Raw genomic sequence first — 144,179 nt, forward strand, 5'->3', positions numbered from 1 at the left:
TAGATTGTGTTGCACCTCTTATGAATAACAACATATGCCAAACAAAACCCTACCATGTAGGCCTAAAATTGTTTCAATAAGAAGTGAACCCTTGATCATATCATAATGAATAGCTAAGAGAGAAAATAGCATGTTGCAAAAATGGTATACTACTTTCCCAAAATATTTTGCTCATACATGACCTTCTCATTTGTCTGAAGAATTAAGTAGATAAAAGCATTTCAACATATGCATGCCACTAGTAAAGCTCAATCAAAGTATATTAAAAAAGGAAACATAATCAGATCATATACTTACAATGAGGTGGAATATGCCATATACTTACGTAGAGATCAAGGGCAAATTTCAAACCTCAAAGGCACATTACCAAAACTCCAGCTTCAAAAGGATCAGTATTTCTTTGATCTATTAAACACCAAAAGTAGAGATTAGTGAAGATAAAGAAATATTTGATTGATTACCATTGGTGCTGCCTTGGTAATCAGAATCTCTTGGTTGAATTTTTAGGATGCATACAAACTCTTGGACACTATTTTCAAAGATCAAGGTCATGGTTACATACTCCATGATTTGTGTATTCTTGGAGCCATAAGGAAGTTCAATGTTCAAGGTCATATGCATACATACACCATGATGTGTGCATTCTTGAAGCCATAAAGAAGTTCAATGCAACAGGGTCTACCCAAAGAATTTTCCAAGGAGAAATCACACATGTTTTTGCGGAATTTTTTGCCTCCACTTTCCATCCAAATCTAAAAAAGTGTTCAACATAAAATTTGTAACTTATAAGCTGAAAAATATGCTCAATTTTTTTCATAATTTTTTGGAGGTATGGATGAGGAGATACGATCCAAATGGTGAAAAAAGAACATGTCATTTTCAACACTACTCATCTCTTGTTCACACGGGATCATCTCTTTCAAGTGAAACTCTGAAAGGTTCTCTCTATCGATATAAAGAACCATCTTCTTCTTTGTAAGATAATTAGGAGTTAGTGAATGAAGTGATACTAGTGGAAGGGAGTGAGACATAGAGAGAACCCTAACTTTTACGTATGCCTTTGAGAAGTTCTAGCTAAATTTGTAAGCATCCACATATTTTCATAAGCTTGTGATCGTCTAATATACACATCTTTCAATCATCAATAACAGATCTTGGTTGGCCAAAGGTGTCGAAAGCTACAAATGGCTTGCTTCTTTGACAAATCAACAACATACTTGTGGGTGTCTTGTGTAAGGGATTACTCTTTATTGTTCTCTCTCTCTCTCTCTCTCTCCATCTATTTCTAGAAATGTATTGACACCTTTTTCCTTACTAGGTTAAGTAACAAGGAAGCTACAATTGTCTTCCAACTACAATCTTTGCAAATGACCAATGACTACATACATCAACTAACATTTATGACTAGCCCACATCTAAAGAATGATGTTCATATCAACAGGATTAACAAAGATGGAATGTGGAGACAACATACTTGACGGCAAAGTTAAGCTTTATTATGCATTATAACTCAAATAATGCCTAGTTTGGCATCGGATCTTGCAATTGAATTTAAATGCCTAATTCTGGATCTTGAACAAGCTTGACCTTGCAATTGCATTTGAAATCTTCTACCTGCCCCTCTCTTCTTCTCTTAACAACGTGCTTAGTACTTGAGGCTTCATAGAGATCATTGGTTGGATGGTGAGATGAAAATTCCGAAATCAAGAACATGCTTTGCAACAAAAGCAACTAAACACAAACATAACCCACGTGGGATGCCTCCGCTGCTTTCACAAAGTGCCCTGCTTTCATACAATGGTGCAATTTTATAGAGTAGAAAGCATAAATTGTATGTTTATAGAGAAATGAATGCCTCTTAATATGCTTCTGCTTATAACATCGTCAAGAAGATTGTTTTGAAGGACTTGATCTCATTATGATGCTGACTTGAGGAATTCATATGGCTGGCTACAAATGTTTTGTACAGACTGTTTAGGAGATGGACCTTGCATTCATCACCACACTCATGGAAGCAAGGTGAAAATGTCCTGCTCTCCTTGAAATTGGGCCGAAACACTGCTCTATCGCATTGCAATTTTTGAGAGACAGTTTCCAGCACCATATTTTGGAAGCAGCATTCATCTCTATAGAGGCTCTTGAAGTTGTGCTTGGAATTGTGTAAAAGAAGAATCCAGCTAGACACTAGTAGCAAGTTCTAATGCAGCATCTTAGAATTATCATAGGCCTCATACTCCTCTATCAAATCCTCTAGACTTCCTGCTTCACACAACAAAGAGTAAAAATCACTGTCATTCACCCTTCATAAACCCAAGCATACCAATATAGAAGAAAACATGTATACCTAATGCCACTTTAAACATTTCGAGATCCATGTACTCAGCATAGTGATGAACATACACTCGCTTCCTAAACAGCTTCTTGAATGCCTTTTTCATGCGTTTAAATGGGCTTCTGCATACATTTTTTATAAACACTTTTGAGAGCAACCATAAGCATACCAGCACATTCCTTAACATACTAGTTTAATGCAATGCATACCGGATGCAAGTGTTATTTGCTAAGCATAAAAGAGCCTGAGGAGCATGCAGAGGAGGGCGAAAACAATGGCCAATCTTAAAACCTTCTGGATTCCAGTGGACCTGCCATTAGGAATAAAACCATATCATGAATTAACAATGTACATGGATAAATAATGAGAAGGTGCACAAATAAGGATGCAAACATTTTAGTCAAAGTAGTTACACAGATGAGAAACTTGTAATGTAATTTGGGTATCTGCATGTGCTTGAGTGCGCACATGCATGAGTGCGCATTTTGCACACATTCTTGTACATGCAAGCTCATAGGTTTGTGCGTGCACTGTGCACGGGCATGCAAATGTGTGCATGTCTGCAACCACTTCAGAAAACATAGGTGCAAAAACATTCAGACCCACCATTTTCATTCGCTGCCTTAAAAGGGATATATTGTGGGTCAAGTCTGAAACATTACTTGGGCTCCCTCTCAATAGAAAGGCGGATGCCAAATAAGTGCAAGCAAGAGGATTTGCCTTGATAAGCTGATTCTTTCGTAAGATGGCCTCGGCAAAGAGCTGTGGTAATAAAGATAGCTCAGTTATACAGAAAAGAAAACAGCTTAGTGATCAATAGTGTTTCTTGAAGGACATTAATAGAAGCAGTGAAACCTGGTTGAAGGTGGACGATTGTTGCCCTGCAGTGCCTGCACTAATCAGGAAAATTAAAATGAGACCAAGTGGTGGATCTTCAATTTCAAGAACACGACGGAGTTTCTAGTTTGTGCCATGGAGTGCAGTTTCTTGTATACTGCACTGAGGAGCACCCACAGTAGAGAACATGTGAGCTGGAAGGTTCAAAACCAAACCTTCATTCCCCGTGGCACCTAAAAGCGCACTACAAAAAATGATCTAGCTTGGAGAGAAAAGCTTCACTTCTACTTAACCCTTCTGTTGTGGATTAAAGTGGGTTCATAAACACCAAAAGGTACTAGCAATTGTTACAAGTGCAATTGCAGAAATGCGTACTAGAATATAACTTACTAGGAAAACTGGTACGTAGTGCCGGAGACATACTGGACACCAGAAAGTGTAATTTTGGAGAAGGCACAAGATTTGTTGTTATTTCATTCAGGTCCACTTGTTGCAACATGCCAACACCAAAAAAAAAAATCAGAGGCTTTAGCAAATTGCCAATGAAAAACAGGCATGTCAAGTTTCTGGCATGTGTATTGTTTAAATGAACTAGCTCCATTTTAACTGTTTACAGACCGCTATGAGCTTATCATTTTAGTAAAGACGTGTATATAAACCATGTTAATAAAGCTTGAGATTTACAACAAGTAGTATTCTTACCATTCAGAGATCCATCAAACCGAACAGAGCTAGTTAAATGCAAGAGAAGATTGGCAACAATCCTGTTCATTTCATTGAAACCTTTGCCTAACGAGTGTTTCTTGTTCTGTGATGCTTTAGACACATGTAATGTAGGACTTTTGGATTTTTCCACTTCCACCTTACTTTCAAGAAGAGAATAGTTTAGTAAACAGATTAGAGCTATTTTTTCTTTTTAGTGGTTGGTTGTGCATGAACTCACTCTAGGATATCGCCTAGTGCTTGATTCTCTATGGGCAAAACACAGTCAGAATATTCTATCAAGCTCCTCACAGCAAGCAGGCTGCAAAAAAAGAGGGACCATGAGCAACAGCAGAATTGCATCACTAGTAACCAGAATATTTATGTGTTAAAAAATAACCTGCCTATTATAAGGAGATGTTACAACATCATCATCTTTGGAGGGGAATACAGGAATAGAGATGCATTGCACTTCGGAGTAATTGTCCTGAGTATGTTGAAAACATGTGTAAGCTTCTTCAGACCAGGTCTAGTGTGCTAGAACTAAGACTTTAAAACCGAATTTAGTTTCTAGTTAGTAAAGCCATCCAATGAATACTGAACAATGAAAATACTTCTAAACAGAAAATACTGATTTTATGTCAAGCACAGCAGATAACAAGGATGACACAAGAATCCTTTATCACATTAAAATCAACACCACTTCTTGCTCGTTGGCTTAGCTAGTAGTTCTTTGATACTTTAAAAGGATAGAGAGAGATGAAGATTATGTTAGGGAGAAGGAGAGCTATCAACACCATGATGGGTTCCAATTAACCATCTAAAGGGGCTCCCTCCCCGTTGACGGTTTCTTATTTGCTTTTGTGATGCATAAACAATGTGTACAAACGATTGTATCTTGATGCTCCTGCATTGATCGTACCTTAATAAAGACCTAACCCGATAGATGACTTGGCACCCGCTGTCTGCTCTCTCAAAATGCTTAAATCTCCTCCTAACCAAATTCTAATAGCTCCCATTCACTCCTCCTTAGAGATACCTCTTGGGCTGATGTGGGAGAGGGATAGGCATGGAGGCGATTTTCACAGAGGATGTTGGGTCCATTTGTGATCGAGACTCCGGCAAGGAGGTCAGAGGGGAGCTTCAGTTGTGGCCAAGGCCGCACGCATACCTACTGTGCAGGTTCTTGTACGAGACACACTCCCTCGCAAAGGTGATATTGTTGCCTCGTGCGAGCAGGGGTTGGATCAGACTGAGTGTGGAGTATTCGGGTCTCCCGAATCATTGCTTCATTTGCAAGCAAATGGGCCGCTTAGCAAAGGCTTGTCCTCACAAGAGATCTCGACCCACAGTGCATGCGCAGCCTCCCAAGGTTGAGCATGCCCAGCAGACAGATACCCAAGACACACAGGCTGGTACCTCGACAAAGGCCAGCGATCAGACAACAGACAGTTGGTAGCAGGTGCCTGGCCGCCGCCGACAAGGACAGGCTCGCCACACTGCTCGCCTTGGTGGCCGTACTAGCAGTAGCAACAAACTCCTCTAGAGTGGCTTCAGGTCGGAGACTCTCTGAGTTTTGTTGAGAAGTCTTAGGAAGAGCCTTCTCTACCCACTTCTTGACCATAAATTCACTTGGTTGCTCCGAAAGCTTAGGGACAGAGACTTTGTTTTGGTCATAAGTTTTGCAAAAGTCTCATTGGGCTGGAGCATCAGGTAGGCCAACTCATACAGAACCTTCTCTTGGAAGTCACCTAGTCTAAAAGCTCCACAGAACTGCTTTCGTAAGGTGGCCCAAGTCATAAAGTGGTTCTCTACAAACTGACTGTACCATTTATCTGCTAATCAATCCAAGGTGGATGGAAAGAGTACTAGGTAGGCGTCTTCTCAGTTGAGGCCATGACCCCTACAGAGGGAAACAAATCTCCAAGCATGGTCGTCAGCATCCTCTGTGGAGAGACCTTTGAAAGTTGGAATGTTAGGTGCAGCGGAATGAATGTTTGCGCTTTGCTCAAGATGAGTGCTTGAACAGTGCTCAAGGTTCCTTATGTTCTTATGGAAGGGAGAGCCTTCCGTTCTTAATGAGAGAATGCTATGATCACAAACAAAGTGAATGCACACTATGCGTGCAAGTGTATGACACTGAGAGATAGAGAGAGAAGAGAGATACGACACCAGAGACGTTGTAAAACCCTCCTCCGAAGGCCCCACTCTCGTCGGCGAGAGTGGTCTACTATTGATTGCACAATCTGGTACAATGGGAATGCATGTGACTGATGCAAGTCTAGGCTATGTCGGCGATGACGACGGGGATGACGAGACCGACACTAGGGCTGAAATCTGCAATCTTTCTGCTGCTGTCCAAAAACGCTATGGGCTGAAATCTGCGACTAGTCCAAAAACGTTGATTTTGGGGCTCTTTTCTGCGGGTCTTTGTCGCTGAAAATCTGCAGGTTTAGAGCTGAAAACTGAGGTGTCTTTTGGCTAAAAACTGATAGTCTTTTTGGCCCGAATCTGCTACATTCCCAAGGGCTGATCTTCATGGTTCTTTAATGATAACGCAGCATTGCTGAATCTACAAGGCTGAATTTCTGCAGCTACTCTGTCCAAGACCAAAAACGCTAGGCATGCAAAGCCTGCTGGCGATGGGACTTGCAAAAACGCTAGGCTTGGAAACAGTCCTTGCTGTGGAATCTTGCAGAAAGCGCCAAGGCTGAGGTTTGATGAAAAACGCTAGGAAATGGATCTTGCTCACGGGAATCGCTAGATGATGAAGTTCTTGCTTGGAGGGAAGTACCACCAAGGGTCTTGTTGAGAAGTTGCCTGCTGAGCTTGGCTCCTGTTGCCTCTTCTGCCATTTAGTGCTGACTTTGGTTTGCTTATATCTTTTCTTACCCAAATTGCCCTACCTGCTTTTGTTGGAAAGTCACTTAAATTAATAAGTGAAAAATGCCAAAAACAGGTAAAATAGGCTAAATGCACCGGAAAATTTCCCTAATGGATTCTGATGGGAATACTTATGATCATGTTGTGTGCAACCAGAGGATATGCATCTATACTAAGTGAGTGGGCATGCACGGTCTACGAATAGACTCACAAAAGTGTTAGATCACTTCTAAATCTAGACTGACTGGACTGACTGAACCCTGATCATGCTGTAATTTGTCCACGGACGCAGGGTTGGATGTGTCACGTGACATCCCCTCCTTTTCAAAGTGAGATACTGGTACCAAACTGTATGGCGTCGAGGGAGATCGCCAATAGCATCCGTAATCCTGGAAGGGACTCTTCGCCGGCCCACTCTGATGTGTGGGTCGTGTGGTACTTGAACTTCATAAAGGTCTGCAACGCTTGCTTCTTCGGGCCGTGCCGAAAGCGACACAAAGTCTTCTGAAGCTCCTTCAATGCTTCAACTTCGTCGAGAGTCATGCTTCTTTCTTCTTCAAGAATCTCCATGGCTGAAAATTCCTGAAACCACTTCCAACACAAAAACATGAACATACCTATTCCATGTAAAGTGACTGGAAAAAATCTTGTCTTTCTCAAAGACTCTGCATGCAATGTAGATGAACAAATAGACACATGCAAACAATGAAATCGAATCTCTCTTTTGATCTAGAGCAATCAACTGTGGCAATTCACAATGGAAATGCGCATGCTTGGTGCTCATACTTTCATGTGCTCTTTCTACAAATGTGTCATGCCAAGGAAGAGACAGGGAATGTGATGTCCTTGAATGCATACTTTTCAGCTTTTCATGGACAATCCGTATACATTCGTGCTCATTCATGAGTGAAACGTGCTCAACGTACAATATGTCATGCCTAGGAAAAGAGATCACATAAAGATACTGACTAAAATATAGGAAACGATCACGAATGAAACACTCGAACAATGCGTGCGTATCAATCATGCGAGCACGTAATACTTCCTGTAATGGTTCTTTGGACCTAGGCTCGCGAGCCAAGATCGGTTCTTCCTGAATGATCGAATCTACAACGAGGTTAGCTTCGCTAAAAAAAGCATCCACTAACACATAATCCTTGTGAACAATCACATCATCTTCATGCAACTCATCATGCTTGTGAGAAATCACGTCTTGATCATGCAAATCATCATGCTTGTCAGTGTCATCCAAATCATCATGCAAATCATTGTCATTCAAATCATCATGCTTATCATTTTCAATCAAATCATCATCATGCTTCTCATAATCATGCAAATCTTGTGTGTCATGCTTGGGAGAAGAAGAGACTGAGAGAGTCTCCTTTTCCCGATTCTCTTGCATCGGTGCCTGCACTTGAGAAAAACGTCGCAAGAACTCTTGCATGCGTCGCTCGCTCTGTTCTTGTCTTACCTTTCTTTCTGCTTCTCTTTCTGCTTTGGCTTCTGCGCGTCTGCGTTTCATTTCTGTCATTCTTGCTGCATTTCTTGCTTCGCGTTCTAAATTCTGTTCCAGAAACATCAGCCCCAACTCCTCCATTGGAGTTAGTGCAATCTTTGTCGTAGATGGGGAGGGGGAGGGTCGGAAAAACCTCCTGGTTTCTTCACCTCTCTCATGCTCATCACCTCCAAGCGAAGTATCCATTCCGCTTCGAGTGATGACCATCCTGAAGTCGTGGGTTCTTGTGGGTTCTTAAGTTCACGAGGAACTTGGGTTCTTGCGGCTCTTGAGTTCTTGAGGGTTCTTGAGTTCTTGAGGTTTTCTTTCGCTTGCAAACCATGTTTAAGAAGGATCTTCCCTTCACCCGAGTTCTACTCCTTTCCGCGGGCGCACCCCTTGGCGGCCTTGCGCTCACACCAAGGTTGCTTTTTCCCACCTCACGTCGATTGGCCGACCGCTAAGTGCACGGTCCGCTCTCAATGAGTGAAAAGAGCCACAAGGGGAGGTTGGACAAGCCCTTCTTTCTTGGGATTCTTGTCACTCTTCAAAAACACGATTAGGAATCGACACGCCCAAGCGAACTTGAGTTCGTGCGACCTCAACAAGGAAAAAAAAATTATGTGGTTCTTGTGGTTCTTTCCTTGAGTGATACAGAACACTGCCAAAGCTCTGATACCAATGTTAGGTGCAGCAGAATGAATGTTTGCACTCAAGATGAGTGCTCCGAACTGTCCTCAAGGTTAGTTTTGTTCTTATGGAAGGGAGAGCCTTCCGTTCTTAATGAGAGAATGCTATGATCACAAACAAAGTGAATGGACATTGTGCGTGCAAGTGTATGAGACTGAGAGATAGAGAGAGAAGAGAGATACGACACCAGAGACGTAAAACCGTCCTACGAAGGCCCCACTCTCATCAGCGAGAGTGGTCTACTATTGATTGCACAATCTGGTACAATGGGAATGCATGTGACTGATGCAAGTCTAGGCTATGTCGGCGATGACGAGGCCGATACTAGGGCTGAAATCTGCAATCTTTCTACTGCTGTCCAAAAACGCTATGGGCTGAAATCTACGACTAGTCCAAAAACGCTGATTTTGAGGCTCTTTTCTGTGGGTCTTTGTCGCTGAAAATCTGCAGGTTTAGGGCTCAAAACTGAGGTGTCTTTTGGCTGAAAACTAATGGTCTTTCTGGCCCAAATCTGCTACATTCCTAAGGCCTGATCTTGATGGTTCTTTAATGATGAAAACGCAGCATTGTTGAATCTACAAGGCTGAATTTCTACAGCTACTCTATCTTGGACCAAAAACGCTAGGCATGCAAAGCCTACTGGCGATGGGACTTGCAAAAACGCTAGGCTTGGAAACAGTCCTTGCTGTGGAATCTTGCAGGAAGCGCCAAGGCTGAGGTTTGATGAAAAACCCTAGGGAATGATCTTGCTCACGGGAATCGCTAGATGATGAAGTTCTTGCTTGGAGGGAAGTACCGCCAAGGGTCTTGTTGAGAAGTTGCCTACTGAGCTCGGCTCCTGTTGCCTCTTCTGCCATTTAGTGCTAACTTTGGTTTGCTTATATATAATCTTACCCAAATTGCCCTACCTACTTTTGTTGAAAAGTCACTTAAATTACTAAGTGAAAAATGCCAAAAATAGATAAAATAGGCTAAATGCACTGGAAAATTCCCCTGATGGAATCTGATGGATTCTGATGGAATACTTATGATCATGCTGTGTGCAACCAGAGGATATACATCTATACTAAGTGACTAGGCATGCACTGTCTACGAATAGACTCACAAAAGTGCCAGATCACTTCTAAATCTAGACTGACTGGACTGACTGAACCCTGATCATGTTGTAGCTTGTCCACGGACACATAGGGTTGGATGTGTCACGTGGCATGGAAACTTGATGTTCACCTTAGCCAAAACGCTTGTGAGCTCCTCCATGGCCGTCTGCGAAGGAGCCTGCTGCTCAATAGCTTGCTATAACACAATGGGCGAGAACTTTAATTGGGGAAGGTGACTAGGGAGGTGTAGAACTGGTTGAGGGAATGGAGGTAGCCACGTGAGAAGGTAGGGATAATGGGGCTGGTGGACTTCTACTTGACACAAAGGGCAGACGCATTCTGTGGTAGTACTTCAGAGGAATTAGTAGTGGGCTTTGTCGCTCTTTTGACTGTCTTCTATGTGGCATGCAGTAACCAGAAGCCTACTCAAGCTTTGGGCACGAAGACCGTTAACTTACTGAACATTGGTCTAGACTCCACTAGGCCAAGGCGAGTGATTAGACCACCTGGCTAGGCCTGGACGAGAGACGACTAGACCAAGACGAGAAACTAGACAAGCAAGTCGAGGACTAAGCAAGTCGAGGGCAAACTGGACGAGACCAAGCTCAAGCAAGCCCAGACCAGTCGAAACCAGCACACTAGTACAGGAGAGCTTAAACTAGGTAGCTCCTTCACTCAACTTTCGAAGGAGTGAGACTTCAATTGAGGTCCCATTGGGTGTGCCAAAAATCAGAGCACCTGTAGCGAAGGAAATGTGTCGTGCTCTCTACAGTGGGTGCTCCTCAATGTGCGTGAAATCTCACTCCAACATAATGAAAACAATGAAAACGATGAACAACAGAGCAAACACAGTGACTCAACAGTAGAACCTGAACAGCATGGGACTCCACTAACTAAAATGAACTAGTATAGACTCTGGCATGGCAACACACTCAGATCTAAGCCCAAAACTCACAGGTACAATGGGGGTGTCGAGGCTCAAATGTGCAAGGATGGTGCAGACGTGTTGTGCCTGAGCTCAAGACGCTAGACTCAAGACACTCGACCATACAAAGTAGATGTTGATAATAATGTCTGACGACTAGAACCAACCATGTTGGGTTAAAGGCCCAAATAACCCCTTTTTGTACATTTTTATACTTTGTCCCTGGACACATTTTTTTAAAGTCACTTATAAGAAAAATGGGAAAACCCAAAACTCACTTATTGAGTTGCACTCCGCCTCGTGCTTCTTGCCCCAATCCTGCACTACATCGCGACGCGCACCTACCGATACCTTCTGATTCGCGCTTTCAATTGGCTCATCTGCGCAGTCTGCTGGACAGCGAGTTAAAATTGCTCTCCCGCAATCAATTTCGCTTCCATCGCGAAGCCCCTTGCTTCCGGAGTTGAAAAGGTCACCAAAACTGCCAAAACAACCCAAAACAGGCTGTTTTTAGGTCCAAACGGGTTATTTACAGGTTATAATAAGTCAAACGTAGGTGCACCAAAGTTGTGGGATAACATGTATTGATGTTTGTCGTGACAAATTGAGTGAAAAGCTGAATACAGGTGCTTGAAATTGCACTTTTCAACTGAAATTTCAGATTTGGACAGTTTTATGTAAAGAAATTGTGGTCTATCGTATGCAAAGTCTTGTGGTTGCTCCTATTTGCTGAAATTTTCAGCATATTGCATCTCTCTTTTATACACACTTGTGGTTGATTCGTCTTCCGCATCTGACACTAAAAGTTTGATGGAAATCAAGAACGCATGCAAGGTATCCTTTCCTTAAAGGATTGTGAAGATACATTGGAAGAGAATAAGCCGCCAGGTTTGTCTGACAAAGAGTGGGCCAAGTTGAATAAGAAGGCTATGGCCTACATCAAAATGGCTATCAATGATGACATTTTGACGGACATCGAGCATTTGGACTCTGCTTATGCAATATGGCAAAAGCTAAAATCCAATTATGAAAATACAACGCCTGTGAACCAGGTGCATTTGATGCGAAAGTTGGTGAATATGCAGCTTGATGACTCGAAGTTGAGTGCTTTTACAGGTGTGTTAAGTCAATTGCAGGACAGTGGGCTTCAGCAATTCGATGATAAGTTGAAAGCTATTTTCTTGCTTATGACATTGCCAGATACTTGGGAAACCTTGGTTGTCTCCTTGAGCAACAGTCCCACCCTCACGTATGACGGTGTGAGAGGATCTATTCTCAATGAAGAGATTAGACGCAAGTCTAGTGGGGAAGGTGGCAGTTCTGCCCACAATGCAAGAGGTAGAAATCAAAAGCATGATGCGGGCAACAGGACTCAAAATAGAAGTAAGAGCAAGACAAAGGATAAGGATGTCACTTGTTATCAATGTGGTAGAAAGGGACACAAGAAACCCGATTGCAGGTATTTCAAGAAAGAGCAGGGAAGGAAGAAGGAAACGCAAGATAAGAAAAAGAAAGATTAAAGGGGAAAAATCAGCAGGTGATTCCTCTAGGGATGCTGAGAATGTAAATGTATCCTCTAGTGTGGTCATTGAGGAGTTGTCAGACGTTGAGGAAATCTTGGTTGCGGCTTCATGCCCCTCATATTTGGTGATAGTTAATGCAGAAGACATGCTTATCCCGAAGAAAGATGTCATTGATGCATTGCTCAGTGCTAATGATGGCCTATCCCAATCATGGATAGTGGATTCTGGTGCTTCATTCCAAGTGACTCCATCTTTGGAGTGTTTTGCTACATATGTTGCAGGCAATTATGGCAAGGTGTACCTTGGTGATACTTTTGCTTGCAATATTGAGGGAATGGGTACTATGCGTTTGGCTCTTAACAATGGTCAAGAGCTTGTGTTAAATGATGTCAGGTTTGTACCTGGCATTAAGAAAAGTTTGCTATCTGTTGGCCAGTTAGATGCACATGGTTATACTACCATCTTTGTTGGGGTTCATGGAAGTTGCTTAAGGGCTCTATGCTTGTTGCAAAAGGGCCTAAAAGAGGTACTTTGTACTATCTTCGATGTAAAGCTTTGCATAGCAAGTTTCTTGCTGTTGCTGAAGTTGCTTCACACACAGAATTGTGACATAAGAGACTTGGCCATATGAGCCAAACGGGTATTGATGTGCTTTCCTCTCTGAAGAGAGTTGATGTAAAAGGCAAAAACTTGGATTTTTGTAACGATTGTCTTTATGGAAAGCAAAAGAAATCTTCTTATTACTCTGGTGTCTCTCGCAAAGCTAATCCTCTTGTTCTTGTTCACTCCGATGTATGCACTATGCCTGTTAAGTCTTTTGGTGGTGCATTGTATTTTGTTACATTCATTGATGACTGTACTAGGAAAGGATGGGTACATTTGTTGAAAAGTAAGAGTGAAACTTTTAATGCTTTTAAGAAGTTTCATGCTTTTGTCGCTACGCAAAAGAGTACTAAGCTTAAATGTCTCAGATCTGATAATGAAGGAGAGTATGTATCTGTTGAATTTCAGCGTTTTTGTAATGAAAATGGGATTAAAAGGGAGTTGACAACCTCTTATAATCCGTCCTCTAATGGTGTGGCTGAGAAGTATAATCGTACTTTATGCGAGAGAGTGCATTGCATGTTGTCCACCGCTAATCTTTCCCAAGAGTTTTGGGGGGAGGCATTGAAAACTGCAGTTCATATTTGCAATCGCTCTCCTAATAGTACGCTGAAAAATGAATTCCAGAAGAGGTTTGGTCTGGCAAACCTGCCTCTTATGATCATTTGAGAGTATTTGGCTGCGAAGCTTTTGTTCATGTATGCAATGACTTGAAAACAAAGCTTGATATGAAGTCCATTAAAGGAGTTTTCCTAGGTTATGGGGAAGAAGGTGAAATGGGCTATAGAGTGTGGTTTCACAGTTTAGAAAGGTAATACGCAGCGAAGATGTAGTGTTCAATGAAGCAAAATTGCTTAAGAATTCTACAAAATCTGATGCTGACAAGAAAACAGTCAGATTTCAGCCTTCCGTGCCACCCATTGATGTTAAAAAAGAGCCTCATGATGCATTACCGCAAGCTGAAATTGATAATCAACCCGTAAACCTTGAGCCAGAAGAGGTAGGACATGATTTTGATGCTCCTAATGAGGATGGACAGCCACCTAAATTGGCTGAAAATGAGTTTCCTTATGATGTAGAACCGTTGCCTGAGAATGTAGATCATTGGGTACACAGGTCAACTCGTTTGAGAAGGCAACCGCAGAGATTTAACCCCTCTTTGGATCATGTAATGTTGACAGATGAGGGTGAACCTCTTACATATAAAGAGGCCAAATCATGTGAGTCAAGCAGTAAGTGGGAGCTTGCGATGCAAGAGGAAATGAAATCCTTGTATGCAAATGATACTTGAAATCTTGTGCCATTGCCTAAAGGGAGAAAGGCTCTTCCTAACAAATGGGTATACAAGATTAAGATAGTGGATGAAAAACCCAAGTACAAGGCAAGATTGGTTGCAAAAGGATATGCACAGAAAGAAGGAATTGATTTTCAAGAAATCTTTTCTCCTGTTGTAAAGCTTACAACTTTACGTGTCCTTTTTGCTCTCGTTGCGGTGCTTGATTTGCAATTGAATCAAATGGATGTAAAGACAACGTTTTTGCATGGTGACATTGAAGAGGACATATACATGAAACAGCTTGAAGGTTTTGTAGTTCCTACACGCGAGGAACTTGTATGCAAACTGAAAAGGGCTCTGTATGGTTTGAGACAATCATCACGACAGTGGTATAAGAAGTTTGACACTTTTATGATGTCTCAAGGCTTTAAACGCAGCCATGCAGATCATTGTTTGTATACGAAAAGGGATGAAGATGGTGGTCCCATCATTCTTGTTCTGATGACATGTTGCTTGCCGGGAAACATAAGACTAGTCTTGATGCTCTAAAACATAAGCTAAATTCAGCATTTGCTATGAAGGATTTGGGTGATGCAGAGCATATTTTGGGCATGCGTATTAAAAGAGATAGAAAGCTGAAATTGTTGTTTTTATCTCAAGAAAGGTACATTGCAAAAGTACTTGACAGATTTAATATGGCTGATGCTAAGTCTCTTGGGGTACCTTTACCTCCATACAGTAAGCTTAGCAAAGCAGATTGCCCAAAGGATGAGGTGGCATTGAAAGCAATGAAGGGAATCCCTTATGCATCAGCTTGGGGTTCTCTTATGTATGCTATGGTTGACACTCGTCCCGACATTGCTTATGCAATGGGAGTTGTTAGTCGATACATGTCGAATCCTGGCAAAGCGCATTGGGAAGTCGTCAAATGCATTCTGCGATATTTGAAAGGTACACAATCAAAGTGTATCTGTTATGGAAAAAGTGACTTAAAGTTGCAGGGATATTGTGATGCAGACATGGCAGGTGACATGGATACCAGGAAATCTACCAGTGGATATGTATTTGCCATTGCTGGTGGTGCAGTCTCTTGGTGTTCTAGGTTATAGAAAATTGTGGCATTGAGTACTACTGAGACTGAATATATTTCAGCCACAGAGGCTTCAAAAGAGGCTATTTGGTTAGACAGATTTGCAAAAGAACTTGGCATGCCTGCTCATACACCCGTGTTGGGTTGTGATAGCCAGAGTGTTGTCTATTTAGCCAAAAATGCCATGTTTCATGCGCGTACCAAACACATAGATGTGCGGTACCACTTTATACGATAGGTATTGGAGGATGGTCTAGTCACCTTGACTAAGATCCATACACAGGATAACCCTGCAGATGTTCTCACCAAGAGTCTTTCTAAGGCTCAACATGAGCATTGCATACAGCTGGTGGGAGTTGGTTAACTTCAACGCGTCATTTATGCCTTTAAGTGGGAGGTTGTTGGGTTAAAGGCCTAAATAACCCCTTTTTGTACATTTTTATACTTTGTCTAGGTTCAATATTTTTAAAGTCACTTATAATAAAAGTGGGAAAACCCAAAACTCACTTAGTTTCCCCCAAAAACGTGAGCTCTCTCCCTCTCCCTGCTTCGATCCCTAGCGCTTCCTCTTTGTTGCACTCCGCCTCCTGCTTCTTGCCCCAATCCTGCACTACATCGCGACGCGCACCTACCGGTACCTTCTGCTTTGCGCTTTCACCCCCCCCCCCCCACATATGTATCTCCTAAGGAGCCACACAGCTAGCAGATATCCCAATCCAGCTAAGCCTATCTCCAAACTGAGGTGGTGGTGATCTCGCCACGGTGTCCACTAGACCACCATCCCTATCACTTGCCATCTTGTCATTGCCAAAGCGAAAGTCCTTGCACTGTGAACTTTAGCCCAACTTAACTAACTTTCTGTCCCATGCCCGTGACATTGTAGCCCTGCTACAGGAGCAGCTCTTCGGACTCTGCGGTATTTTAAGCAACCATGTCACTAGCCATTCACTATACAACTGGAGGTATAGACTCCAAGATCATTCTACGAGGATGGAGTGATTCAAATTGGGTTGGAGATCTGGATGGACGACGATCGACTACAGGTTGCACCTTTTCTTTTGGCTCAAGAGCAGTTTCATGGAGCAGTAAGAAACAGCCTACAATTGCCTTATCTTCCACAGAGGCAGAGTACAGGGCTGTTTGAACTTTGCAGTGATACACGTGACTCAGTGTGGTTACGGAGTCTACTTAGAAGATTGAATTTCCCTAGCAAACGACCACGATGCACTCTAGCCATTGCGAGGAACCTGGTTTTTCATACTCGGACCAAGCATATAGAGATACAGTACCATTTTGTTCATGAGAAGAACAAGGATCGCTCTATTCGACTAGAATATATGTCGACGTCAAATAACCCTGCTGATATCTTCACCAAACCTCTTCCACAAACCACATTATCCTCTCATGCCAGCTCCCTTGAACTTGTTTCCTGTCGAGAAGCTGAGAGGGGGTGTTAGAGTTCAGATTCCTTTTCGGTGGAGGCTCCAAAGAGCAGATTAGGGAGTGAGGGCTGTTATGTGACTGTGTCTGCCATGCTTGAGGTAGACGTAACTTCTTGGTGATGCATTCCACGATGTTGCCCACCCGATAGGCTGGCATGAGGCGGGACCCCTGTTCCTAGGGTTTCCTGAAGTCACAGTCTCAGGATTCTTCGTTCCTTCCCCTATAAATGTGGGTAGTATGTCACTTTAGTGACTTTACAAATTTCTCAGGTTCTTTCTCATTTTTATAAGGTCGTGGGGTTTTCTTGCTGAGTAGGGCACTTTGCTACCTTCCCTATATCAGAAGCCTTACCCCCCTTGAATGAGTTCATATCAATTGAGTGCAGAGCTTCCAACATTTGGGCCATACCCTCTCACAAGCATTTAATCCCTCTAGAGTCTTGTGTATCTGGCGTTTTCCCCTCTCTCTTGCGTTTTTCACCACCAGCATTTTCTCTCTGTCTTTGCCAGAGATCTCTCTCCCTTGCTCTAGCGCTCCCCTTCCCCTCCGTGTGGACAACCTCCTTACAGGTTCGCACATGTAGATAGCTAACCGTGCCTGTTCGGTGAGTGGTATGCGATTGAAGGTCTTTTTCGAGGAGATCTATAGCAATAAATCTGAGATCCATTGGCTGTCCGGTCCCAAGAGGAGGTTTGCTCGTGGTCACAGACGAGATCATCATCCAAATCACCCTTTTCCGCTGCACCTTTGACACAATTATCACCGATCATCATGCTCTTTTGTACTTCCTAAGAAAACCTCAGGTTGCTGACAAGGTCTCTTCCAGGAATTTGATTTTAATGGGGCATTCTCCTTCCCAATAAACATCACGTTATGGTTAATCACTCCTTAAGGATAGATTTTAGTGAGCTCGTCACAAATGCATTGAGGAAGACTTACCAGACGTTTCATCTTGAAAGTAGATGTCGCACCAGCCTGGAAAATTTCCTTTTGGCAGAGAGAATTTCGACAAGGGTATTGATTCTGTTCAAGCTATCTACAGTGAAGAATGTAGTGAAGCAACATGTGGAAGCATTTTACAAAATGATTACTTGCATCATAGGCAAATGTGTAGGCATCAATATCAGCGTTTTGTGTAACTCACTTTTCTCTTGCATGTGTCTATGAGTAAATTCAGCACAGACAGAAGACTTGTAAGAAGATTTCTGAGAACGAAAAGTTCTCCTTTCCTCTCAACCTTCTTATCCACGGGACTGATTATTTATCTCAAAAAATCAGCCCTGCAAGGCTTTATTGCGCCCCACCCCTCCCCTCCCCCCCCCCCCCCCCCCCCCTCCACTCCCCTCCCCTCCCCTCTAGCAGGAGCACCATAAATGCGATGCTTGTATCAATTTAACCATTCTTGCGTAGAAAGCCACACACACTCGGAGCTTGTCATGAAAAAGCAAGACAAATGCCTTGATCATTTGAACAAGCATGTGACCAGCGTGCCTGGAAAAGCTATGTAGATTGCCTTTCGTGGAGGCAGGGAGCTCCACCAATTTGATATGTTCCGAGGTCCTTTGATCAATATAGCACAAAATAGTGCAGATCATCATTTTTATTTTAGCCAGGAAAGGGACTACTTAAAATTAAGGTTACAATATGAGAGAAAATAGTACCGCTGCCATAGCACAATTAGGACGAGACACTAATTTAAACAAACAACTCAAGAGGACAAAAGATGACAGGGATGTTTGAGTACATTTAAAGCCTCCATGATGTAGCTACCAAGACCAGAGCCCGTTCCTCCTCCAAGGGAATGTAGCATATTGAAGTTTTGCAAAGATTCACACTTCTCTGCCTGTGTTAAGTAGCCAAATCATCTTTAGGTTCAAAAGATAAAATCTGCCATATATTTAGCAATCAATAATCAGTATCTTGCCTTACCTCAGATTGAATTTTTTCCAAAATGGCTTCACCATATTGTGGACCATAAACATCATGCCCATGTGCCCTGCCATGATATATGGTTCAAAGTTCAAAAAGCAGGGAGTAAGCTCTTCATGAATTTACTTTGAAGAAAATAAGCATGCAATTAAATAGTCATTGCTACTCCAGTAAATATGTTTCACATAGTCTTGGCGATTCGTGATGGCACCATTTCTTCCAATGTTTTCACATTAACAGCACTGAATTGATTTCTACAATATTTCAGCCAAAACATTACCAATTGTTTCCTGAACCTGAGATTCCTGTAATGCATTGTTTTGTCTTGAACAGATTTGATAAAGGCCCCTACAGTTACATTTTTATCAGCACAATATGATGAGTTCAACAAACAGTAGTCTCATCCAAAGTCTTTTTTGTTATTATTATAATACTGGTCACTCGTTATTTCAAGCCAAACATTATCTCTAAGCTCTGTTGCTTCAAGAGGAAAACATAAAGAGTAACATTAGGCATTCTGAAACGTACAAGACTTCACAGGACCCATACATATGGAACAAGCTCGCAGCTGCTGCTGTTGCGCTACCTCGCCCCCTTCACTCACCATCACCTGCACCCTCACCCCCTCCTGCGTTCGCTGCCCCCTTCCCATCTCCAGCGCGCTGCCCTGCTGCCTCCCTCTACTCTAGCTTGCTGCCTCTGCCGCCCGCTGCCTTCACTCCCAGCCCTCTCGCTGCCGCTTCCCTCCATCCTGCAAGCCGAACCCCCCCCCCCCCCCCCCCCCCCCCTTCATCCTTTCCCCTTGTTAGCTCAAGGCAAGGGTACCGCCTTTCGTCCTCGACTTGTCATCCTCTCATTTGCTCTTCCTCGGTCGCCATCGTAGCAACAGACACAGATGGAGTATTCTGCTCCGCCTCAGGGGGACTCGACGGAAGCCCCCTCGCCCGACCCCGCGGAACCCAGCTTCTGACTTTCTCTTTCGCCGACAGAGCAAGCGAGCTTAGAGGCAGAGGTGGCACGCCTTCAAGCCACCTCTGTTATCTACAAGATTCTCAGCACCGTCCCAGCAAAGGAGAGGTGCGTGATCTCCTCCAGGCCCACCTTTTAGCAAAAGTGGGCAAGATCCTCGACGTTGAGCTTCTCGGGCATGGCTATTACCACATAGAGTTTATGGCGTCCAAGGTCATTGCAATAAGCCCCCTGGCCATCTGAGCAGTTTGAGCTCATTTTTGACAGTGGCGCCATGGTTTCGACCCAGCTACCGACGTTCTTGTTGAGGAGGCAGACCTTCCCATGTCAATTTGCTTCCTGGCCTGAGGAGGGAGTACCTTTCACTCCTATCCAGGATAGGCTCAAAATTGGGACTATTCTGGAGACACCTCGCATGGTGGCCTCTGTAGCTTCCAAGGCAGATGGCATTCCCACGGTACATGTTCTCGTTCGGGACACCCACACCCTCCCGAAGGTCATTCTACTACCCCAGGTGAGTGGTGGTTGGCTCCGCCAGAGCGTGGAGTATTTAGGCCTCCCGAATCAGTGTTTCATTTGTCGTCAGATGGGCCATCTTGCGAAGGCATGTCCACAGAGGACGCCTCTACCTTCACCTCGGGCTCAGCCCCAGCATCCTAAGGTTGGTCAGCAGCAACAGACGGCGTCACAGGGTACTCACGCTGACTCACCCTCCAAACCTGGGGCTCACGCACAGGAGGATTGGCAGCATGTTCGTGGTTGACGTCTACAAGGGCCACCACGTCAGCCTGGCCCTCCGGGTGGTCGCCAGGCTCTAGGCCAGCAGCAATGGGTTCCCACACGAAACCGTTTCGACCCTCTTCAGCAGGACGAGGTCCTAGTTCCACCATCCACCTCAGCCTCACCTTCGACAACCCCCCTCCCCGCCTCGCCTCTCTTCTTCTACCGCACCCTGACCTCCCACTCCTCCATCTCCCACAACTAGCCCCCCTGCTTCCACATCTCCTCCCTTTCCTACCCCGAAGACAACCCATGGGGTAGGGCCTTCCTCGGCTGCTAGGAGATCTCTTTTGCAGGTTCAGGGCTGCCTCTTGGGCTTCCTGAACATCTATGCGCCCAATGTGGCAAGTGCACGTGCAGAGTTTTGGTCTCACATTGTAGAGTCTCTGCCGCATGCAGAGCAATGGTGCATTGGGGGTGACTTCAACATGCTAGAGGATCCCTCTGACAAGATTGGAACTGTGCACGGAGCTGAGTTGGCAGCCTGGGAGAGGCTATGTATGACTTTGAGGGTTTCAGATGTTTGGCAGCACTCTGGCTTTGTGAGGCCCCCAAACAGCTTGGCCTTCTCTCGCTCGAACTGTGGAGTGGGAGGAGTGAATCTATCTTGGATAGATTGCTTCTACGCCAGTGACCACTTATGTGACTTGGGTGGGTCAGTTTGCATCTTGGTTGGGAGCACCAGTGGTCCTCACGGTGACAGACAGACAAAGGAGGGGGAGCATTTTGCTACACATCCCTAAGAGGATCTTGTTAGACTCCGAGCTCAGAGAGCGCGTGGTGGCTCTTTGGATAGTGGGATTGGAGACTCAAGATTCTCCTACTGATAGAGTGACCTTTGGACTTGCTCAGCTTAGTTGTTTCTTTCTCCGTGAGTCTATGGCCCGCCTGGCTATAGCGAGGAGGAGGAGCAGCGTCTCCGACAGGGCGTTGCTTTCTTGCAGAGGATGCAAGAGCAACATCAAAACAATCCTTGGTTGGAGGAGTAGTTGCAGCAGGCTCGCGAAGAGCTTGCCAACATAGAGGAGAGGTGTCATGAGTTTGCTTTCCATCGATAGGCATCTCAGTGGACTCAGGTGGGTGACAAGGTGATTGGGTCTTTCTTTGAGGTAGTGGGACCTTGTCATGCACACACCAGTGTCAGCGAGTTGAGGAGACTTGACGGGTCAATTGCTTTAGAGCCAGAGGATATGCGTGCAGTTGCTACTCACTTTTACCATGACCTCCTGTCAACAGAGCCTCAGTCAAAGCGTCCGGATACATGCAGAGAGCAGGTTTGGGCACAGAGGAGATGCACCAGAGTCTTGAGCTGCCTCTCCAGCTAGAGGAGCTACAGGCGGCCCTCAGCACACTTCCCCGGGTAGTTATCCTAGTGAGGACGGTTTGACTCCCAGTTTTTTCCTGGAGTACTGAGACTTGCTGGGCCCAAACCTTTGCAACGCTTTTCAGTACATCTTGCACACAAGAGAGATGACTGACAGCATGAGAGAGGGCTTGATCTACCTCATTTCCAAGGAGGGTGGCTCCTTGGAGGAGATTTGATAGTGGTGGCCCATCACCATCCTCAACTCAATCTACAAAATTCTAGCCATGGATCTGAGTTTGAGGATTCAGCCACTTCTAGAGAGCATTATACATGGGACCCAGACAGGTTTTGTCAAGGAGCGCAGTATCCCTGACAACATCTTCACTTTTTGATCGCGCGCCTCCGAGGTGAGGATCTAGTGATACTCCTCGATTTTGAGAAGGCATACGACAAAGTTGACTGGGACTTTACGTAGGATGGGCTTCTCGGATGCTTGGATCAGAGATGTGTCAGCCCTCTACAGACGTGCACACGGTCAGGTACTTTTGACAGGAGGTAGAGAAGACCGTTTCATGCTCACACGCTCGGTCAGACAGGGCTGCCCTCTAGCCCCCTTCCTCTTTCTGTTCTATGCGGAGGCAATGAGCAGATTCTTGGTTTCACAACAGGTTGCTTTACACGGCTTAGCGCTCCCTATTCGGGGCGATGAGCTACTGGATGCTGAGTTTGCAGACGACTCAGCTTTGTACTTGGAGGGCCATGTGGCCAACTTGCACAGGTGTGAGCAAGCTCTTGAGACTTTTTGTCGTGCATCAGGCGCAATGATCAACTGGAGGAAGACAGTGGCTTTCTGGGTTAGCAGTGCTCCTACGCCTGATTGGCTGCCAGGTGAGGGTTTTAGGTGGATTCCCGCAGGGACTGCAGTTCGATACTTGGGCTGTCAGGTTGGCCTGGACTTGTCTCCTGAGCAGCAGATTGCTCCCCTCCTCCTGTCCATCAGGAGGAAGTTGCTACATTGGAGTACGGCATGACTCTCTTTGGCAAGCAGTTGTAGTGGCCAACTAGGTGTTGTTGGCTACTATGTGGTACATTACATCTTGTTGGATCTTCTCGAGCTCCTGCATCAACCAGGTAGAGAGGTTGATCAGGAATTTTCTTTGGTCAAGGCGTGACACTCGGATAGCCCGGGCCAAAGTAGCATGGCAGGTCATCGGGGGTTGGGGATCATAGACTCGGCACAACAGAGCAGAGCCCTTCTTGGGAAGTTTGTGGTTAAAAGACTGCTTCAAGGGGAGGAGCCCTGGAAGGAGCTTTTGCTTCAGCGGCTTAGAGCTCGAGTACCTCAGGCAGGAGGCCCTTGGAGACCTTCCATCAGATGGATCTTTGCAGAGATGCGCAGAGTTGGTCTGAGAAGGAGACTGGAGGATCGCTTCGCTGTGAGCCTACTTCACTCTTGGGAGCAGCTGCAGAGAGGCTTGGAGCAGCACCAGCCCACCAGCACGGAGGAGCGCTTGAGACATCCCCTTGTTTGGAACCCCCTGTTCAGCACTCAAAGAGGCCACTTGGTTGGTAGTAGGCCTCATGTTTCTTGGGGTCCCATGGCAGAGGTTCCAGCACACACTCTAGGTGACTGGCTTCAGTTCTCAAGTTTGCCAGAGGAGTTACAGAGCATCCAGCTCTGCAGGGCATGAGAGGGGTGCAGAGCATGTGTCAGCACATCACAAAGGCAGTACCAGTTGAGTGGCTCACACCTCTAGAGACAGCAGCTCCCAGATGGATGAGGGCCTTCATGCGATTGGAGGTCCTCATCGCAGTTCGAGCTTGCTCAGAGATTGTACCCTCCATGTTCTTTGAGATAGATGGCGAGGGTCGACTACACAAAGTCTCAGTAGAGGCTCCACAAGTTGCAGAGTGTTGTTTTCAAAGGATCCGAGTAGTGGGCATTCGCGGGAGGACTTGTGTCATCGATCCTGATCCAACAACTCTTGAGACAAGCCACTGGAGGCTTTGGGCCTGAGAGAGCTGTCCACTGGCACGAGTGCAGTGGAATCCTGGAGAGTGGTTTTGGAGGACCCTTTCTCCTCAGCCGACCATCCAGGGATCCCTTTCTTTCAATACACTGTTCAACTGGGACGTCACATACTAGCAGCACGGAGAGAGGCTCGCCCTGCTGCAGGCTGCAGCACCTCATTGGCAGGAGGAGAGTCTCACAGCTGAGTTCTTGTCAGCCTTTTGGGCGAGGTTGTGGGACGACTGACAGCCACGGCGAGTCACTCTGTTCCAGTGGCTAGTTGCACATAGAGCTACAGCAGTGGGCAGCTCGCATGTACATAGTGGCCTTTCGGCAACATGCGCAGCTTGTGACCATCCTTTGCGGAGTCAGTGTCATTGTTTGTGGGACTGCCCTATGGCACAGCAGGTCTGGCTTCGGGTCCTTCGGCTGATGCCTGCTCTCTCCACAGCACGACAATACACTTGGGGGGCAGTTGCTTGGTCCACTCTCATGGGCCCTACACTACAGTTTGAGCTATCCTCCACCAGCAGGATGATAGCGATACAAGGGGTCGACCTACACTCCAGCCTGCTACAGAGCTTACCCCACAGGAGTGGTGCAGTGAGAGAGAGGTGTTGGGAGCTTGTCTGTGGCACAACACTCTGGTTCATTTGGCGGGCCCGCTGCTTCCGCATCTTGGAGGCTCACTTGGTGCCACCAGCAAAGACTGTTCGAGATTTTTGGTTGGAGTTGATTCATACTCTCAAGGGACAGTTCGAGAGACTTCAGGGAAGCTCCGACACCGTGCGGAGCACAGAGAGGAGTTCCTTCGACTCTGGCGCCCTAGGCCTTTCTTCCTATGGTCCGGGGTGAGCTCAGATGACACTACCGTCCACCTGTGGGGCTTTTCCCTCCTCCCATCTCCTGATTTAGCCCTTATTGTACATAGGTTGTTTTCTCATTGGGAGAGTCTCCCCGTTGATGTAGCCTTCTCTACTAGAGGTGGTTGTAGCCCTATGGGTAGTTTTAGTAACTAATTATTAACTAATAGAAGAATCTTTTTCTCGAGGAAAAAAAAAAAAAAAAAGAGGAAAACATAAAGGACATAAGGCGAGGACTGCATGTACAAACCAGTTGGACGTTTCAGAAAGCTGCTCCTTAGTTTGTGATTATTTAATTTAAATAAGTGATGAGAGGAGAAAACTGGAAAACTTAGGCACTCGTCTCCACATTCCTTGATTGGATCAAAATTCCAAACAAGCATGGTCCTTGGGAAAAGCAAATTGGAGCAAAACGACTGCTATCCCTTCAACATGAAGCCAATTCTCCATAAACACTTGAATCAAGGTAAAGGGCAATAATCACAAAAATGAGCAGTCATTTGCTTAGTTGGCTAGAAAGGCCAAACCACTTTGGTCCTTATGCAAGCAAATCTGCAAACAAAAAGTCCCTTAAACATGCAAACCCTGTGAAAGACTGGTATCCTTTCAACATAACAAAAATAAGAATACTGAAATAAATCACTTCATCCGCCGCACATGAGAAGCCCCGAGTCCCCCATTCTCATTTTGAATTCTTTGCTATATGTGGATCTTTCTATGGCGTTGTTCAACCCAGAGGAGTTTCACATACAGCCCTTACTCTGGAAATTCTTAATTGGAGAATTAAGAAAATCATACTTGTCATTCTCTGGATTGGTAACCCACAGTGTCATTTCCCTAGTCGTCGCTCTTGCATGTCGTAACCAGGGTCGACCTATTATAAGTAGAAGGAAGCCACCCTCCACCTGCGGAAGACTAGGAGCCAGCTTTCTGGGATATATCTTATAGAGCTTGCACATATGCCTTTTCAAGTGCTGAGGAGGGTAACACTTGTGGGGTCGGTGTCTCTTTCTTTTTTCCAATGGTGGGAAGAGGGGGCCGGGTAGACACCTGGGACTGGGAGACTTTTCTAGAGGTGGAGGATTGTTGCCTATAGTATTGAGACACCTCTTTTCAATACATAGCATAAATAAATCTCCCTCTTTAACCCAACGCCACTCCTTGGGCTCTAGTCATCACTCCAGTCGGGCATGGAGGTGGGCAATGCATTGGTGGCATGAGAGGGGTTGGTTGGGGCCAATTCAAAGATTGAGGTGAAGGTGTGGGCAGAAGTAGTAGGTTGACAAGTGACTGCGATCATATTTATTGATGAGGATGGTTTGCTCTTTTGGCAGTCATGGATATAGTGGTCCCTCACTTCAGGGCAAAGTCTCTAAGGAGGGGGTTCTTCGAGTAGTGTGCACCTACCTTGGTGGCCAGAGGGTTGTTGTCAAGGTGGAAGGGGTTGTATACAAGCTTTTAGGAGTGTACCTTCCGAGCTGAGAGGGGTGCTTTTATGACCACGAATGACTACAGATGATACACCCTCACGAGAAATACTGAACGTATTCTCTTTCCAACTAACTTGTGGATCAATCTCACGAAACCACTTAATGCAAAAAAATTATATCACATCCAAACACAAGAGAAACAACAAACCTGCAAGATGCAAACGTGCCTTCTGAACATAAACTATCACATTAGGACATTCATGCATGATTGAAGAGTGCATGCTAGGAGCAAATCCAAAAACCACAATGGGATCTGCTAGAATAGCTACTAAAACGTGCGCTCTTCACAAGAGAATCACTAATCACATCATGCATACTGCCAGGATCAAGCAAGATCACAATGCGTTGACTATGCACATGAACATAACACTTCATAAGAGACTCATCCAGATGATCATTAGAAACTTGAGGCGCACTACTTGGCTCATTATGAGACTAACAGAAGAAGATGTGGGTTCTGCAGGTTCTTTCTCAGGACAATCTCTTTTTAAGTGACCTTTAGTGTGACTTGAAATATCTTCCTTCTTTCCATACTCGGTTCTTTCTTCGAAACTTAACCAACCTCCTTTTCATCAACTATCAACTTAGGGGTTTCTTGAGTTATATCTGAATCCACGGCTATGAGCCAGATTCAAAGCAAGATACATCGGAAGCCATGGCTACGAGTTGGATACAAAGCTCAAACGTGGGCCAAAACGGCTCCAATTGGGAATTTAACAGACAATGTGCAAAAAGCAATGCTTGTAATGAAGTTGGTACTTGCTACTACATTGTAGGGACTTCATAATCAAATCCAAAACTCATTCTCAATCGAGCATTTACTTCTAGCTTCTTAGGGGTTTCTTGTGCGGATTTTTCATCAGTGTCAACTTAGGGGTTTCTTGAGTTTTAGCCTTTCCTTTATCATCACTATTAGGTGAAGAGTTCTATACTTTAGGTGAAGTGGAAGATCTAGAAGGAGAGATATTGTGGTTCTTACCATTTTGCTGATTTTGTTGGTTCTGAGGGTTCTGCCGAGTACTTGACTTGTTCTCCTTCGGCTTGCTTCATTTCTTCCTTAAGAGCGATTCTAACAGCATTATTGTAGTCCTTAGGGTCGACGACTTGCATATTATATTTAATGTACTCGTCCAAACCAAAGAGGAAAGCATCCTTGCGATTCTCATCTGGCTTACACAATTGAACACCAATTTGCAAAATACGTTTAGAAAAAGGGTACTACAGTGGCATAAAACGAGCCTTGAGCTTATCTTGGAAGTCGGCCCGTCTGTAAGACAGTAGTTCGCCATCCCGCGGCATGCTCAAGATGCTCGGTCAACTATGCCTCTTTCCAGGCATGATACCAATTAACAGTATCACCCGCTAACCATAGTCACACGAAATGGCGTTTCGGCGGGGGGGGGGGGGGGGGGGGGGGGGGGGGGGGGGGGGGGGGGGGGGGGGGAAACGGAGTTTCTCTCCCGTTTCGGACCAGCCAAAACAGTGTTTCGGCTTGCAACTGTCACGTGACACATCCAACCCTATGTGTCCGTGGACAAGCTACAACATAACAGGGTTCAGTCAATCCAGTCATTCTAGATTAGAAGTGATCTGGCACTTTTTGTGAGTCTATTCGTAGACCGTGCATGCCCAGTCACTTAGTGTAGATGCATATCCTATGGTTGCACACAGCATGATCAACAGTATTCCCATCAGAATCCATTAGAATCAGTTAGGGGATTTTTCCATAGTTACCCGGAACGCGGAACGGGAACGGCAACGGGATCCCCGCGGAACGGGGGAACGGCTAGGGGTCCGGAACGGGAACGTCGCGGAACGGGAGGTATAAAAAACACCCAAATAGTGCAATTTTTAGCTCCTTGTTTAAATACAAGGAGTATTAGAGTGCTTTCACTCTAATACTCACAAAAAACTCGTTTTGAAGACCATTCAACCTTGCTATGACTAGATGATGTGAGAGAGAGAGAGAGAGAGAGAGAGAGAGAGAGAGAGATGGAGAGGGAGAGATTTGAGAGAGTGGGAGGGAGAGGAAGAGAGCTTGAAGGCTTGAAGCCTTGAGCCTTGAGAGAGTGAGTCTTGAGAGGGAGAGATCTTGAGAGTGAGAGGGAGAGAGCTTGAGCCTTGAGGATTAGCTTGTGAAGAGAAAGGGGGAGGGGGGTGCATTTTATGAGTCCTTGAGGCCTTGCACACTTTCAAAAGAAGCCCAAACATTTACTTCAATTTTTTCAATTTTTGCCAAATTTGTTTGTAGCCGTTGGCCATTCCAGGGGCATTCCGGAACGGCCCGGGGGCGTTTCGGAACGTTCCGGAACGGCCGTTCCGGTTTGCATTGGCCACCCGGAATGTCAGACATTCCGGGACGTTCCGGAACGTTCGGGAAGGGAACTGCCCCCCGGAACGCCGGAACGGGGGCTAGGGGGCGTTCCCCGGTAACTATGGATTTTTCCAGTGATTTTAGCCTATTTTCCCTATTTTTGATATTTTTCACTTATTAATTTAAGTGACTTCCCAACAAAAGTAGGTAGGGCAATTTTGCTAAGAAAATATATAAGCAAACCAAAGTTAGCACTAGATGGCAGAAGAGGCAACAGGAGCCAAGCTCAACAGGCAACTTCTCACAAGAACCTTGGTGGACTTTCCCCTCCAAGCAGCAGATTCCCTCACGTAGCGTTTTTGCACAGCATCCCCAGCTTGGCGTTTTTGCATCAGATCTGCATCGCCAACAGTACCCAGCATCTAGCGTTTTTGCAAGGACCACAACTGCTAGCGTTTTTGGTCATCAGCTCCATTGGCGTTTTTGGATTTCAGTAGCAGATTAAGACCGGCAATTTTCACCTAAAGTATAGCAGATTCAGCCCAGTAAAGACCTCAGTTTTCAGCCATCAAGAACCTCAGTTTTCAGCCCTAAACCTGCAGATTTTCAGCTTCAAAGACCCACAGAAACAGCCCCCAAATCAGCGTTTTTGGACTAGTCGCAGATTTCAGCCCATAGCGTTTTTGGACAGCAGATAAAAGATTGCAGATTTCAGCCCTTAGGTCGGTCTCGTCATCCCTGTCGTCATCGCCGACATAGCCTAGACTTGCATCAGTCTCATGCATACCGTTTGTACCAGATTGTGCAATCATAAGTAGACCACTCTCGCCGACGAGAGTGGGGCCTTCGGAGGAGGGTTTTACAACGTTTCTGGTGTCGTATCTCTCTTCTCTCTCTATCTCTCAGTCTCATACACTTGCACGCACAGTGTCCATTCACTTTGTTTGTGATCACAGCATTCTCTCATTAAGAATGGAAGGCTCTACCTTCCATAAGAACAAAAGGAACCTTGAGCACAGTTCGGAGCACTCATCTTGAGAAAGCGCAAACATTCATTCCGCTGCACCTAACAGCAACTTTTTTTAAAGGTTCGTTTGAAATCGTAAGGGATTCTTTTTTGAGCATTAAGCTCGAAACTTTTGAATTAGGACTTGGCATTTTTCAATTCTGAATACACCTTTGGCCCCTCCTAGGCTACTTGTTTTATGAAATACATTGTTTACAAATTGAAAAAAAAAAAGTGCCGTTTTTGGAGCGTTTTTGCCTCGAGCGAAACTCAGAAACACCGGTTTTTCCGTTTCCGTTTCTGCCGTTTTCGTTTCGGGTGGTGACCATGCCGCTGACAGATGCATGGAAGCAATCAAAACTTTATTGTTGCTGTTTTTCTTGTTAGTATCAAAATAAGCGTTAAATCGATGCAACCAAGAATAAATCACAAAAGCATCCATCTTACCATCATACTTATTGAAAGTCAACTTTTCAGTGACTGGATTGTTGGAGTCATCGTCTCTTACTAGACAAGACTCTACCTTGTCTACGTGATGACTCGCCGGCTCATGGAGTGGATCGTTCTTCGAGGAGAGCACGTGTAGGACCAAGTCTTGCATGCGTTTGGTCTCGTAACACCTCACGTTCTAGTGCCAACAATCCCTTCTTTCTTGGGATTCCTGTCACTCTTCAAAAACACGATTAGGAATCGACACGCCCAAGAGGACTTGGGTTAGGTGCGAGCACTACAAGCAAAAAAAATTATGTGGTTCTTGTGGTTCTTTCCTTGAGTGATACAAAACACTGCCAAAGCTCTGATACCAATGTAAGGTGCAGCGGAAGTGAATGTTGAACTTTGCTCAAGATGAGTGCTCCAAACTGTGCTCAAGGGTTCCTTTTACTTACGGAAGGGAGAGCCTTCCGTTCTTTAATGAGAGAGTGCAATGGACACAAACAAAGTGAATGGACACTCACAAAATGCCAGATCACTTCCTATTCTAGACTGACTTGACTGAACTGAACCCTGGTCATGCTGTAGCTTGTCCACGGACACATAGGGTTGGATATGTCACGTGACATTCTTGAAAGCAGTTTCCGATCTACAGAAGATCAAGGTACCAGAGAAACAACTGGTAGAAAAAGAGAAGCTTACAGCAGAGACAATCTTGAAGAACACCTTCCAACAAGTGTCCCTCTATGACATGCTGCGACTAGATGCGAGTTTTAGAAGTCACACCCTTGCTGTTATTCAGTCACTTTACCCTGGAGCAAGTCCTAGTGGCGGGCACCTCCCAGTGCGACCATCAAAGTCCTATATGATATCCAATCCCGCTACTCCTGATTATAGAAGCCCTCGCCTGACAGTGTCCGTTTTGGGTCGGCAATTCTCAGGAGTGATAGTGGATGGTGGATCTGGCATCAACCTGATGCCCGAGTTCACTATGATAGCTCTAGGTCTATAGTCTACTCGCCGTGCTCCCTTCACAGTTACATTGGCTGACCAGAGAACAGTCTACCCAGTGGACATAGTGGACAATGTGCCTCTGCAGGTAAAAGACTGTACTTTAAACTTGGATTTTGTTGTGGTTCGTCTTCCCCAGGTGGAAGATGGATTTTTCTTGCTCATTGGAAGACCTTGGCTGCGACACACTAAAGCACTTCATGATTGGGGAAACGATGCCATGTGGATACATACTTCTGGCTCCCCGATGCAACCCATTCTCTTAGAAGGAGGTATGGATCCCGTGGTGCAGCAAGTTTCTTTGTCAATGGAAACCAACCTGAACAAGAACAACCTACTACACCTGAAGGGTCAGACGAAGATCTGCTGGAGTGGTTGGAAGCTACCAAGTCTACGCCTTGTTATGGACTATCTATTCAACCTTTGCCTGAGGTAACACCCTTTTGCTGTGTTCCTATCGTAGCTGAGCCCAATGAATCACTTAAACCCCAACAACTAGCATAGAAGTCACAGAAGTTGATTGCTCAGTTGACCCTTTACTAAAAGCATTCACATTGGGTAAGCTCGCAAAGAAGTGCAGTAGGAGGACCGCTGCCAGTATAACTCAGGTGGTATCTGCTAGGTTAGCATTGTATCTATATTTGCTTTTGATCTGTTGTTTCCTACCCATCCCTTATCCACCTTCCCACACCCCCACCCTATACAATTCTCTCTTGCCCTCGCCCTACCCAACCCCCTCGGCCCTACCCACCATTTTTCCCTCTCTCCCCCTCGTCCCCTTACTCACCCTCGCCCTCCCCCCTCTCCCAAAACTCGCCCTCCCCCCCCCCCCCCCCCCCCCCCCCCCAACTAGTCCCCCATCCCAACTAGTCCTCTTCCCCAACTCGTCCCCCTCCCAACTAGTCCTCTTTCCCAATTAGTCCCCCTCCCCAACTAGTCCCCCTCACCAACTCGTCCCCACCCCTTCGCCCCTAACTAGCCTTTTCTCCCTCACCCCTCCCCTACCTACTCCTTCCCCTCTAGCCAACTGCAACTAGCTGCAAATTCCTCACTTCGGGTGCTTTGTGGGCTTCGTTAATCTTGGCAGTTTTCTGGTCAGTTTACCTCATTGCGTCGGGGTCATTACTCCTTCAGCATATTTTGCAAATATCGACATTGTTTCATTGGTACTTCTTTTTGGGAACTCAAGTTCTTCTCCAAACATCACCCTCTTCAGTCAGAGTGTACTGCGTTTTTTATGGTGTTTCACTGTTCTCTCTAGTTTCATTGATCCTCTCACCGAGACGGTGAGCGGTCTTGTGGCAGGCAACCTAGTGTCACTTTCACAGGACACACAGTTAGTACAGTGGTATGGTCTGGTTCACACTGGACGGACACTCTAGGCTAGGCAGTGACACGTGGCAGGGATACGGACGGTGGTATAGTGGACATAGTGGCCAGGTCACCACCACTACTCAGTTTGGGGATAGACTTAGATGGTGGTGGCTCTTTATGGTGGTACACATGAGTAGTAGTTGTTGGGTCATCGGGATCATCTTCTTTATATATGGTCCAGCGTCGTCGTCTAAAGGAACGAGTCTATACACAGCACGTCTGCACCATCCCTGCACATCTGAGCCTCGACACCCCCATTGTACCCGTGAGTTCTGGGCTGGAGCTAGTGTGCTGCCACGCCAGAGTCTATATCGGTTCTTTGAGATAGTCGAATCCATATGTTCTAGTCTCCTTCTTTGTCTCTGTGTTGATCAGTTGTCATCTATTGTTTCCTTTGTTTTCGTTCTGTTTTGAGTGAGATGTCACGCACATTGCACTGAGGAGTACTCACTGTAGAGAGCACGACACACTATCCACGCTACACCTATAGCTGCTACAAGCCCCCTTGGGGCACCCAAGGGAGGGTGCGGCGCGCCCCCTCTAGGCTCTACTCCTATGCTCTAAAGAGGTAACCCCCCTGCTCATATATAGGCCCAAAGGCTGGCTGCCCAACCCACTCCTCCAGCCCCCCATGACCCTGGAAAATAGAACAAAAATAGGAAGAGCTCAGGAGAGAGCACCAGAGGCCCATAGGGCTCAAGGGAAAAATGTGACAAGGCTGGGGAAAAATACTCCCGGCCTACAGGAGCACAGATGGACATGGAACCAAGCCAAAACCCAAGGCTAAACATGGCTAGACATAACCTAACATGAGAAAACAACCTCACACTGGCCGAGCAAAGGCACAAAACAGCCCTCACTCCCTTACACCTGTCCCTGGGAGAAACTGGGACTGACTGGAAGGATCCAGAGAGATGCCCGAACTCTAACACAGATTTGTTGCATTTTTGCAGCCAGCCTTTAGCCCTACATTCCTCTCACATCGGGAGGGGAGCATATCAGCCCCAGATCTACCCCTTGGTGGCCATCAAAAACTCTTCATCGAAACGAATCCAAAGGTGCATCAAATCAGCCTCGGAGGTGCTTCATTTCGAAGAGTTACCGCAGCACCATTCCCCATTCAAGTCAATAGAGTTTGCATTAAGGTCTTGCATGTGTGTACATTCCATTTACACAATCAAAAGAAAATACCACATCAGCAACGGTGTGGGGGGCCCTTGAGAGGGTTGGTTGGGACCCCATCGGGTGTCGTTCTCCTTTTCTCTCCCCCTCTACACATCTCTACCTCTCCCTCTCTAAGTCTCTCTTAAAGGAACCATTATTTGTGCTAAGTAGCACACACTCAAGCAAGGAAGGAAGTAAAGATTTGTGGAAGTGTAAAGTCTAGATCTTGTCACCATTTCAATTCCGATGCACCTGACATCGCACCTGAGTCATGAGATCAGAGAAGGTTTCCCTAGGTGCCAACATACGCCCTTCCAACTCCTCCAAAACCTTCTTTCTATGGTTCCCAGGCAAAACTCATTGCAGAACGCGTCGCGCAGGGCTGCCCAAGTGGTAAAGTGATTGTTCGCGAATTACGTGTACCGCTGGTCAGCCAGAATATCCAGGTTGGAGGGAACAGCATTCGATAGGCATCGTCTCTTTCGAGTCCCCTTTCCTTGCAGAGGGAAACAAACCTTATGACATGGTCGTTAGCATCTTTTGGTTGAAGTCCCTTGAAGGTTGGGAATTTGATGTTGACCCTGTGGAGATCAGCGTTGAGGTCTTCAGCAGCAGCCATGGGAGCTTTGAGGGTAGTAGGAGAAGAGGGAGGGCGGGGTGGAGGGGACGGTTGACAAGAGGTTTGAAGAAGAGAGGAGGTTTCTGGCAGCGGCAAGGGTGATGGTGGAAAATAGAGGGGAGAGTAGAGGTGACGGTAAGGGTGTGACTTCAGTAGACACCTAAGTGTACTACTCTTAAGACTGAGAATGGGTGTCAATCATACATAAGCGATCACCACTTTCAACTTTCCAAACACACAGGCCGTGACTACCTTAGTCAAGTGATGGTGACCAGGCGTGGAAGTCTTAGACACAAGACAAGGAGCACCAATTAGACACACACACACACAGAGACATTACACAACGAGACAAGAACCCCGGTACCGTACAGCGATCCGACTACGCCCAAAAGTGTAGATGATAACGAACTCCTTGAGTGGCTGCAAGTTGTTGAATCCCTCCCATGCTTTGTCGTCTCAATCCAGCCTATTCCATAGGACGCCACTTCAGCTCAGCTGACATATGCTAGGACCCTTCACTCAGCCCCTCTTGTTGAATCCCTCCTGTGCTTTGTCGTCTCGATCCAGCCTGTTCCATAGGACGCCACTTCAGCTCAGCCTACATATTCTAGGACCCTTCACTCAGCCCCTCTTGGGCTGCTAATCCCATCCACTCGGTCCAACCTAATGAGTCTCAAGGTAAAGGTCTATCCATTCATTCGGAGTCGGAAGATTTCAGAATTCAAATGTAGAGCCACTAGGGCTAGGTGAGCCCATAACCAACCATCACCGTGGCAAGGAGTCATGACACACTCAAGATGACCATTCTCACCCAAAGTCTCTGTGGAAATCCTCTATTGTGCTTAAGTGATTGTTTGAAGAGCTTCCACCTGGCTCGTTGCAGGAACACTATGAGGACTTCCGCATTGAACAGACTCCTGCCCACAATGTGTCTTTTCTTACCAAAGCACTGTCTATTGTGAAGAAGAGCTTCCTTCCACACTCGCCAAGATCAACTGAATGAAGTCAAGTCAACCTAAGCATACCCGAAGATACAAAGCCTATTTGTGGTTGCTTGGCTAATGGACCATCCTCCACCACTAGAAGAAGTATGGCCTCTTCTAAAGACATTTGCATGGATCTACCATGATCTTGAAGGTATTCCACCTGAATTAGGTGTCCATATTATTCCCCAGATAGCCGGGGCTAGATCATTGCGAGGCAGAGGCTCAAGCCTAGTCCCAAGTATGCAGCAGCAATCAAACAAAGAGATAACAAGATGCAGGAGGTATGCATCATTGTTCTAATGAAGCACTCTGAGTGGCTATCCCCCATGGTTATTGCTCCTACAAAAAACTTTAATAAAATTAGAGTGCACATGGATTTTAGGGCTCTTAAAAAGGTTACGATCAAAGATGGCTTCCCTACACCGTTTACAGAGAGTGCTGGAGGATGTGGCTGGTCAAGCCAGCCTCCAGGCTTATAGGATACAACCAAGTAGGTCTAGAATTATCAATCGTGTAGAGTCTAGTCTTGCTGCACAACGCTTGCACACCTCCAAGAACTACTTAGCCTCTACACCCCCGCTGTATTCGACTTGCCCTTGATCAGGAGTTGTGACTCGTGAGGTGAGTGCTGGCTACCGGGCTTATCTATATGCAGAGTCTACTGGTTTATTTTCCATTGAGGCTACAGTTGTTCATGATTCATACGCTTTTAGAAAGGGAAAGAAACCAAAGAATCCATGTGAGGAAAAAAAGCACAAAAGAGGCTCACTAGTAGTAACAAGAGGTCCATTGGGAGGATACATCATATGCTCTTGTTATTCCAGTTTCAAAGTGTCATTTCATTGTCTTCATTTCTTTGTTCTTGTCTAATATCTACTGCACTTGAGTGAGACCTGGAACACACTGCACATAGTAACATCCACCGGCGAATACACACCACAAAGCGCAACACACTTATCCATCTATGGTGGAGAAAGCCCAATCATATCCCTCTATGTGCAATACTACCTAGGCATTATTTAATTTCACTTTTTAAATAATTCTTCAGATACATGGGTGACCATACTTAAAACTTGAAATAGAGGGAGCTTTCACCTTTAAGAGCTGATTAACCACGCCCTCTTCCATGTCTACTAGAACAGCCCTTGCCTGTTCAAAAAAAAAAAAAACCTCTCTCTCTCTCTCTCTCTCTCTCTCTCTCTCTCTCTCTCTCTCTCTCTCTCTCTCTCTCTCTCTCTCTCTCTCTCTCTCTCTCTCTCTAAAACAGAGGCGCCGCAAGTCTGCTCTTGTCGACCTCCCCTTGCGCGAGGGGCGGCCCTTGGGGGGGGCACAGCCCCGTGCCGCCCTGTGCTCTCTCCCCAGGCTACGATTGCGACAGACCTCCCCTTGCACAGGGCGGCCCTTGGGGGGGGCACAGCCCCGTGCCGCCCTGTGCTCTCTCCCCAGGCTACGACTGCGACAGACTACGCACTACGACCTCGACTGTTGCCCTGTGCTCTCTCCCCTACGCGCTGCGACCTGGACTGCGTCTGTGGCTTCCGGCTTCGACTGTTCGTTTGCCCTCATCACGCACAGCAAAAGAAGTCGAGCACACTTTCGCTACAAGCGTGGCAAATCTTGCCACCCAAGTCCACGAAGCAACTATCGCCGTCCCCACCAAGGTAGAGGAATGCATGCAAGAACGCCGCCGACGGGAGGGACTAGCACTCTCTATTCGCATCGGCGGTTTGCCCTCTAGTTGGTGGGGGGAGGACGATACCTACACTTTGACTCTAGCCAATCTCAACCAAGCCATTCACCCAACCAGGATTCGACCCCGAGCAATCGAGAAGGTTCACCACGACAGTCGCACCAACCAAGGCATTCTTGTCTTCAAAAACAAAGAGGTGCGCATCGCGCTCCTACAACAAGCACGACTCCTCAAGGGCACGAAAATCTGGATCAGTGAGGCTTAACACCCGCTCAACTTAAAGTCAAGAAGCTAGAGCTTCAAAAAGTACAAGACGCACGCGCAACAAGCGAATGGGCTGTGTACCGAGGCGGCAAAGCTATCATTGAGGAGTTTCGGGTCCCGAAAACCCCCAAGCCATTTCCCTTACCCACTTCCCCTTCCCCCCCCTAAGTGACATATGTCACAATTTTGTTGTATCCACATTTGGTTATGTTCTCCATGTACTCTTTTAGTAATAGCCCAGCAATGTATGTTTTCTTGGTCCCATAGGTCATATCTGACCTCCGAGGACAATAATGAAATCTCTCTCTCTCTCTCTCTCTCTCTCTCTCTCTCTCTCTCTCTCTCTCTCTCTCTCTCTCTCTCTCTATAATGCCCGGCAATGAGTCAGGACAGCAAGAGAGCATGGAGGATGTTTCAGGAGAGACAGCCGGGTACCCCCATTACAGCCCCAAAGGCATGGAGAGCATATGCACAAGCACTATATGATATCCCAGAACAGCCCCCCATTCCACAGCCAGGGGACATTAGACCACACATGAGCGACTTCTTTACTGTACATATGGTAGCAGAGGCCATCAGCAGATTACAGCATGGGAGAGCCCAAGATCAGGATGGGCTAGTGGGTGAGCACTTCATCTATGCATGTAGGGAACTGGCCCCCCTTTTGGCACACATGTTTAACAGGGCAGTTTGTGAGGGCTTTCCAGCCAGTTGGACGGCCAATACCATAGTCCCACTTTTCAAAAGTGGGAATCCGATGGTACAGGGCAACTATAGGACCATTATGATTGGGCATTATCTGGCCAAGATTTATGGGTCTATCGTAGAGAGAGAGCTCAGTGTTTGGGCAGAGAGACATGGCCACAGAGCTAGAGGACAGGCTGGTTTTCGGCGAGGGTTCTCCACTTTGGATCACATACTGACTCTTCGGGCATTGATAGAGGAGCGGCGGGTAGAGGGAGACAGGAGGAGACTATATTGTTGCTTTGTGGACTTCCGCAAGGCATTTGATTCTGTCTCGAGATTTCGTTTGATGCAGAGGCTACAGGATATAGGAGTTCCAGAGGCTATCCGATGGGGGATTTATGCATTGTATGAGTCAGTGTGACTCGGAGGGTGAGGGCCCCAGGTGGACTTTCAAATGCTATTGAAAGTACCATAAGGGTGAAATAGGGATGTCCACTATCTCCCACTCTCTTTGGGATTTACATCGATGAGCTCTCAGAGTATGTGGATACATATGGTGATGCAAGATCCAGCCTCGCAGGGGTGATGATACCACTTATTTTGTATGCAGACGATGTGGTATTGATTTCGGACTCTCCAGAGGGGCTACAGAGACAGTTGGATGCTCTCCAGAGATTTTGTGCAGATAGGGACTTGACAGTGAACCTTGGGAAAACCAAGGTTATGGCGTTCAACACCACACAAGCATGGGTCACTCGAGCAGAGAATCAATTCACATTTAGAGGGGAGATGGTGGAGCAGGTACGGTCTTATGTATACTTAGGAGTGACTTTTACAGGCCCGCGCTTCTCATTGAAGCAAGCAGCGGATGCTAGGTTGGACAGGGGCTTTGCAGCTTTGGGGAGGCTTGAGAGGCAGTGTGCTCATGTACAGTTTCAAGAGCCGTGCACGAAGCTTTGGTTGTTCGATTAGTTGGTCACCCCGGCATTGTTGTATGGATCCATGGTGTGGGGGCCTAGCCTCAGTACACAGGAGTGGAGCCGTATGGAGAGACCACTAGTTATGATGATTGCACAGATGATCTGGTGCAAGGCATCAATACCACATGCTATTGTCAGAGCTGAGATGGCAGCATCCTCCATAGTGACAGAGGCCATATTTCAGAGTGTGACAAGCCTACATCGCATATGGGAGCTCCCCCCAGAGAGAGATTCGAGATTGACACTGGATTCCTCCAGACAGTTAGCAAAAGATGGGGTTCATGATTGTTGGTATGCACAGATGCAGACATGGTTTGGGAGACATGGACTACAGATGGATGCACTTCCACCCTTCCAGTATAGCTTGGACTGCCCGCACCTCCAGCTTACGCGCACTGAGCGCAATCGGGTGATCAGATCAGATATTGTGCAGCTGGAGACAGAAAGGACCTGGCAACAACCTCCAGAGCCATTAGGCACGAAGATGGCCCATTACAGGGACCACTTCTTGCATGTTTCGTTGGAGGGTTTTGTGATTCGGCCAGCATACATGGATGTACATCTCTCACATGGGTTGCGCAGTGCCATTGGACAGATCCGTACCTACGCATCGAGACAGGCAGATACATGCAGATGGCCCGGACAGATAGGACATGTCAGCTATGCCACCAATAGCGTAACCGTGAAACGTTTCAGACCTGAAACGTTTCACCCCGAAATGGGGGCGTTTCACCCGAAACGTTTCGCCCAAGAGAGGAGCCTCGATGAAACGTATGACTGAAACGCCTTTTTAGGGTGTATATAGTATTATATATATATATATATATATATATATATATATATATATATATATATATATATATATATATATATATATATATATATACATAATAGGTATGCACATGTTAAAAGCCCCCAAAAATTTTAGGCGTTTCAACAGAGGCGTTTCACCTGCATGCTTAAACGTTTCAAGCGTTTCACATTTCACCCTTGCCGAAACGCATTTCACGGTTTCGTTGGCCACCAAGAGGTGGATCTGAGGAGCATTACATTTGCCGCTGCATAGTCTATTACGAGATCAGGGGGAGATACCACTGCCTTTTCAGAGAGGGCTTTGGACCATTACGTCGGGTGATGGATTATGAGGACCAAAGATGCCTCGGACTCTTTTTACTAGAGCTGAGGAGGCACAGGGACAGACTATTACAAGACAATTCTTCACCAGCAGATCAACAACGCACTATGCGTGACTTCTTCAGTAGAGAGGGAGAGGACCTTGGGACACAGACTCCGTCTATGGATACAGTCACACCCCCAGGACCACGTCCATCAAGGCCTAGAGGAGTCCGTCTTGATCAGTCCACTGCACAGGGTCGTACTTGCCATCCTCGACCACCCGGTCCTCGACCCAGACTCCGCCATTTGCACCAAATCAAAGCCATCATCGCTCAACATCGAAGACGAGTGCCACCTTTCAGCAGCCTCTCTATACTGGATCTACCTATCTGGGATATCCTGGGATAGAGGACAGGGAGATAGAGAGTTGATGGTCAGATTTGGATGGGATCAGTCATGTATTTGTACATATTCTCAATTTTAGCTTAGTTTTAGCTTTGTAGACTCAAACATCACTATGATGTTCATTAGATCTTTTTTTCTGTTTCAGTAGACGAGAGATGTATTACCAAATGTATGGTTTCTTGTCTCAAGGGCCATTTTGGCTCTTTCGAGACGTTAATATCTCTCTCTCTCTCTCTCTCTCTCTCTCTCTCTCTCTCTCTCTCTCTCTCTCTCTCAATGTATCACGGCTTGGGAGAAATCCGGAGGTTCTCGCTTCAACCATTACACCACACACATTGCCCCAAACTACAAATCTCTCTTCTTCTCCGAACGCGGTAACCGAACCCATCCCTACATTCTTGAGCCCATCCCATTGAGTGCGATGCACACCATTGCCTCCATTCGTCTTAGCACCCATTCTCTACGCTGCGAGACAGAACGTTAGGGCACTGGCGAGGAGTCTCATCGACTTTGCACCTTATGCCCTCATCAAGTGCGAGAGAGTGAGTACCACACACTACTTGAGTGCTCAGTTTTTTAGCACATTAGGTCCTCTTTTCCCCATATATTCAGCCATGAGATCTCCCTACATACCTTCCTCTCCCAACCACGATGTGGACTCTCTATTGCGACGCTCATTTCAGCCATTTTTGAGCATCGAGAGTCACTTATGACCTCCACTCACACCACGTGACATGTTCATTTGGTCCCATAGGTCATATTTGACCTCCGACAACGATAATAGAACTCTCTCTCTCTCTCTCTCTCTCTCTCTCTCTCTCTCTCTCTCTCTCTCTCTCTCTCTCTCTCTCTCTCTCTCTCTCTCTCTCTCTCTCTCTGTGTGTGTGTGTGTGTGTGTGTGTGTGTGTGTGTGTGTGTGTGTGTGTGTGTGTGTGTGTGTGCAGAGCTCGACTTAGAATGGACCATCGGTCCATACACAAGAAATATGGGAAAAACCTTAACGGACGTACAAAGAGATCATGGAAAAATCCTATAACAAAGCAGAGGAAACATCTACCAGGTGGTGAAGTATAGCTATTTAGATAGTGATCAAGTTACATAAATCTGCCCAAAGCTCTGTCCACCACTGGGGATGTAGCGAAAACCACCAAGTCCAATGTTGTTTAACTGACTGATATAAAGTATACGCTGTAAAAACCTCCTGTAGCAGCTCACAAAAGCCAAGGGAGTGTGAAACCCCTAGGCCGTGCCTCCAAAATCATCTGCATCCATTTTAACATTTCCTGATGATGAACTCCAAAAAAGGATGCACATCTTCGGCACAACCAAACTATAAGAGAGGCAGGAAGGACCCATTCGCTGTCCACCTCAAAAGCCAAGGGAAGGTACCAAGAAGCATATCTCTTCGACCTAACCAACTTCCCTAAGGCCTCTCTGAACTGACTCTCAAACAAATCTGCAAACGGTCTGATATCCATAAAATAATTGGCCTCAACCATTGTTTGCTCCTGTAAGATATCATAGACGGCCTCCTTCGTCTAGGAGGAGTCTCCATGTAAAACATGTATTCTAGATCTGATCATGAGGGCTCTATCTAGGCCGAGGAAAATACATGCTCCTAATAACTACAGGAAAAGAATGTCGACACATAGTGGCCCACTCCTCAAAGAGACATCTAGATCTCCAGGTAGCAAGATCTCAGAAAGTGGGACATCTGCGGGAGGTGCAAAGCCTTCAGAATAGTCAAAATCCTTAGCAAACTATGAAGACTCGCTCTCTTGCATCCCCTGCTTAGGGTCTACTGTGAGCGGGACTTGCTGCGCGACTGCATCTCCAAGAGATCCAAAGCATGCTGGACTGGTCTATCCTAGGGCAACTCAAGCTGCTCCTGAATTGCCATCGACTGCTTGCCATCGACTGTTGATCCTCCTCTATCTCTCTGTCCAACTTCCCTAGAACCTCCTCTCGATCCTGGTCTGGTAACCTCTCCTCTGGAGGTCTATATAGGGGTTGCTCTACCTCTGCCAACCTCTATCTCACTACCCTCCTATAAACAAGGATAGGATGTGCCTGTTCCTATCTACCTGCTTGTCTCTGTATCTACATTATATTGTGCTATTGAAGAGCATTTTGTTGTTGCTAACTCTGTGCAAAGTCTTGCTGCTCTGCAAAACTCTGCAGTGGCTGTGAGGATTGTCTCCTCCAACCAATCTGTCTCTATTGTCGTTCTCTAAGGCAGTCCCTCACCAAGTGCCCCATCTCATGGCATCTAAGGCACTGATTTGGTCTACCCGTTACCACAATCCTCTGCGAGTACAATTGTCATGTGCACATCTAAACCCTATGTGCATGTGGACAAGCTCGAACTCCTACTTATAGGGTTTAGCCTAGGAAGTGTTCTGGCACCCTTGTGAGCCTGTACGCAATAAGTATCTTTTCGCCGCAAATTTGTTGTTTCTCCTCTCACAGGATGTGATATGATTCTCGGCATTAAAAGATTTCGTGAGCATGATCCACAAATTAGTTGGAAAGAAAACACGCTCACTCTCTCACTGGAAGGTGTCTCTTCCGTGGTCATTTGCGGTGAGCAGAGCCTCCATTCTTTACCTCTAATCTCTCATGTGCAAGCTAAGCATGAGCTACGACGAGGCGCTCAAGCGGCATTCATTTATGCCACTCTAGTGACTCAGGGTCCAAGCTCCAGAACTGTATTCAGGTTTGTTTGAGTATGAGCATCTCTTCTTGTAGGATGATCTTCCACCCCATCTCCCTCCCGTGCGTCCGAAGGATCATCACATTGAACTCATGGAAGGAGCACAACCCATGAGCAAGGCTCCCTATCGCTTGAACGAGTCTCAAGAAGAAGAGTTAGAGCGGCAACTCACTGAGTTAGTGGCTAGGGGATTCATATGTCCTAGTGTAAGTCCTTTTGCTGCTCCTATCTTGTTTGTCCGCAACACAGATGGGTCTTCTCGTTTGTGTGTAGATTACAGGGCACTCAACAAGATGAAAGTTTTGTTTTGTTTTGTTTTCGGAGTCGGGCGGAGCAAGCCCGGCCGCTCCCCTTAACCACCATAAAAGTGAACAAGAAGAACGACCAGGACTATGCCCCGAGAAACCGATGAAAGATGAAAGTCAAGAACAAGTTTCCGATGCCTCGCATTGAGTATATCCTCGATAGACTCAATGGAGCTAAAGGTTTTCAGCAAAGTCGATCTCAAGAGTGGAAACCATCAGGTAAGGGTCTTCAAGGGAGACATCTACAAAGCTGCCTTCCGCACCGAGCGAGGGCAGTGGAAGTATGTTGTTATGCCTTTTGGATTGACAAGTGTCGTGGGTACTTTCAATCGTCTCATGGTAGGTCGTTTTGTTTGGTGACATGATGTAAGGTGCAGCGGAATGAATGTTGTTCTTCCTCAAAATGAGTGTTTCATACTGTGCTCAAGGTTCCTTTTTGTTCTTATGGAAGGGAGAGCCTTCCGTTCTTAATGAGACAATGCTATGATCACAAACAAAGTGAATGGACACTATGCGTACAAGTGTATGAGACTGAGCGATAGAGAGAGAAGAGAAATACGACACCAGAGACGTTGTAAAACCCTCCTCCGAAAGCCCCACTCTCATTGGCGAGAGTGGTCTACGATTGATTGCACAAACTGGTACAAAGTGTATGCATGAAACTGATGCAAGTCTAGGCTAGGTGATGTCGACGACGGGGATGGCGAGACCGACTCTATGGCTGAAATCTGCTACTCTTTATCTGCTGTCCAAAAACGCTGCTGGCTGAATTCTGCTATGGCTGAAAACGCTATGGAAAACGCTGATTTTGCTGGTCTTTAGGGCTGAAAATCTGCTGCTACTATGGGGCTGAATTGGCTATGGAAATGGGCTGAAAACAACCTGCTGAAAATCGCCAATTGCTGAAATCTGCAGCAGATACTACCTGGATGAAAAACGCTAGGCTGGATGAAAGCTTGGCGATGATGATCTGCTGAAAACGCTATGTCTTGTGGTGGCCTGGCGGTGAAGATCTGTTGAAAACGCTATGTTGAGGGAGGCTAGGCGATGCAAACCAAAAACGCTAGGACCTACTTGAGGGGAATCGCCCAAGGTGAGCTGAGAGAGAGAGGGAACCTATCACCAAAGGCCTGTGTTCTCCTTGCTCATCTGCCAAATAGTGCTAACCTTGGTTTGCTTATATATTATCTTACCCAATTTGCCCTACCTACTTTCCAACAAAAGTCGCTTAAAGATAATAAGTGAAAAATGTCAAAAATAGGTAAAATAGACTAAATGCACTGGAAAATTCCCCTGAAGGATTCTAATGGATTCTGATGGGAATGCTTATGATCATGTTGTGTGCAACCAAAGGATATGCATCTACACTAAGTGCCAGAACACTTTTAATCTAGACTGACTGGACTGACAGAACCCTTGTTATTGAAGTAGCTTGTCCACGGACACATAGGATTGGATGTGTCACGTGACACATGATCGGCATCTGTGTGTTTATTTTTCTAGATGACATTCTCATTTGTTATGCATCATGGGAATAGCATGAACATGAATCAAATGTAGAGAAGGTTTTAACCCGTTTAGATGAGTGTCACTTGTATATTGCAGCTAAGAAGTTCTAATTGAGGTTACTCATATGGGTTATATTATTTTTGCAGATGATGTAGAGTTGGATCCCACAAAAGTAAAACAAGTTCATGATTGAGATTTGTCCAAAACAGTTTTTAGGTCTGTGTCAAGCATATAGTTCGCATATAGAAAATTTTGCACGCATTGTCGCACCAATGACAGATGTTTTAAAAGGGGTAAAGACTCATTGTCAGCGCGTTGTCTCGCCCGAGGCAGCGCTTGAGACTTTTGAAGGTCTCAAGGTTGCGGTGACTGAGACTCTGTGTCTCATCCTTGCCTCTTGGATGACCCCTTAGATGTTTAGACGGATGCAAGCGACATCGTCATCATCGGAGCTATGCTTCAACAGCATGCACGTCCAGTTGCAGACCCTATCAACAAAAAGTTAAACAGTGCAGAAAAGAATTACTTTGTGTACGATAAGGGATTTCTCTTTGTCATTCATTCTCTAAAGCATTGGAAGCATTTCTTGTATGGTAGAGAGTTTACTGTTCGTACGGTTCATCAAGCCCTCAAGTGGCTTTTGTCTATGCCTAGTGCACATTGGAGTGACCGCCAACCTCCAGGCAAGGTGGTCTCAGTTTTTTGAGCAATTTGGTGGTTTGATTGAATATGTTCCTGATAAAGCTAACCCAGTTGCATATGCATTAAGTCGCAAAGAATATATTCTTGGCTCTTGAGTCGAAGTCTGCAGTCTCTATTTAAGTAGTCTCTTTTGACAGCATAATAAATCAGTATACAGATTCCGAGTTTGGTAAGCAATGGTTGCAGGCTCTTGCTTCCCAAGGGCCCAGCAACTATCTCGTTCGTAATTTTCGTCACCGTCTATGTGTGTTACCTTCTCTTAGGCAAGCCATATTGCACGATGCACATGATGCACTCACGGACGGGTGGGCACAGAGGCACAAATACCACTTTAGAAAAAATAGAAAGATTCTTTTATTGACCTAAAATGCGAAAAGATGTGTTTAAGTATATCACACAGTGTTCCATTTGTCAATAAGTAAAAGCCCCTAGGGGTAAGCAGCAAGTGTTAGATTTACACCACTCTGCTACTTCACAGGTCTAGGGAATACATGTATGGTTAGTATGTCTCCAGGCTGGCCACCCATAGTCTAGGTTGAACCTGGCCTGGCCACCCATAGTCTAGGTTGTACCTGGTCTGGCCGCCTAAGTTTGGGGCCAGCCGCTCACCTTTGTCCGGGCGCCCTCATATATTTCCATATATCATTTTCTTGTTGGGTCGTGGGTATTTTTCCAAGCAGTGCCCTACCTCCCCTTGGGCACCTATTTATGGGGCCAAGAGGGTACCCAATTCCATCATCTAGTCATTGTGTATTGGGTCTTCTGCTCTGGTAGTCAGTGGGAGGCTGATTGCCCCCTCTTCACCATATCTTGCGTTTGTGGTCTACTCTCTCTCTCTCTCTCTCTCTCTCTCTCTCTCTCTCTCTCTCTCTCTCTCTCTCTCTCTCTCACACACACATGGTATCCGTGCCAAGACGTGGAGCATCTTCATCAATCTCTCCCTTGAGGCCTAGCACTTGCATTTCAACAGCTTTTCATCACAAAAAAGTGCACAACTTGGCTAGTGTTTTTGCATCTTGCTAGCGTTTTCTAGCAACCTAGCATTTTTGCCTCTTGCGGCCTTGATCTGCATCCTCTACAGGCAACGCTTCCTCCTCAGCAGCACATCGCACCAAATCAGGCCCAGAACAGCCATTTTCTGGCCACATTTGCGTTTTTGCATCTGTTGGCGTTTTTTACACTTGCTGCGTCTTTTAAAGACCTGCTGCGTTTTCAGTACAACGCCGAGGAAGCAGAATTCACTTGCTTGGAGAGTCTCCTACTGCAAGGAACTTGCAGATCTACAGCATCATCAGGTATCCCCCCAAAATTGGTACCATTTTGGCATTGCTTACTTGCTGTTTTTTCTCTGTTTTCAGCCCCTTGACGGCTGAGAAGTGCAAGAACCCCCTCATCAGACACTCTATGACGCTCCCGCACCATTCGGTGGCGTACAAGCATGTTGAACTCTCTATTACAGTAGCGTTTTCAGCACCCTTTGCTGAGTTTTTTGTGCGGACAACAGGCTGAGTTTTTGCCTATTGTGTGGCCGATCACTCCATTGCTCGTCAGGACACCATCCGGTGGTTGTCTGAGCGGTTATTGTGGACTGCTACAAATTTGGAGACGGTACCTTCTACGGCGATGTGAGATTTTTTTGTTTTGTTTTAGGAGTCGGGTTGGGAACTCCCGGCCACTCCCCTCATACACCAAAAAAGTGCACAAGAAGAACAACCAAGACTATGCACCCAGGCTCCTAGGGTAGACGCTTTTGTCACTGGTTCCCTCTGGACTACGTGAGGCCAGAATTATCTACTCTCTTAGGGCCATGCCCTTGAGAGACCCATCTTGCAAACTAGTTATGGGCGTGACAACAACCAAGTACATCTCTTCAGAGGCCCAGGTACTACAGGACTTGCTTCGGTCTTCCCTTTGGAGTTGCCTCCTCCAGGTAACTTATCGCTCACCTCACTAAACTGCCCTTGTAACCGACGGTTTTCCCTTAGGAAATGCCATACCCACTTGGAAGGGCATCGGCTCACAGGTGGCATCCGCTGAGGTTGGTGATGTCTCCCTTTGCACCGCCCAACCCCTTTTAGGTGAGGTTGACCCCCCCAGGGGGGCAAGGCACTTGGGCTCCCTTGTAGCTCATTTGGCTTCGCTTGGGGAGAATGACGTCATTTCCCTCGAAAGAGATCAGATAAAGAATAAAGCATAGGAAGGAGGGCATTATCCCCCCATCCGCCTATGCAGAGCACCCAAGTACCGGGAAGGGAGGCGACGTGAGATCCTATTCCTTGATCCTTGGAAGATCCATTCATTCCAGCCATCATTCGGCAGGTTGCGCACTCTAGAGTGGGTGGTGACTTGTGGTTTGCTATGGACACACCTATGCACTCATCAGAGGAGTTCACACGAGATATGACCATGCTCATGGCATATGGAATTCAGACATTCTCAGAGACGACACCACCATCTTGGGTGGACAAACACTTACCACTTGACCTCGACACGTCAAATCACTTACTTACACAAGAGCATCTACATGGACTTAGGGAGAGAATCTTGGACCTCTTCTTGGACAGATTCATTGCTTGGATCTACAGACTGGAGTGTGATTTCAGTGCTTTGAAGTTTGGACTCTCTTGGAGAGTTTACCCGCGAGATGCAGGAGATCAAGCATCCCGCGACTATATCTGGAGTCACCCGAAGCTTGGCTTGGATGGTAGTGCAGTTGCTCTTCTACACTCCTAATGTAAGGTGCAGCGGAAATGAATGTTGAACTTTGCTCAAGATGAGTGCTCCGAACTGTGCTCAAGGTTCCTTTTACTTACGGAAGGGAGAGCCTTCCGTTCCTTTAGTGAGAAAGTGCAAATGATCACAAACAAAGTGGCAAACACTGTGAATGAAGGTGCTGAGACAGAGAGATAGAGAGAGAAGAATACGACACCAGAATGTTGTCAAACCCTCCTCCGAAGGCCCCACTCTCTATGGGGAGAGCGGTCTACTATTGATTGCACAAATCTCTACAATGCTTGGACTTGCCGACGATGTCGACGACGATGAGGACGACGACGAGACGAGCTAAAATCTGAAAACACTAATGGTTGAAATCTGCAAATCTTTATCTGCTAAATTCTGACTCTATGTCGATGACGATGTCGATGTCGACGCTGCGACGACAACGCGGATGCTGAAATCTGCGTTTTTTGGGCTGAATCTGCAAACTATGCGGGATCTGACCGTGCGGCGAGGATCTGCTGCGGGAAAGTGAAATCTACGAGGTTCGGGACTTGTTCTGCTGTGTCTAAATGCTGAAAACTGAAAACACTGGTCTAGATCTGGGTTCTGTCGCGGTGGATCTGGAAAAGCTGGACTGCCTGGCTGATGCAGAAATGCTAGGGCTGAAAATTGATCTTAAGAAGTGTCCAAAGTTCAACCAAACCCAACCACTGCAAAAGATGGGGAAAGACTTGAAAGTGCAGGCTAAAGCCGTTGCAAAACCAAAATATGTATTGCCACACTTGAGGTTCTGCTTCAGCAGGACAAGGGGGTGACAGGCAGGGCTGAGCACGGTAGGGTTGAGACGGGACAGGGCAAGGGGGCGTTGTAATGCTGAGAAGGGCGCAGGTAGGGTAGGGTTGGGGTAGGACAGGGCAAGGGGGTAGCGAGACAGGGCTAGGGGGTGACGAGAGGGGGCCACGCAAGGCTGAGCAGGACGCGCACAGGTGGAGAGGTGATGTGAGGCAGGGTGGGAGTTGAAACGAGCAACACAAGGTAGGGTGGGTGACGAGCAACGCGAGGGGTTGAAGGAAGCACAAGGTCGAGACAAGGTGTCACATGCACATCTAACCCTATGTGTACATGGACAAGCTACTTTATGACTAGGGTTCGGTTCAGTTAGCTTAAGAAGTGTTCTGACACTTTTGTGAGTCTGTTCGCAGACCGTGCATGTCCAGGCACTTAGAGTAGATGCATATCCTCTGGTTGCACACAGCATGATCATCATATTACCATCAGAACCCGTCAGGAGCATTTTTACAGTGCATAGACCTATTTTCTCTATTTTAGCCATTTTTCACTTATTATTAATAAGTAACTGTTGGGAAACTGGGTAGGGCAAATTGAGTAAGTCAGTATATAAGAAAACCTAGTGCTAGCATTATCTGGCAGAAGAGGCAACAAGAACCTTGTGTCAACAGTGCACCTTCTCGGCAAGACCCCCCCGGCAGTCAACCTAGCGTTTTCAGCCAATAGAAGCGTTTTTCTCAAGTGCAGATCAGCCCAGCGTTTTGCAACTTGCAAATCAACCTCGCAACAGCAGCACTCAACAGATCACCTAGCTTTTTTGCAATAGGACCCCAAATCAGCCTAGCGTTTTGGATCAGCAAGACAGCCTAGCATTTTGCAGATTCACCACGACAGATCCCCCACCTGCATCAGCGTTTTCAGCTTTCAGCATATAGACACCGCAGAACAAGTCCCGAACCTCGCAGATCTCATCTTCCCACAGCAGATCCTCACGGTCAGATCAGCCTGCGTTTGCAGATTCAGCCCGCTATACACAGATTTCAGCATCTGCGTTTTCAGCGCGTCGTTGCCGCATTGTCGTCGTCGTCGTCGTCACCGACATAGATTCAGAATTCAGCAGATACAAAATTTGCATGACGGGGTGAATGCGGCAAGGATCTGCTACGATGATCGGATGCAGGATCTACGAAGCTATTGCTGAAAACAGAAAACGCTGATGGCTGAGATCTGCAAGCGCTAGTTCATGCTAAGAAAAACGCCAAGGGTTGCTGGTCATGCGAGCACTGCGGGTGCTATTGGGTTATGCTGCTGCCTTGGGTCATCTACTACTTCTAGCGCTCCATGGCCTCCTTATATAGGTGTAAGAAGGTGGGTCGAGCAGTCCTTATTCCAGCCCCCACGATTCAGATGGTTAACAAGTCATTTTTTAAATAAATGACCTGTAAGAGGTGGTTCATATGCAATATGCCAATGAGGGTTCATGCGGTGGAAAGTGCTCATGCTGGGTACTAATAATGATGCTCGTGGTCATGGGTTGTGCTCATAGTTACCAGGGAACGGACCTAAAAGGGCCTGGAACGCCGGAACATCATTCCGACAGGCCACAGGAGAAGGGAACGGCCCGGAACGTTTGGGTGTTCCAGCAGACACCGACTCACCGGAACGGCATGACCGGAACGGGACGGAACGGCATGACTGGAACGGGACGGAACGGCAAGCCAATGGACAGATTTCAACGGGCAAAAACGGGCAGATTTTTGGATTCTTATTTCTGGCAGCCCTTATAAATCCCCCCCCCCCCCTTTCATTCACAAGGCCAAAAGCTCTCAAGCTCTCTCTCCCTTGCTATCAAGCTCTCTCTTTTGCATGATCAAGATGTGATTTCTCAAAAGTATGACGAATTGCATGAAGATGATGTGATTGTTCACAAGGATCATGTGTTAGTGGATGCTTTTTCTAGTGAAGCTAACCTCGTTGTAGATTTGATCAATCACAAAGAACCGATTTTGGCTTTCGAGTCGAAGTCCAACAAACCCCCACAGGACAATTCGATCATTCAGGAAGAACCGATCTTAGCTCTCGAGCTTAGGTTTCAAGAACCCTCACAAGAAGTATTATGTGTTCGCATGATTGATACGCACGCATTGTTCGAGTGTTTCATTCATGATCGTTTCCTGTATTTTAGTCAACGTCTTTATGTGATCCCTTTTACTAGGCATGACATATTGTACGTTGAGCACGTTTTACTCAGGAATGAGCAAGAATGTATGCGGATTGTTCATGAAAAGCTGAAAGGTATGTATACAAGGAAGTCACAATCCATGTCTCTTCTTTGGCATGACACAGTTTCCGAACGAGCACATGAAAGTATGAGCACGAAGCATGGGCATTTCCATTGTGAATTGCCACAGTTGATTGATTTAGATCAAAAGAGAAAGACGCAATGCCATTGTTTGTGTGTGTGTGGTGAACCGTTTGGCACTCCGTCTATTTGTTCATCTACATTGCATGCACAGTCTTTAAGGAAGACAATTTTTTTTCCACTCACTTTACATGGAATAGGTATGTTCATGGTTTTGTGTTGGAAGTGGTTTCAGGAATTTTCAGCCATGGAGATTCTTGAAGAAGAAAGAACCTTGACTCTAGACGAAGTTGAAGCATCGAAGGAGCCACAGATGACTGTGTCGCTTTCGGCACGGCCCAAAGAAGCAGACATTGCAGACCTTTATGAAGTTCAAGTACCGCACGACCCACACATCAGAGTGGGCCGGCGAAGAGTCCCTTCCAGGATTCTGGATGCTATTGGCGATCTCCCCCGACGCCATACAGTTTGGTACCAGTACCTCACTTTGAAAAGGAGGGGATGTCACGTGACACATCCAACCCTATGTGTCCGTGGACAAGCTACAGCATGATCAGGGTTCAGTCAGTCCAGTCAGTCTAGACTAGAAGTGATCTAGCACTTTTGTGAGTCTATTCGTAGACCGTGCATGCCCACTCACTTAGCATCGATGCATATCCTCTCGTGCACACAACATGATCATCAGTATTCCCATCAGAATCCGTTAGAATCAGCTAGGGGATTTTTCCAGTGCATTTAGCCTATTTTCCCTATTTTTGACATTTTTCACTTATTATTTTTTAGTGACTTTCCAACAAAAGTAGGTAGGGCAATTTTGCTAAGTTAATATATAAGCAAACCAAAGTTAGCACTAAATGGCACAAGAGGCAGCAGGAGCTCCCCGCTCAACAGGCGTCTTCTCAGCAGGAACTCATCAAGAACCCCTTCAAGCCTAACGTTAGTTTTGCTATCGCTAGCAGACCTTAAGCCTAGAGTTTTGGTCTCCATCAACACCTCCCCTAGCCTTGGCGATTTCAGTTCTGATCATCGCCAACCTTCCCAAAGCCCTAGCGTGTTTCACTAACGCTACAAGGACAGCAGCGTTTTTGAATCTCAGCCTCAAGTACAAGCAGCCCCAGCGATTCCATTTTCAGCCTCATCTGCTGCAGAGCGTTTTCAGCATTCAACACAGCAGCCGATTCAGCCCTAGATCCATGCAGAAGATCCCCATTTTCAGCCCTCAAAAACGCAGCCAAAACAGTCATTTTCAGCCACCGAAAACAGTCCCAGATTTCAGCCCCTAGCGTTTTTGGACAGCAGCTAGAAGACAGCAGATTTCAGCCCTAAAGTCGTCGTCGTCATCGGCATAGTCCCCGGTTGCATCAGTCCATTGCATCGTCATTGTACCACTTTGTGCAATCAATAAGTAGACCACTCTCGCCGACGAGAGTCGGGCCTTCGGAGGAGGGTTTTACAACGTCTCTGGTGTCGTATCTCTCTTCTCTCTCTATCTCTCAATCTCATACACTTGCACGCACAGTGTCCATTCACTTTGTTTGTGCTCATAGCACTTTCCATTTAAGAACAAAAGGCTCTCCCTTCCATAAGAACTAAAAGGAACCCTTGAGCACAATTCGGAGCACTCATCTTGAGCAAAGTGCAAACAATCATTCCGTTGCACCTTACACAGCAGCTATTGTAGAGGGCCACTATCCGCATGTGACAGGGTGCTTGTGCACGGCACACTGCTTGAACAACCTTCTAAAAGAAATCGGCAAGCTAGACTAGACGCTCCAGTCATTGCTGAAGTGTTACTTTCATCAACAAGGTTCGGAGTGAGTACCTCAAGAGGTTGGGCGGCAAAGTGCTTCTAAAGTATTCAAACACCCGCTTCGCATTGAAATTTCTTCTTGTGCGCAGGCTGTCTGAATGTCAAAATGCGGTCCGACAAGTCTTCATCAGTGATGAGTTCACCACCTCCCCCTATGCAAAGACAGTTGCAGGGATTTTGTGCAAGGATAAGGCAGAGGATCTCGAGTTCTAGAAGGAGCTCAAGAGTCTAGACGCACAGGTAAAACCAGTGGTTCATTTGGTTCGAGATCCGAATAGCATGGACCCTTGCATTGGCAAGGTTTATGAGGCAATGGACCGCATGATCGAGCAGCTTGCACAGCTTGAGCCGAAAGCAGAGCGATATGAGGAGATCCATGCGCTTTGCAGCTCGAGCTGGAATTCATATGCCTCTCCTTTACACGGGGCAGCGTACATGGTGGATCTAGAGTTTCAAGGTGCAAGGCAAGAGACACATAGAGAAGTCATGAACCAATTTACAGAGATCTTAAACAAGATGGTTCTAAACAGAGATAGGCAACGCCCATTGTCAGAGATCAATTGAGACAGTACAGAGAGATGCGAGGGTCATTTGGCAATCAAGATGCTCAGATTGATCGCTCCAGTGCTATGGTGGGAGGACTATAGCTATGCTGGCCCCGATCCGTATTCTCAGCCAGTCAGTTAGTACCTCATGCTTGGAGCAATTGTGGAGTACCTTTAGACACATTGCTTCCAACAAGAGGAATCGGCTTGGAGTGGAGAAGGCAAATGATCTTGTCTTTGTCAGTGCAAATTTGAAAATGCTTTGCAAGAGTGCAGGCAAACAGACAGATCCTTTTACACAGTGGGAGATGGAGCAAGAGGCTCCTCAGGCAGGTGGAGATGCAGAGCCACCGACACCAGGTACTTCATCCATGGCTGAGATCGAGCCGGGCCTAGAGCTCAATGATGAGGAATGGGAGGATGTCCATGATGTACAGCCGGCTACTACGAATTGGGAGGCCTCTCGAGTCTCAGGATACTGGCTCTTGAGTCTTGAGTCTTGAGTCTTGAGACTCTACAGTTGCGACTTTAGGACTTCCATTATCCTTACCTTTTTGTATGGCTACTTGCCCTCTTTGTAGCATCTTTATGGTATTTATAACCTTTAGTTTTTGGTATTGTGGTCACTGCTTTGGCCCCCTTGTAGTCTCATTATGATATATGTCACCGTTGGTTATTTTGTAGCGCCTTGGTGGGCCCCCAAAATTAAGCGATAAGTGTTATCTCATACTTCTACTCTTGCAATTATTTTGAGAGCTCTAATCTGTAATTACATGTGTTATTGTGTATAGGCATTGTGTTTTGTTCAAATTTATGTATGTACCATCATCCATGGCCGCAGCGCCGCACATCCCAATCAAGTCATAATAAGGTTGAATGGTCTTCAAATAGTGTTTTCTGTGGGTATTAGAGTCAAAGGACTCTAGTACTACTTGTATTCAAACACATAACGCTAAAAATAGCATTATTTGAGTGTTTTTTAAGCCTCCCGTTTCACGTCGTTCGAGCTAGCACTATTTGGCAAAACAGGCAGCAGGAGCTCCACGCTCAACAGGCACCTTCTTAGCAGAACCCCCCCAGGAGACCTAGCGTTTTGGGAGCAGATCCATCACCTAGCGTTTTCATCACAGATCAGCCAGTGATTTGCTTTTGCAGATTCCGGCAACAGTAGAACCTCAGAGCAGCCTAGCGTTTTGCATTTTGCAGAGCAACTGACGACAGCAGCAAAAATTCAGCCCTAGCATTTTTGGTTGCAGATCAGCCCCGACGTTTTGCAGCTTTACTGCAACGGAACAGCAAGGAACATCAGCGTTTTCAGTTTATAGCAGTTAGCACCCGCAGATAAAGTCCTGAACCTCACAGATCTCACCTTCCCGCAGCAGTTCCTTGCCGCACGATAAGTTTCCGCCAGGTTTACAGTTTCAGCCAAGAAAACGCAGATTTCAGCATCTGCGTTTTAGGCACGTCGTCATCACATCGTCGTCATCGACATCATCATCGACATAGAGTCAGAATTCAGCAGATAGAAGATTAGTAGATTTCAGCCCATAGCGTTTTTGGACAGCAGTAGAAAGATTGCAGATTTCAGCCCTTATGGTCGACTTCATCATCACCGTCGTCATCGTCGACATAGCCTAGACTTGCATCAGTCTCATGCATACCATTTGTACCAGATTGTGCAATCATAAGTAGACCACTCTCGCCGACGAGAGTGGGGCCTTCGGAGGAGGGTTTTACAACGTCTCTGGTGTCGTATCTCTCTTCTCTCTCTATCTCTCACTCTCATACACTTGCACGCACAGTGTCCATTCACTTGTTTGTGATCATAGCATTTTCTCACTAAGAACGGAAGGCTCTCCCTTCCATAAGAACAAAAGGAACCTTGAGTACAGTTCGGAGCACTCATCTTGAGCAAAGCACAAACATTCATTCCGTTGCACCTAACATTGGTATCAGAGCTTTGGCAGTGTTCTGTATCACTCAAAGAAAGAACCACAAGAATCACAAGAATTTTTTTTGCTTGTTGCGGTGGCACGAACCCAAGTTCGCTTGGGCGTGTCGATTCCTAATCGTGTTTTTGAAGAGTGACAAGAATCCCAGGAAAGAAGGGCTTGTCCAGCCTCCCCTTGTGTCTCTTTTCACTCATTAAGAGCGGACCGTGCACTTAGCGGCCAGCCAATCGACGTGAGGTGGGAAAAAGCAACCTTGGTGTGAGCGCAAGGCCGCCAAGGGGTGCGTCTGCGGAAAGGAGTAGAACTCGGGTGAAGAGAAGATCCTTCTCAAACACGGTTTGCAAGCGAAAGAAAACCTCAAGAACCTCAAGACCCTCAAGAACCCAAGACCCCTAAGAACCCAAGTTCCTCGTGAACTTAAGAACACAAGACCCCCAAGAACCCAAGTTCCTCGTGAACTTAAGAACCCAAGACCACAAGAACCTACGACTTTAGAATGGTCATCACTCGAAGCGGAATGGATACTTCGCTTAGAGGTGATAAACATGAGAGACGCAAAGAAGAATTTTCCCCACCATGAGGTTTTTCCGACCCTCCCCCTTCCCCATCTATGTCAAGGATTGCACTAACTCCTATGGAGGCTTTAGACCAGATGTTTCTGGAAAGGAAGTTAGAACGCGAAGCAAGATATGCAGAAAGAATGGCAGAAATGGAACGCAAACATGCAGAAAGAGAAGCAGAACGAGAAGCAGCAAGGAAGGAAGCCAAAGCAATACAAGAACAGAGCGACCGACAAAACAAACAGTTCTGGCGACTCTATTCTCAAGTTCAGGCATAGATGCAAGAGATTTGGGGAAAGGAGACTCTCTCAGACTCTTCTTCTCCCAGGCATGACACACAGGATTTGCATGATTGTGAGAAGCATGATCATTTGAATGACAATGATAAGCATGATGATTTGAATGACAATGATAAGCATGATGATTTGGATGCCAATGATTTGCATAATGATTTGGATGACAATGACAAGCATGATGATTTGCATGATCAAGATGTGATTTCTCACAAGCATGATGAGTTGCATGAAGATGATGCGATTGTTCACAAGGATGATGTGTTAGTGGATGCTTTTTCTAGCGCAGCTAACCTCGTTGTAGATTCGATCAATCACGAAGAACCGATCTTGGCTTTCGAGTTGAGGTCCAAAGAACCCCCACGGGACGATTCGATCATTCAGGAAGAACCGATCTTGGCTCTCGAACCTAGAACCCTTACAGGAAGTATTATGTGTTCGCATGATCGATACGCACGCATTGTTCGAGTGTTTCATTCGTGATCGTTTCCTGTATTTCTGTCAACGTCTTTATGCGATCCCTTTTCCTAGGCATGACATATTGTATGTTGAGCACGTTTCTCTCATGGATGAGCATGAAGGTATGTGCCATTTTCATGAAAAGCTGAAAAGTATGTATGTAAGAAAGTCACATGTCACCAGCGTGTGACTACTATCTATCCTTTTTGTTCATTTCTTTCTTATTATCTATTTACTTTCACTTTTTGGAAACACCCCTTGGGAAATCTAACTGCCGTGCATTGCATAGCTAGTGTGGAACTGTCCAAAGGAAGTCCAAGCCTAAGGGCAAGAGAGCACTAAAGTTGGACAAGGACTATGGTTAGCCAAGTGGGGTCATTGACTAGCCAAACTGGAATCCTTTGTTACAGAGGCTACATTTCAGTTCTGAAGTGGCTGCAATGTACAAAGAGGGTCAGATGACCTAGAAAGATACAATGGCAGCATCTCCTAAAATTTAGGGAACTCCTATTTTGGGACTTGAAAATGTGTTTGCGTCATTACCTCCGGAATGCCAAGGAGAACATTTTCTTACTCTGCCGTGAAGTCAACTGGGCAACCGGTTGGGAGATTTTTAGGCGGCAACCCCGAAACGGGAAAATGCTCGTAAATGCGCCAAGTGGCACATTCTGGTGCACTTTCCTCATGCATGGAGAAGCGGCGTTGAATTTTAAGCTTGGAGAGGCTCATTTTCAGATTCTGTCACAGGTTAAGAGCTATGGAGTGCTTGCTTTCCCTCCTATGTACAGTGCGGTGCCAAGAGCGATGCCCTGCACGCTACGCACTGCCCTCTCTCTCCCCTATGGCAGTATGTTATGCCCCTCTAGTGGGCTTTTCATTTGACCAATGTACAGTTGTGTGGGTTCATCCACGATTGCCGAGGCAAGAGCCTCTTGCACAGGTACTGGATTAGCTAGTGGCTAATCCCCCGCAGGTACAGGTGAATTCGGAGAGGTTTCACGCCAGAAATCTCGTCCGATTCAAAGGGCAAGTAGCCCTACAGGTGCGGGAGCTCGAGGACTTGCTACGGATGCGACCGGCACGCGAAACGGAGCCCGAAACAGTAAATTACAGCCTGCTGTGTATTTTTGCAGGTTTTAGGGTTTTGGCCCTAAACGGTCCCTAATACCCCCAGAAGGTTCGGGGACGCGAGGGGACCGCTGTACAGGTGATCTGGCGCATTTTCGGGGCAGAAAACAGAGAATTCAGCGTGCTGCAGATTCTCGCCAGGTTTTGTAAAGTGCCCGTATGCGTCGGGAAAGTCAGTCAATGCGTGGGAATACTGACTGTGAAGGGTCCTAGTACAGTTATTCTGCCGAAATCGGGCTGGAACATTTGAAATTCAGCCGAGCTTGTGCGGGGCAGCTTGTAGGGAACCACAGCGTTTATTCCCTCTTTTAAGCAATAAAGAAATACCGAAAGGGGCGCCTAAGTTAGGGGCCAATCTGGTGTCAGTCTACTCATACAGGTGCAATCTAGCAGCCTGTATCCCTCTCCCCTTTGTTGTGTCTTGAAAGTACAGGTAGAATAGACGACTAATAATGAGTGAAAGCTAAATCAAGGTTGAAGTAAAGTCTACCGCCCTTTTTGGATTGAACAGGCCGGTATCATGGTTCCATCGACGGGATTAAATCACTTTTTCCCATAGAAGTGAGCCTTGGTCAGTTTGGGCTTGAAGACACAGGGGATCATAGACCAGACACAGGGAATTGTAATTATGGCTGACAGACCAGATGATGTGACTGAAGAGGTTTCCTCTTCACAGGGTCAACAGACATATGAAGTGGGTGAGTCCTCAAGACCACCACAGACGGATGATGATATATTCAGGACCCAGTTGGCTACTGTTGTGGCTATGTTCACACAAGTAATGCAGAATCCGAGGTTTTTAGCCTTTCTGCAACCTCCTGTTCCGTCTCAACAAGTTGGGTCACTGGATCATATTCAAAAGCCTGTTAAGGCTCGAGCACAGGTGATTCATACTGCAGAGTCAATGGAAACACCTGTACACTTGACGAAGAATATGCGGTCTCCACAGCCTGTGCCTAAGGTGCAAGAACAGGTGGCTAAGATGCCAATCTTTCAAGTCGTATCAGTTCAGCCAGCCACTTTTCAGCAGCCTATAGCTGGTTCTAATGGGCAGGGAAGCAACCTACAGGCTATGCAACAGGTCTTCCCCCCACCTTCAGTACACCCTGGCTATTTTTCAGGTGGATCGGTATTCCAGAGCATGGCTGTCATGCACCTGGAAATCAGTTTTACACGCCAGGAATAGTGTTCGGGGGGTGCTCAAACGATGATGCCTAACCCCATGTATGGTGTCACGGGCATGCTACCAAGGTTTCAGAGCACTCAGGGCCAATTTGGGATGCCACAGGCAAATTTTGGTATGGCTCGAATTACAAATCATCAACCAAATATAGCATTTCCAGGTCAACTTAATTGCGCTCAGGGAACACAAATGAACCCTAATAGTGTTCCCATGTTTCAGTCACTTCCATATGACAATTTAACGCCGCTAGAGAGGCCAACTCCATGCAAAGAAGCTGGCAAAGGTGTGACTTTCACGACCTTTACAGGGTTTAATGACAGGAAGAAGGCTCTCTCATTCCTCCAGTAGTTTGACAAGGCCTATGCAGGGGGAAACTTTACAGAGGCTTCAAAGGTCCGCAAGGCAACCACTTTCTTGACAGGGAATGCGGGACAATGGTGGACAACTTTATTGCTTCAAGGGCAAGCTCCGTCCACATGGATTTACTTCAAGCAGATTTTTGCAGCAGCATGGTTATCTGATGACTTTGAAGCAGATGTCATGACAGAATGGCACCAGCTTAATGCTGCTACTTGCAAGAATCTGGATGACTACAATCGAAAGTTTTGGAAAGCTCTACTTCCAGTAACTTCCTATAGGTTTGTGCCATTGACAAAACAGATTGAAAAATACTGTTGTGGCCTACCCAAAGGATTGAGAAAGTATTACACGAAGACCAAAGTCACTACTATGACGCAGCTCATCGAGGTAGCAAACACTAGCAATGGTTTGCTCAAGGGAGAAGATTGTGAATTCAATACGGGCGTCAAGGAAGGATCAGCCAAGAAAAATTCAGCAAAGAAGTATGTTTCCAAGGAGGTTCCGAAAGTGACTCAAGAGCTAGCCAACGCAGGGAAAGACAAAGCTACGGCTGAATCAGAAAAGGGACCAACGAAGAAATGGAAAAGACGTTTTCCTCGCAAGTCTGAAGAGCAAAAGAAGGTCCTGAGGTCAGAGAACAAATGCTTTATCTGTGAGCAGCCCGGCTACATTGCTTACAATTGTCCTACAAAGAAAAGGCCAGCTGATTCTGAAGACAAGGAGGACAAGAAAGGAAAGAAGCCCATGGCTGGTCTAGTGCCAGATATGGTGGGCGACAAGCCAAATTCAGATGTAAGTGAGCTTTGCAGAGCATGGGGAAAGGTCAGGGATCAAACCGTGCTTATCTTCTTTGATCCAGGTGCCAAAGCTAACTTCATTTCCCCAGAATTGGCTTCCAAGTTGGGAATCAGACCTGAAGAGATGGGGTATACAGCAGAGGCAGGTTTGGCATGTACTGGCCATACAAAGGCTGTGACACCCATCATTGGAAAGTTGCGCCTACATATCCAGTCCTATGTAGATGTTGAAGAATTTTACATCATGCCACTGGACGGGTGTGATGTGTTGTTAGGTATTCCTTGGTTGTTTTGTGTACAAGGAATAATGGATGCCTACAACAAAAAGATCACTGTACAGAGCAGCGGAAAGACTCACATTCTGGATGTAAAGCTTAAAGGGGAGTCTATTCCCACTGTATCAGCTTCTGCTATTACTTCTGTAATGAAAAAGCATCTTTCTGCGTACTTGGTTTTTGCATGTGAAGTGTCAGATTGTGATGAATCAAATTTATCTGTGCTAGATAAAGAAAGGTCAATGTTTTTACAACAGTATAGTGACTGTTTTTCTGATTAATTACCGTCTCAATTACCGCCAGAGAGACCCGAGGACCATGCGATAGATTTGGTGCCAGGCAGTAGCCCACCAAATAAGCCTCCGTACAGGGTTAGTGCGGCTCAGTAGAAAGAGATAATGGGCCAAGTACAGGAGCTGTTAGAAAAGGGGCTGATTCAGCCCAGTTCATCCCCATTCTATTCTCCAGTGTTGTTGGTGCAAAAAAAGGATGGCTCATGGCGTATGTGCATTGACTACCGTGCACTGAACAAGAATACCATCAAGAATAGGTTCCCTATACCTAGAATTGATGATATTCTGGACAAATTAGAAGGAGCAGCTATGTTTAGCAAGATAGATCTAAAGAGTGGGTACCATCAGATCCGCATTAGATCAAAGGATGTGCACAAGACTGCTTTTAGAACAACGTTTGGCCTTTACGAATTTTTAGTGATGCCCTTTGGTCTCACAAATGCTCCTGCTACGTTCAATAGGATAATGGACAGAATTTTCCGTCCACACCAGCAGTTTGTTGATACATTCTTTGATGACATGATAGTCTACTCAAAGAATGAAGAGGAGCATAGGCATCACTTGGCCATTGTGTTCAAAGAGCTACGCAGTCATAGGTTGCTCATCAATGCAAAGAAAAGTGAATTTTTTCTAGAAGAGATCCACTTTCTGGGACCCATTGTCTCAAAGGATGGTGTCAGAATGGATCCTGCAAAAGTTGAAGTGATCAAGTCATGGCCAGATTTGAAGACGGTGCACGATGTCCGAAGTTTCTTGGGACTATGCTCCTATTATAGAAGGTTTATCCGAAATTTCGTTGAGATTGCTTCACCTTTACATGCTCTTCAAAAGAAGGCAGTCACCTTTAGATGGACACAGAAAGAGATTTCAGCTTTTAATCTCTTAAAGGAAAAGATGACTTCAGATCCAGTCATTGTGTTGCCAGATCTTAGGAAGTTATTTGTGGTCCAGTGCGACGCATGTGGTAGTAGCATTGGTGCAGTGCTAATGCGAGATGGCAGGGTAGTAGCCTATGAGAGCAGAATCTTGCAAGGGCCAGAGATGACCATGTAGGTCTATGAGAAAGAGTTACTGGCTGTGATTCATGCGCTCTTAAGTTGGAAACACTACCTACTAGGTGCAGACTTCGTTGTCCAAACGGACCATCAGACCTTGCGATACTTCTTGACACAGACAAAGTTATCTGAGAAGCATATGCAATGGGCAAATATCTTGTCCATGTTCCATTTTCAGATTGTTCATGTGGAAGGCAAGAAGAACGTTGTGGCTGATGCCTTGTCAAGGAAGCCACAAATTTCAGTTGTGTCAATTCCTTATCATCATGAACTTGATGATATGAGAGAACAGTATGCAAATGATGAAGATTTTGCAAGGGTCTTCGAGCAACTAATGGATGGACAACGTCATGAACACTATCTTCTTAAAGACGGGTTCATGATGATGCATGGCAGATTGTGTGTCACAAAGCCATTGCGACGCAAAGTTATGGAAGAGAGTCATGTCCCACCATATGCAGGGCATCGTGGTATAGATTCTACAGTTAAAGCGGTTGAGACATTCTTCTATTGGCCTACATTGAGAAGAGATGTGGATGCCTTTGTGCGAGAATGCCTAATTTGCCAAAAGGTCAAGTTTGACAGGCAAAAGGCACCAGGGTTATCGCAACCACTACCTATTCCAGACAAACCATGGGAAAGTATTGCTATGGATTTTATCTTTGATCTTCCGAGAACGCAGACAGGAAACAATGGTATTTGGACTATTATTTGCAAATTCAGCAAGCAGGCTCATTTTATTCCTGTCAGGAAGAAGATAAAGCCAAATCAAATGGTACGCTTGTTTATGAGCAATATTTTCAAGTATCATGGCATGCCACAGCCGATTGTTAGCAACCATGATCCACGCATGACAAGTTTGTTCTGGAGAGGCTTGTTTGAGAATATGGGCCCCACGCTCAAATTCTATTCGTCATTTCATCCTCAAACAGATGGGCAGTCAGAAGAGGCAAATTCTACTGTCCTAGATCTGCTAAAGTGCTATGTGTCAGAGCATAAAGGAAAGTGGGAACAGTATTTTCCATTGGTGGAGTATGCATACAATAATACAGTGCATTCATCAACTGGCAAGGCACCTTTTGAGATAGTTGAAGGTGGCAAGAAAGTTCCTCCAATACTGCATACAAAGGACAAGATATTTGAAGCAAATAAGTATGTTCAGGACATGGATGAAATGTACAAGAAGGTCAAAGTGGCCTTAGAAAAGACTCAGGCAAAGCAAAAGAAAGCAGCTGATCGTCACCGTCGTGAAGTGGTATATTCACTTGGTGATTGGGTGCTTTTGCGCTTTGAAAAGGCAAGGTTAAAGAAGATGAAGAGCAAGGAAAGACTATTTCCAAAGCTCAACATGAGTTACTATGGGCCTTTTCAAGTGTGCGACATAATCAATGATGTTGCATATAGGCTGAAATTGCCTGACAATTGGAAGATTCACAATGCGTTTCATGTGAGTCTTCTCAGACCCTATGTGGGTGATGTGCCAGAGGATATGCCAGCTGAAGATCAGCCGCGGAAGTCGAGGAACTTGACGAGATCTTGGTCCCAGAAGAGATTTTGGCACATAAAGAAAGAAAAGTGAAAGGCAAGGTTGCTAGGCGTTACTTGGTAAAGTTCAGAAACTATCCACCAATGGATGCTAAGTGGATGGAAGAAGGTGAACTTGCAGAGTCACCAACTGTGTTATCACTTTACCTTGAAGCCTTCGATTTGCAACCTACCTTGACCCCTTGAGTTTCAGAGCTACATGGATTGTCAGTGTGACAATGGCTTTTGAAACAAATGATGTACATGGTATTTAAAGTGAGCTCAAATGAAATACCTGTTACATGAATGTTGGAGCTGTACACATTGTCAGTTTGGCAATTGCTCTTATGGAATGTCCAAAAGTTTGGTTAGTGCTATAGAAGTGAGTATTTCTTGTCAGTTTCTCAAGGATACAGTAATTGCTTCTATTAAATAGTACATGTGTAACTGTATTCTAAAATTGTCGGTTTGGGTATGCTCGAAAGTGTTACGGGATCCAACGTGTACTATAAGACAGTGGCAAAATGTGCAGCTACCATTTTGTCATTGGAAAGTTAGTGACTCAAAGCAATGGCACAATGCGAAGCTACCACTATGTCATTAGGACAGGGTTCACACGCAAGCAATACATGAGTCGACGAGGTGTTGAATACACCAGGGTTGACAATGAGCATGTGTGTGTCGTACATGTGTCAACAAGTGTTGAATACATCAGTGTTGACCGTGAGCATGTACGACATAGATGCAAACGAGGACGTTTGAGATTTCAAGAGCGGGGTATGTCACCAGCGTGTGACTACTATCTATCCTTTTTGTTCATTTCTTTCTTATTATCTATTTACTTTCACTTTTTGGAAACACCCCTCGGGAAATCTAACTGCCCTGCATTGCATAGCTAGTGTGGAACTGTCCAAAGGAAGTCCAAGCCTGAGGGCAAGAGAGCACTAGAGTTGGACAAGGACTATGGTTAGCCAAGTGGGGTCATTGACTAGCCAAACTGGAATCCTTTGTTACAGAGGCTACATTTCAGTTCTGGGTGTGGCTGCAGTGTACAAAGAGGGTCAGATGACCTAGAAAGATACAATGGCAGCATCTCCTAAAACTTAGGGAACTCCTATTTTGGGACTTGAAAATGTGTTTGCGTCATTACCTCCGGAATGACAAGGAGAACATTTTCTTACTCTGCCGTGAAGTCAACTGGGCAACCGGTTGGGAGATTTTTAGGCGGCAACCCCGAAACGGGAAAATGCTCGTAAATGCGCCAAGTGGCACATTCTGGTGCACTTTCCTCATGCATGGAGAAGCGGCGTTGAATTTTAAGCTGGGAGAGGCTCATTTTCAGATTCTGTCACAGGTTAAGAGCTATGGAGTGCTTGCTTTCCCTCCTATGTACAGTGCGGTGCCAAGAGCGATGCCCTGCACGCTACGCACTGCCCTCTCTCTCCCCTATGGCAGTATGTTATGCCCCTCTAGTGGGCTTTTCATTTGACCAATGTACAGTTGTGTGGGTTCATCCACGATTGGCGAGGCAAGAGCCTCTTGCACAGGTACTGGATTAGCTAGCGGCTAATCCCCCGTAGGTACAGGTGAATTCGGAGAGGTTTCACACCAGAAATCTCGTCCGATTCAAAGGGCAAGTAGCCCTAGAGGTGCGGGAGCTCGAGGACTTGCTACGGATGCGACCGGCACGTGAAACGGAGCCCAAAACAGTAAATTACAGCCTGTTGTGTATTTTTGCAAGTTTAGGGTTTTGGCCCTAAACGGTCCCTAATATCCCCAGGAGGTTCTGGGACGCGAGGGGACCGTTGTACAAGTGATCTGGCGCATTTTCGGGGCAGAAAACAGAGAATTCAGCGTGCTGCAGATTCTCGCCAGGTTTTGTAAAGTGCCCGTATGCATCGGGAAAGTCAGCCAATGCGTGGGAATACTGACTGTGAAGGGTCCTAGTACAGTTATGCTGCCGGGAACAGTTGAAATTCAGCCGAGCTTGTGCGGGGCAGCTTGTAGGGAACCACAGCGTTTATTCCCTCTTTTAAGCAATAAAGAAATACCGAAAGGGGCGCCTAAGTTAGGGGCCAATCTGGTGTCGGTTTACTCATACAGGTGCAATCTAGCAACCTGTATCCCTCTCCCCTTTGTTGTGTCTTGAAAGTACAAGTAGAATAGATGACTAATAATGGGTGAAAGCTAAATCAAGGTTTGAAGTAAAGTCTACCGCCCTTTTTGGATTGAACAGGCCGGTTTCATCACATTCCATGCCTCTTCCTTGGCATGACACATTCGTAGAACGAGCACATGAAAGTATGAGCACCAAGCATGGGCATTTCCGTTGTGAATTGCCACAGTTGATTGCTCTAGATCAAAAGAGAAAGATTCGATCTCATTGTTTGCGTATGTGTGGTGAACGGTTTGGCACTCCGTCTCTTTGTTTATCTACATTGCATGTACAGTCTTTAGCGAAGACAAGATTTTTCCCACTCACTTTACATGGAATGGGTATGTTCATGGTTTTGTGTTGGAAATGGTTTCAGGAATTTTCAGCCCTGGCGATTCTTGAAGAAGAAAGAAGCATGACACTCGACGAAGTTGAAGCATCGAAGGAGCCACAAAAGACTTTGTCGCTTTCGGCGCGGCCCAAAGAAGTAAGCGTTGCAGACCTTTATGAAGTTCAAGTATCGCACGACCCACACATCAGAGTGAGCCGGCGAAGAGTCCCTTCCAGGATTTCGGATGCTATTGGCGATCTCCCTTGACACCATACAGTTCGGTACTAGTACCTCACTTTGAAAAGGAGGGGATGTCACGTGACACATCCAACCCTATGAGTCCGTCGGCAAGCTACAGCATGATCAGGGTTCAGTCAATCCAGTCAGTCTAGATTTAGAAGTGATCTGGCACTTTTGTGAGTCTATTCGTAGACCGTGCATGCCCAGTCACTTAGCATAGATGCATATCCTTTGGTTGCACACAGCATGATCATCAATATTCCCATCAGAATCCATTAGAATCAATTAGGGGAATTTTCCAGTGATTTTAACCTATTTTTCCTATTTTTGACATTTTTCACTTATTAATTTAAGTGACTTCCCAACAAAAGTAGGTAGGGCAAATTGGGTAAGAAAATATATAAGCAAACCAAGCTAGCATTCTTTGGCAGATGAGCAAGGAGCACAACAAGCCCTCAGGCAACAGGTACTCCCTCTCTCTCAGCAAGAACCCCTCAACACCCACAAGCACCTTGCGTTTGCAGCTTTGCCTCATCGTCAACACATTCAGCTAGCGTTTTTGTTCATCACCACAACCCCTAGCCCTAGCATTTCAGTCCCTTCATCGCCCCAGTACGAGACAGGCCAGCGTTTTTACTAACGCTACAGGCAGCCCCAGCGTTTTCCATTTTCAACCTTGTTGCAGCAGATGGACCAGCGTTTTCAGCCTTAGGAACCGCAGTAGATTCAGCCCTAGCCACTTGCAAAGGATCCCCATTTTCAGCCATCAAAACGGCAGCCAAAACAGTCATTTTCAGCCACCGAAACAGTCCCAGATTTTCAGCCATAGCGTGTTTATGGACAGCAGATAGAAGACCGCAGATTTCAGCCCTAAAGTCGTCGTCGTCATCCCCGTCATCGTCACCGACATATTCCCAGGTTGCATCAGTCCATTGCATCGTCATTGTACCACTTTGTGCAATCAATAAGTAGACCACTCTCGCCGGCGAGAGTGGGGCCTTCGGAGGAGGGTTTTACAACGTCTCTGGTGTCGTATCTCTCCTCTCTCTATTTCTCAGTCTCATACACTTGCACGCACAGTGTCCATTCACTTTGTTTGTGATCATAGCATTTTCTCATTAAGAACAGAAGGCTCTACCTTCCATAAGAACAAAAGAAACCTTGAGCACAGTTCGGAGCACTCATCTTGAGCAAAGTGCAAACATTCATTTGCACTTTACACACATGACATCTATCCCATGGGATATGTAGCAGGAATAATGTGTCGTTCTCTCTACTGTGGGTGTTCCTCGGTGCAATGTGCATGAAATCTCACTCCAACAGAATGAAAACCCTGTAGACAATGAGCAATATAGCAAAAAGGCGACTCAACAGTAGAACCTGAGCAGCATGGGACTTGACTAACTCTAATGAACCAGTATAGACTCTGGCATGGCCGCGCACTCTGCTCCAAGCCTAGAACTTACGGGTACAATGAGGGTGTAGAGGCTCAAGATGTGCAAGGATGGTGCAGTGTGTGATGACATTGTATTAGATCCACCATGATTGTATCGGTTTGGTCTCATAGGTCATTTTGTCCTTTTGAAGACGTTTAATATAACATTTCATCTCATCTCTCTCTCTCTCTCTCTCTCTCTCTCTCTCTCTCTCTCTCTCTCTCTCTCTCTCTCTCTCTCTCTCTCTCTCTCTCTCTCTCTCTCTCTCTCTCTACATTTGGGCACAAACCCCAAGGTAAAATGCACAAACATGCCCATGAGAACAAAGGATCAATCCCCAAATATATCCATATACAGCAAAACAAACCGGAACCATTTTCTCTCTCTTTCTTTTTCATGCAAAATGCACAAAGATGCCCATGAGAACAAAGGATCAATCCCCAAATATATCCATATACAGCAAAACAAACCGGAACCACTTTCTCTCTCTTTCTTTTTTCATGCAAAAAAGGAGGGCTTGAACCCTTACTATTACTAAATAAGACAAAGGCAGACTCGCTGATACAATGCAGTATGTAGCCAAATTACAAGATACAACCAATGGTGAAAAATCCCCTCAAGATCTCTAGGAAGTACAAAGCTGAGGGAAAAAACCAATGGATCAGCATGGATCAAAAGCTATTTGTCGATGAACACCAAGAACCCAGAGGTGATATCAAAGGTTACAAAAACAAATACTCTCTTGGACCAAATCTTCAGCATGCAGTAGTTTGAGTCACACTACACCGGGCAGAGATTGTCTGAACTGCAAACAATCTCAAGTGTCCAGACACTGTGTCCTGAGGCTACATCAGAGGCGGATCAAAGTGATCCGGACACAACATGAAAGAACCAGGCAAAAGAGGGTGGAGCAGGCCTTCTTAGACCCCATTGCTATCCTTCGCAAACAATTCACTCCACATCCTCCTGTGCATGATATCCTACACCACCTTTTTGGTGCCGGATGGAGCTAGCTAGATACATGCATATCATAATTGTACTCCCAAAGAATATAAACTACCACCATCGCTCAAGAAGGATGACTGCAAGCGTCACCACAAGATGGGGGGTTTCAAATCCGGTGACTAGGATGTCAAGTTTGACAGTCACATGAGACGGAAGCATCCAAGGCATTGTCTTTTATTAGACAGTTTGCAGTTGCTTTTGTCAATGGAAACTCCCGACAAATCCAAGTTGGATCATTTTAGAGCTCCCTCATCACTCATCCACCTATGTACTACTCCCCCATGTCAGATTTGTTTGTAACATTTTATTTTGTACCTTTTGTACTTTTTTGCAAATAGCCAGAGGACGATCGCAACACACTATGTACCATAGTGTAAGGTATACTTTGATCCTCATACACAAGGTTAAACTCTTCAGCAGAGAGATGGAGTCTTTGACCAAATCAACATCCTACTGATGAGTCAAAAGTATCAGGAAAGTCACATACAAGCTTGAGATCCAACAAATCTCCAAGTCCTCTATCACAGCGTGGCGGAGAAGAGGGGAAAAAGCCACCAGATCACTGTCCTAGGGATGATCCTGTGCCAATTGAAACATGATACACATCATGATAGGGCTCCCATCCCTGGATAGCTAGCCCCTATCTTGCGAAATACTGTAAACTACGTATATTCACATGTAGAAGTCCATCTCTCAGCTGAGAGTCGTGGAATTCTAAAAATCTATGACAGAAAAATGACCCGCATGCGTCATGAATTTGGGACATCAATGAGAGAGAACGCATGGGGTGGAGAGTGGGACTCTCTCCGTGATGTCTCCATAATTGCACTCCATGACATTTCTCCCCTTCAGGTCTATCAGGATACTGATCCCTCCCACCTCAGGCAGTGTCTCTCTCCTACGGTGCACTTGATTGGTCTTTCTAGTACCTACCTGCTCTGTTCTGAGTCTCTACTTGTCTATGTTGTAGGACTATGTTGACTTTACCAAATGAGCAGAAACAATGTTAAGTGAGTGAACACATTCCTGGGAGATCATCTAAACGACAACTTGTACAGAAATTTTATTACATTTCGTAAAGCAAGATTACCTCCAGAGATTGAATCAGAGAGATACCACTACGAATTGGAAGTTCTATGGGGGGTTCGAATCTGGTGTCCATGTTTCTAAAAAAGCTGAAAGACCAAGAGTTTCCAATCAACCTAACTAAAGCAGAAAGGATAAACATGTGTACAACAACACGTCTGGGTCCTTGGATATTCACGGGCTCAGACCAATTTAACCTTAAATGAACTCTACCACACAAGCAACAGAAAGGGAATTACCTGCTCATAGAATAGTAAAAGAGCCCAGAGGGATTGAAAGCCGCATGCTCTTGAAGTGCCAGCTCCCAGAATTTGCAGCCCACCTGTTCATTTCTCGCAGGAAGGGCCAACATGTATTGATTTGTGTACAAGATCTTACTGTTGTGTAGATGGTTCAATTGGACATTTTCACGCAAATGCATTTGTGTGCGTGTGTATGTTTTGCTTGTTGGTTGTGCAGGAAGGAATGAAGAGGGAAAAGGAGGGGGAGGGGGGGGGGCGGGGCTTTACTAGCCTGGTTTCCACATTGGCCGCACTGGATTGTGATGATTTCTCGAGGCATATTTCGCTGTTGATTGCGGAGCTGCAAGCCAAGACAGAGACAAGACTGACGTTTTTGAAATGTCTGCTCGCGCGCTTCGGTGGACAACACTACACAAAACAGAGCAAGAGCCGATTAAAAGTGTGAGTTTGAAAAGTAATTTATCAATGGAATAATAACAGTGGTATTGCAACACCAAGAACATCCAGCTAAGGTTGTTAGCATTGGGAATCAAAGATGAATGATCCTGGGTTCAAATCTGAAGGCTCCGTCGCTAATTTTGCTATTCTGTGTGTGCCCCTGGCAGCGGCAAACATGGTCGAAGTGGTATGGTCACACTAGAATGTGAAAGTATTTATCCATTGGCTACACGATTGCTATTTCTTTTCATAGAAACTAGTACGGCCGGCCGCCTTCGGCGGGCTCTCTCTCTCCCCCTCTCTCCCTCTTTATCGCGTGCAAAGGGGCTTGTTTTTGTTTTGGACTTCAGCCTTCAGGTCGCAGATTGCGACACGTGTAAAGGGCTCCCCCTTCCGCTATATTATGTTAGTAGGGTACAAGGGCCAATATGTGGCAGGTTACAGTTTTGGCACAAGAAACCCCTAATCTAAATACAAGCTTGCTCCATTTGCACACGAGGCACGTCCGTTCAGTGGTGTAGGTGTCACACTCTGGTTCAGCACGTCAAGGTTCAAAATTGTGCTTCAACTAGCCCCACACCGTGCCTTTTCATTTTCGGCTTAGATTTTGCTTGGAACTCCATCCATCGAGCACAGACATATACATATTTTTTTTCCTACCATTTTGAACCTCGCAAAGCAAATGGAGCAAGCGGAATTGAAAAATGCATGCAGTAAAAGAAAAGCGCAGAGGCACAACTTTGATGTCACAGTGATGGCCCCCTTACTCTATATTGCACTTTTGTCAAATGAATTATCATTGGCTAGTCCTCCGCATCAGGTGCTTAATACTCCGAAAATGCTTGGTACTTGGGGAGATTACTAAAATTAAGGAAGTTGTCTCCTTAAAATCACAAATATCAAAATCTAAGAGCATGACCGTACTTTAGCAATTTTTCATAAATCCTACTAATACCACTAGTACCTAGTGAGACTCGAGTCTAAATTGCTCAAATCTATGTCTATCTATTATAGATTTATATGATTTTAAATTATAATTATCATATAATGGCAAAGGGAATCAAGCCCCAGTGTCAACATTTCCTCTCTCCGCCTCATTTGGTGCAACCTAGGTTGTTTGACAACGTGAGGGGGCTGGCAGTGCAGGGCCGAGAGGGATGAATGCAAATCCTGGGTCACTATCCCATTCTAGGAGTGCTTGAATGTACACGCAAGGTGGCCAATACACTCTCTCTCTCTCTCTCTCTCTCTCTCTCTCTCTCTCTCTCTCTCTCTCTCTCTCTCTCTCTCTCTCTCTCTCATGCGGGTTGCGTTGGCCTTTTCTTGTGAGATTTGTCAACATTTCCTCTCCTTTTCTGCAACCTAGGCTGTTTCATGTCGTCGTGAGGGGGCTCGCCAGCGCGGGGCCAGGAGGAATGAATGCAATCTCTCTCTCTCTCTCTCTCTCTCTCTCTCTCTCTCTCTCTCTCTCTCTCTCTCTCTCTCTCTCTCTCTCTCTCTCTCTCTCTCTCTCTCTCTCTCTCTCTCTCTCTCTCTCTCTCTCTCTCTCTCTCTCTCTCTCACACACACACACACACACACACACACACACACATCCGGATTGCGTTGCCCTATGCTTGTGAGAGCAAAGAAAGTATGTCAACTCCCGGTTCTAAGCACCTCGTCGCTGCTATAATTATTTCGCCCCGATGGACTCTGAACATAGAGAGAGAGAGAGATAGACTATCGGTCCCGCTGTCCCACATTGGGCTTCTCCCCTATCCCAGCCTCAAGCCTCTCTCTCTCTCTCTATATATATATTTATTTATTTATTTATTTATTTATTTATTTATGATGATGATGATGATGAGCCGTTGGCTATCATCAAGCAGTGTCAGCTTTATTTTGAAATCCTTCATCATAGCTGCCACTCCAAGATTTCTCATTCTTCGACATCATTCTGGTAGAGCTCCATAAAGAAGGTCGAGGCCTAAGGGAGAGACAGAGAAGTTGATGAGTGGAGGTGATCGATATTGTAGGTAGTAGCATACGAAGAGAGAGAGAGAGAGAGAGAGAGAGAGAGAGAGAGTTCTATTATCGTCCTTGGAGGTCAAATATGACCTATGGGACCAAATGAACATGTCATGTGGTGTGAGTGGAGGTCATAAGTGACTCTCGATGTTCAAAAATGGCTGAAATGAGCACAATGGAGAGTCCACATCGTGGTTGGGAGAGGAAGGTATGTAGGGAGAGCTCATGGCTGAATATATGGGGAACTGAGGACCTAATGTGGTCAAAAGTTGAGCACTTAATTAGTGTATGATACTCACTCTCTTGCACTTGACGAGGGCATAAGATGCAAAGTCGATGAGACTCCTCATGTAACATTTAATGGCCTAATAACTTGTGTGTAGCGGAAATGAGCATGAACATAGTGGGCATTTCATTAGAATAGATTTCTAATGAGAATTACAAGAGTGCTTGGGTGGAGAGAGCAACAAAAAGCATAACACCTAGTTAGATAGAATCGACAATACTTTCAAAAGAGAGAGAAATTAAGCTATTGACAACAGTTGAGGACCGGATTTTCATGGAGCCGGTCCCCCCTCCAAAAGGCTTTGTATTATGGTTTCTCCCATCAAGAGAGACATTGTACAATACAATTCTTTGTGTTCCTTCAAGACTAGCTAGTGCAATGAAGATGAAAGCTTCATGCACTAAGCAAAACACTTAACAAACACAACTTTAATTATCCCCGTTCTCAGACCCAAGACCTCACACACCTTCGAAGATGGTGAGAGCTAGCAGGGTATGAGAGTAGATTGAGAGGAAGAAGGAGTATCTTACGAGAAAGATGTACATCTCCTCACATAATCACTCATATTAGCATAGCTTTAGCTTAGTAATTAGCTTGGTAGAGGAGATGAGCATGCATTGAAGCTTGGTTCTTAGTTGGATTTGCATCCACATGCCAAGAGTGTGTTGATGTAGGCTTCTATCTCACAAGCTTGGAGTAGGTGATGAGCTCTCCATTAAAGCTTGGGAAGAGATAGTCTTGTTTTCTTCACACATAGACTGTGTGTGTGAGAGTGTGTGTGATAATGCCTTGCAAAAATCAGCCCCCTCTCTCTCTTGGGCGAGCCCTCTTGCTATTTGCTCTTTCTGAAGCCTCATTGGCCCTCCCCAAGTCAAGCCAATCACCATTAAGCAGCATAAGTGATAGCCTTTTGACATGTGTCCCCCTTTCCCCTTTTGTGAGAGCTTTAGGTAATTAAATAATTAAGCTAAACTCTCATTGGACCCCTTTGCCTCCTGGCCAATAGGAATCAGGCAAGCCATTGGACTCTTGAATGCTCATTGGACCCCTTGGGAGACTGCCCAATAGTCTTCTAGGAGACTTAATTCTCATTGGTTTCTTTTATTAAATGCTTTTAAATTAATTAAACTAGATTTACTCTAGCTTAATTCTCATTGGTCCACTTCAAGGGTCATCCAATAGAAATTGGGCACACCTTGTGGGCATCTGGCCTAGGGAGCTGACATGTGTCCCTCATTCCCTTTGTGTAAAGGGAGCCTGTGTGTGTGTGTGGATTTCTCTCTCATCCCCTACTCTCAAGGCTCGCCCCCTCCCATGTAGGGATATGCCAAGACTTTTTAGTCACACACAAAGCATCCAATTTCCCCTAGGTTTGACCTTTGGACACAACCTTTGAATTTTGGAACCTTAGCATTTTGGAAGTCTTAATGGGCTGAACCTTAGGGTCTTTTTAGCCCATTGTTGCACATGGCTCTTTTGGAGATGGCCCCCCCTTTGGATCCCTATTTTCTCTCCTTTGGATCCCTACGTGGCCGGTCTGCTAGCTTAGTCAATATTCTAGCTTTTTCTCCCCTGGTACTTCCCCACATTAAATGATCAGTTTAATATGAGAAAATCATTTAGGAGAATTAGATATTGATTATTATGACATTACCTCTCTCCTGAAATCATAGTCGTCCTCGACTATGGTGTAGAGAAGATAAAGCATATTCATGAGTCCTTTTCTTAGAGGGTAGAGGATCCCTATGTTACCCTACAACATCATTCCACAATGGATGACTAGTCCATTTGGCGCTTGAGAGCCTGAGGCTGCCGCAAGCATGTCTGCACATTAGTCCTATCAGTCTTCCATAGTAGAGTGACAAGCTCTACTTGGTGTTTGGGAGACGTCGTCTCCGCAAACTTGATCTAAGCATGCATACTACTTCATTTTTGTGCACAATAAGGAAAAAGAGAGTCTTATAAGACAAAAACTTTGTTCATTTTTAACATTTTTAACATTTGCTTACTCTTGGGAAGCATTGTAAGCATTGACAAGGTTTAGGTTATCCTTTAATTGTATGCCTTGCATCCATCTAGCATCTTCAAAAGGATAATTCTTAAACTTAATAAGATATCGTCGGATAATCTTACCGCCTCTTAGTACCTTGTCTTCATGTTGAAGAATGGACTCAGGCTGCAGCACCTCCTCTTGGTCCTCGATCTCCGGTGGGTCTTCAATAGTTGGTTCTTGAGGTGGCTCTCCTTTGTAAGGCTTTAATAGGCTCACATGGAAAGCATTGTGTATGAGCCAATGATTGGGCAACTTGATTTGATAGGCCATCTCATTGATTGGCCTAAGAATGTGAAAGGGACCATAGTACCTTTTTGCTAGTTTAGCATAGTACTTTTGGTGGCCCGTAGGATTCTTGCCCGTCGTGTGCCTTAATCGAGCCTTGGGAAACTTTAACAAGACCCAATCGTTTTCTTTAAAGGCTTGGGCTCTTCTGTGCTTGTTAGCAGCAGCCTTTTGCCTTTGCTGTGAGATAGAGATAGCATCCTTAATCTTTTGGAAAGATTCTTGTAGGTCTCGGCTATACTCATCTGCAGCGAAGATCTTCCCATGTACCTTAAGTAGCAAGGGACTTTTTGATCTTCCCTCAATTACTTCAAAAGGTGCTTTTCCCGTGGAAGTATGTACAGTGTTGTTGTAAGCATACTCCACTAAGGGTAAGTACTTCTCCCATTAGGATCTTTGATCTACTTCCGTTACATAGGCTTTTAGTAGATCGAGAATGGTTAGGTTAGCTATTTCACTTTGGCCATCCGTTTGTGGATGATATGCCAAAGAGAAGTTTAGCCTTGTCCCTAGATTCTCAAAGAGACCCTTCCAGAAATTACTGGTCATTCTAGGATCTCTATCCGACACTATGGACATTGGCAAGCCATGGTACTTGAAAATTTTTGAAATGAAGAGGGTTGCCATTTGATGGGCTTTGATAGTCTTTTTGACAGGTATAAAATGAGCTTGTTTATTGAACCTGTCTACTATCGTCCATATTCCCGTATTCCCATGGATAGACTTAGGCAATCCAAAGATAAAATCCATGGATATGCTCTCCCATGGTGAATTAGGGATTGGCAAAGGTTGAAGCAATCCAAGTTGCTTCCCTCTATCAAATTTTGTCTTTTGGCATACCACACATTTAGAAACATACTCTTGTATGTTCACTTTCATGGTAGGCCAATAGAAATATGTTTCAATTCCCTTTAAGGTAGACTGAATCCCTCTATGCCCCGCATAAGATGGAGCATGAGATTCATACATTACTTTCTCACGTAGTGAGTTAGTAACGCATAGTCTATTGCCATAGAGAAGATAACCATCTTGTAAAGTAAATGGTTCTTCTTTCTTCCCCAATGCAAGGGCTAAAATCACATCTCTAAAATCGGGATCAATAGCGTACTCATCTATCATTGAAGATAGATCATTGTGAGTTGCTATGGAAACCGCATTCACTCTCGGCCGTCTTGAGAGTGCATCAGCTACTTGATTATGCTTGCCAGCAATGTGAGCAATATGAAAATGAAATTGCGAAAGGAAATTTGCCCACCTCATTTGTTTGTCGGAGAGCTTGGTCTGCGTCATGAAGTACTTAAGACTTTGGTGATCCGTTCGCAGAATGAAAGGAGTCCCCAATAAATAGTGCTTCCATGAGTCTAAGGCATGTAGAACTGCAAGGAGTTCCTTTTCATATATGCCTAGAGCTTGCTCAACAGGGTCGAGCCTTCGACTCTCATAGCCTATGGCATGCCCTTCTTGGAGCAAAACAGCTCCAAGGCAATCACCACAAGCATCACATTGGACCTCAAATGGTTTTGAGAGGTCCGATAGTGTAAGCACAGGTTGAGAGATAAGCTTTTCTTTAAGCTTTTCGAAAGCATTGTTCTCTTTAGCAGACCATGTATACCTAACGCTTTTCTTTGTTAGGTCATGTAATGGTCCCGCAATTTGTGAGAACTTTTCTATGAAGCGTCTATAGTATGCACACATACCTATAAAGCTTCTTAGTTCATGAAGATTCCTTGGTTTAGGCCATCCTTTTATTACCTCTAACTTAGATGGATTCATTTGGATGCCATCTTGAGATATAATATGACCTATATATTGAATCTCTTGCAAGAAAAATTCACTTTTCTTTCGATTAACATAAAGTTTATTCTCTCTTAAAACTTGAAATATTACCTGGAGGTGTTGCTTGTGTTCCTCCAATGAATTAGAGTAGATGATAATATCATCAAAGAACACTCCAGTGAAGGTTCGATGAGGCCTGAACAACTTCTCCATCAAGCGGTTGAATGTGGCTGGTGCATTGGTCAAGCCAAAAGGCATGACAATGTATTCGTAAAGACCAAATGTGGTACGAAATGCGGTCTTTACAATGTCTTGATCAACTATCCTTATTTGATGATAGCCACTTTTTAGGTCAATCCTACTAAAGTAGGTCGATCCTTGTAGCTTATCAAATAAGTCTTCTACCCGTGGAACGGGAAACCTATTCTTGATAGTGATCCTATTTAGTGCTCTATAGTCGACACACATACGATATGTGCCGTCTTTCTTTTGCACTAATAGCACAGGTGAGCAAAATGGAGATGAGCTTGGCCTAACCATACCCTTCTCAACTAACTCATGCACTTGCCGCATAATCTCCTCTTGTTGAGCTTGAGAAACTCTATAAGGAGGTTTGTTAGGCGGTGAACTTCCTGGAAGAAGTTCGATTGCATGGTCATCATTACTTCGTTTAGGAGGTAGCTCACAAGCGATGCCGTCAATAAAAACATCTTGAAACCCCTTGAGAAAATTGGATCACTCTAATTCCTTTTGGTTGCTTTTATTTTCTTTTGTTAAAGCATTAGGTTCATTTTGAGAATCTTTAACAAAAATCATGTACACGGAAATAGAGCTCTTTATTGACTTGTTGAAAGCTGGTGTATATATAATGGGGATGGTGTTACCCATTTCCTTAGCATCTATATACATGTCTTTTTCCCTGAACTTAAAGGAGATTCTCCTTCCAGGAAATTTAACATCGGCAGCCAGGCGGTCAAACCATGGTGCCCCTAGGATTACCTCCTCATGCTTGAGAGGAGAGATAAAGAAGTCCTCTTTGTCCACATAGCCTTGGACATGAAGCCTCAATTTCCCGATTAAGGGAGCGACTGAAGCTTCTTGCCCCTTGAAGGCACTGTCTACGGGTAGGACATCTCCCATCTCGTAGGATTGTATGCCTAGCTTGGTGGCCAACTCTATAGATATAAAATTGTGAGTAGAACCAGGTCATGGGAGCAAAGCGAGCCCCGAACCCCGATGGCCTCTAAAACACCGGGGACCGAATGGCGCGCCTCGAGCCTGTCATGGTAAAGCAAACAGGGGGCACCACCTAGCTTCAACGGCTAGGACGCAAACAACACACCACCATAACAAAGTTTTCATCCAAGAGAGATGGATGCTTGGGAGCAATGATGAAGAGGAAAGGGAATGAGATCAAGTGAGAGAGAGAGAGAGAGAGAGAGAGAGAGAGAGAGAGAGAGTGAGGGAGGGGGTATAGCGGCTTAGTACTTAGGCACCACAAAAGGATGGCGAATCCGCACACCCTTCACACATACACAAACTCACTCCAAACACAAGACTAGGTGGCGATTCCGCACACCTCACATGGGCAAAACATTGCAAGAAAACATACTCACAAAACCTCAAGCTTTATTTAGAGAATAAGGCGATGAAATGGGGAGCATAGGGTAGGGGAATGAGAAGGGAGAGCGTGGTAGAGCACATGGCGGATAGGTGGGAGTTGATGGCGAAGACTCGCACGAGGGTTACGGCCATCATCCTTCATTTAGTTTCCCTTCATCTTCCATAGCCCAAGGGTGTAGAGGTCATGCTTAAGACGAGCATGGTGATTGCGGTGATGGTGATGGTGTGGGTGTGTGTGTGTGCACTAGGCACACACAGTGCATAGTGTACTCTTTGGTGATGGTGTGTGTGTATTTAGTGTGATAGTGACCCCTCTTTATATAGGGGAGGAGGGGGGAGGAATTTTAGAATTTAGAAATGAAGAAATCATTATCTACATAGGCCATGTGACTGTGGGCCCCACTTGTTTGGCTGTGTGTATATGTGTCAGAACAGCAGTCTCATGAGAGAGAGAGAGACTAAGAGAGAGAGATGGGTTGATGAAAAAAAGTGAGAGGTGACATGGAGAATAAAGTAATTACAAGAGGGGAGAGAGGGGAGTGTGTTCAGAGGTGAATCTGTGTGCAGATGTGTGTGAACACAAGAAAAATCAGGTAACCACCGGGTGGGGATGGGTCTGTGGGCACCTTTTTCAGTGAAACTGAGTGTGTGTGAGTGTGGGGGAGGTTATTTAGCTACAAGACAAGAGACATGGCGCCCTTTAGAGAGAGAGGGGGGTATTTGGGTCATGGGATATGATAGGAGAGAGAAAGAGGGGGTGGGGTATACTATTTTGGAAGATAGGGTAAGTTGCATGTGAGTTAGGGTGCATTATTTGTGAGTTATAATGCATTATTGGTGAGAGGTGGGGTAGCTTGAGGGGAGAGAGAAAGGAGAAAGGACAAGGGGAAGAGAGAGGGGGTTGACCTTTTGAGTGGAGGAGAGGAAAAGGGACACCCGGCGGGGCAACAATGAAGAAAAAGGAGGCAAGGTGGGGATGGGCTACCCCGCAGGCATGAGGTGGCCTATTTTACCTTTCTTATATATTTACATAATCATACTTCATTTTTTTCTTACTTTTTTCAATGCCTTTTATCACTCCCTCCCTAAGAGGGGGTTTTCATGGGGTGGGGACGAGAGAAGAGGGGTATGGGAGCTTGGCTTGTGAAAAGCCCCCATCACAGGGTCAAAGAGAATAAAAGCATCATGTTCTCTTACCTTTCCCCAAGCATGGCATAGAGGAGATCCTTTGTGGTGAGTTTGGTGAGTCTCCTCCTCTTGGATTTCAACCAAGGAAGCTCTAGGAGGATCTTGGCGGTTGTTCTTTTGGGGACAAGCGCGGTACGCATGCCCTTGTTCGCCGCACTTGAAACACCGGTTATCCTTACGATAACGCTCAAGCTCTTCAGGAGAGAGTTTATTCTTACCTTTGTAAACTCCCTTCTCTTTAGCTTTGTTGGAGTTTCCCTTAGGAGACTTTTGGACATTGTCCTTCCCCTTAGGCTCATTGGAACCCTTGTTTTCCGGGGGCTTATTATTTCTTTTGGCCCCCGTTTGGAAATTGATTCGAGAGGCCACCATAGTGTGGTGTATTACTGCCGATATGGTACGTGGCCTTTGGGAGTTGACATACTCCGCCATTTCTTCGGTTGAGCCCGCACAAAATTGTTGCTTTTGCTCTCCAAAATCCAACTTTTTGAAGACAGTGGCTTTGAGTTGTAGGTCCCAAAACTTGTCTACATATTTGTGGATGGATTCATTGGGAGAGAGCTTTAAGCTTCGCCATTCGGTGAGTACTTTGTCTTTGGCATCGGTGGCAAAAAACTGCTTCATAATGGAAGCTCTTAAAGCTTTCCATGTTCGTGGAGCTTCACCGTTGGCTCGTAGGCTAGACCACCATTGTCTGGCGGACTTTTGAAAGTACATAGCTACATGGCGTAGCTTAGAGGACTCCGTGAAGCCCTCATCTCCAAACGCCGCATCGAATTGATGGATAAAGGCCAAGACTTTGTCCGTAGCACCAAAGGTGCCATCATAGGTAAGGAAAGAGATGCTCTTCCCTCCCTCTTTGAATTTCTTCAGCTTGGACGACCTCTTCCATGCGGCATAGGATTTCCTATGGTCTCTTCTTTTTGATGGTTCAAAGGTTGCACCATCACTTTCTTCAGAAGGTGAAGAATTTGAAGAAGGTGGAGAAGAGGGTGACCTCTTTCTCGCCTTTTTCTTGTCTTGATCTTTTTCATCTTCACCATCGCTTTCATAAGAGGAAGAGGATTAGGAAGATGTAGAAGAGGGTGTCCTCTTTCTCGCCTTTTTCTTCTCTTGCTTTTTATCATCCCTCTTTGAGTTATGGTGAGGAGAAGAATACGATGGTCTTCTCCGCTTTGGTGGTGATGGAGAGCGTTTAGCCCGCCGTCTTCGTGGAGCCATCTCCGTCGAGGTGGCGGGAGACTCGCTTCTTTCTCGTTCCTTCGATGGAGGCTCTTGAGTTCTCCTTTGGGAAGGAGATGCATCGTGAAGAAGTAAATTCTTGAGCCCTTCATCTGGATTCTCTTCTTCTTCCTGAATCGGAGAGAGACCTCTTTTGGTAGTCTCACAAGGAGTCTTACTAGGTGTTCTCTCGTCATGGTGATGAGCTTGGAGAATCCCGTGAGCACGAAGCTGCCGTTGCACTTCACTTTGGAGAGATGGATTGGCCATGGCTTGTTGAAGCCTAGAAACAAGATAGTTAACAAGCATTGAAGCATCATTAGTAGCTTGCTCATGAGCAAAATCAAAGTTATCAACATTAATTTCACTCTCTTTACTATTGTCAGCCATTCTAACAAATTTTAGGTGTAAACTTTTGGGGTGTACTGTGGCACTTCAAGCCCTAGTTGCTACTCCTCTTTACCCCTTTAGAAAAAAGCACTCAAGCTACTGTACCCGCGGCTCGAATACCATTAATTGCAAGTAATAGAAGAGAGGGTCTTTCGACACCAAAACAACACCGGCTCCTGTCAAGCTTCTAATAGCTCAATAGTGGTTAAGGCGTAGGCAAGCCCCGTAGGACTCCACTATTAACACCATAGCTCTCGACGGTGATGCCCCGTTAACTGCACGAAGGTAGGTGCACTGCAAGGCTGAAAAATCCCTATTCTACTTACTCACAGGCAATTAATAATACCAACCATTTGTAGCTAGCTTGAGGAACTCCCTTCTTGAGCAAGAAAAGAGAAACCTTGAGCTCTGAAACCAATGTAACATTTAATGGCCTAATAACTTGTGTGTAGCGGAAATGAGCATGAGCATAGTGGGCATTTCATTAGAATAGATTCCTAATGAGAATTACAAGAGTGCTTGGGTGGAGAGAGAATCAAAAAGCATAACACCTAGTTACATAGCATCGACAATACTTTCAAAAGAGAGAGAAATTAAGCTATTGACAACAGTTGAGGACCGGATTTTCATGGAGCCAGTCCCCCCTCCAAAAGGCTTTGTATTATGGTTTCTCCCATCAAGAGAGACATTGTACAATACAATTCTTTGTGTTCCTTCAAGACTAGCTAGTGCAATGAAGATGAAAGCTACATGCACTAAGCAAAACACTTAACAAACACAACTTTTAATTATCCCCGTTTTCAGACCCAAGACCTCACACACCTTCGAAGATGGTGAGAGCTAGCAGGGTATGAGAGTAGATTGAGAGGAAGAAGGAGTATCTTACGAGAAAGATGTACATCTCCTCACATAATCACTCATATTAGCATAGCTTTAGCTTAGTAATTAGCTTGGTAGAGGAGATGAGCATGCATTGAAGCTTGGCTCTTAGTTGGATTTGCATCCACATTCCAAGAGTGTGTTGATGTAGGCTTCTATCTCACAAGCTTAGAGTAGGTGATGAGCTCTCCATTAAAGCTTGGGAAGAGATAGTCTTCTTTGCTTCACACATAGACTGTGTGTGTGAGTGTGATAATGCCTTGCAAAAATCAGCCCCCTCTCTCTCTTGGGCGAGCCCTCTTGCTATTTGCTCTTTCTGAAGCCTCATTGGCCCTCCCCAAGTCAAGCCAATCACCATTAAGCAGCATAATTGATAGCCTTTTGACATGTGTCCCCCTTTCCCTTTTTGTGAGAGCTTTAGGTAATTAAATAATTAAGCTAAACTCTCATTGGACCCCTTTGCCTCCTGGCCAATAGGAATCAGGCAAGCCATTGGGCTCCTGAATGCTCATTGGACCCCTTGGGAGACTGCCCAATAGTCTTCTAGGAGACTTAATTCTCATTGGTTTCTTTTATTAAATGCTTTTAAATTAATTAAACTAAATTTACTCTAGCTTAATTCTCATTGGTCCACTTCAAGGGTCATCCAATAGAAATTGGGCACACCTTGTGGGCATCTGGCCTAGGGAGATGACATGTGTCCCTCATTCCCTTTGTGTAAAGGGAGCCTGTGTGTGTGTGTGTGTGGATTTCTCTCTCATCCCCTACTCTCAAGGCTCGCCCCCTCCCATGTAGGGATATGCCAAGACTTTTTAGTCACACACAAAGCATCCAATTTCCCCTAGGTTTGACCTTTGGACACAACCTTTGAATTTTGGAACCTTAGCATTTTGGAAGTCTTAATGGGCTGAACCTTAGGGTCTTTTTAGCCCATTGTGGCACATGGCTCTTTTGCAGATGGCCCCCCCTTTGGATCCCTATTTTCCCTCCTTTGGATCCCTACTGTGGCCGGTCTGCTAGCTTAGTCAATATTCTAGCTTTTTCTCCCCTGGCACTTCCCCACATTAAATGATCAGTTTAATATGAGAAAATCATTTAGGAGAATTAGATATAGATTATTATGACACCTCACCAGTTCCCCAACGTCCTGTCTCGCAATGTAGAGAATGGGAGCTAAGATGAATGGAGGCAATGGTGCGGATCGCACTCAACGGGATGGGCTCAAGGATGTAGGGATGGGTTCGGTTACCTCGTTTAGAGAAGAAGAGAGATTTGTAGTTTGGGGCAATGTGTGTGGTGTAATGGCTGAAGCGAGAACCTCAATATTTCTCTTAAGCCGTGATACATTGGTAAGAAGGCCTCATTAACTTGGGATTCGATCGATGCATCCTTGACCAAGTGACATGCATCCCATCTTCTAAACCATTTCTTGATGTCAAGCATCCACCCCGTTTTTAGTATTTATGCTCTTGCATGTCTTTTGGACCTTTTGATTTGCTTCATATGCGATTCTAGGAAGTCGATACAAAGGGCTACGTTGTGTCTTAACCATGTACTCCACAACCCTTTGCATGCCCAAGACCTCAATGGAAAGCGATCCGAACTCAAGAAGTAAGAGCATGTAGGGTATTTGTGTCTTGACTTGGAGAATGTTGGTGAGAAAACGCTTTTGGACATTCTCAAACTCTTTCCAAGGAGATTTCCCGATGCTACCACTCCATAAAGAAGCACCGGTGTGACCAATGTGTCAAAGAGCTACTTTTTGAGAGCCCAACACTTGATTTCTCCAGCATTGCACATGTTCTCAAATGCATAATAAGCCCTTTTTCCGGCTTCCAAGCGACGCATTGCGCAATCCCTCCATTTATGATTGGATGGAACCTTAAGGCCAATGTACTTGAAGCTATCTACCACTTCAAGTTGCTCATTGTTGTCTACAATGCATGGATTTTTGTCATTGAGGGTCTTTACAAGCATAACCTTGGTCTTGGATCCATTCACAATCAGCCCACTATGTAGGCAAAAGCGTTCCAAGACAATCATAAGCTTTTGTGCATCTTCTAAGGTATGTGCCAAGAGCACTACATCATCGGCATAAAGCAAAAGCATGATCACCGCATTTCCGATCTTAATATCTTCTATGCCTTCTTGCTGCATAAAATCAAGAACCATGCATTCTAATTCATCAATGAGTAGCCCAAAGAGCGTTGGGGAAAGTGGGCATCCTTGTTTGACACCAATGGTGCTTGCAAAGTTTTTGGAAATTCCATCTCCCATACATAGTCGACATATCATTTTTTGGTAGATACTAAAGACTGCATGCATAAATTCTCTCGGCATTTGAAGGCTTTGCATACATCTCCAAATATTTCCTCGCGGTACCATGTCAAAAGCTTTCTTGAAATCCACAAAGCAACAATACAACTTTTTTCCTTCCAATTGAGACGCTTCCATAAGAACTTGAAGAGTGACAAGGTGATCAATAGTGTTATGATGTTTTCGAAAACCTACTTGGCCAAGCGCACGTTTGCCGTTCTTTTCAGCCCATTCACTTATCTTCATCTCCATGATACATCCAAATAACTTTACCATCAAAGAACCAACCATTATAGTGCGATAGTTGTTCACATTGTTTACATCTCCTCCTTTGTGCAAAGGTTTGATCCAATTTGCACTCCAATCATGAGGCAAGCCATGCTGAAGTGCAAGGTTAAACATATCGCATATCCAATATCGTGTTTTCTTCCTTGTCCATTTAATCATTTCAGCCTTGACACCTTGAAGGTCCCCTGCCTTACAAGTAGCAAGCTTCTCAAGCGCGCGACATACATCTTCAATGGTAAAGAAGGGAGGCATAAACGAAAGAGCGCTACAACACTCCATCTTATCAACATTGGGTTGCTCACACAGGTTCTTGCAATGTGTATACATATCCTCAAAGAGTCAAGTCACCAAAGCTCTCAACACACTTGCCTTTTAGATTTTGCCAAAAGTTGCTACATGCATGTGCTTTCTCTTGTGTTAAAAGAAGTTGTTTTTTGACTTCCCACATTCTCCTCTTTTTTTGAACAAGTAGTAAACTTCCTTGTCTTTGCTTTCATCCAACCTTAGAAAGTGTTTTTGGGCTTGACTACATTCCATGTCAAACCATTTCTTCTTGGTGCTACCCTTCTTAGACCTTTTGCAAGACATGTGTTTCACTGAAACGCATTCCTTCGCGCAAGAGCAAATTACTTCTTTGAAAACTTTCCACTTGCATTCTAATGTTGGGCTCTCGTGATGCTCTGCCATGCTTAACATTTGGTCCACCATATCAGCATATATAAGTGCTCATTTGAAGTCTAGACGTAGATACGAATGATTCACATCATGATTGGAGGCTACACGCTCGGGTCTTTTACCACACTTGAGGTCAATATATAACATCCTATGATCCAATTCCGGATTCCATTTACCAAGTGTAAAGCTTTGTATGCATTCTAGAGTGGCTTCCAAAAACAACATATAGTCAATCACGATATCACCATTGTGCTTTCTACATGTAAAGTCATTGGTGTCTTGCCATAAAGGTACACCACTTGCAATGAGCATTCCGGTACTATTGCACATATGTAGAAGTGACTTTCCATAGTGATCCAATTCTTTTGCATCATTAGAACTTTGATTATACATGTACGAGTCATCCATTATTTTTGAGACATGCAGCATGTCGATTTGTTGTGTGTCGTGTTGTAACGTATTTGTGCAAGCATTCATGTCTCCAAAGACAATGAATTCACCCTGGTCCTTGTAATGAGCAATGTCTTCCTCTAGTTCAACAAAGGGCTGATCTCTATCCATATTCAAGTGAGGATAAAAGTTGGATTCATAGTGAGGAATGTAGCAACCAGCCACAAACATGACTTGACCATTATTGGTGCGTTGATTTTCAGCCATAAGTAGTGTTTATACTTATCTTCTTTGACAATGGAAACATCTTTCAAACCCTTTTTGATCATATATGCTACGCCTCCTTGGCCTCTACGTTGTCATGCAGCTCCGCTCCCATGCAAAGAAAGATGCCAGGAAAATGCACATTAAGTTTGTTTGAAGCTTATATGTTTAATGAACAGTGATTAAGGGCTGGTTACAGGCCGGGTTCAATGTAGAATGTATGTCAAATGCAACTGAAAGGGCCAAAACATGCCTTAATGATATTAAAAAGTGTTATGCTTGAAGTGAACACACATGGGGTATTGTGCCCTAGAATTGCAGTGCTCGATGTGCTCTACCGGCCTGTCTTTACGGCTCGTCGATTGGAGCTACGATGAAGAAGTTATGGCAGTTTAAAGTTCAAGTCGATTGCAGATCCGTGCCAGATTGGGCAACAGTAGCAGCTGACGGAATAAAAATGAAATGAATGCATCGGTCTGAAGTGCTCACTTTGTGGAGCACGTCGGTCTTTTCGGATCAGTGATCGGAGTCCGGGCGCCAAAATATTGGCCGATAAAAATTCATCGAGGGTCGATTCCGTACCAGTCCAGTAGGCTCGATTGGTGTTTCAGCTGGAAGTTTTGTCTATTGTCCAGGGTTTGGGGTGCGGGAGCAGAAGTAGCTTGATGAGTCTCATGAACGGGATGCCATTTGATGCAGTGCTTGGCCGGCAGTGGTCGTATTGGTAATACCCGGCTGATAGGAAAGTAACTCCGACACTTTTTATCTGATGTGATGGGAAGGCCTTGCTTCAATGAAATCACCTATACTTGCACCTTAAAGATATGTATGTCGAATGTGGTTCCCTTACAAGGCATAAGCCCGTCCAAAAGAAAAGGCAACAAGGTCGGATGCCGCCCATACTCAAGGTCTGTTGGGGTATAAAGCCCAATGTGGTCGCCCAGGTAAGTGGGCGGGCCGCCAGGTGTGTACACATATTCTTTTGTTAAAACCTAATAAGAACTCACTATGCTCTACACATTACAGTAGAGAGAGTTCACCATATCATCGTGCTCTTCTTCTCGCACTCTCTCTCGCATCGCACTTCCGCTCGTACTCCTTCAACTGGTATCAGAGCTCAGATCGAGGCTCGGGGCAGCACTGCAGGAGGCTAGAGTCACCAGCTCAGATTGGAGTGAAATTCGACAGGCAAACACATGGCCCCAAATTTTGTGGGCAAGGCCGTAGGCCTTGGTGTGCTCAGAATTTCATTCTGAGGTCATCTCGGTCACCGTTCGGCTTCGACAAAGTTTTGCGCAGGCCATTTTCGACTACGTGGTCTCAGCGGGTGCAGATCCGACTCTGCAAATTTGGGGTTTTCGGCCTACGACTACAGGTGCTCAGGATATTGACACTCCCAGAGTGTTGATTTGTGGCTGTCTACACATCGAAGGACGGCTCACAGTTCTTGGAGGCGTGTCACATACAACACGGGCGCATCTACACACAGAGTGTAGACGTTCATCAGGTAGCTTGTGTTTGCTACTTGATATTCCAGATTTCATCCTGTCATTGCAGGTACTTCCACATGGGATGTATTGTCAGAGATGATGTATGTCTGTTGAGGGTTTGCTGGCTGTGAGTCACGCAGCAAACAACCGCCGCAGCGGTTACAACATACAGTGGGAAATTTGTGGATGTATGACTTTGTGGGAAGTCTATGTACTGTCAGATTTACTGCAGCCTTTGTTGAGGGTCGAGTGAGGTTTTATTGAGCTAGGGGATTCTCGAATGTTGAGATCCTTTCGGTGATAGAGGTCTTGGAGCGATCCCTCGAGCACCCTTAGATAGGCAGCTAGGATGTATTGACTGTGAGTTAGACAATTGGGATTGCATCTTTGCTTTACTGCCGTTGAGGCATTGTCGCAGTCTATGCTTATAGGACAGTGAGAGACAGTACAGGTGCAGGAAAGGTTTACCCGCTGCTTACAGTGTCAGAGAGACATTGTTTTTTGAGCTGTTTTTTGGTCTGTTTTTGAGTACACCAGAGCCATTTTACAAAGGAGACTCTGCCAAAATTTATGCAGAATCTGAAGCTTTCTTGGTTCATTTGACAGGTTGATATTGGTTCAGAGGTCAGTTTACAGGGGAAACTCTGTCGAATTTTTCCCAGGAAAGTAAACCATTGTGAAGCGTAGCTATGGCTGGATCACAGGACACTGCTCTTTACAATATCAAGAAGCTGGATGGAACCAATTTCCCATTGTGGAAGCAGCAGATTTGGCACGTGTTGGTACAAAAGAATCAGATAAAACCTATAAAGCTCAAGGGGATAAAACCAGAAGATATGGACGAAGATGAATGGAGCGAAATGGATGGATTGGCACTTTCTACCATTATGCTGACTTTGGCAGAAAGCGTTTACTTCAATGTAGCAAACGAGATGTCGGCTTATCAAGCATGGTTAAAGCTAAGTGATCTTTATGAGAAGCAGAGTGCAGCTTCACAGGTATACTGGCTTAAGAAGCTTGTTGACTTGAAGATGAAAGAAGGGACACCTATGTCCAATCATCTGAATGAATTCAACACAATCTATAGTCAGTTGTCAGCTCAAGGTGTCAAGTTTGATGAACCTGTTAGAGCTATGTTCCTGTTGATCACATTGCCGGAAAGTTGGGACACTTTTCGCACAGTTTTGAGTAATTCTGCACCTCCAGATGGTTTGAACATAGTAGGTGCAGAAGGAAGTCTGCTTACTGAAGAAACCAATAGAAAGACAATGGACAAAGGCAAAGGAATAGCCTTAGTTGTCAGGGGAAGGACCAAAGAAAAGTACAAAGGTGGAAAGAGGAATCAGTCTCGTAGCAAGTCCCGCAGTGCTAAAGGCAAGAGTGACATAGAATGCTACCATCGTGGCAAGAAGAAGGGTCACATGAAAAGAGACTGCAGAGAATGGAAAGCAGAAAAAGGCAAAGAGAAAGCTGAAGACCATGGTGAGAAGAATAAGTCCTCAGTGAAGATTCAAGAAATAAATGTGACAAACACTGTTGCAGAGGATGACAGTCTAGTGTCAGGAGACATCTACTTCTTGAAGAATACAATGGACTCAGCTCTTCTTACAGCATCTGATGGAAATGCACTGAGTGACTGGATTATAGACTCAGGGGCATCACTTCATGTGTCTCCAAACAAGGAGTGGTTTACCTCTTATGTGACCACTAAAGATCATGTTCGGCTAGGCAATGGGCAGACATGTGAGATCTTAGGTGTTGGAGATGTTCAATTGAAGTTTAAGAATGGCTCTTCTTTCACGCTGAAGAATGTGAGACATGTTCCCGCAATTACAAAGAGCTTGATCAGCACAGGTTTACTTGATGATGCTGGCTACGTCACCACTTTTGGACAGAACATGTGGAAGATATCCAAGGGTTCTATGACAGTAGCACATGGAGTAAAGTCTGGAGGACTTTACATGATTTATGTATCAAATGTCTCTAAAAACGTAATCAATGTAACCGAGCAGCCGAACGTTTCTTTGTGGCATAGCCGGTTAGGACATATGTCCAAGAAGGGAATGGAAATCTTATCTTGTTCTGGTTATTTTCCTAGCTTTTCATTTAATGATTTTGAATTCTGTGAACATTGTCTGTATGGTAAGCAAACACAACAGCCACATAAGCATAGAAGCAGTAGACGAGATACATAGTTGGCACTTGTTCATAGTGATTTGTGTGGACCTATGCCTAACCTATCTCTAGGGGGAGCTTCTTACTTTATGACATTTATAGATGATTACTCGAGGAAAGTATGGGTTTAATTTCTCAAGCACAAGGATGAAGCGTTTAGTGTTGTTTGTGACACTTGTGGAGAATCAGAGTGGCAAGAAGCTTAAATGCTTACTCACTGACAATGGTGGAGAGTATGTTTCAAAGGCCTTTCAGGACTTTTGTGAGTCAAACGGTATAAAACGTGAACTTACTGCTCCTTACAATCCTCCTCAAAATGGTGTTGCTGAGAGGATGAATAGGACCATACAAGAGAAGGTCAGAAGTATGTTGTCTAATGCACAACTGCCAAATGGGCTTTGGGTTGAAGCTGTATCAACAGATGTTCATCTTGTAAATAGATCTCCTAGCAAGGTTTTGCAGAAGGATTCAGTGCCAGAGATGGTATGGTCAGGCAAAATGCCCTCATACAAGCATCTCAGAATCTTTGGCTGTGAAGCATATACTCACGTTCCAAAGGAATTTAGGAACAAACTTGAGCCAAAGAGTAGAAAGTGCATCTTTCTAGGCTATGGTAATTCTGGTGAGATGGGGTACAGACTTTGGGATCCCGAATCCAGAAAGGTTGTCTGCAGCAATGATGTTCACTTTAATGAATCCAAATATCATTCTAAACCAGAAAGGGTTGAGGAAATTAGAAGAGTTGTCTTCCAAGAAGATGGACCTGCACGTGCAAGACAAAATGTTAGAGCTCAAGAGGAGCAAGGACAGGATAGAGTGGAACCACAGGTTGTGGCTGAGCCTGAGCCACCTATTGTGCATAGATCTGGACGTGTCACGCGACCTCCTGATAGGTTTGTTCCATCTATGAATTATGTCATGTTGACTGATTGCAATGAGCCTTCATGTTACAAGGAAGCAGTGCAAATGAAGGACTCCGGGAATTGGCAATTGGCCATGCAGTCAGAGATGACAGCTCTGCATAAAAACAAGACATGGAAGCTAGTTAAATTACCACAGGGCAAAAAGGCTCTACCTTGTAAATGGGTTTACAGGTATAAGATCACCGCTCATGATAGTCAGCCAAAGTACAAAGCAAGGCTTGTTGCCAAGGGCTTTAAGCAAGAACAAGGCATTGAATTTGATGAAGTCTTCTCTCCGGTGGTCAAGATGACTACATTGAGATGTTTGCTTGCATTGGTTGCCATATTAGATTTGGTGTTGCACCAAATGGATGTCAAGACAACGTTCTTGCATGGTGATTTAGATGTGAAAATTTACATGCAGCAGCCAGAAGGGTTTGTTGAGAAAGGCAAGGAAGATTGGGTATGCAAGTTGTTAAAGAGTCTTTATGGCTTAAAACAATCACCGAGGGCATGGTACCATAAATTCCACAAGTTTATGCTTTCTCAAGGCTACAAACGTAGTGAGTTCGATCACTGTCTATATACAAAGAAGGCTAAGGATGGGAGTTGGCTGATCCTTATTTTGTATGTGGATGACATGTTGATTGCTGGCAAGCACTTGGAAGAAATTTCAGCTTTGAAGTCAAAGATGGTAAAATCATTTGACATGAAAGACATGGGTGAGGCAAGTCATATCCTTGGTATGCGCATTGAGAGAGACAGATCAAAGAAGTTGATTTGGTTATCTCAAACAGAGTATATTGACAAGGTTTTGCAACGTTTCAATATGGAGAGGGAAAGGCACTGAGTGTTCCATTGCCACCATATGTGAAACTTAGCAAACAAGATTGTCCCGTGTCTGAGGAAGAACAGACTGAAATGGATAAGATTCCATATGCTTCTGCAGTGGGTAGTTTGATGTATGCAATGATTGCTACTCGCCCAGACATTGCATTTGCAATGGGAGTAGTAAGTCGATACATGTCAAACCCAAGCAAGAAACATTGGGAGGCAGTGAAAGGAATATTGAGATACCTGAAAGCTACAAAGAGTATGCGTATATGCTATGGGAGTCAGGAGCTAAGTGTAAAGGGTTTTACAGACTCAGATTATGCAGGTGACTTAGACAACCGAAGGTCTACGTCAGGGTATGTCTTTACATTGGCTGGTGGAGCAGTATCATGGCGTTCTAGATTACAAGATTGTGTTACTTAGTCTACTACAGAGGCTGAATATGTTGCAGCATCAGAGGCATGCAAAGAATCAATTTGGCTTAATCGACTAGTAACAGATTTGGGAATCAAAGAAGAGATGCCTGTGTTATATTGTGATGGTCAAAGTGCTATACAATTGGCTCGCAATCCAGTTTATCACTCAAAGACAAAGCATGTGGATGTGAAGTATCATTTCATCAGGGAAATGCTCGAGGATAAGCAACTTCAGCTTGTCAAAGTTCACACCACAGAAAATCCTGCTGATCTACTTACAAAAGGACTTCCCTCAGAGAGCTTTGCACATTTTCGCAAGCAGTTAGGTGTAGGGTAGTACATCACTTCTCTACATCTCTTGTATATTAGCTTGTATAGTAGCTTCTCTCACACTTAAAGTACCACATTGGACTTTAAGTGGGAGGTTGTTGGGGTATAAAGCCCAATGTGGTCGCCTAGGTAAGTGGACGGGCCGCCAAGTATGTACACATATTCTTTTGTTAAAACCTAATAAGAACTCACTATGCTCTACACATTACAATAGAGCGAGTTTACCATATCGTCGTGCTCTTCTTCTCGCACTCTCTCTCGCGTCGCACTTTCGCTCGTACTCCTTCAAGGTCTACCCGTGGCCAATGGCCGCCCAAATTGATTTGCCGATATGTATGCCTAATGTGGCGCCCTTATGAAGGTCGGCCGCCAAAGGGGCCGCCCAAAGGCCTCCTCAATGGCCGCCCAAGGGCACATAAAACCGGCCGCCCACTAAACTATGGCCAATGGCCGCCCTAACTATAAAAGGGTGTGAAGGCAAGGAAAGAAAACAAAGGTCATGGCGTAGCAGTAGGGGAGAACGAGCTGTGCTTGGACGAAATCAGTCGCGCCGGGCAGTGTGATGCTCTGACGCCCTCGCTGCAGAGGCGAAAAGTGACCAGGAACACCGCGCGAAGATATTTGGCACCAACCCCGGGCGATTCCGTGCTAGTCAATCACGGCCTTGCCACGTCACAAGGGGAAGGACCCATTAGCAATATCGCTAATGGGTGCCTCGGTTTTTTTTAGCAAGAGGAGGCCTATGCAAAAAAAGGGAAGAACGTGTGGTTCAAAAACGGGGGAAAAGCTTTTCTTCTCCTCCTCCTCAAAAATTGAATGCTCTTAAGCTATATCTCCTTAAGCTCCAAACCCTTAAGCCCTTCATAATCGAGATCAACTTAAGCTCTCTTCCTCCTCACGGGAAGAAAATCTGGGAATACTCTTAAGCTCTTAATACATCTTCTTAAGCTCCATCTCCGAACCTCCATAGCTTTAAGCTTAATACGAGTTCTTAAGCTCTATCTTCTTAAGCTCCATCTCTGAACCTCCATAGCCGGAAATTCTTAACCTCTTCCTCCTCATAGGAAGTTAATCTCGAGAAGCTCTTAAGCTTAATCGGAATTCCTATTAATGTCTACAAGCTCTTAAGCTCGCTTAATCTTCAAGCTTAAGCCCTCAAGCCAAGCCGTAAGCCAAAACAAAGCCTAATCTCAAACCGTTAGCAGTGACCATTCAAATCAGGAAGCAGAAGGCAGAGTAAGCCGAATTCCATCAACTTTTTTGTTAAGCACCTGGTTTTAGCCAGGATTTCTTCTTGTAAAGAGCATTTAAGCTCCATTAGTGATCGATTAATCATGGATTTTGTCAATTAATTGGGAATTAAATGGACTGCCTGTTTTAAATATTGATGTCGGTAAATTGTATCTGCTACACCTTGTTTTTCGCACCTCTCACAGCCAAGGGACCGGTGCCTTCCCGGCTCACCTTTCGCCCAATTATCCCCTGACATTCTTGGTGAACCCAATGCGAAACGAGCCGGGGTGAGCAGTGTGGTGAAGAAGGATGTCGACACCGCAAGAGGCTGCCATGCAGCAAATGATGCAGCAATTTGCTGCTTACATGCAACAACAGCAAGCTGCTCAACAACAATACAATTTGCAGGAGAGTATCCGTAAAGCTCGGCACAAAGTTACCGAGAAATTGCATCAATTTGAAGGTCGGGATATTAGCAAATTCTGCAATATCTATGAACAGGCAATGGAAGAGAATGGAATTGATGATCAGAACGCAGTAGAAGGGCTCCATTTGATTGCTGAGCCGGAACTTAGGAGTCGAATTAAAGAAATTCAGGTGCTTCAAGCCCGAATTGGCAGGATTTCAAGAAGGCGCTTCAGGAGGAATACTTTCTGGAGGATTCTCAAGGAGTAACTAGGCAAAGTTTCATGAAGTGGGTGTGGAAGAAGAACAAAAATCTGTCTGCATGAGAGTTAATGCGGGAATTTGAGAAGAAATTTGAGCAACTGTCTTCGAGAGAGCAACGTTCAATGAGGGATCAGAAGGTTGATTTGTTCATTCAGGCTGCTGATCCTCGACTTCAAAAGAGTTTAGTGCAGTTGCTAGAGGATCCAAGTGGAGAATTAGGCTTAACATCCGACTGGAAGGTAGTCACCGAAGCAGTCAACATGATTGTGAAACGACATATGAGAGTTGACAAGATGATCGTGGCTGACATCATGGATGTTGCGGAGGAGGAACCTAAAGAGAAAACAACCTCGGCAATACCCAGAGTGGAGAAGCCAGTTCTTGACGAATTGGTGAAAGGTATTCAAGAATTGAATTTGAATTTTAAAGCTGTTAAATTTGATGGTCTAGCTGCAAAGGGGGCTACATCGGAGCCTAGGTAGCAGCCACCACGCAAAGGCTAGGACTGATGCATGTGGTGTGACAGTGAAGACCACAAGTATGTTAAGGAATGTGATGAATTTGACGAAGCATATAAAAAGAATGTGGTGTTCTGGAAGGACAAGAAGATACACCTTAGGGAAACATGTGAGATGCTCCGCTTGAACTTCGGTAGGGGCGGCATGAAGAAGATAGTTGATGAGATTCAACATAATGTTGCTCTTGTGGAGGCAGCTACTTATGGGCTGCAAGTCTGCGGGAAGGGTGATGAAGATGGTGCAGGTACCAAGGGTCAATTATGGCCTTATGCTTTGAAGATAGCAGAAACTGGACAGGTCACTTATGGGAAGCTGCACCAAGTAGGGAATTCAATTCGAGAAACCACACGGTGGACTGATCCAGTGGATTCCCTCTCAGTGTATGCATTCATTGTGAAGTCTCAAGCTACTGAGGCTATGGTGGAGGAGAAGGGGAAAAGAGATGAAGAAACTCCTGGGACATCGAAGAGGACAACGAGGTTCAACAACAAGAAAGAAGAAAGTCCTGCTCCAAAGCCTGCTCCTGAAGTGGTGATGGAGGAGGCACCTAAGGACAAAAAGCAAGGTAAACCCAGAGGACCCTCTTATAAGCTCAAGTCTGACATTGAATTAGCTACAGATTTAAAGAAAGTCTTTGAAGAGCGAATTTTGAATAGCAAGGTGGAGCTCACATTGGGTGATATATTGGGGATTGCCAAATGTGAGTTTCATGAGGAGATAATAGATATCATCAAAAGGAAGCGGCAGATACCAAGTGAACAGGAGCCGGAGTCAGTGAAGAGCCAGGCGGAATGCCACATTGAAGCAATTCTAGACAACTATGAAGAGTATTTGGCGAATCTTGAAGAAGAAGAAGAGTCGAGGTCTGTGGTGGTGTCAAATCCAACCGTACCTGAGGTAAGGCATGTTCATTTCAATGAAGATGAAGATAGTGAAAGCATACCAAGAAGTCACTTTTCAAGGACTCATTGGGCAAGAGCAACAACCGAAACTGTTGTAAAGCTTGGCGACATCGAAGAACCGGTTTTAGCACTCATAGATCATGGATCGGAGATCAATTTGATGGCTAAAAGCTTGCACAAAAAGGGGAAATGGCCTATTGATGTGGACCATGGTTGGCGGATTTGAGCTGCCAATATGCTTCCAGGCGACCTCTATGGTGCATGTGCCAATGTTAAGGTAATTGTAGGGGATGTCTGTGATGAGCAAAATTTCTTTATACAGGAGCATTCCTCTTATCCTTTAATTTTGGGGCAACCATACATTACGGATGTGCGAATGGAAACCAAAGTGTTGTATGATGGCTCGGCCTATGCCAGGGTTTGGAGCTGTGATGGTAAGAAAGCAGTGCAATTCTTGACTGTATGTGTTGACCATACTAGGAATAAGGACAGTTTACGGGATCATCCAATGCTGAAGATACGCAAGGAGTTTAGAGAACACAGGTTTGCATAGGATTTTCTCGGAGTGCCATTATACAGCGGGACTATGGTGGTACAAGTGAGGAGAAGTTCTCGCAAAGAGAAGCTTTCTCTTCGGGGTTTTTGGGGTTAACATCTAAAGGTTCAATCTCTTTTAGAAAATTTAATGATTTGCCGAAGTGGGAAAAATAGTATGTCTTAGGTATTCAAAGTGAATTGCAGGGTTGCTGATGATGTGATTTCAGGAGTCTTTGAAGAGGTATCTTATGAAGATACTATGTCAGTGCTTGAAGAGATCAGGCAAAACAGGTTACAAAGTGTAAATGAAGTAGTCAAGGTTCATTCAATGGACATGTATGAAGAGTTAAATTCATATGAAGCACTTATGCATATTGAAGATGATTCAGGTGAAACTGTTGAAGCACAGGTAGAGAACAAATACAAGACTGTTGCAAAGAAAGTGAGGCTAGTGGCTACACCGCTGCCAGATGGAAGTGATGGGATGATCAAGGAGGCTTCTCGATAGCCTATACTCAGTGATCCGAAGAACATAGGGCATAAGTTTACTAAGGAGACACTGCAGCAGCTGAAGGTTGGTGAAGACGGTTTCCTCAATGAAGAGGATATCAAATGTTTTCAAGGTATGCTCGAAAAACATGGTAAAGCTTTCGCTTTTGAGCCAAATGAGATAGGGTGTGTGGATGCGAGTGTTGTTTCACCAATGGTTATTTTCACTGTTCCACACATGCCATGGAGCTTGCGTCCTATTCCAGTTCCTAAAGCTCACTTGCCAAAGCTCATCAATTTGCTCAATGAAAAGATTCAAATGGGAATTTTGGAGCCGTCATGTGCTCCGTATTCTAATCGACGGTTTACTGTTCTGAAGAAAAATGGCAAATTAAGGTTCATTCAGGATATGCAACCGGTTAACAAGGTAACAATCCGCAATGTGGGTACTGGTCCAATTGTGGATGAATTTGTTGAGGCCTTTACAGATATATCTATTTACTCCATGGGCGATCTTTATTCAGGATATGATCAATTCCAGTTAGCTTTGGAGAGCAGGGATCTTACTACAATGCGTACTCCTCTTGGTTTGGTAAGGATGTGCACTCTGCCACAGGGTGCTACTAATTCAGTAGCTCATATGATGAACGGCATGAATAAGGTATTAAGGGACTTTATCCCACATGTTACCATGCCTTTCATTGATGATCTACCAATTAAGGGCTGTTAAGAAGGCTCAAAAGATGAAGCAAAAGACCAGAGGGGGTGCAGACAGTTTGTTGCTCAACATATTGCTGACTGTGATGCTATATTATCAAGGCTTGAAGAAGTTAACTTAACAATTTCAGGTCAAAAATCGACTTTTGGAGCTAAGGAGGTCTTAATTGTGGGACACATGTGCAGTTCTGAAGGAAGAAGGCCAAGTCCTGCAAAAGTTGAAGCAATCCAAAAGATAAAGGACACATGTGCTTCAGTTACTAAGGTTCGTCGATTCTTAGGCGCGTGTGTGTTCTATCGTATTTGGCTGCCACACTTTGCCCATGTTGCAGAGGTGTTGTATCAATTGCTATGAAAAGGTAAGAGGTTTGTTTGGGAAGAAGTTCACACACAAGCTATTAAGAAATTAAAGAATATGCTTCTTGAGGCTCCGACCTTGAGGAAAGTTGATTATAAATGCGTCAAGCCAGTTATTTTAACAGTTGACACTAGCCCGACAGGAATTGGATGGGCTATAGGTCAAGATGATGCTGAAGGACACAGGTATGCAGTGAGATTTGGAGCCAAGGTGCTCAATGCTCGTCAATGAGGATATCCACAGGTTAAGAGGGAACTTTGGGGCGTTGCTATTGCTCTAAGGACTAATAAAGAATACTTTATTGGAGCTACCGTTGTGATAGAGACAGATTGCTTGCCACTGATAGGAATGATTGCAAATTGCTCTACTCCGGACAAATCCATGCTACGATGGATAGCGTATATCAAGTCTCTGAACCGTGAATTTTTTCATATTGTAGGTAGAGATAACCCTATTGTAGATATGTTATCAAGAGCCAGATTTGAAGATGAAGAAGAGATGCTAACCACGAGTGATGATGTTGGCTTGAAGTTCTACACGTCTTGTTATCTACATGCCAGCTGTGATAGTATTGCTCATGTTTTTGAAGTCTTTTCTGAAGAGTTTTATGATGGAGAGTGGCTTATGATTGGCCGCTACCTAAGTACTCTCACTAGACAAGAAGGATGGAGTGATCAAGAATTCAGGAAGATCAGGAAAAAGGCCTATGGCTATTTCCTGAAAGACGGACATTTATGGAAGCAACCGAAGCGCCCAAGAGGGGTACCACAACGAGTTATTTGCGACAAAGCAACCCAACAACAAGTGATTAAAGAGTTTCATGAAAGTCTATGGGTTGGACACAGAGGAGCCTGGGCAACCTTTGTCAAAATTAAAGACCGATATTGGTGGAGAGGTATGTATAAAGATGTGGTTCAATTTGTGGAATCATGCTTAATATGTCAACAGTACTCTAATGTGCGACATAGAGACGGGTTGCATCCCACCTATCCACTGGCTATGCACTACAAGTGGGTGGTGGACCTTATTACAATGCCAGTAGGAGTGTGGCAGATGAGATATATTGTTCTTGCCAGGGAAGATCTTACTAATCAGGTGGAAGGCAGAGATTTGCATACCAAAGCTACCAGTTTAGTATGCAAGTTCTTGCTTGAAGATGTTATCTCTAGGTATGGATGTGTTGGCAGAATTACTGCAGATAGAGGAGAGCTGGACGCAGATGAAGCTCGGGAGTTTTTTGCTCGGATGGGCATTAAGCTCGCCCTCACCACAACATATAATCCAAAAGGAAATGGGAAGAGTGAAAGAGGACATCCGCCTATTGTTAAAGCTTTAGCAAAGGCGTGTGAAGAACATATTGGTGATTGGCCTAAACTCTTGCCATTTGCTTTGTGGGCTGATCGCACTACTCACAGTTCAATTACAAGATTTATGCCATTCGAATTGATGCATGGGCAGAAACCCATTATGCCTACGGAGGAAGCAATTACAACTTGGACCATAATGCCATGGGAAGAAGGTATGTCTATTGAAGACTTGCTTGCTCTACGTATTTGGCAGCTTGAGTGGCATCGAGAGGATATTGAGCAAGCCAAAGAGAAGCTGCTATCAAGGAAGGTGACTGGGTACTTGTCTATGATAGTAGCTTGGAAAACCAATACTCTGCTATGCGGAAAATGGTGAAACGGTGGTTTGGACCATATGTGGTGCAACATGTTTTTGATAACGCGACATATCAATTGTGTGAACTAGATGGTACTATGCTTAAAGTGCCTATTGTAGGAAAAAGAATCAAGTTGTTCAAGAAGCGAGAAGGCAAGATTGTTCTTGAAGATTCTCATTCAGATCCACCTCCAGAGGATCGTGTTATGTATGCGTCAGATGATATGTCTGATGATGATTTTAATGAAGCTAATTAAGTGCAATTGGCACAAACCGGAGGCTATGCAGGTTCAGAGGGGGTGAATGTCGTGCAGCTCCGCTCCCATGCAAAGAAAGATGCCAGGAAAATGCACATTAAGTTTGTTTGAAGCTTATAAGTTTAATGAACAGTGATTTAGGGCTGGTTGCAGGCCGAGTTCAATGCAGAATGTATGTCAAATGCGGCTGAAAGGGCCAAAACATGCCTTAATGATATTAAAAAGTGTTATGCTTGAAGTGAACACGCATGGGGTATTGTGCCCTAGAACTGCAGTGCTCGATGTGCTCTACCGGCCTGTCTTTACGGCTCGTCGATTGGAGCTACAATGAAGAAGTTATGGCAGATTAAAGTTCAAGTCGATTGTAGATCCGTGCCAGATTGGGCAACAACAGTTGACAGAATAAAAATGAAATGAATGCATCGGGCTGAAGTGCTCACTTTGTGGAGCGCGTCGGTCTTTTCAGATCAGTGATTGGAGTCCCGGTCGCCAAGATATTGGCCGATAAAAATTCACCGGGGGCCGGTTCCGTACTAGTCCAGTCGGCTCGATCGGTGTCTCAGCTGGAAGTTTTGTCTATTGTCCAGGGTTTGGGATGCCGGAGCAGACATAGCTTGACGAGTCTCATGACTGGGATGTCATTTGATGCAGTGCTTGGCCGGCAGTGGTCGTATTGGTAATACGTGGCTGACAGGAAAGTAACCCCGACACTTTTTATCGGATGTGATGGGAAAGCCTTGCTTCAATGAAATCACCTATACTTGCAACTTAAAGATATGTATGTCAAATGTGGTGCCCTTACAAGGCATAAGCCTGTCCAAAAGAAAAGGCAACAAGGCCGGATGCTGCCCATACTCAAGGTCTACCCGTGGCCAATGGCCAGCCAAATTGATTTGCCGATATGTATGCCTAATGTGGCGCCCTTATGAAGGTCGGCCGCCAAAGGGGCTGCCCAAAGGCCTCCTCAATGGCCACCCAAGGGCACATAAAATCGGCCGCCCACTAAACTATGGCCAATGGCCGCCCTAACTATAAAAGGGTGTGAAGGCAAGCAAAGAAAACAAAGGCCATGGCGTAGCAGCAGGGGAGAACAAGCTGCGCTTGGACGAAATCACTCGCGCCGGGCATTGTGATGCTCTGACGCCCTCGCTGCAGAGGCGAAAAGTGACCAGGAACACCGCGCAAAGATATTTGGTACCAACCCCGGGCGATTTCGTGCTAGTCAATCACGGCCTTGCCACGTCACAAGGGGAAGGACCCATTAGCAATATCGCTAATGGGTGCCTCGGTTTTTTTTAGCAAGAGGAGGCCCATGCAAAAAAAGGGAAGAACGTGTGGTTCAAAAGCGGGGGAAAAGCTTTTCTTCTCCTCCTCCTCAAAAACTGAATGCTCTGAAGCTATATCTTCTTAAGCTCCAAACCCTTAAGCCCTTCATAATTGAGATCAACTTAAGCTCTCTTCCTCCTCACGGGAAGAAAATATGGGAATACTCTTAAGCTCTTAATACATTTTCTTAAGCTCCATCTCCGAACCTCCATAGCTTTAAGCTCAATATGAGTTCTTAAGCTCTATCTTCTTAAGCTCCATCTCCGAACCTCCATAGCTTTAAGCTTAATACGAGTTCTTAAGCTCTATCTTCTTAAGCTCCATCTCCGAACCTCCATAGCTGGAAATTCTTAACCTCTTCCTCCTCATAGGAAGTTAATCTCGAGAAGCTCTTAAGCTTAATCGGAATTCCTATTAATGTCTACAAGCTCTTAAGCTTGCTTAATCTTCAAGCGTAAGCCCTCAAGCCAAGCCGTAAGCCAAAACGAAGCCTAATCTCAAACCGTTAGCAGTGACCATTCGAATCAGGAAGCAGAAGGCAGAGTAACCAGAATCCCATCAATTTTTCTGTTTAGCACCTGGTTTTAGCCAGGATTTCTTCTTGTAAAGAGCATTTAAGCTCCATTAGTGATCGATTAATCATGGATTTTGTCAATTAGCTGGGAATTAAATGGACTGCCTGTTTTAAATACTGCTGTTGGTAAATTGTATTTGCTACACCTTGTTTTTCGCACCTCTCACAGCCAGGGGCCCGGTTCCTTCCCGGCTCACCTTTCGCACAATTATCCCCCGACAATGTTGCTTTGCATTTTTGGCCCACATCAAAGAATGCACATCGTATTTGTCATATCCAAGAATTTGTTGTGCATCATGCTCCCATTTTTCGACAAGAAGTATCACATCATAGTCATTGATAAGCTCATCAATGCCAATTCCCGCATTCCATGGATACCCGTTACAATTTCAAAAGGTTATTCACAAGCGTGAGTTGGTCTCATAGATCATGTGTCCCTATTTATTGGGTGGACTTGCATCCTCCTCAAGTGACTTTTCTTCTTGAGATGACACCTTAACCTTATTGCTTCTTTCCTCATATGCTTTGTGACATACATTTTGTTGCATAAGAGTGCGATCCTCATATACATTACAACCCGTTCCTTTGAGGTAGATCCAAATATTCTCAAGGATGATCTTTCTCTTTACCTCATCAGCCATGCTACATACAATAGGTCTTTCTCCCAAGCGAGGGACTCTATGTTTTCCAACCCGATGTGCACCATAAGCCATGATTCCAAACATGTCAAAGTATGTAGCAAAAACTCTTCAATAGAAACCACAAGAGATTGGGGTGTTTTCATGCTTTCCTCCTTGATTTCACGAATGACGATGTTCTTTGAGCGTTTTTGCCGTTCTTGCAATTCTTGGGTGTCCACATTCTCTACATTCTTTGCTTGGACAACGGCTTGCGTGATAGGAGATGTAGAAACCACATTCTCCTTGCATATATCAGCCCATGATTTGGATACATTTCTCATCTCACATACATCATGTCGTATTGTTTCTATCGTTTCCTCTTTCAATACATGATCACTCTCAACTTTGCTCAAGTGCTCTTTCAAAACATTTATGTCAACAAGAGAGCGCTTACATTCTTGAACTTCATTCTCAAGATGCATCAAGCGTGTTGTTTTCATTTCAAGAACCTTCTTGAGGTGCTCATTCTCCACAACAAGAACTCTTAAACTGCCATTCTCCATTGCAAGTGCGTGCAGCTCTTCACCTTGCTTGTTGATGGTTTCTTGTAATGAGACCAAGTAAGCCATGATCATTGCTCCCATTGTTGTAGACGATGTGGTTGGATTAGCATCCAAATTCCTTGGAGATTTTGCGTCATTCTCCATGGCGAGTGTGGATTTTCCACCCTTGCGAGTTTTGTCCGACATTGCCTTCAAGTCGGCAACAATAAAAAAGCAAAGTTTTGACAGTTTTTTCAATTCTGAGATGCTGTTACAGAAAAGCCTTCCATTGCTCAGAAAAATTATGTCTTTAAATCAATGCGTAGAGGGCATCAACACCATTTGAATGCATCTCAATGAATGATGCATTCATCATGCGTGCATGTAGAGAAAGTCTTGGTTTCAGAGACAAGGTCTTGCTTCTATCTGATGGGAACCTCACAGTTACACAGGCAATCGGTGTGACCCTTGATTTGACTAATAAGCACGTAGGGCTTGGCATTCGATCAAGACGCTACTCTCTTCTTGATGATGATGGAGTTATGAAAGTTCTTTATTAGGAAGATGACGGCTCTTTTATCAACAGTGGACCAAATGATATTTTCAAAGCTCTGTAATTGCTTATGCCTAAGCAATTTTTATCCTTTATAGTGTGCAATAAAATAATCAAAGGTTGTCAAATTATACCAATCTACCAAGTAGGAAGAGTTTCTTTCTGTACATGTGATGTTTCTTTGATGATGGCATGCATAGAGTTCTTTACCAGAGAGAGAGAGAGAGAGAGAGAGAGAGAGAGAGAGAGAGAGAGAGAGAGAGAGAGAGAGAGAGAGAGAGAGAGAGAGAGAGATCAAAAGATGCATAAAAGCAAGATCTTGAGCATGGGATAGATCCAAGACAAAAAGAGATGGGATGCATTACACTTGCTACATGATGCCTCAATAGACTTCCAAGTGAATGAAGCTTTTCTACAACGCCAATGTATTACTCCTTGGGAGGAATCCGGTGGGTCACACTTCATACATTACACCACCCATATTGCCCCAAACTATGAAACCATGTTTCTCAATGGAAGAGGAAACCGTACTCACCCTTACATGTTTGAGCATATTCCCTTGCCAACGATACGGACTATCGCTACAATTTGGCTTGGCTCCCACTCCCTTCGATGCGAGACAAGGCCTTCGGGCAATGGAGAAGAGTCAAATCAATTTTGCACATTATGCTCACTGTTGCAAGTTTGAGAATCTGAGTACCACACACTACTAGAGTGCTCAGCTTGTGGTCACACCCGAACTTGCTTCCCTCACATCTTTAGCCATGACTTAGACCTACACACTTTCCTTCCTGAGCCACAATGTGGGCTCTCCATTGCAACTCTCATCACCACAATTTTTGAGCATCAAGAATCACTCATCATCCACATACATACTACATCACATGTAATTTGGTCCCATAGGTCATATTTGACCTTTGAGGATGATAATAAAATCTGTGTGTGTGTGTGTGTGTGTGTGTGTGTGTGTGTGTGTGTGCGCTTTGCAGCACGTATCGGAGGTTGGTAACTTGCCAAAACATCGTGTGTGAGCCACGAAGAGCTGCAAGCACACAACTAGACAGTCCTAGCAAGCTCAAAGGGGCAATGGTGTGTCACTCACCACTCAAAGCTTCCGTTGCGAAGGATCCTGTGCCGCAAAGAAGAAGGAGCCGCCGCCGCCACCGATCTCAACCACCTCGCCACCGCAATGCTCTCTCTCTCTCTCTCTCTCTCTCTCTCAAGAGTGCACACACACACACACACACACACACACACACACACACACACACACACACACACACACACACACACACACACACACACACACACACACACACACACATGCATGAGTACACGAAGGAGAAGAAGGTAGTGAAGGAGCAAGAGCACTTCTTAGCTTGAGCCTCAAAGAATGAGGATTTTAGATCAAAATAGACCTTTTATAAGAGTTTGATCCATTCACACATGGGCGCCCACAGTGGCTGATCGTTGCAAAAATACTGTAAAAATAAGATAAGTGGTGTGCCTCTCATCGGCGATCACCTACATGCCTATTGGATCGACAAGCCTGGTCCATGACTCAATCAAATAAATAATAAGGCGTCCGTCGAAGGTGATAGGGTGTCCATGAGGGTTAACATGCCCCCTTCCTGATGTAGATTTTGTCATCGAAAGATATTGAAATGAAGCCCTTCCTTGAGGTGGAAGAGCATCTGAGATTGAATGTCCTTAGCCTTCTTCAAACACTGCAAAATCAACCAAAAATGACACAGTAATTGAATTCTCATATACAATTAAAAAGCATATGCAATGAGTAGGCACACAAATTGATTCATAATAGAATATTAAACAATTTGTTAGTAGTAAAACATTAAACTGTAATATAATCAAACGCATATGCAGTTGTAAAGGTCAAAAAATAAACAAGTCTGGGGTTGTTAATTTAACAGTCGAGAGGCACTAGAGGTCAACTATTAATACCATGGGCAAGCTTCTCAAGTCTCTCTGGTCAATTAAGCTGTTTAATTGCGAGAGCAAAGTATTTCATGTTCGAGGGCTGACTAGAGGCTATACCTAAAAGACCTTCTAGTTAAGCTATGATAAAAGAAACTGCTTATGAAATCATCGCCTAAATTATTCCCTTTGTTTTACCCCCCAAAGTTTTTTCACATTGATTCAATTTTTGATGTGTGCTTATTTTGTATTCCTTGGGCTTTTTTGCTTTTCAAGGAAAAGCGCCCACACTCTGGGAACCTCTAGGGCTCTAGTACCATAGGTAATACACGTGAGTGAAGTACCAAATTAAGATTTTAAATTCTTGCACTACAAGAGGTTATGTGTACTTGTGACGGCTGTAGCGACGAAACTACAATGGGTTTTTTAATCCCCCGACATCACTAAAAGCGTTGAAAAAGGAATGTCGCTATAGACGTTGCTATTGGCGTCGGTATATGCGTTGCTATAAGCGTCTCTAAATAACAACGCTTATAGCGACGCAAATAGTCTTAATTTAGCGGCAAATATAGTGACACTGCAGAACCTTATATAAAGACGCCTATAGTGACGCCGAGAATAAAAAAATTTGGGTGGCAGGGCACTGAATGCTCTACCACCCATCAACCATATTGAACATTGTTTCCAGAATAAAGATGCAAAATTGACAGACAATAGTATTTCGACGAAAGTGAATTGATGAAAGAAATACAATGACAAAATTATACACATCATAGGCAAAATTATCTGATGTAATAGTTACAACACAATTGTCATTATTGAGAAAATACATCGTTGACCAATAGTTTAAAAAATGACGTACACACGTCATCTATATACATGCTATGACAAAAAGAAAACCAGTGCTATCTGGCTACGGCTAGATTGACGTCGTCTAATCAAACGTCTCATCACGTCCAAGCGGCGTATCTGTCGGATTCTGCAGAAAAAACAATAAGACTTTTTGTAAGTATAAACATATAATTACAAAACAATTTATTTTCTTAGCTTATCATTAAAATACAACAAATGTAAGAGAATAAAGTGAAATACTAACCATGCCGGCGCGAGAACTGAGAATGTCCATAAGGGAGTGTAAGCGCTTTTTGCCCGCATACTCGCGCTCGTACGGTGTGGGGTCACGTCTTGTCATCGACCACTGTTCAAAACATACAAAGAATACGTTATGTTAGAATTTGAAAGTACAATTATCCATAACTACCAAACCTAAAGGGCAATGCAAAAACACTTACAAAATTGGCCTCAAATGATGCCCACCCGCAGCTCCCCAAGTGGTGCAAGCTCCCTGCCTCTACTCCCGCTTTGGCTGTCTCCTTTTGTTGCTTCCACTTGTCAAGATTCTCGTGCGCTGCTCGCTTTGTGTTCTTCCAATCTTCTTTGGCCAGTCAATCTGGCTTGTTCCACCCATGCTTATTGCTTTTTGCACTTTAGAACGCTTGTGCTTGCAGTATTCGCGCATCCGCACCTTCATCAGGTCTTCATTGAGTGCTCATCTAGACTTGAAACAGGAAACTAGTCATGCAACATGCTGATGACTCTGTCTTTTAATTCATTTGGCACTTCACTCCATGTTTTTAGTATGTAGTGTCAAAACACCTAAGAGCAAAGGCCGCGCATGCGCAAGATCACTTTCTTGCCGTCGTCATCCAAGATAATGTCGTCGCTGATGTCGACCAAGTACGGTAAGCCCTCTCGCCTGTGTGTCTTGGTAGGGGTCTCGAGTGGCGTCTTGATGGGGGTACGGACGAAAGGTGTCTCTACTAGAGTCTGGGCCCCGAAGCGAGGAGTATCAACTGGGGTGACTCCCGGGAGAGTAGCGAGTGGTGTGTATCCAGGAACAACTGATAGTCGCGCAAAACCTGGAGTAGATGGCGATGTCGTGGCTGGTGTGAGGGCGGGAAAATAAGGGGAAGGTAAAGAGCCTCGTCGACTATGAGGCGGTATCAAAGCATTAGCAGCGGCATCTCCACAACAGCCGTCGTCGCCACCACTGAATGCTCCAAAACAGAGGGAGACGTTGAAGGAGTGGAACGACACGAAAGTGCTCTAGAGAGATGACACTCCTTGTACCACCTCCTCTGGTGGGGTGACAAGGAAGATGACCTTCGTAGATTTGCTTCTTCAGTGAGGGCGCCCAACGTGCATTAATTCTAGGTCCACATGTGACACATGCTCTATATTCGCTTGTTTGAAGCCCTGCATGTATACACATGACTATAGATAAGCTTGAGAAAAACCAAGGTTTATAGTGTTTGAGTTTGAGTATATATCACCTGAGCATTCTGTTAGTCCGGGATAGTCATGCATGGTCCACATTAGAATGCCTCTGATCAAATCATTGTTTCGACCTGTGTGTCGGCTCATATCCACCACTTCTATACCAATCCACAATTGTCGTAGCTCTTCTAATAGTGGATGAAGATACACATCCATATTCTTCACTTTATACCACCCCAACACAATCAAGCTTAGAAACAGGTGCCCCTTCTTGGTACTCACACTGTAAACTACCTCACATTCTCAAGTCATGTTCGATCCCCGCACACCTCGATCTAGAGGTGCACGAAGATCAGAACCACCAGATTATAATCTCGTATTTATTGGTCAATGCCTATAGTTGTGGGTACGAGAAATCTACACACCCACGTCTACATGACAATGTATGTAGTGAACAAAACCCCTTTGCCTCTTCTTTAGCTGTAGCAATTCACAGCAGCTTAACATCTCTTCACATAAAAAGAATCAATCTTTGAGTCATTAGTCACCTTGTAGAATATGAAAAATTAACGAAAGAAAGCATAAGTTCAATTAGTGTCAATGGTCCAATGGGAGGCCTAAGGTACACACAGGTACATAGCAATATCTATAGGTAGGGAAAGATCAAATTGGCCCAAAAAATACCTCAAAATATGGCATTGCCTGCCCTTTTTTTGAGCTAATTGAACATGGTTAGTGGGTGAGTTAATAGGTGTCCGATTCTAATGGGAATATACATATTGTTGTGTACCTAGTGCTTGCTCTTTAGGCAAAGCATTGAGCTTAGATGGAACTCCCCCTTCATTGACATGCCCTAAAAACTCTAATAGATAAGTACAGGTAGCATGTATATGATTACACCAAGTGGAGTGAATTGATAAGAAAGATCCCACTCATGCCAAAAGTTAAAGACTCCTGTAATTTATTATTTTTAGATACACATTTCAAGTCTTTATGTCTTAATTTGTTTTGCACTTAGTTTAGAGTCCACTAACATTATACATTGATTTTGCATTGCAAATATACTACACAACATAGTAGAAGCATAAATAGGAGCTTAAACAAGGGAAAACACTGAGCCTAACATCTCTTCACAGCAGCTCCTTGCTCGAGGGATTACTGTTGTGCACATTACATGTCTACCTCTAATATGAGTATCATGCTGTTGAAAGCTTTCCAACTTAATGCCGCATCTATGGAGAGGAAGAGAGGGTTAACCATTGGCCTAACTGCAAATTTAAACCGTAATCCTCAAGGTAAACTTTAATATAAAAACTAAAGCCAAAATCCAATCTTAAATCTAAATCTAACATAAACCTAAATCTAATATAATCTTAAATTTAACCTAATCTTAAATCTAACATAAACCCAAATCTAATCTAATCTTAAATATAACATAAACCTAAATCTAATCTAATCTTAAATAACTTAAATCTAATCTAATTTTAAATCTAACATAAACCTAAATCTAATTTAATCTTAAATATAACCTAAATCTAAATGTAATCTAACCTAATCTTAAATCTAATTTAAATGTAATCTAACCTAATCTTAAGTCTAACTTAAATCTAACAACATAAACCTAAATCTAACATAAATCTAACCTAAACCTAAATTTGATCTAACCTAATCTTAAATCTAACTTAAATCTTAATTTAACCTAATCTTAAATCTAACTTAAATATAATCTTAAATTTAACCTAACCCTAAATCTTAATATAACATTTTATTTAATATTTTCTCTACTTTTTTAATCTCTCTCTCTCTCTCTCTTCCTCTCTCAATGTGTGTGTGTATGCATTCTTTGTTTATGCATGTGTGTGCATTTTTGGTACATTCGATGTGTGTGTGTGTGTGTGTGTGTATTTGTTATTTTGTTTATGCATGTGTGTACATTCTCTCTCTCTCTCTCTCTCTCTCTCTCTTTTTCACACACACACACACACACACACACAATGTCTCTGAGAGAGAGAGAGAGAGAGAGAGAGAGAGAGAGAGAGAGAGAGACAAAAGAGGGAAAGGGAACATGAGAGGGAGGAGAGGGAAGGAGCATACCTAGCTCTCCTTCCTCTCCTCGTGTGTGTGTGTGTGTGTGTGGGGGGGGGGAGGGGGGGGCGGTGAGAGAGAGAGAGAGAGAGAGAGAGAGAGAGAGAGAGAGAGAGAGAGATAGAGACGCGGGTATACCTGTTTCATTAGAGCGCCGAAACTCAGATTTGAGATTCGATTTTTTGGCACTCGGTTTATTTTTTCACCCCTATCGGCGTGACTATGATCGTCGCTATCAGCGTCGCTACGCAACAATTAATATAGTGACGCTAATAGCGACAATCCTAGTGACATCGTGGATTTTCACATTTGAGCGTCGCACTGTTAGCGTCGCTAATATAAAGAACCTCTTGTAGTGTTGGCACTTTTGTTTGTTTGTTTTTCATTGCTTAATAATTTTGTACTTTGGGGGGTCATATTACACTGTTACCCTCCCTAGGCTCATCACAATAGGAAACTCCCTTTATAATAGTTAAACTAAAGTTCAATAGGGATTAAGCCCACTAGAAAGGACTAGTATATTGCACACAATGATGCCTAAATCGGATAAAGAACCTAAAGTAAACTTTGACAATTAGGAAGACATTTCCCATGGTATTAAGAGAAGATCTTTAACGCCTATCTTGGTCAAACTAGCTTAATCAGACTGCTTGATTCTTAAACCTAGACAAGGGATTATAACAGAAAACTATATTGAATCTAATGTTTAATACTAAGCAAATGTGATGAATATTATTCTATCAATCATAATTAAAGTAGACAAACATGGATGCTAAAAAAAACAAGAGGCAATGCAAGAAACACCTGTTCGTGTTGATGATCGCGCTCGATTCGAAGAGTGAATGAGAGAGAGATTCCATGAAGTTCAAAATCCTGTACACACTAGAAAACACAAGAAATACCTCCATGAGGCACATCAGTGGGAAGAGGCACCAACCTTTATTGTGTTAGAAAATAAGACGTAGCTAAATAGATATTTGAGTAGATTACTTAATGGAGAGAGACAAATTTACATACACGAGATTATAGAGAGAGAGAGAGAGAGAGAGAGAGAGAGAGAGAGAGAGTACACACGATATACGTGGTTCACCCAATGTGGGCTACGTCCACGGGAAAGCAGCCACTCAATGGCTTTAGTACTTCAAAACAAGAAGTAGTTTACAAAGGGATTATACTCTTAATGGAGCTCCCGCCTTGCTTCACTCTCACCACCTCACACTCACCTTGTTGCATCAACTTCACACTATGAAGTGTGTAGAAATGGCCTCCTTTTATAGGCCAAAAGGGCTGCCTTCTCTTATGAGAGGCAGCCATGTGTAGCCGCCCTTGTGTAGATAAGTCCAAATCGGACCCTTCAATCCGCCCATGTGTGGCCGCCCTTGAGAAGACAAGTCCGCTTTTGAATTCGGCCACCGGCCACCGGCCATTGACTTCCGACCACCGGCCACCGGCCATTGACTACCGGCCAACCGGCCAACCGACGGTTGTTTTCCAACCACTTTCCGGCCGCCGTCCGGCCATAATATTCCGGTGAGGGAAAAAAAAAGTCTCGGGGGCTTCCGCCCTTGAGGCTCCTAAAGTTGCCCCTGATTCTTGGCCGTGAAAATTTTGGTTTCTGGTGAGTGATTTTCCTTCACATACGATGGCTTATCCTCATAATGGGGGCCTTACAAATGTACGCTTTTACCACAAAAAATTACAAGGGTAGATCAGGCTCCATACTTAACATATTGAACACAATCAAAACAACATCAAGAACCCTAACCTAATTATTAGCACTTCTCTAGAGGGTCAAGGGAACAAAATATTGAATAGGTGGGTGGGTAACCCTATGTCTAAACCCCTATCATCGTCATCGTCGAGAAAAACAAAGTCATCATCTGTGAGACCATACGTGTCATCCGTGTAATCATGTAAATGTTCCTCATCATTAGAGGGATAAATGTTCACTAAGAATTTCACTAGACGTCTATAGTCATCTTGGTTAAGAGGGTAAGCTTGTGCAATTGGATAGACGTCCTCTATTAAGTATGGATCAATTGTGGTCAAGAGACGTATCAGCCAATCTAATTCCTCAAAATTCTTCTCACACGCTAGCGTATCTACCAAATCCCATTCACAGGCAAGCACCGGGTAGACTATGTGAAACACTTGTGAAAAGTAAGAGTGGATGACTCTAGCGTACTAGCCATATATGTACACACAAATAGATTTTGGTTAGTGTGCAAATATTATAAGGGTCGTGTTCTTGTGCATAATGTTATTATGAATTTGTAGGTTTCCAAAGCTCTTGCTCTTTTCCTTTTTTATTTTTGTTTTCTTGTGTATAGGGCTATATATATACATTCCCTAAGATTGGGAGATTGATAGGTCAGGGTGAAAGGTTAAGAGGAGAGCAAGTGAATGATGGAGGTAACCAAACACTCCCCCCTTCCTTGGGTAAATCATACCTTTGGGAATGATCTCGTCACCTTTTGAAACCAATTGTTCCAAGTTGTTATGGGTGAAGACTTTTACCAATAGTTTTTGATCGCCCTAGGCATTTCATCTAGTTGCAAGGGTGGAAAGGTACTCTCCTATGATTTTACTTGCAACGTTGTTGTAGTTGGTGAACTTACAACGAGAGGTGCAAATTTTTTCTTGTTTGTATGGATATTTACAATAGTAGATGGAGGTTGTGTCGAACCTTGTATTTTCGTATATAAACTACTTGAAGAGCAAGAAGCTTCATTCATTTTTTCTATGTCTGATTTGAGCAAAAGAAGTCGTTCTCTCTTGGGTACCCAAACTAGCTCCAGATCAAGTGTATAGTGTTCTATGATCTTTCCCTTCCCACGATCTTCAATCAGCTTTATCGTCACAGGATTTGACTCACATGGGTCTATAGGTGACAGGTAAGAACACAATTTACGTTTTGGCACCCAGATTTAATAATTCCCTTCATAGTAGCCTTGGGCTTTCAATAGTTGTTTAGGAATCCAACGCAACATTTTCTTACATTTCTTGGAGCGAGTAGGCGTCTCTTACAAGGCTCCTATTTTTTTGCATCAGAAATGGTCACTAAAGAAGCTTTAGGGAACCATTTGTATGCGTTTTTTGTTATATTACATTGAGTCTTGTGTGTCTCATGTTTTGTTTCAACAACAGAAGTTAAAGCTCTAGAGGGTTGGGCTATAGGTACATATGGTTCAATTTCTTGGACATGCAAAGTTTTGGGTTTTATTTCCTCAGAGGTGATATGTCAGAGACTATCACTTGAGTGGCAGGACAAAGAGTTGGTTTCTGTGTTGTGACACTCCCAGTCCCCCAATCAATAGTGCTTTTGGTCGCTATCATCCACATGCATCCTAGGTTTATATTACCTTCCATAGTTCGAGCAGGCATGATCAAAAAGTCTTGAGCTACAACCCCATTGTCATAACTGACACAAGTGTGCTAGATTCCAAAAATCGTAGTTTTTTTCTTGTTGATATCCTTGACTTAGATAGTACTCTCAGCTAGAGATGGATTTCCTAACTGACACCACACTCCATATGACAACAGATTATATCTAGCACCCGTGTCCAATAAAGCGTTATAGAGCACTTTCCCATAGGTGCTACTTAGCTCAATAGGGTATCGTAGACGTGTGTTAAGAGTTCAACCAATCATCCTCTGTTTCAACATGAAATGCATGTGTAACTCCAAAGTTGACCTCTCGTTGGCATTTTATACATTGTTGTCGCTCCTTAGCCTCAGCTTGAGCTTGTATATTTTTCAATTTTGCTTGTGCCTTGGCTGCCTTTTTTTGATGGATGACACATAGCTCCTCTTGGCTTAAAGGATCGGAATATCTTTTAAATTTACTCCCATTGAGGAATCCAATGGTTTCAACTCCATCAAGAGTTTCCACACAAATGGTACCTTGTGGGGTGATTTCGCATACTCTATATGGTCCTTTTCCGACACATTTCAACTTTTTCTTCTCATTACGCACTCCATACATAAGGACTTTATCCCCAACCTTGATATCCTTGTTCTTTAAATGACAATCAAACCATTTCTTTCTCCTATCTTTCTCCACAAGTGTATTTTGCATGACCAATTGTCTTTCTTCATCTAACCTCTCAAGGATATACAAGCGCTCATCAACTAAAGCGTTACCATCCCAACCTTCTTGTGAAGCTACCCGCAGGCTAGGAATTACAAACTTCCATGGCATAACTGCTTCTTGGCCATATACCATTTTGAATGGTGTACAATTAATAGCCACTTTGTAAGCAGTACGATAAGCCCATAGAGCTGATGTTAGCTTCAAATCCCAATCTGTGCGATGAACTTCCACTGTTTTGGTCAAGATAGAAATTAAGGTCTTGTTAGTGCTCTCAGCTTGGCTATTTGCTTGTGGATAATAAGCTGTAGACTTATGATGAGCTATCATGAAGTTTGTCATGAGTTCCTTTATCACCCCATTTATAAAATGAGTACCATTGTCACTCACAATCTCAAAGGGACAACCAGATCTTGTAATAATGTTCTCAAAGAGAAACTTAGCAATTGACCTTGCATCAGCCTTGCGTGTTGACTTGGCTTCTGTCCAGTTTGTCACATAGTCAGTAGCAACAATAATATATCGAGATTGTGTGTTACGAGTTGCTGAACTAATTGGGCCTACAAAGTCTAAACCCCATTTTTCAAATGGTTGAGTCACTTTAATAGGATGTAAGGACATCTTATCCTTTTGTTGTGCAATCTTGTAATGTTGGCATTCATCATGCCCTTTTGCAAAAATTGATGCATCTTTGAATAAGGTAGGCCACCAATAGCCTGATTGCAACACCTTTCTAGCAATTAGTTTTCCTGAGAAATGTCCTCCGGCTATACCCATGTGGGCTTATTGAAGTATGTATAAATACTAATCCTCATGAGCACAACGTCTAAGAATATCATCCTTCCCTATCTTGTAGAGAGTTCCTACAATTAGAGAGTAAGGTTCACATTCCTTTAATAGTTTTTGAGCTATATCCTTATGAAGCTCTTTGGGTGGAAAACCATTAACTAAAAGTTCACAATCTTCTCACTCCATTCAGGCATGGTGTCGACTAGGAATAGGGAAGTATCGGGCATTTCGTCATCGATTCCAGTAGGGGCTTCACCATTGGGTATGCGAGACAAATGATCCGCCATGACATGTCTCTTATCGGGTCTCACCACAACGGTAAAATCAAACTCAAGAAGAATTAACAACCATCGTGCAATTTTTCTTGTGAAACAAGGTTTGTTTACTAGATACAACAATGCTTAATGATCAACATAGAAAACAAACTTGTTGGCAAGAAGATAGTAGCGAAATTTCTTTACTGCATAAATCATAGCTAAACCTTCTCGCTTTGTAGTGGTGTAGTTTTTCTCAACATCATTTAATTGATGACTTACAAAGCTAATGGGGTAGTCCAATTTATGTTCTCTTGGTTGAGCTAGAACACACCCAATAACAAAGTTTGATGCATCAATATGCACATGGAAAACTACATTCTAATCGGGTACTCGTAAAATGGGAGCACTTGTTAAGATCTCTTTTAATAACTCATAAGCATGGTCACACTCCGTGGTCCAATGGAACTCAATAAGAAGTTTGTACAATGGACGAGCTATCTCAGCAAAGTTTAAAATAAACCGTCGATAATAACCAACATGGCCCATGAACCTTTGAGCTTCTTTATAGTTTGTAGGTGGTGGCAAATCAAAAATGGACTTAATTTTTCTCTCATATGTGGAAATCGCATTTTTGGACATTATATGCCCTAAAATGACTCCATGTTTAACCCAGAATTTAACCCAGAATTGGCATTTGAAAAGATTTAATGAGATGCGATACAATCTGCACTTTTCAAACACTTTTCATAAGCATGATAGATGTTCGTTTCAAGAGGAATAAACACAAGGGTCATCTAAGAAAGCTTCGCAAAACTCCCTCAAATATTCTCTAAAGGCAGTGTTTATTCATCTTTGGAAGGTAGCAGGGGCATTGGTTAAGCCTAGCCAAAACACGAAATGTGAACGCTCCAAATTCGGTTATAAAAGCAGTTTTAGCTTGGTCCTCTAGCACAATTGTGATTTGATTGTAGCCAGAGTACCGATCTAGAAAGCTATAAGCTTCCTTTCCTGCAACTCTTTTCCATATATGGCAAGGGGTAATGGTCGCTCCTAGTGGCGGCATTGACCTTCTTGAGATCCATGCACACTCTGAGTTTCCCATCCTTTTTTGGCACAATAACTATTGTAGACACCCATTCTGAGTGCTCAATAGGATATATAAATCCGCATTTGACAAGATTTTCAATCTCTTCTTGAACAATTTTTGCATACTTAGGATTCATTGGGTAGGGTCGTTGTTGGACTGGTTTAGTCATGCTATTCATGGGGATTATGTGTTGCACCATGGAAGGTGGAGCACCTTTCATATGATGATATGTCCAAGAAAATGTATCCTTGAATTCCTTGAGAAACTCTTTGTGTACATATTCCTCAGTCTTTGTCAGATCCTGGGCAATGAAAACAGGTTTGGACTCCTCACCTGGATTTGCTAACTCTATTTCCTTAACTATTGTTGGACCATCATAGACTCCATTACTTCCATCGATAGGTGTTCTCTAGGCTTTTGTATACACAACCTTACGCTCCTCCATGGTGTAGGATTTGAAATGATCAGGTGCATGGTGTAAGCCCGTGGGATCTTGTTGTTCTGTGGACTGCGATTTGTCTTCCGCTTCCTTTTGTTGTTGAGTTAGCTCTTGATTTTGTCGTCTCCTTATAGTATGGCTCAACTTTGGCTTCTCTGCAGCTTCTAGTTGTGCGATGTCAATGGGTTGTGGACTACACCATATAACACTTTGAAGCTATTCACCCCAATTCTCTACCAACTTCCGATCTATATATTAAGCCATTTTGTGATAGGTTTCTTTTCATTTTTTCTAGCACGTACATTTGCTTGATATCATCGCCTCTTATATCTCTTACTCTTCTTGTCTAATTTTTGATTATGGCCAATCTCTAATGAAGAGTCACTAGATGAATCGCTACTCTTGTCCTCTCCTCTCCCGGATAGATTGTCATCTCGGGTACCACTGGACCCTAAATGGTTTGTCCCCACACATTTGTACCAAGATTTAACTCAGATTCTTCATCCTTAGAGTCGATTTAAATTGAGGATTCTGACTCCAAATCGTGTGGGCTATAGTCTTTTGAGACGCTACTGGTTCCAATGTCAGTCAAGCCTCCATCTTGTAGGTCATCAGAAGCTATATGCATTACTTCTATCATATTTAAAGGTACGAGTGGTGGCATTTCATCCCCTCGGGTGTTACCCAAGTTGTCTCCCTATTTCCCCAAGTGTCTATGGTTGTTGCTAGGTGGACCCAATCCACATTTTCAGACTCAGTCATCCCAGTTAAAACATCCATATAAGGAGAATCTTCCCCAACATTAGTGTCCATTTTACATGTGTAACAATACTGCAATGGGGCCAAGTGAATTGTGGTGTCAGATCTATGATCAATTATAAATCTATTTCCTAGAGGATGTGCTCGACCAGTTACAAGATCCACTTGAATGACAAAGTCTTGGAATTGCAAGTAGACATGGTTTTTAGACCAGTCCTGCACCATTTTTGCTTCCCTCATGAAAGGACGTCCTAAGATCATCTGAGATGACATAGTGTGCTTGGAAAAATCCATAACAATGAAGGTATATCTTGTTTTGTGTGCAAAGACCTTGATCTTGAGATCTTATAGCATCCCAATAGGCTTAACAATAGTCCCATTGGCCATCTTTACCACTATATTTGTAGTCCCAGGTGAGGTCTTCCCATAGTTTCCTAGCATTTTTAGTCACAATGCTAACCCCAATGCCACCATCAAGGATTCCCTTCATAGTTAATCCCTTTGTAGTGATTGGTATGGTCGCATTGGATTCATCACCTTCAAAGTATTGTCCCAACTTGTTAACAGGTATTTCAACAATAGAGTTCTCATCTAGGTTGGGTTTTAAATCTAAGTGTTCCTCCTCTATTGGCACCTCCCTAGTTCCATCCATCTATGCAAATTGTGGTAGCCCAACTTTCAGTTCTTCATCGAGGAAAGCTCAAAGAGCTAAGAATAGCTTGGGGTCTCCATATAGTTTAGACACGATGATGGTTCTGACTTCTGAAGCCATGACATCCATTAATTTGGCAATAATAACGGTACTTTTTGGGCTTCAGTCCCTTGACATGGGAAAGATGGAATCTCCATTTCTTTAATAGGGTCAGGTAATCCCTCTATAAACATTCTCTCAACAAGAAGGGAGTACGCCCACTACTTGATGACTTAAAGTCACTTTCTTCTTGGATGACACTTGGTATGGCTAGTGGTCTATTGACTTTGTGAGGTTGCTTTTGCGTAGGGAACACTGCGTCTGTAATCTGGATCTGCCTAGGTGCTAGCTCTATATCCCTTTGGGTCTCTTCTACCAAACCCATTAATTGCTTGACTCGCTCGATCTCCTCTGTAGGGTTTGGGTAAGTTTCTATCTTCTTCTTGGGTCCTGGCCATTGTGGCTCATGATGAGCTTCCTTGTTTGTTTCTTTCCTAGTGGTCATTTTTGTCTCCAAGGTTTCACCTAAATTAGAATCCTCTTCAGCGTCGTTCATATATATGGGGTCACCACCAGTCCTTATGTTGGTCTTTGAATTGGGGTCTGACTTCGCTGCTTTTTGCGATTTCTTTCTTCGTGTTTTCTTCTTCTTCTGAGATTGGGCAATTGATGCTGTGTATCTTTCTTCAAGAAGACAAATTTGGTTTTGGAGCATCGATCGTGTGAGTACATTTACTAGTACCACATGTGTACTTTGTATTGGCTCCTCGGTAACCTCAATTAAGTTCAATGGCATGACCTTTGGTGTATTCGGATTATTAGGACATTGGGCATTGAAATGATCTAGGCCACATCGATTACACATGAGTATCGGCATTGTAGATGTGTTGGCTTGATTGGTTTGCATTAGTGTGGCATTCTTTTGTAATCTAATGGGACACTCGGCTACACGATGTGGACCCCCACACTCGTAGCATTGGAGAGGTAGTCTCTTGGTAGTGAAGTTGATTTTTTGACCTCTTTCCGCAAGAGCAGCTACTTGATAGACATGTTTGACTTGTCCCCAATAGTCCTCCATGTAGTATTGTGGACTTTCTTCAAGTGCATCAATCCCATAGGCAATATTAGTGTCTAACTCGTCCTCAAAATCCACACAAGCAATAGATGACTCACAACCCACTTGATTCACAAAAGTGATTCTCGAATGTGGTGGTTGCGGTCCTAGCATTGGAGGTGGTAAGGGTGTTGTTTGCACAACATTTTGGGTCCTAGGGACCATGTGTTGTGAGGTGGGGCCGGCATCAATGCAGGCACTCGAGGTGTGTCCATGCATGCTAAGGTTGGTCTATTGGCCATCACGCGTTTAAATACTATGCAATCCTCAGCTTGGTGACCATATCTTCTACATGCATTGCAATTACCATTAAATTTCACTCTAAATGTAGGGAATTCACTGATACTATGTGGACCATAGCAAAATGAGTACCATTATTGCTTCCTTCTTGGATACATATGATTGTTTTGTGGAGCACGATTGTCTCTAAGACTTTCTTGAATGGCCTTGGTGAGATCTGCTAAAGTCATCTCAGATATCTTTGGCTCTTTAGAAATAGGCTTTAGGGTCATTGGCTTATGCCCTGATGCTTGCACGCTAGTAGATTTAGGCTCAGTAGACTCTCTTTCTCCTTGAATCATTGAATTGTCCTCCAATTGGATTGCATTGCTGGTGACTTCTTCCCAAGTGGTGATTCCTCTAATGACTAGGCCATTGTAGATATCCTCATGTCATAATCCCCTAATGAATTTATCAAGCAATTGGTTATTATTGAAGTGCTAATTTGGATTACAACAAGAATTCAAATGCTTCAAGTGACTAATAAAGTCTCTCATGGACTCTCCTTCCTCTCATTGGGCTTTGTGGAGTTGAGATGCTACACCCCAAAGCACTCCCTCTTGTATGTACTCTTTCAAGAACAGTGTCCTAAGACTAGGGTGAATCGTTTTCTCTTCCACCCTTAGGGTTCTATACCAATCCCTAGCCTTTCTACTCAAGGTCAGGCTTAAAGAAATACTCCTATGTAGGTCATTGTGTTCTCCTAGGAAATAGCATATTTGTTCAGATACTTCGATACCACATCCCCGTCTCCAATAAATTTTTGTGTGAGCTTGGCTATTTGTACTGCCTTATTTCTAGGCTCTCTATCTGGTGTTACACATATTTTTAGCAATAGATTGATCGATAGCTTGAGCAAATGTTGCCAAGTCACCCAAGTGAGCAGGTATAGTGGGGACAAGCGCTCTCGGGACTGCATGTGGAATGGGGTTTGGCATTGGGTTTGGCGTATATGCAGCCATTGGGTTCCAAGTTGGGTATGATGTTGTGCCATGTGGTGGCCTAAGGTTCATATGTGTGGCCTTAGGCATAGCAAACGTCGGATATGACATGCTAATGCTAGCTGGTATGGTCCCATTGAAATAAGAGCTTGGATGTTTGGTCGTGGATCATAAGTTGTTGAAACAATGGGAGGGGTAGAAGCTACATGAGCATGAGGGTCCATAGGTGCATATGATTGATACACACTTGTAGGTACCGTTGTAGGCATTGGGCCACCATGTAGTGGTGCTTTACTAATGAATGAGGTCCATGGCGTGTTTTTTGTCATTCCCATCGCTAGGGTAGGCATGGTAGCCATGGTGTCACCAAGATAAAGGTGAGCTAAACTTGGAAAGGTAAAGCTATCACTTGTGGGCTTAGATTGTACTGAGACCCCTGGCGAAACAACATATGGAGAATCCATATGGCTTACCGAGGGAGTCTCCATTTGTGATAAAGCTGGTTGCTTAGCCTTCCTCGTATCCAAGAATCTCATGAAACCCGTTGAAGGCATGTGGATTCCTTTGCTCTAAGTCTTCAGCTCAACAACCCTATGGATGACATCACAAACTCTTTCTTGTTGCTCCTCTACGCTAGTAGCACCCGATGTGGATTGTAGGACATCTAACCAACCCACGTGATAGGTGTGACCTGTGTATAGGTCGGTTAAAGTCTCTGTTTGTAGTTCATACTCCCAGTTTTTGTTTAGAAACGCTCCATCTAGGATTGAGGTGCTAGGGGTGTCCCTTGAACTAGATGCAATGTGGCTCTCTATGGGTTGACCCTTAATGGTTGCTGCTTCAGGAGCACTCGATTGCTCGCCTAGCATGGATGTTGACATAGGAGCCTTTGCTTTTAACTCCCTCCATTGCTCTACCTTGCGTAGGCTCTCGTTTTCCTTTTCCCTAGCCGCAATGATATATCACTCAACCTCTTGCACTTCGGTAAGGCTTCTACCATCAGGTAATATACCCTCAGAGGAGAATAGCTCTGAAGAGTCAGGGGGTGCAGTGGAATGGGGTATTTACATGCACACTACACTCTCTAGGAGCATGGGGTCTATGTTGGTCATGAATGGTGTATTTACTTCCCCACCCCCTTCATTTACATTGTTAGCTCCATGTTCGGAGCGAGTGGCTTTACTAAAAGTCTCCTTCAAGCGGCTAAGCACGCTCGGCCTGGACCATGGGTCCATGGCATGAATGTCTTGGCTTGAACTATTGGGATTAAGCATTAGGTAGCCTTCCATGACGTCGTAGTCATAGGAAGAGTTACTAGATGCAATATGTGGGTTCTGAGTGGTACTACTTTGGGTTCCCGCTGAGGGCCCTCATAAATAAAGACACTCTCTATGTGGTCTTCCTCTAGCACACAACTAGAGCGTAGATACATGTAACCTCAACACACTAGAAGTGTTGGTGAGTGCCCGTGAAGGCCGCTCACCTAGTTTTTTGGGCGTATAGAACCCAAATTTACCCTCAATTTTTTGTTTTTATGATCCTTTTTTCTAACTAAGCCACATAATATGGTGTGTGATAGCTCAAAACAAGAGGGACATGCCGTGCTTTACAACCCCCAATTCGGTTACGTAAAGACCTTCGAATCCTAAAAACAATCTTTTCCTAGTCGGAAAGAAGGCTAGAATTAGTAAGTCCAAAGGGTGAGTGTGAAGGGAATGGTGAAGGACTTGAGGAACTTGTCCCACATGCCCTCCCTTCACTTGAGGTCCTAGTCTTTATATATATAGTAGTGTCTATACTATATCATAAGAATGAGGACACGTGTTCACACAGCTACCTCTGGGCAGCTCTGTCTAACCTGTTTACAACTAACACAGCTAATTAACCCAATTATCACTGCTTGCACACTGCCTATCACTGTAAACTACACACTCTCTACACTAACTACTGCACACTGTCTACACTTCCTAACACTACAAACTGCTCACTCATAGACTATTCAATCTACTCACTGTCTATTGCACATTACACAACAGCACTAAGTAACAGACCTGCTAACACTTGCACATTACAACTCTTAACATAGATACACTCTTCCTGCGTACTTTTGCATGCTCTATCTCTCTATGAAGTCGAACAAGTCGTTGGTTAACTAACAAAGTGGGGAACACATGGTAGTCCATTTCTTACAACTAGAATTCTTATTGCTTCCCACATGGTGGAATAAATTCGGGCTTCCTACTAGGGTGGCCACATGTGTAGTGGATAATTAACGATGACCCTTATCCTCTCTTCTTAGAATAGGACAATTTCATGTTTTCTACTTTATTTTTTGCCAATTTCAGCCTGGGCCTCTGTCCACCGCCCTTACTCTTCATACAATTCTCTTCCTCTCTCTCTAGGTATTGGGTTTGGCATACCTCCCTACTTCCGAGGATTCCTCCTTTGCTGAGAAGAACTCCTTGCTGTACATAAGAAGGTCTTTTTGCACCATCAAGAACCTTGCCGAACTGGCTTGTTCTCAGCTCGCAAGAGCTTCGTTCATTCACCAATGCAACATAATCTGTGTCTTTTTCTCCTGGCGCCCACAACTTTTGAAGGCTTTCCTATACGGGTATCTTATGAAGTATATACAACGACCATTCTTGGAATTGAGGCCTTTTTAATTTTTGCAATTGTCTTTTCAGCAAGCGAGAACCACACCTGTTCATTTTCTCTCTTTTCATCACCACCTGGTTACGAACTTGTTCCACCAAGCTAACCTAGGTCTATCGATTATGAAGGCATTGACGAGTGCAAAGCGCGACATGAATCCCGATGGCCTCGAAAACGCCGGGAGCCGATGCACGTCGCAAGCCGGTCACGATGAAGCGAACAGGGGGGGGCACCACCTAGCTTTGAGCGGCTAGGATGCAGACAACGGTGATTTGAAATATCACGGACTCTCCACACACACACACACACACACACACACACACACACACACACACACACACACACACACACACACACACACACACACAGAGAGAGAGAGAGAGAGAGAGAGAGAGAGAGAGAGAGAGAGAGAGAGAGAGAGAGAGAGAGAGAGAGAGAGAGAGAGAGAGGAAAAATGAGAGGTGATGAAAACCCTTTGGGGTGTGAGGGAGAATTATTTTCTTGCAATATTTACAGCAACCTTATTTCCGATGAGGTGGCAAATCATAGTGATAGAGAGATAGAGGGAGAGATAGTGAGCCTACTTGGTGCGTTCTTTAAAGATGACTCACCGACAAGAGAACCTTGCTAACAAGAGTGTGTGTGCATCGACCATTGGAGTCGAGAAGTAGACATAGTTTCTTCACATAGTACAAGTTCCCAAAGAAAATCGCTACACTAAGTCCCCTCTTAAGTGATGCAAATGTTGCCAATTTCTCCCACCAAAATACTACCAAGTGCTGGCCTTTGATGAACTTCCCCCCCCCCCCCCCCCCCCCCCCCCCGATAGTGACCTCTCAATGCCTTCTTATAGGTGCTAGCTGCTTTAGATTAGGGTAATCTGGTTTGATTAGGGTAATCTAATCAAGGGAGACAAAGCAAGGCGGTGGGCCTTGGGTGGTTGACCCTTGCTTTGTCTTGGGAAATATTATAAGGAAAACCTTTAGGTGGGCCTTTGTGACCATCACCTAGAGAGATGAGAATTTAGAAATTTGGGATTTCTTTATAAGGTTGGTTTGAAACTGAAAAAAAATTGACGACAACCTACGGGTTTTACGAAAGAGGGCGTCGTAGAATGCGATGTCGGTGAATGGCGGCCTAGCTAGTGCATCGGTGTAGCGCATTCGTCACTTTCGGGGTCGGCCGGGGCATGCCTTTGGCGTCTTTCCTTGTTTTGGTGTCGGTGACACACAATTTGGACGTCTTCTTCCTTTTTGTCGATGTCATCGATGTCCTTCGGGTTTTTTTAGGTTTCTTATGTTTTTCCTGGTGTGTGCCTATATGCGTGTGCGTGTATGTGTATGTATGGATCGGGTGTGTGTGAGTGTATAGGTGTGTGGGTGTATGTGGTGAGGTGTGCGCGGGAACAGGTGGTATATATATTTAATATATATACATATATATTATGTTTTTTTTCTTTTTTTTTAACGAGCTGACTGCAATGCAGGGAAACAGAGAGCGGGAGAGTGGGAATGAGAGAGAGAGAGAGAGAGAGAGAGAGAGAGAGAGAGAGAGAGAGAGAGAGAGAGAGAGAGAGAGAGAGAGAGAGAGAGAGAGAGAGAGAGAGAGAGAGAGAGGGGGTGCTGTATGCATGTGTGTGTGTGTGTATACCCTGCGCCTGGATGGGCCGAGAGCGAGAGAGAGGAAGTGAGAGAAGTCTATGTGCGGCTATGGTGACACCGAGAGAGCGAGAGAGGGCGGGGTGTGTGTGTGAGGGTGTGTGGTGTGAATAAGAGAGAGAGAGAGAGAGAGAGAGAGAGAGAGAGAGAGAGAGAGAGAGAGAGAGAGAGAGAGAGAGAGAGAGAGAGAGAGAGAGAGAGAGAGAGCGGGCCCTGGTATGGCTGCTTGCAGCCTTTGGGCTTGAGCAGAGAGAGCACGAGATAGAGAGTTTGAGGGAGCGAGGGCTCGGGTGGCCCGTGGCCGACAGAGAGCGAGAAGGGGGGGGGGGTGTGAGAGTGGTCAACGGAATGGTAAAAAGGGGGGCGGGTTTAGTGGTTGTAGAGAGAGATAGAGAATAATATTGTGGTGGGTCCTCACCCGTGGGAGAGAGTGTGTGAGTGGGGGGGGGGGGGGGGGGGGGGGGGGTATAGACAAGAGAGAGAGGTTATGTGGAGGGGGTGAATTGAGCGAGAGAGAGAGTGTGTGTCATCCTATTTCATGCCTACGGGGTCGCTCACTGAAAGGGAGAGAGAGTGAGAGAGCTAACTGAGGGAGGGGAAGATAGGGGAGGATAGGGTGGTGGTCCGCCGGTGGGAAGAAAACAAGGGGGGAAGAGATAGGGAGGAGAGTGGAGCCGAGGGGTGGTGGACGAGAGGGAAGAGGGAGGGGTGAGGTATGGTGGCCCGCTGGGCTGGGATATGGACGAGCAGAGAGAGAGAGAGAGAGAGAGAGAGAGAGAGAGAGAGAGAGAGAGAGAGAGAGAGAGAGAGAGAGAATTTACAAAAATGGCGGCCCGCTAGGGAATAAAGGAATTTTTTTTTAATGCGCCCATTGGGCCGGGTGATTCAACGGCAGGGTAAGTGAGAGAGAGTGGGTTGGCGGAGTCGATTAGTAGGAGAGAGAGAGCTCTGTCTTTTGGCAATAACAGGGAGATGTGGCCGAATTGGTGGCACCCCGCGAGTGATGGTTAAGCCTAGAGGGGTGGTGAATGTTAAAGAAACGTTTTTTTTTCTTTCTTGGTAATATGCTCTCCTCTTCTTGGGGTTTGGTTCTCGCGGTCGCAGTTTCGAAAACTGGCCGTCATTAGCCCTCCCGTCTGGCTAGAGGCATTCATGATTCTAGCCCTACCTCTGATTCTTTAGTCACGGAGTTGGAGGGTTCCCCCTCTTCTGGAATATCTAGCATGAACTCTGGATCAAACCTAAGGTAATGCCTTTTTAGCCTCCATCCATTGACTCTAGTCTTGTGAATTCTCCCATTAGCTTATAGCTGCCGTTGTCATAGCACCTTTTGACAATGAATGGTCCTTCCCATCGGGGTTGAATTTTTTTGTCCTTCCTTGTGTCAAATATGTTGTCGTATCTCAATACTAACATGCCTTTTTCCAGGCCCTTTTCCTTAAGCCCTTGATTGAAGGTGAGCCGGTGTCGCTCTGCCTACGCTGCATAGTGATTGATTGCATCTTCCCTATCTAGTCGGAGCCTTTCCAGATCCAGGATGTGGTTGCGGAGATTTACAATTGGGCGCTGTAATTGGCTAGCCATGACTCGTAAGCTGGCTATCTGTACCTCAATGGGCAGAATTGCCTCCTTCTCGTAAACTAGATGGAAAGGGGTGAAACCTAATGATGTTCGGAACGTCGTTTGGTAGGCCCATAGAGCGGCCATGAGATGTTTATCCCAGTCTCCTGTGGTTATTCATCTGCTTTGTGATGATTTTGCAGATCATTCCGTTTACCTTTTCTACTAGGCCATTACACTGTGGATAATATGGTGTGGAATGTCGGCGTGTGATGCCTAACTTTTGCATCAGTTCTCCCACTAGATCGCCTTTGAAACCTGGTCCCCTATTAGATATTATCTCAAGAGGAGTGCCAAAACGGCAACAGATGTGCTCAAATATGAACTTTGCTACCTCTTGGACTGTAATGCGGGTGGTGGCTGCTGCTTCCGCCCATGGGGTCATGTAGTCTACACCAACTAGAATGTATAGTTTACCTGATTGGGCCCTTGGTAGAGGACCGATTGGGTCTATTCCCCATTTCTCAAACGGACCATATGAGATGATAGGAGTCTGTGGCTCATAGGTTAGTGTGCGATCATTGGCCACTTGACAAGCCTTGCATGTTTTACACCGATGATGCACATCCCTGTTCAGACTAGGTCAAGAGTATCCTGTCTGTAGAATCTTCCTACTGGTGATATCTAAAGCAAAATGACCGCCGCAGACACCATCATGGCAACTTGAAATTACCTCTGTGATCTCACTGGAGGTTGGTACTTGCTTGAGAATCTGATCCTTGCCCTTACAATACAAGTGGTTGTTTACAAGGCGGTATCTTATAGACTTTCTTACCAGCCACTGTTTCTGGCCCCTAGTGTACCCTTCATGACATTCTCCTGTATCTAGAAAACTGATGATATCAGGCATCGCATCACTACCTTGAAAGAGGGGTAGTTTCAGTTTGATTGCTCCTATGGGAACGTCTTGTATTCTTTCCTTGGCTAGAGCATCTGCCTCCTGATTTTCTGTCCTGGGGACATGAAATGATTGCACTGCTTCAAACTTCCTTAAAATATCCTTAACTTGGCGTAGTTGACCAAGTAAAACCTGATTTTTACAAGCCCAAGTGCCATTTATCTGCTTTATCAAAAGCAGAGCATCGCCAAACACACTTAGGCGCGCGCTGAATCCCTTGCGAAATACACTGTTCTAACCCAAGAATTAAAGGTGCATACTCTGCTTCGTTGTTGGAGTGGGAGTGTAATAGCTGCCTGATGGAGAATACCCTTTCCTATTGCTCATTGAAAATGACGATGCCAGCTGCAGACTGCATACTCTGCTTTGTTGTTGGAGTGGGAGTGTAATAGCTGCCTGATGGAGAATACCCTTTCCTGTTGCATATTGAAAATGATGATGCCAGCCGCAGACTGGTCCACTGTTCTCTTGTATGCTCCGTCAAAGAAAAGAGAGTGAGCTCTTTCTAGTTTAGGACTTTCTACCATTGGTGTCTCTTCTTTTGCTTCTGTGTTGACCTTCAGCTTCTTCTCATAGTGGCGATGAGTAAGAATACCCGCTAAACTAGCCATGGTGGAGTTTTCTACTTGCATGGTGTACTCAAACTCTTGTAACCTTACTAGCCATTTAGAGATCCTAGATGAGACATCCATGTGTCGCATTACATACAGAAAAACCTCCTCCATTGTCAGAATTACGAAGGGTATAGGCAGTAGATAAGAGCGAAACTTTGTGGTAGCAAACATTAGTGCAAGCACCATGTGTTCTACTGCGGTGAATCCCTTTTTTGATGGGGTCATGACACGACTAGAGAAGCAGATAGGACGCATGAAAGAAGTTTGGGGGTCCTTTTGCATTAGTACGGCTCCGAGTGTATCACTTCCTACATTGGGGTTCACATAAAATGGCTCGTCCCATCTGGGGGGTGAAATAGTGGGAAGCGTAGCTAGGATTTGCTTCACCTCTGTAAATTGCTGCTCATTTCTTCACTCCATGAGAAGACATCCCTTTGAGTGACTTGTTGTAGAGGGAGAACCACTTGAGATAGCAAGTGAATGAACCTGCTTAAGTATCTTACCTTCTGAAGGAAAGAGACCAACTGCTTAGCGGTGGTGGGTGATGACAAAGATACCAAAGCTTGAATCTTGCTAGGGTCAGCCTCAATCCCTTTTGCTAAAATTACATGGCCAAGGAGAGCGACTTTGCTTTCACCAATGTGACACTTATCCACGTTGAGCTGGCCACCCAAGGTTTGCAGCCTCGTCAGGCCATCATAGACTTTGCTCAAATGGAGGGAGTGTGAACTATAGATGCAAAATTCATCTATGAAGACCCGTATTGACATTCCAAAGTATGGTTGGAAGACAAAAGTCACATAGCGCCGGAATGTGGCCGGAGCGTTGGTGAGGCCAAAAGGCATCACTCTGTAAGCAAAGCATCCCCAAGGTGTTATGAAAGTTGTCTTTTTCTAGTCTTCTTCCGCAATGCTAATCTGAAAGTATCCTGAGTAGCCATCACATACTGTGTAGCACTCATGACCTGCCACTTCATTGAGAATTTCATCTTGGAATGGGAGGGGAAAGTGATCCCTCTTTGTGGCTGCATTGAGAGGTTTATAGTCCACACAGACTCTCCACTTGACATTCTTCTTTGGTGTGAATACTACTGGAGAGACCCATTCTGAGTCTTTGACAGGGTAGATGAAACCTGCATGTAGCAAATTCCTCACTTCTTTGAGTAGTGCCTCTTGTTGGATTACCCCAAGTCTTCTAAGCTTTTGCACTACGGGTTTACTTCCTTCTTTGAGTTTTATACGGTAATGTACTACTGTGATTCCTGTGATCTTATCATAACCATCAATGAACAATGTAGTGAAGTTACCTAGCATGGACACATATTCCTTCCTCTCTTCATCGGTTAAATCATTGGAAAGCATCCGATGTAACTTACTTGTATCCTCAAAGGATTGCGTACCTGATGGTTCCTCTCGGTTTGTCTGGGGTGCTTCAGATTGTTACAATCTTTTTGGGTCTTCAAGGATGACCCCCATCACTTCAATGCTACTGTCACTTTCTTCAGTTGTTGTTGTCTCTTCTCTTGAGGTGGACGAATAGTCACTAGTGGACTCATCTTCTGAAGCCTCCAAGATCATGTTGCGTTGCTTCCCAGTCCTCATGTTGTAGAATATGGACTTTCCTTTAGCGTCCTTCATCTGAATCATTCTGGTACTCCAGTCTTGCTTAGCTTCCATAGCCATGAGCCACGGTCTCCCAAGAATGATAGGGTAGCCCTCCCCTTTGTGTGGCATGACAAAAATGTCTACCTCCACTTCTGTATTAAATGCCTTTACTTTGACCGCATTCACAATGCCTACGCATTTCACTCTTACGTTATTTGCCATTTTGGCTCGGCAGGGTGCCAGCCTACTCACCTCTAAGACTAGATGGTGCATCATTTTTTCACTCATGACGCATATTTGCACGCCACCATCTATGTAGACGTTTGAGATTTGTTGCCCCTTGATGTGGGCATCCATAGTTGGTAGGATGTCGTCAAGATCCCTCCTAGAGATAGCCCCAGCTATCCTTGGTCTTGATTTTCTTGTACTATCCATCTTTGTCCATTGCCTCCTCATCCTTGGTGCAAGATGGAGTAATTGGGGCCAAGTTATCTTCGGGCCCTGTAGCAACACATCGTGAACTAAGTCATATGGTTTAGCATACTCACCTAGTGAAAAATCCACAATGTCTATCTTCCGTCGCGGCTTAGATGCCTGCTTGCTAGACTAGCCTTTCCCTTTCATTTTCTCTTCTTTTTGAGAGGCTTCTTCATGCCTGGCACGCTTCACCCCCATGACATCCACTTCTTCTACTTTTGCTTTCCCTTAGTGCTTCTCTCAAACTGGTTCTTCTACCTTTGCCTTTCCTTTAGCTTCCAAGCTAATAACACTTACTGCTTGGTTTACAGTAGGTGGTGGGGGTAGTGGTGGAATAAGAGGTTGTGGTGATGGTTGTTGTACAGGTGGTCGAAGGATTTGGACCGGTGGAATCGGCCCTGGTTGCCTGGGTGGTGGTGGTCTTGCCCTTCTGATTTTGTCTCCCTCCTCTATTGAAATTCTGCCTTCTTGGATGTGGGCAGTAGTACATGCCATGGCCGTCTTCCCCGCAATTATAGCAGTGGTACTCTTGGTTTTACCTTTGTTGTCCTCTTCCTTGTTCTGGATTTCTGATAGGTGCATGCCCTTGCTGCACCAGATGCACAAATAAACTCTCGAGTTGGGTAGTGATGCGACTCAGCAGGTCTTGCTGCTCTTCTGATGCCTCTTGTAGTTGGGCTCTATGAACGGCTGTTGCAGTCACTGGGGTTAGTCGGACTGAGCTCGATTCCTCTGACTCGTTGACTCTTGCTTGCATGCACAACTTCTTGTCTTTAAGGCGGGTTACTTCCACTGCCAACTCATATGTTGCAGGAAACCTTCCCTTCACCTTCTCTTTAAGCAGCGACCACAGGCCAACAATGAAACGGTCCTTCTTTAGGAAATTAGGCTCTCCTTCACCTTCCTCCAGTGAGGCAACCCATCTCTCCCACAAATCCACAAACTTGGACTCGTAGGTGGCATACTCTAGCAGACCTCCCTGCTTTAATTCCGTTAGTAGCTTCCATAGCTTTTTTGAGGTTGTGCCTCCACCAAACCTCTTCACAAAAGCAGCACGTAATACATCTTATGCATTTTTGGTAGCTTGGGGCAAAGCATTGTACCAAGACTTGGCCTCTACTTTCATCAGTAGAGGAAAAATTTGTAGCCTTGAGGCATCGTCATCCTTGTTGGAAACCACACAAGCGATGTCGAAATCATCCAAAAAGTTGGTGGTGACGTCTTCTCCCTTCTTCCCACTAAACGTGGGGAAAGAAACACTTGCCATGGTAGTGACTCAAGAAATTACAAACTTAAAAAATAAAGAAAGATTAATGACAGTAGCGGCTCATAGCGGCTTTTTACAGGGTTGGGTGGATAGATTAAAACAAGATAAAGATGGAAACATTGAAAGAGTGATGGTAATCCAATATGGGGAGAATGATGTAGAGTGCGCAGGTAATGGAGAAGGTAGAAAAGAAGACTACGCATACACACCAACACACATCGAGACACACACACACAATCGTTACCTTGCAGCAGCCATTCAACGTGCTGCTCTTCTCTTCTTCTCTCTCTTTTGAACTATTATCCAAAGTATATTTACAACATAGTATAGTCAGTGTCCAGCCGCCCATAGCACAATGGACATATTCTTTAACACTCCCCCTCAAGCTCAGAGTGAGCTTGCATATGATGGATTCCCAATGCTTCACGAAAGTAGCAAAACTTCTCCTTTCCAAGAGCTTTTGTGAATATATCCGCAACTTGATCATTTGTCTTCACATACACCAAATCAATCTCATTTGCCAAAACTTTTTCTCTAATGAAGTGATAATGTACCTCAATGTGTTTAGTGCGAGCATGGTAGACTGGATTCTTTGCCAACATAATGCTGCTAATATTGTCACAATATATAATGACACTGTCAAGATAGTCAAAACCAAATTCTACCATAAGTACTCTCAACCATGACTCTTCACATACTGCCAAAGCTGCTCCATGATATTCAGCTTCTGTACTTGATAATGCTACAGTTGATTGCTTCTTGCTACTCCAACTTATCATACCATTGCCAATGGAAAATGCATAACCACTTGTAGATCTTCTATCCATAAAATCTCCTGCCCAATCTGCATCTGTGTAACCATAAAGACAAAGCTTCCCATTCTTTTCATAAAACATTCCATAACTGACAGTGGCTTTCACATATCTCATAATCCGTCTCACTGCATCAAGATGAATTTTACATGGATTTTGCATGAATTGACTCACAACACCCACTGCATAACTCAAATCTGGCCTTGTTATTGTCAAGTAAATAAGGCTTCCAACCATCTTGCGATACATAGTGACATCCTCAATGTAATGTCCATCATCAAACAACTTCACATTTTGATCAAGAGGTGTATCAACCGGTTTGCACGTTGTCATTCCATACTTCTCAAGCATATCCAACGCATATTGTCTTTGTATCATCCAAATTCCTGATAAAGTATTGACAATTTCAATTCCCAAGAAATATCTCAACTCACCAAGGTCCTTCATGTTGAATTCTCTCAACAAACTCTTCTTGACATGCAAAATTTGCTCAGCATGACTCCCAGTGAGAATCAAGTCATCAACATAGATAACAATAACGACGATCTCTCCATCAACATGCTTCAAAAATAATGAGTGATCAGCAGTAGATTGTTTAAATCCAATCTTCTTCAAGAATCTGGTTATCTTTTCACACCAAGCTCTAGATGCTTGCTTCAAACCATACAATGCTTTCTTCAACTTACACACATAATATGGAAACTCTGGATGTTGATAACCCCCTGGCTGTATCATATAAACTTCTTCTTCCAAGTCACCATTCAAGAATGCATTATCCACATCCATTTTCCGTAACTTCCAACCGAACATACTTGCCATTGCTATCACCAATCTGACTGTTGTCATCTTTGCAACTGGACTAAATGTCTCATCATAATCAAGACCTTTTGTTTGTGCATAACCTTTAGCAACAAGCCTCACTTTGTATCTTTCCACACTACCATCTGACTTGCACTTGACTTTGTATACCCATTTTGAACCAATTGCTTTCTTTCCACTTGGCAAGCGAACCAAATCCCAAGTGTCATTCTTCAGAAGAGCATCCATCTCATCATCCATAGCTGACTCCCATTCTGATTTTCCAATTGCCTCTTGAAAACATGTAGGCTCTTTATGTTGTACACGTGAAACCATGTATGCATAATGTGTACGCATGTAACCGTTGTATGTCAATCTATCAACTGGATAACGCACCCTCTCTGATCTTCTCAACTGTGGGGCACTCTTCTCTTCAACTCTTGCATATGGGGGTACATATTTCTCAATATGCTTACTGCTTGGTGTCCTCAAATGTGGTAAATCATGATCTTCATTGAGGCTTTCATCTCTAGAACTCTCTTCAACCATTTTCTTCTTGCCTTTCTCGTCTTGCTTCTTATCTCGCAAATGACCGCTCTATGGGTTGACACTTCCTGTACTCTCCTCTGCCATATGTGGTCCTGAAATAGTTCTTGTTGATGGTCCTGGCTTATCAACAACATGATGCACATTCTCTTGCTCTTCATACTCATCTTCTATCATCACTGGCTTTGGTTTATACCATGGTTCATGCTCACAAAATCTGACATCTCTACTGACATAAACTTTTCTTGTCGTAGGATCATAGCACTTGTAACCTTTCTTTTCAACTGGGTAGCCCAAGAATATACACTTCACTGCCTTTGGCTCCATCTTCTTTCTTGCTTCATTTGGCACATGAACATAGCAAACACATCCAAAAACTTTCATATAGGAAACTGTTGGCTTGATCCCATAAAGTCTCTCATAAGGTGAAATTTCATGAATGGCAGTTGTTGGTGTTCGATTCATAATGTGTACTGCTGTATGAACTGCTTTAGCCCAATATGTTAATGGCATATTCATCTCATTCATCATGGCTCTTACAATCTCTGCTATGACTCTATTCTTTCTCTCAGCAACTCCATTTTGTTGTGGTGTGTATCTGCAAGTAATCTGTCTTCTTATGCCTTGTTCACATAAGTAATCATCAAAAATGTGTGACATGTACTCTCCCCCTCCATCTGTATGTAGGCATTTAATTTGACAACCATTCTCTTTCTCAACCATAACTTTGAACTCCAAGAATACCTCAAATGCCTCTGACTTTGCCTTTAGAAAGTAAACCCATGTCATTCTGCTGTAATCATCCGTGAATGTGATGAAATATCGACAACCATTTGGTGTATCATGATCACAAGGTCCCCAAATATCTGAATGAACAATTTCCAAAGGACTTTGGCTAATTCTCCCCCTCTTTGGAAATGGTAAACGAGATTGCTTTCCAAATTGACAAGCTTCACAAACATGATCAAAATTCAATCTGCCAAACTTTGGTAATCCACGTACAATTTGATTTGATTGCATATGCTTTAATGTTCTAAAATTGACATGACCAATCCTCTTATGCCATAACTCTGCCCAATCATCTTGAGTGGCTGATTTGTTTGCATACATACCGCTGTGTAAACATGGATCTCCAGCTTCCAATGAGAACAAGTGACCTTTCTTTCTTCCACGTGCCAATATCTTACCTGGTGTGCCATTGTGAAACTCCTCTATGAAGTAGCCATAACGATTAAAACGGACTTGCAACCCTTGATCTGTCATTTGTCCAACTGATGCTAAATTCTTTGTGATCGAAGGTACATATAGAACATCTCCCAATGTGTTGTATGTCTCGTCTTTTTCTAGCAATGGAACTGAACCAACATGTGTAATCCGATGCATAGTATCATCACCTGTAGCGACAAACTCATCCTCTTCTAATTTCTCTTTTCTGTCAAACCATTCACCATGATATGTCATATGATTTGTGGCACCACTATCTAAATACCAATCATCTGTATGATGTGGCTCCACCATGCTTCCAACAACATGCTCCATAGGAAATAAATGTCCACTTGATCTATTGTCATATATATTTTGATCATGAGGATTGTATCCGGAAAAGTTTCCTCCATGTCTGCCATAACCTCGGCCTCTTCCACCACGATCACGATTTTGATTTAGCCTTGTGTAACATTCTCTTTCAAAGTGACCATAAATGCCACATCTGTTACAATATCCATCTCTTTGAGGATGTACAAATCGTCCATCTCCACGTCCACGAGTTCGGGCTCTCCCCCTGCCTCTTTGGCTATAATCATTGTAACTTTGACTTTGTTGGTTTTGCCATTGACCTCTTCGAACATTGTTTCCACGACCATAGTTTCCTCTTCCACCTCTATTGTTTCCACGACCTCTAGAGTAAAAAACCTGATCTCTGGAATTGTTATTTGATGTAGAAGGACCTGACTTGCCTAACTTCACCTCTTCTTGCAAACAAAGGTTTACTAACTCTTCAAAATCAGGCATGTGTCCTCGAACAGATATAGATGTATCCAATGACTTGTATTCCGGTCCCAAACCATTCAATGTCACTGAAACTAAGTCATCATCTGGAACTTCAACATTAATGCTCGCAAGATCTTCCTGTATTTGCTTTATCTCTGTCACATAATCTGATATGGATCTATTTCCTCGCCATACACAATGTAACCTTTGCTTCAAGTGAACTTTTCGTGGTTCTGTATTGGAGCTGTTCATTCTTGCTAGTATCTCCCATGCTTCCTTTGGAGATTGAGCCTTCTTCACATGTGGTATAAAGAAGTCACTAATGCATAGTGAAATCCAATGCATCACTTTCCTTGAGTTCTCGATCCACTTATTGTAAGCTTCTACTCCTGCTTGCCATGTTTTATGTGCTTCAACATTCTCTCTATTTGGTTCCAAACCAACCTCGGGACACTCTTGTTCACCTGTAACATAATCCCATAAACCTTTGCCCATGATAAAGTTCTCCATCCTGTAAGACCATATGCTGTAGTTCTCTCTGGTCAGCTTCTCTCCAACAATCTGTGTGACTTGAGTTGAACTTTCTGCCATCTTCACTCTCTCAATTTCTTTCAAAGGAATTTGATAAAATTTTGACAGAGTTTCGTTTGTATTTGGACAATATCTCAAGTGACAATCTCAACCAAAGTGCTCATAAACACTGACAGAAAATCTCTCACTGCCAAGGGAAAATCCACTGACTCACTTTGCCACAGACTGACTCAGTACTATGCATAAATACTCTAAAACAATGTCCACATGGACCTGTATGCAAATGCAATCCATACGTTGTCCTGTACCACATATCCATACATCCACCTTCTTCCCATAGTCGTAAACGACATATGAGGTCTTACGCGGGGCCAGTCGGGGGTTCGCTCCAGTACCTAATCCACCTTGCCAAGGTACCAAAGCTCCCAAGGCAAGGCTTCAAAAAACCTCACTCGACCCTCACAAAGGCTGCATTTTTCCAAAATACATTGATCGTATATCCATACATAACCACAAAGTACTCAATTTGACAATATAACCGCCTCAACTTCTTCCCACAACCTTTCTTACATAGGCGGCTGTCCATAACGGACCCACAACAACCAAACATAATCTTCGATAACACAATATCATGATGCAAAAGCTTTATGTCGCTCTCCAAAACCTGTGTAAATGCTGAATTCTTTACCTGTAACCTGTAAATCTATTGCCGAGTGCAAAACTGGACCTCTTCTATGCTTGTGTGATCTGGCTGTTTGCTACAGAAAATTGCAGATTTTGGCAAATCTGAGTATGCCAATGTGTCCGAAACGCCCAAAAACATAACGATAGACTCCTGGATCACTGTATTCCGAGTTCGGGTGAGGGAGTTATGACCAAAAAACCTCTCTTTTTTGCTGTTTTCCAGAGCTGCAGAAACCTGTGTATTGACTGTAGCTACTCAAACTGAACTTTGATACCACTTTGTAGAGTGCGTAGGTGATGGAGAAGGTAGAAAAGAAGACTACGCATACACACCAACACACATCGAGACACACACACACAATCGTTACCCTGCAACAGCCATTCAACGTGCTGCTCTTCTCTTCTTCTCTCTCTTTTGAACTATTATCCAAAGTATATTTACAACATAGTATAGTTAGTGTCCAGGCGCCCATAGCACAATGGACATATTCTTTAACAAATGATAGGGTTTGGGGAGCTAAGGATTTCTCCTAGCACCGCAGCACCGAACAAATACACAATCTTCTTTTGGTAGAAGATTTTCCTATCTACATAAATATTCACATGCATATGTTGTATAAATCTAAACGGGAACGCTATTGGCCCGTTTTCCATCATGCATAGAGGGTGGAGCACTTACTTATACTCTCATCGTGCCGGTGTTGATGAGTCGGCACATCCACAAGAGGTTGTCGCCTTTCATAGGCTCCACTTTTCCTTCATCGCTCAGCACGTACGGGGTGATGGCGATGCGTCTGACTACTCCCAGCCTTTTGGCTAGCAGCAACTGCACATAATTACCGTAGTCGGCGTGTTGCATGAACTCCACTCCACTCAACTGTAACTTGTCTCCAACCCACTGGGTTTCACCTGTGGTGGAGAGCTTCTTCAAGATAAACTGTATGGGGAGAGGAGGTAGACCCTCTACCCGTCCTCCAAAATAGCGAGAGTAGTAGCCAAATCACTTCTCTTTAGGGCATGGAAACCTTCTTACCACTTCTGCTTCAGGATTGTCGAAATGGAATGGCAGTACTCGCATGTGCCGTGCGAATCGACAGGCGACCTTCCGCCACTTAGCTCGGATGACCTTCTCTTTGGAAAACTGGGTACGACCCGGCTTTCCGAACTTGAAGCACTCGTGGTGGCCGGATGCTTCTTCCTTTGGGGTCATGTGTTTCCAAACTGTCTTAGCCTTTCCTTACCTTTGGCTCGAGCAGCGCCTTTAGGCCATTTTGAAGTAGAGGTTATACCTTTGATTGCAGTTTCCTTAGGGAAGAGAGGCCTTACCGTTTTCTTTCTTTATATGGACGACCTCCTCGCGGTGGGAATGTCGATGTAGACAATTTCAGCCCCTTCGCTGCCTTCGTTGCTGGCACTCATTGACAGTGTGTTTTGGTTGACAGCAGTGATAGCACTTCATAGGCCTCCCACCTGATGCTCTCAATTTGTGGTTAGAACGAGCAACACGAGATGGGGAGCTTACCTCTTGAATACTGACGACACTACAACCTGGTAGTAGTACTTCAATGAAGGCGGCTAGTGCCTCCTTAGTCTCCTCCTCTTCCATGCTTCAGTTAGAGAACTCCTTCAGCCATTTGTCCATGATTGATGATGTGCGTTGCTTTCAACATTGTAAACTGAGGGTTCCCGAGAAGACCTCCTCAGTGGGGGCACCAAATGACGAGCGCAAAGCGTGACACGAACCCCGACGGCCTCGAAAACGTCGGGAGCTGATGCACGCCGCAAGCCGGTCACGGTGAAGCGAACAGGGGAGGGGGGCCACCTAGCTTTGAGCGGCTAGGACACAGACAATGGTGATTTGAAATATCACGAACTCTCCACACACACACACACACACACACACATAGAGGAAAAATGATAGGTGATGAAAACCCTCTGGGGTGTGAGGGAGAATTATTTTCTTGCAATATTTATAGCAACCTTATTTCCGACGAGGTGACAAATCATGGTGATAGAGAGATAGAGGGAGAGATAGTGAGCCTACTTGGTGCGTTCTTTAAAGATGACTCACGACATGAGAACCTTGCTAACAAGATGCACACACACTCTTGCGAACAAGAGTGTGTGTGCATCGACCATTGGAGTTGAGATGTAGACATAGCTTCTTCACATAGTACAAATTCCCAAAGAAAATCACTACAATAAGTCCCCTCTCTTGTGATGCAAATGTTGCCAATTCCTCCCACCAAAATACTACCAAGTGCTGGCCTCTGATGAACTTGCCCCCCCCCCCCCCCCCCGATAGTGACCTCTCAGTGCCTTTTTATAGGTGCTGGCTGCTTTAGATTAGGGTAATCTGGTTTGATTAGGGTAATCTAATCAGGGGAGACAAAGAAAGGCGGTGGGCCCTGGGTGGTTGACCCTTGCTTTGTCTTAGGAAATATTATAAGGAAAACCTCTAGGTGGGCCTTTGTGACCATCACCTAGAGGGATGAGAATTTACAAATTTGGGATTTTTTTACAAGGTTTGGTTTGAAACTGAAAAAAATTGACGACAACCTATGGGTTTTACTGAAGAGGGCATTGTGGACGGGATGCCGGTGAATGGCGGCCTAGCTGGTGCATCAGTGTAGCGCATTCATCACTTTCGGGGTCGGCCGGGGCATGCCTTCGACGTCTTTGCTTGTTTTGGTGTCGGTGATGCGCGATTTGGATGTCTTCTTCCTTTTTGTCGATGTCGTCGATGTCCTTCGGGTTTTTTTACGTTTCTTATGTTTTTCCTAGTGTGTGCGTATATGCGTGCGTGTATATGTGTATGTATGGATCGGGTGTGTGTGAGTGTATAGGTGTGTGGGTGTATGTGGCGAGGTGTGCACGGGAACAGGTGGTATATATATTTAATATATATACATATACATTATGTTTTTTTTGTTTTTTTTTAACGAGCTGATTGGAACGCAGGGAAACAGAGAGCGGGAGAGTGGGAATGAGAGAGAGAGAGAGAGAGAGGGGGGGGGTGCTGTATGCGTGTGTGTGTGTGTGTGTGTATCTGTGTTTGTATACCCTGCGCCCGTATGGGCCGAGAGCGAGAGAGAGGAAGTGAGAGAAGTCTGCGTGCGGCTATGGTGACACCGAGAGAGCGAGAGAGGGCGGGGTGTGTGGTGTGAATGAGAGAGAGAGAGAGAGAGAGAGAGAGAGAGAGAGAGAGAGAGAGAGAGAGAGAGAGAGAGAGAGAGAGAGAGAGAGAGAGAGAGAGAGAGAGAGAGAGAGAGAGAGTATTCTGCACGTGTATGGAGGCCTTCGGGATGTGGGCTCGACACAAAGAGAGCACGAGATGGCGTGGTGAGGGAGCGCTTGGCTCGGGTGAAGGTGAGGTTGGATAAGAGAGAGAGAGAGAGAGAGAGAGAGAGAGAGAGGCCTAGTATGGCTGCTTGTGGCCTTTGGGCTTGAGCAAAGAGAGCGCGAGATAGAGAGTTTGAGGGAGCGAGGGCTTGGGTGGCCCGTGGGCCGACAGAGAGCAGGAAGGGGGGGGGGGGGGGTGCGAGAGTGGTCAACGGAATGGGAAAAAAGGGGGGGTTTAGTGGTTGTAGAGAGAGAGAGAATAATATTGTGGCGGGTCCTCACCCGTGGGAGAGAGAGTGGGAGAGAGTGTGTGAGTGGGGGGGGGGGGGGGGGGGGGGGGGTAATAGACAAGAGGGAGAGGTTATGTGGAGTGGGTGAATTGAGAGAGAGAGATGGTGTCATCCTATTTCATGCCCGCGGGGCCGCTCACTGAAAGGGAGAGAGAGTGAGAGAGCTAACTGAGGGAGGGGAAGATAGCGGAGGATAGGACGATGGTTCGCCGATGGGAAGAAAACAAGGGGGGGAGGGATAGGGAGGAGAGTGGAGCCGAGGGGGTGTGGACAAGAGGGAAGAGGGAGGGGTGAGGTATGGCTGCCCGCTGGGCTGGGATATGGACGAGTGGAGAGAGAGAGAGAGAGAGAGAGAGAGAGAGAGAGAGAGAGAGAGAGAGAGAGAGAGAGAGAGAGCTTGTGAATAATAAAAGAGAGAGAGAGAATTTACAAAACTGGCGGCCCGCTAGGGAATATAGGAAATGTTTTTTTTATGCGCCCATTGGGCCGGGTGATGCAACGGCAGGGTAAGTGAGAGAGAGTGGGTTGGCGGAGCCGAGCAGTATGAGAGAGAGAGCTCTGTCTTCTGGCAATAACGAGGAGATGTGGCCGAATTGGTGGTGCCCCGCCAGTGGTTAAGCCTAGAGGGGTGGTGAATGTTAAAGATTTTTTTTTTCTTTCTTGGTAATATGCTCTCCCCTTCTTGGGGTTTGGTTCTCGCGGTCGCGGTTTCGAAAACTGGCCGTCAGCATCAAGGCCTCACCTTTTCAAGATTGGCTACCTCGTGCTACTCTCTCACAGGTAAGCTACGATATTGCTGAGATACTTGCTGACCCCCCTTTTTTTCATCAAGTGTTATCTCAGCAACGGTATGGGCTGAAAACTATCACTTTGTTACACCTTTTGTGGGCTGGATGAGAACCCAAGTATGTCCATGTATAGGTTTATCATATACAACACAAGTATATAGCTAATCTCAGAGGGAAACTGCTTGGTATACATAAAAAGGTCTTAGTTGAGAAAGAAGCAACGTGTGGGTTTATGTGTTTATCTGTGAGAATATTATTGTTGCAAGCTTGCGAGCTTGATACTCTTGGATTTTTCGGAAAGCACCCTTTGAGGACATATAGTCCTAGTAGTTGAGTGCCTTTATTGATGCGCATACAACACCTTGCAAATTACAAGTATGAGGTATCTCTGATCTGTGTATGATATCTCTGATCTAACATGAGTATGCTCTAAACTATTTATAATACAATTGTTCTTTTTTTGGGTTGGCTTTGACCACTAGTTGCTTGCTTGACAAGTACCTCACCTTGTATTTAGTGCTCAATACTTTCTTTCCACCTTCTAAGTTAGACTATGATACTGCTCTTTGCATAGTCTTTTTGTAGACTTACAACCTACTCTATATGCTAGTGGTTTAGTAATGTTTGAAAATGGTTTTTTGAAATGGTATAAATCCTCCCATTGAGGCTCTTCAAAGAAGAGGAGGTACTTTTTGAAAAGTTACCATATTTACAACCAAAATACTGTCCGATTTTTCTCAAGGCAGGCATACTTTGTACATTGTTTGTTGCTTATATGATGTTAGTGTTTTAACAATCTTTAACACCGATAACAAGGAGAAGGGGTCGTTGACACCTGTCTTCCCAAGTAAATGATAACAAGAATACCGATAGCTTGTTGTGTTTCTTGGATGGTGGCAGGTAACATGTCTCTTCCTTGGGATTACTATAGATACGACAGATGTATCAGCAGATCCATATGGATGATAACATAATTATTCACAGATTTTGGAAGATTCACAATTAGCCATGCTCAAGGACTAATTTTAAATTTAGTTTGCAACATATAACTGATATATAATTTATGATTCAGTATAATGTATCATTTGTAGTGTAGTCTTATTGTCTCTGGTCTTATCCATTGTATAGTACATTTCAATTTATTATTGGGTTTTCAAACACAAACACAAACAAACACACACACACACACACACACACACACACACACACACACACACACACACACACACACACACACACACACACACACACACACACACACACACGTGAGCACACGAAGGAGAAGAAGATAGAGAAGGAGCAAGAGGACTTCTTAGCTTGCACCTCAAACTATGAGGATTTTAGGTCAAAATAGACCTTTTATAAGAGTTTGACCCATTCACACATGAGCCTCCACAGTGGCCGGTCGTTGCAAAAATATTGTAAAATTAAGATAAGCGGTGTGCCTCTCATTGGCCATCACCTACATGGTTCATGACTCAATCAAATAAATAATAAGGCATCCATCTAAGGTGATAGGGTGTTCGTGAGGGTTAACACACACACATACACACACACTCTGTCTCTAGTGCATTTGTTTTTTGACCTAGTAAACAACAGTTTACTCTTTTGATCATAACTTCTTCATCCGAGCTCCGATTTGGGTGATCTATAGCTTCAATGGAAGAGCACAATTCCCTCTATGCATTGATTTAAAGACAAAAAAAAAATTCAAGGCTATAAAAGGTGTTTCTTTAGCAACATTTTTGAAGTAGACAGAAATTTGGCTCTCATCTCTTATTTTACATACAATGTCTTTCGGCACTCGCAAGGGTTCTTGTTCTTCAACAAGGTCCAGAATAATTGTAAAAAATGATCCAAAATCTCCTAAGTGTGGAGATAGCAACACAACCACTCAACCAACGACATCGAAAACCATGATCATGGCATACTTGGTATCGTTGCAAGAGACCGTAAACAAACAAGGTGAAGACTTACGAACACTTGCAATGGAGAATGACACGCTAAGGGTTCTTGTGGTTGAGAATGAGAATTTCAAGAGGACACTTGAGATGCAAACAACACGTTGGATGCAACTTGAAGTGGAAGTCAAGGAATATAAATGCTCTCTTGTGGACTTGAATGCGTTGAAGGAGCGCATGAGCAAAGTAGAGCAAAGTAGAGCATGACCATGTATTGAAAGAGGAAAAATTTGGCACCATGAGCCGGGATGTATGCGGCAAGAAAAATGTATGCACAAACAATTATTGGGTTGATGTATGTGGTAGCAATGTGGTTCCTAATTCCTCCCTCATGCAAGCTATGGCTCAAACAAAGAATGTTGAGAATGTGGATGTGAAGGAGTTGAAGGAATGGGAACGAGTTCCAAGAACATTGTTATTCGTGGAATTCCTAAAAAGACATTAGAGATGTCTCCTTATCTTTCCATTTTTATCTAAGATTTATTCAAAACCCACTTTGGTATGTCCAAAGTTATGGTCTATGGAGCACATAGAGTGGGTAAGCAAGGAGTTCCTTGCTCGGGAGAACGGCCAATTGTATGCACAATGCCGGATGAGACCAAACAAAAGATTATCCGTGGATCTATTTGAGGAATACAAAATGTTTTGTATGTGAAGATTGCACTATTAAGCAACAAAATATGCGTCGCAAGGCATATGAGGAAAAAAAAAAAAAAACAAGGAGATCTCTCACGAAGAAAATATGCCCAAGGAGGAGGCAAGTTTCTCGAGCAAATAGGGATGCACGACCTATGAGGCCAAGTTACAATTGAAAATATGATTTTGGAATTGCAATGGATACCCATGGAATGTGGGGGTTGGCATTGATGAACTAACAAGCAAAGCCGATGTTGTGCTTCTTGTTGAAACTTGGGAGCATGATACACAAAGGATTAACAACTTGGAGGATTACAATGTACATTCATTGATGTGGTCAAAGAATCTCAAGCAACGAAAAGGGCAAGGAGGGGTAGCATGTATGGTTAAGAAAGGATTGGAAGATTTTGTATCAATTGTGAAAGATGATAAGTACAAACATTATGTATGGCTGAAAATTATGACACCAAAAAGAGTCGGTTACTACATTCCTCATCATGATTCCTCCTTTAATGCTTGCATGAATAGAGATAAGCCATTTTTTGATTTAGAAGAGGAAATTGATTATTTCAAAGGCGAAGGTGATGTTATTGTATTTGAGGATATGAATGCTTGCACAAAAACATTACAACATGATACTCAACAATTGGATATTCCATACTGGAAAGTTACTTTTACACATGTGTAATAGCACGGGTATGCTCCTTGCCAATGGTGTATCTTTGTGGAGTGGAACCAATGGATTTACATGTAGAAAGCATAATGGGGATAGTGTAATTGACTATATACTACTCTCCGAAGCCATTATGTATCGCATAAAGAGTTTTATGTTTGGCCAATGGACCCAAGAATCAGATCATCGGACTTTATGTATTGACCTTGTATGTGGAGAAGCAACTACGCATTATAATCTCAGCCAAAGGGAATAGAATTTATCACTATGTATGGATTTTAAACG

General features: G+C 44.4%; 1 protein-coding gene across 1 annotated transcript; it reads right to left on the bottom strand.

Moving 5' to 3' along the window:
- Positions 1–1,635: 1,635 nt before the first annotated feature.
- Positions 1,636–70,555, bottom strand: LOC147443084 (uncharacterized). The gene is made up of 17 exons (XM_086529015.1): positions 70,394–70,555; positions 70,120–70,202; positions 69,885–69,969; positions 36,246–36,299; positions 19,106–19,173; positions 18,826–18,892; positions 18,641–18,739; positions 4,276–4,358; positions 4,113–4,193; positions 3,996–4,031; positions 3,872–3,933; positions 3,560–3,655; positions 3,188–3,222; positions 2,939–3,094; positions 2,542–2,642; positions 2,345–2,454; positions 1,636–2,259 (listed from the first exon to the last, which is right to left on the bottom strand). Exons 1-17 carry the CDS (start codon positions 70,439–70,441, stop codon positions 2,198–2,200), a joined length of 1,326 nt encoding a protein of 441 aa, XP_086385141.1. The 5' UTR covers positions 70,442–70,555; the 3' UTR covers positions 1,636–2,197.
- Between the last annotated feature and the right edge of the window lie 73,624 nt (positions 70,556–144,179).

The sequence above is a fragment of the Adiantum capillus-veneris genome, chromosome 14 (genome assembly GCF_014529385.1).
Source record: "Adiantum capillus-veneris isolate H3 chromosome 14, ASM1452938v2, whole genome shotgun sequence".
NCBI lineage: Eukaryota > Viridiplantae > Streptophyta > Polypodiopsida > Polypodiales > Pteridaceae > Adiantum > Adiantum capillus-veneris.

Excerpts from the sequence above, each read along its gene's own strand:
- LOC147443084 (XM_086529015.1), bottom strand. The coding sequence starts at position 70,441 with ATGCCTCGAGAAATCATCACAATCCAGTGCGGCCAATGTGGAAACCAG. Across the intron at positions 18,740-18,825 it reads TGGAAAAAATTCAATCTGAG|GCAGAGAAGTGTGAATCTTT; the intron begins GTAAGGCAAGAT and ends TACTTAACACAG. Across the intron at positions 2,643-2,938 it reads TAAGGCAGCGAATGAAAATG|GTCCACTGGAATCCAGAAGG; the intron begins GTGGGTCTGAAT and ends TCCTAATGGCAG.